The sequence below is a fragment of the Lutra lutra genome, chromosome 17, assembly GCF_902655055.1.
Source record: "Lutra lutra chromosome 17, mLutLut1.2, whole genome shotgun sequence".
NCBI classification, from domain to species: Eukaryota; Metazoa; Chordata; class Mammalia; order Carnivora; family Mustelidae; genus Lutra; species Lutra lutra.
Window position 1 is genome coordinate 6,111,741 of NC_062294.1, and position 115,608 is coordinate 6,227,348.

At 44.6% G+C, this 115,608-nt stretch overlaps 2 protein-coding genes and 1 pseudogene across 14 annotated transcripts; 2 read left to right on the plus strand and 1 right to left on the minus strand.

Moving 5' to 3' along the window:
* Positions 1 to 6,845: 6,845 nt before the first annotated feature.
* On the minus strand, positions 6,846 to 73,756 carry HSD17B2 (hydroxysteroid 17-beta dehydrogenase 2). The gene is made up of 5 exons (XM_047710934.1): positions 73,328 to 73,756; positions 33,889 to 34,101; positions 29,951 to 30,136; positions 9,757 to 9,894; positions 6,846 to 7,282 (listed from the first exon to the last, which is right to left on the minus strand). Exons 1-5 carry the CDS (start codon positions 73,593 to 73,595, stop codon positions 6,939 to 6,941), a joined length of 1,149 nt encoding a protein of 382 aa, XP_047566890.1. The 5' UTR covers positions 73,596 to 73,756; the 3' UTR covers positions 6,846 to 6,938.
* An 83-nt stretch (positions 73,757 to 73,839) lies between these two features.
* On the plus strand, positions 73,840 to 100,334 carry SDR42E1 (short chain dehydrogenase/reductase family 42E, member 1). Of its 13 annotated transcripts, none has more exons than XM_047710921.1 (6): positions 92,655 to 93,081; positions 96,141 to 97,005; positions 97,999 to 98,170; positions 98,376 to 98,466; positions 98,904 to 98,988; positions 99,061 to 100,334. In XM_047710921.1, the coding sequence occupies exons 3-6, from the start codon at positions 98,096 to 98,098 to the stop codon at positions 100,172 to 100,174; spliced, it is 1,365 nt and encodes a 454-aa protein (XP_047566877.1). In that variant the 5' UTR covers positions 92,655 to 93,081; positions 96,141 to 97,005; positions 97,999 to 98,095; the 3' UTR covers positions 100,175 to 100,334. The 13 variants fall into 13 exon arrangements, with proteins under 13 accessions (XP_047566876.1, XP_047566884.1, XP_047566877.1 ...); XM_047710922.1 differs by having other exon boundaries at positions 96,580 to 97,005; XM_047710920.1 differs by lacking the exons at positions 92,655 to 93,081; positions 96,141 to 97,005; positions 97,999 to 98,170 and adding exons at positions 73,840 to 74,301; positions 78,805 to 78,921 and having other exon boundaries at positions 98,376 to 98,469; positions 98,907 to 98,988.
* Positions 100,335 to 100,341: 7 nt separating this feature from the next.
* LOC125090087 (uncharacterized) lies at positions 100,342 to 100,462 on the plus strand (annotated as a pseudogene).
* Positions 100,463 to 115,608: the final 15,146 nt, after the last annotated feature.

Below are 115,608 nucleotides of genomic sequence, written 5' to 3' on the forward strand. Positions count from 1 at the left end.
TCTTTTGCAACATCCCTCTGGCTATTTGAGGTCTTTTATGGTCCCATATAAATTTTAGGATTATTTGTTCCATTTCTTTGAAAAAAATGGATGGTATTTTGATAGGGATTGCATTAAAAGTGTAAATTGCTTTAGGTAGCATAGACATTTTCACAATATTTGTTCTTCCAATCCATGAGCATGTAAGATTTTTCCATTTCTTTGTGTCCTCCTCAATTTCCTTCATGAGTACTTTATAGTTTTCTGAATATAGACTCTTTGCCTCTTTCGTTAGGTTTATTCCTAGGTATCCTGTGTTTTTGGATGCAATTGTAAATGGGATTGACTCCTTAATTTCTCATTCTTCTGTCTTGTTGTTGGTGTATAGAAATGCAACTGATTTCTATGCATTGATTTTATATCCTGACACTTTACTGTACAAGTTCTAGCAGATTTGGAGTGGAGCCCTTTGGGTTTTCCACATAAAAGATCATATCATCTGCAAAGAGTAATAGTTTGACTTCTTCTTTGCCGATTCTGATGCCTTTAATTTCTTTTTGTTGTCTGATTGCTGAAGCTATGGCTTCTAGTACTATGTTGAATAGCAGTGGTGATAATGGACATCCCTGCCGTGTTCCTGACCTTAGCGGAAAAGCACTCAGTTTTTCTCCATTCAGAATGATATTCGCTATGGGTTTTTCATAGATGGCTTTATGATATTGAGGTATGTACCCTCTATCTCTACACTTTGAAGAGTTTTTATCAAGAAAGGATGCTGTACTTTGTCAAATGCTTTTTTGTCATCTATTGAGAGTATCATATGGCTCTTGTTCTTTCTTTTATTAATGTATTGTATCATTTTGATTGATTTGTGGATGTTGAACCAAACTTGCAGCGCTGGAATAAATCCCACTTGGTCGTGGTGAATAATCCTTTTAATGTACTGTTGGATCCTATTAGCTAGTATTTTGGTGAGAATTTTTACATCTGTGTTCATCAAGGATATTGATCTGCAATTCTCTTTTTTGATGGGGTCTTTGTCTGTTTGGGGATCAAGGTAATGCTGGCCTCATAAAATGAGTTTGGCAGTTTTCCTTCCATTTCTATTTTTTGGGACAGTTTCAGGAGAATAGGAATTAATTCTTCTTTAAATGTTTGGTAAAATTCCCCTGGGAAGCCATCTGACCCTGGGCTCTTGTTTTTTGGGGGATTTTTGATGACTGCTTCAATCTCCTTACTGGTTATGGGTGTGTTCAGGTTTTCTATTTCTTCCTCGTTCAGCTTTGGTAGTTTATACTCCAGGAATGCAGCCATTTCTTCCAGATTGTCAAATTTGCTGGCATATAGTTGCTCATAATATGTTCTTATAATTGTTTGCATTTCTTTGGTGTTGGTTCTGATCTCTCCTATTTCCTTCATGATTTTATTTATTTGGGTCCTTTCTCTTTTCTTTTTGATAAGTCTGGCCAGGGGTTTATCAATCTCATTCATTCTTTCAAAGAACCAGCTCCTAGTTTCGTTGATTTGTTCTATTATTTTGTTTGTTTTTTTCTACTTTATTGATTTCTGCTCTGATCTTTATGATTTCTCTTCTCCTGCTGGGTTTAGGCTTTCTTTGCTATTCTTTCTCCAGTTCCTTTAGGTGTAGGGTTAGGTTGTATACTTGAGACCTTTCTTGTTTCTTGAGAAAGTCTTGTATCGCTATATACTTTCCTCACAGGACCACCTTTGCTGTGTCCCACAGATTTTGAATAGTTGTGTTTTCATTTTCATTTCTTTCCATGAATTTTTTTCAATTCTTCTTTAATCTCCTGGTTGATCCATTCATTCTTTAGTAGGATGCTCTTTAGCCTCCATGTATTTGAGTTCTTTCCAACTTTCCTCCTGTGATTGAGTTCTAGCTTCAGAGAATATGACATATGACATATGACAATATGCGGGAATGATCCCAACCTTTTGGTACTGGTTGAGACCTGATTTGTGATCCAGGATGTGATCTATTCTGGAGAATGTTCCATGTGCACTAGAGAAGAATGTCTATTCTGTTGTTTTGGGATGGAATGTTCTGAATATATCTGTGATGTCCACCTGGTCCAGTGTGTCATTTAAGGCCTTTATTTCCTTGTTGATCTTTTGCTTGGAGGACGGGAATGAAGATGGCGGCCTCCCAGTCTCTGGCCAGAGGAGCCAAGAGCTCAGGGCCCCACTGCTCAGTGCGCCCTTGGAGAAAAGCACTCAATCACTCACATCTCCCTGAACTCTGACTGCACTCTGAGCTCACCTGGCCTGTGACCGAGCGTTCCTGTCTCTGGCACACAGCCCTGTTTGGAGTCTCCAAACCCAGCAGATTCCTGCTGCTCTGCTCTTCCAGTGGCCCTGGATCTGCCACTTGTGGGGTCCGTGCTCAAGGAGCAGTGGTCTGATTGTGCCTCAGATCACAGTTTAAGGTAATCCCGAGCTGAGAGCTCACTCCTCAGCTCTGTCTCTGTAGCCTGTTTCCCCACTCCAATATCTGCGAGCTCTGTTACACTCAGACACCCCCATCCTGTCCCTTCGAGGGCTCCACCCCCACTTAGCCTCTGGAGCGATGTCCCTCAGTGGAGCAGACTTTTAAAATTTCAAATTTTGTGCTCTGTTGCTCCACCACTTGCCAGGAGCCGGCCCCTCCCCCCATGGCCTATCTTCCCGTCACTTTGGATTCACTTCTCTGCACATCCTACCTTTCAGAAAGTGGTTGGTTTTCTGTTCCTAGAATTGCTTTTCTTTTTCTCTTCGATCTCCTGTTGGGTTTGTAGGTGTTCAGAATGGTTTGACGACTATCCAGCTGAACTCCTGAGACCTGATGTCATCTCGGTCTGCTACACCTCTGCCATCTTGACTCCTCCCTGATTTTTATTTTGTGATGTAGAATTCTGAGCTAGGAATTGAACTGAGACTCAGAAACACCCATCCAGTCCTGCCATGGTCCTCCCCAAGCCTGAGATCCTGGAGGGAAATATTGGGTTCTAAGACAAATGGGTAGAGAAGCACTTTATTTTGAGCCACTCCAGAGCAGGTGTCCTAACCCCTGAGTGGCCCACTATGTGTGACCTGGACTGAGGAATTTCACTGGGCAGGAGGTGTCACCACTCCACAGAGCTGTGTACATGGAATTATTGTTCTTCAGAATTACACTATCCAGAAGAGCATTCCAAAACATGGTCTTTACCACCAGTATAATGAAACTGATGCAATTTAATGTTCCATTCAAATAATACAGTAATGTTTATTTGTAGGCATTTATCAGCCCCTTATGTAATAAAGAAATCCCATTTTCCCTGCATGTTTTCTGGATTCCTCCCTCTTACCCTATGTGTATTGTAAAGATCACCCACTTTCCTGTTCCAGCATTGAGAAAATATAGAAAAGGAAGAGATAAAGAAGAGTGGGTGAGGTTTTGCATGCAATTTGAGTGTGATGCTGTGGGACCAGATATTACCAGTACCTTGTATTTTGCCCTTGAGCAGAAGAGCAGGACTGGGAGGATGAAATATTTTTACCAAGAGTTCAGTTGTTGAAGCACCTGTTTGTTCATCATGCTGGTCAAATTGCAGGCATATTGAAGGCTTCCCTCTGCCATTAACTGTTTCTGGTTTCTTTCTTTCTTTTTTTTTTTTTTTTTAAGATTTTATTTACTTATTTGACAGGCAGAGATTACAAGTAGACAGAGAGGTAGGCAAAAAGAGAGGAGGAAGCAGGCTCTCCACTGAGCAGAGAGTCTGATGCAGGGCTCGATCCCAGGACCCTGGGATCACAACCTGAGCCGAAGGCAGAGGCTTTAACCCACTGAGCCACCCAGGCACCCCTGTTTCTGGTTTCTTATGGTAAACCAGGGACAACAGTACTGAGCAGACATGGTCAGGGCATGGAGGTGCTTTGTATGTAATACTTGTCTTTCTTGTTTTCTGAGAAACTGTAGGTATTGTGCTAAAAATGAAATATGTTTGGGGGCACCTGGCTGGCTCAGTGGGTACAGTATGTCACTCTTGATCTTGGGGTTGTGAGTTCAAGCCCCATGTTGGGCAAGGAGCTTACCTTTTTAAAAATAAAGAAAAGACATATGTTTGGATGCTTATTGATCCCTTCAGGTAACAATCTCTGCTGGTTTAAAACAGGGCCTCCCCAATGAACATGCAGTGGAATGCAAGACTCTGTGCCCCTCCTTCTTTTGTCCTCAGAATCTGGGTTCCTAAGGGCTGGTGTTTTTGCCCAGTACCAAGGATACAACACTGTCTCTTACTCCCTGGCCTCCTTTGGATTTCTCATCCTCACTTCAGCCCCAGCCCAAGGCTGTCCACCAAGTGGCCTCTGCTGCCGCAGACCTCCACTTGCCCCCAAGGACACCCTGACACTTCATTCTTAGCTCTTTTCCCTGTTGTCCCAGGAGGCTCAGTGAGTTTTCCAGACCTCCCCACTCCCACCCAGATCCAAGGGACTTGAGATAGGAGTGGTGGGAAGAAGTTTTCAGTCTTTATCTGGCTAAATAGACCACCGTATGGTATAATTCCCTCCCAGGTAACCCCAAGGCAGTGGAAGCCCCCCTAGGGGGAGTCAGTTAGGAGTTTCTCTGATCCAGGACTCTCAGACTCTCTGGGTCTGTATCCAGCACTTTCTCCCCGTACTTCATGGAGTTTTCATCAGAACAGAAAGTGGCCCCCACACTAGGTTTCTAAGGGCTGGTGTATTTGCCCAGCACTACTTCACCTGATGTCTCCACCTCCCTCCCACTGTCTTTTTTTTTAAGATTTTTTTTTTTTTTTTTTTTTTTTTTTGTCAGAGAGAGAGTGAGATAGAGCGAGCACAGGCAGACAGAATGGCAGGCAGAGGCAGAGGGAGAAGCAGGCTCCCCGCCAAGCAAGGAGCCCGATGTGGGACTCGATCCCAGGACGCTGGGATCATGACCTGAGCCGAAGGCAGCTGCTTAACCAACTGAGCCACCCAGGCGTCCCCCTCCCACTGTCTTCAAAGAGCTTTCCCCCTCCTTCCCCCTAGAGCAGCGGTTCTCAAACAGGGGTGTGCATCACCTGGAATGTTCATACAATACAAGTTGCTGGGCCTATGCCCAGAATTTCTGATTCAGGGGATGTGGTCAGTAGAATACAGGTCCCTAGTAATGATCATGGTACATGAATCCCCAGAACCTGTGACTATGTGAACTCGTATGGCAAAAGTGACTTTACAGATGCAATTAAGTTAAAGATCTTGAGATAAAGGAGATTATTCTGGATTATGTGTAGGTCCAGTGCCATCACAAAGGTCCTTATTAAAAAAAGGAAGCAGAGTCAGAGGAGAGGAGATCACAGAAGCAGAGGTTGGAGTGACTCAGCCACAAGGAAAGGAATACAGGAGGCCTTTGTAAGCAGGAAAAAGCAACAGGTGAATTCTCCCCTAGGGCCTCTAGAAGGAACGCAGTCCCACCAACAACTTGATTTGAGCCCATTTCAGAATTCTGACTTCCAGAACTGTGAAATAATAAATGCATTTTTTAAACTCCTAAGTTTTTCATAATTTGTTACAGGAGCCATAGGAACCTAAAATACAATTGTGTTGGCTCCTGAGAATCTGCATTTCTAATCAGGTGATGCTGATGCTGTGATGTAGGGATCACTTTGAGAACCACTGACTTAGAGCAAAACACATCATCTTCAGTCCTCTTCCAAATTCTGGTTACACAAAACTTTTGTTCTCTCAAGATCTGAAGTATGCAGATGAAAGCTTTGACCTTGACAACTCTTATCTCCAAAATGTATCTACTTTGGAAATCAGTAGTTAAACCCTGAATTTTTTTTTTCTTTTCTTTCTCTTCTGCCATAAAGCAGTGATGGAGAACTAGAGAAGTACCAGCATTTGGCATGACTAGCCATTAAAACTTTATCATATTAATAATTTCACAGCTATTTATCTCACCACCTTATTATTTATTATTTGGTTGGGGGGGAGGGACCACAGAACATCATCAATTTATTTTTCTTCTAAAATCTCCAGAAGGTTGGAAAATAGAAAAAGAAACTACACATCCTAGAAAGGAAATGGGACAGAGAGGTTTGCAGTGTCTGGACCTCATCTTCCCTCATGTCAAGCTGCTATTTTTTCTAGTTCCTTTTATGGGCCCTGTTCATGAGCTCCTCTCCTTTTCCTCCCACAGGTGAACTTGACCCCATCTCTCTTGATACCTGGCCTCGATCCCTTCAGCTGGCTTCTCCAGGTAATGATGCTGGCTTTTTCATCCTGGGATGTTCAGATGCAGGTGATACCAATGGTTATTGTGGACACCAAACCAGCCACTCACATGCCCTGGGTCTGCCAAAAGGCCTGCGGGGCCCTGCTTGAGGTGGGAGACCCCATCCTACCATCTCCAGATCTCCAGGTAGAGGAAGGGAGAGGAAATGCATGGAGCACTGATAACATACAGGAATCACTACCTTGTATACACAGTAGGTTCAGCAAGCTATCAGTTCCCAGTGGGAAAAACTATTTGACTGTGGTCCTAGTTCCTCCTCCTTTTTCCCCTTCCCTACCTCCTTTTTCCCATCATCTCTTTCTCTTCCTCTTCTTCTGGCAGGCAGCAGAGTACAACCTGGGTTTCCATTCTAACCGCCTTTTGCTAGCAACAATGAACTAGCAACTTACCATCTCTGATCTTTAATTCCTTTACCTGTTAAGTAAGGGTGGAGATACCTACCTTGGTTCTCTAAGGAGAACTAGATGAGAGGATATCTGAAATGTATCCGTGCAGAGCAGGGTACCACCCTTCATGGTGGTCATCTCCAGCCACCAGCCTTCTCACCACTAAGTCCTATTCAACGAACAGAATTCACAGGGAATGTAAGGTAGGAAACCACAACTTTAATGGGAAGTTCAAGTCGCCCTTTTGTTCCAAGAATAACACTTCCCACATATTTGCCCGTGTGCCTTATTCTTCAGTTAGGCCTTCTTAGTGCTCTGGGCATGCCCCCTCCTAGGTTACACAGTTTTTTGCTAAAATAATCAAATACGCCAGTAGGACTAAAGGAAACCAAGCAGAGCAAGGCATAAGCCATTGCCCCCGGCGCATAAAAGGCAAAGGGGCTCTTAGCAGACACAGCATGTCTGATGTCCAGGAGCACAGGGGACATATCTGCATCGGCCTTCGTGTTGATGAGCTTAAGATAGTTGCGTTGCTGAAGGATATAGTCCTGGCCATAGTCCTCCTGCACATCGGAGGTAAGGTGGTCCAGGATGTCCTTCTCATGCTTGCTCCACATTTCACTGGTGCCTGCGATATCTGTGATATGAGAAGAAGGGAGGCTCAGATACTGGGGAGGCCAGATCAGGCATGTCTGACCCCTACCAGGGAAGCAGGACCTTGTGAATTGGCTTCTGTTGGGAAAGATGGGCGTTCCCAAATACCTTTTTTTTTAATGTGATTTAAATGGTTTTTAATATATTTTTTTCAACATGCATACAGAAACGTCCACACATGACTGGGTTTCCACAAACTGAATAGCCCAGGCAGCCAGCAGCAGAACGAGAAGGCAAACCAACCGTGACTCGTAGGCCCCTTCCCAGGAGCCACTGTCCCAGTTAACAGAATAGAGCAGTTTTGCCTGGATTTGGACATTATGTAAATAGAATCATACAGTACACTGTGAGAGTCCTCTGTGTACTGTGTGTCATTCCCTTCATTACAGTTTCCATTGTGCAAACGTGCCATAAGTTATCTGTCCACTAGACTGTGATGGATCTTTGGGTTGTTTCCAATTTGGAATCCATGTTCTTGTCAAAACAAGAACATCCATGTTCATGATTATCACATACAATATAAAATGTGACATATACAATATGACATAAATAAACCATACATGCACATATAGGTGTACCCATGTATCCATCTATATATAATTTTTACGAGACCAGTGCTCTAACCGCTGAGCTACGGAGCCTATATATAATTTTTAATCTAGAACTGGCACCTACTTCCATGTATAAAATTAAATATACAATGTTAACTATCATCTTAGCTATCTAATAAAGATAATTTTAAATAATATATAATAAGTATACCTTTAAATATACATTTAAATTTTAACATATAAGTTATATGTGATTAAATATTTAAGCATTTAATGTAGAAGCAATGGTTGCTTATCATGTATAATTTAATTATATATATATATTTACCTTAAAATATAGTAGCAATGCCTATAAATAAATAAGGTAAATAAGGGCACGTATACGTTTTTAAAATTAATCTCCTCTCACGTAATTTACAGTTTTGTGGGTCCTTCTATATTCTCTCCTTGTTCATACAAACATATACACATGGAGAAAGCTTTGGTTTAGTTTTATATTACCAGGAACAAACAGAAACCAAAAAGGATCATACTAGACACGTTTTCCAAAGATTTGATTGTTTGCTTAGTAATAAATCACAGACCTGCCTCTGATAGTCAGTGGCTACAGACTGAAACCAGAGCAGCAGAAGTTCCCATTGAACAGCTTTTAGACAACCAATTCTCTATCACAGGATTTTGCAGTCCTTCCTAAGTTTCAACATTTCGGGGACGCTGCTGTAAATACCCCTGCACAATACATCCTTTTGTATTTCACTGTTGTTAGGTGTGCGACAGCCCCAATGTGATTAGCTAGTCAAAAGGTATCTGCATTTTGGATTTCAACACCTACCGCCAGATTACTTTACAGAAAGTTGGCAGTAACCCAGGCTCCCTCCAGCAAAGTGTGTGATTGCTCTGGGACTGCTGTGGGATGATCTTTGGTTTACTAGCTTAGGTGACTCAAGGATATCAGGTCTGTGGGGGAGCTTGGTAGTGAAATGTAAACCAGTGACATCCAATTATACTCAACAGAAATGCAAACAGATTTCAATTTCTCAGTTCTTTCCATGAAGGCAGAAGACCACATTAAAGAAACGGTTACCCTGACAATTACTCTAAAGACTTCTGGGTCTTGAACAACATGTTGTGTGAACTGTCATTCCTCTAGCTAACTCTCCCCCAGTCTCTGCTTTCCCAGGCTGAGGGATTCCTTTCCTCTCCATTTCCTCCCTCTCTAAACACCTCATGGACTTTCTCACCACTTCTGTAGGTACTCTGTGCAGAGTCCCCAAAGCTCTCTTTCTTGATAAAGCCACCAGACTTTTGTCAACCTTCATCTGCCACTTTTGACACCCACAAACCCACACCCTGCTACTTTGGAGCCACACACAACGAAATTCTTAGGGTGACCTGGATCTAAATCTCTTCTCCGACTCGTACCACCTCTGTGGCTCTTAACGTCTCTGAGCCTCAGTTTTCTTCCTACCCACCCTCCCCACTCCTGGCTGGGGTGTGTGTGACATTCCTCCAGGAAGATCCCAACTCTCTTAATGTTAATGCCTTCCTAGAAGGAAAAACAACCTGAAATTGATAATGGCAAGACCTCCAGTATCTTGGAGGTCCTCTTTAGCATAGGAAAATCCTTATGAAACCTCCCTTCTCCTTACCTCCCCCAACTCCCCAGGATACTGTCCGTCACCCCTCACAAACCCGGTGCAGCAGCTCTTTCTGCCCACGGGTCCTGTCTTTGGGCTTTAATAAAAACACTGTTTTTGCCCCAGAGACAGCTTAAGAATTCTTTCTTGGCCATCGGCTCCAGACCCCACCCCACCAAATTTCATCTATATTCCAAAACCATATCCAAAGGACCCTCAGCACCCCTTTCAGGGTGAACACTGAGGGGCTCTTGGGCTTAGACACCTACTGGTTCTGAAGCCTCCAGGCTGGATGACAGAGACTTTAACTCCCCATTTGGAAAGCTCTTGTCTCATGACTGCTGAGAACATGGTCAGAGCCGCCTTGGATGCGCTATAGGCTGCCAGCTTTTCCATTGGGACCCCTCCTATGGGAATAATGAGAGAAAATAAATCAGGTCTGATGTTTTCATTCGTTCATCCACTGAGTGGGTTTTTGGGGGTTGGTTGGTTTGTTTGTTTTGTCTTTAGATTTTATTTATTTATTTGACAGAAAGCATGAGGGCACAAGCAGGGGGGATGGCAGGCTGAAGGAGAGGGAGAAGCAGGCTCCCTGCCAAGCAAGGAGCCTGATAAGGGGCTTGATCCCAGGACCCTGGGATCATGATCTGAGCTGAAGGCAGACACTTAACCGACCGAGCCACTCAGGCGCCCCAATCCACTAAGTGTTTAAACAGGACCTACTGCATGCCAGGAACTGGTATCAGTGGTGACTAAGGCAGGTAAAGGGCAGGCAAGGGCCCTCTGCACCCAGGTTAGTGCCTACGTGCCATGGGTCACAATCATGGTCCAGCGTCCCTTGCTTCTGCCTTCCATGGCAGCTCCATCACAGCTGGTCCAATGACAAACCAAGGTCAATCTAAGCTAAATGTGAATCAGGAGATATAAAGAGGGTCTGCCCCAGCCTCTGATCTTCCGGTTTGGCCAACCACTATTCTAAGGTTCTGGATGGACATATCTGGAGGAAGGGGCACGGGTCAGCCAATTCCAGCATCTGTAGTTGAACAGATTGGCTCGAATACTTGTCAAAACAAGGAGTAAGGCACACCATAGGGAATCATGGGGGCATCTCTGTATGAGGGAGTAGGAAAGGGCTTATTCTAGGAGGGCTAGCTGGGGCTGGGAGTGGGGGTGCTCTTTATCACACCTGGACCACACTTAGCTTAGAAGCCAGGAGAAGCTGAAGGAAACTAATACAATGTTACATGTCAACTCTATGCCAGTAAAACTTGTTGGGGGGGCATGGGTAGAGCATAGGCATTAAAGAAGAGAGACCTGGAATAATACAATTATCACCCTTATTTTTAAGTGACTATAAATGATTTTTAAATGATTATAAAAATGTTGGTTGGGCTTATATAATTTTGTTTGGGGAAATGCTCATCCTTACCTCCCTGTTTTTGTAGGAAGATTATCGATTCATGGATCTGTCTTTCTCATTGAAAGGGGCAGATTGGCCAATCACAGCGCTCCATTTCCTGGAGCAGCAGATCGGATTGGGGCTGAGCGTGTGACCTCAGTTGAGCCAGAGTCCTGATGATGGCGGAAGGGAGATGACTTTATGGTTTATTCCTGGCTATGTAAGTATGATAATGGTGGAAAACCGGAACTCCCAGGGGTCATTTCTGCTACCCCATTGGAGAAGGAAAGCGGAGGAGCAAGAAAGGCAGAGCAAAGATTGTAAGTGGGGGTTTGCTAAGGAAAACAGGAGTGGAGGTCGGGGGAGAGCTATGATGATCCCATCTTAAGACTTAGTTCCAGTCAGGGCACCTGGGTGGCTCAGTCCTTAAGCATCTGCCTTCAGCTCAGGTCATGATCCTGGGATCCTGGGATCCCGGGATTGAGCCCCACATGGGGCTCCCTGCTTGGTGGGGAGCCTGCTTCTCCTCTCCCTCTCCCATAGCTTCTGTTCCCTCTCCTGCTGTGTCCCTGTCAAATAAATACAATCTCTAAAAAAATTAAAAAAAAAGACTTAGTTCCAGTCAGTCGGTGATCTAATAAATTCCTTTTCTGTCTTCTGTTTCAGTTAGCTTGAGGTTTGACCCAGTCACTTAAGAGTCCTCGGGCTTCACTGATGAAATTTCAATATACCCTCTGGCATAAAACATTAAATTGGGGGGAGTAGGGGAGAACCCAAAACAAACAAACCAACCAACAAACCAATACACCAATACAGTGTTTCCTGTATTGCCTCCAATAACCAGCTGATTCTTTTTTAAGTAGGCTCCGCACCCAACATGGTGCCCAACTCAGGGCTTGAACTCACACTCCTGAGATTAAGAGCTTGACCCTTAATTGACTGAGCCACCCAAGCACCCCAGCTAATTCTCTTTGAAGTTTTAGTTTCACAAAATGTTAAGAGTTCCAAACCCAACTTTTTCCTTTTACTGGTGAGAAAGACCCAAGAAGTTAAAGCAGCTTGTTCTAATTTTCAGCCTAGTTTGCAGAACCCTGCCATTCTCACTTCTCCACGATTTTACAGATGAGGGGAGCTTGGCTGGCTGCCATGTCGGTTAGCAGAAGGCCATGGTGAAGAGCTCATTTTGGAGCCAACGCTGCCTAGGTTCAAGTTCCAGAAGAGTGCCTGGTACAGTCAGCCCCCTGTAAGAGCTTTCTCATGTTAGGGCTACTTATGGTTTTCAGATAGCCTTTCTCAGTAGCCCAAATGGCTCCATATGTTTGATGTTTCTTAGAGAACCGAGTGCACCTGTTTCAGACTCTCCCAACGGTACTTGATGGATTTCTAGGACCCACCCTAGATCTACTGAATCCAAATTTGCAGTTTAAACCAACCCAAGTGATTCTTTGGAATGCTAAGCCTTGAGCTATTACATTAGGGCTTGGGTCACATATTTCTGAACATGTGCTTGCATAGTGACCTACAGCGTTATAGATGATACGACAGGTGGTAGGAATTGATCATATTACAAATTATCAATCTAAACAGAAAACATGCTTTGCACCAAACATTTAAGACACATTTGTCTTTTGTATGATCTTGAACCCTGTGCAACTGCCATTATTAGACCATTTCCGACCTACAGAATGGCCATTCCGTAAGGTTCAACCTCATAGATTCAACCTTGCTGTTAACATTTCCTAGTAATGTCTAAGATTCCTGGGGACATGAGATGAACGAAGTGCAGACGTCCACGTCTTGCTGACCACGAGCCTCACAGGGTCTCAGAGCATGCTCCCTTCCTGGCCTTCTGCACTCCCTCATTGCCTATCCTGTTAGATTTGTAATTTCTGCTTTTGCTCCATTCAGGTTAAAATTCTATTGCCAGAAGGCAGCAAGGGACGAGGTTGCCAAGAACTTGGTAAGTTTCTTTCTATTTCTAGGGGAAAACTTGACTTCCAAAATAGAGGGCTTATCTATGGGGATGTGGGAGAACTGGTAAGGAACGCACAACCCTGGGTAAATGTTTGTGCTATAGCTTTAATGACCATCCAGAGTACTGATGTAATTCCAAGAAGTTCTGTGTCCTGACTGTGTTAGTAGTTACAGGAACCGCACACATAAGTGACCGCAGATACAACCGGTGATATCTGAGTTTTGTGCATGGCAGCAACGTCTGTTACGTGGTTCTTTAAATTTAAATTTCATTCCAAGAAGACTAAGTCTTGGAAATTTACATACTCTTCCACTAGCTGACGTTAAATAAAACCAGAATGCTCAGAGAGACGAATGTACACTTCATGCTTATTTTTAAATTTCGTTTTTTCATTCCAGACCTGAGATCTATAACTCTATAGGTACAGTAGAATCACCTTGGGGACATGAAAACACACACACACAAACACACACAACTAATACCCAGGCCCTACCCTAAAGTGATGAAATTAAAAAATTCTGGCAGTGGGACCCGAACATCAGTATTTAAATAAAACTCTGTAGGTGGTTTTAGTGTGAGGACAGTGTTCGGAGGGTTGGGAGTCAGTGGTTCTCAACTTGGGTGAGTATCAGAATCACCTGGGGAGCTAATGAAGCACCCAGAGGTCAGGGTCCTTCAAGGAGGAATGAGCCTGGGCTTTTGTGGCGTTCCCACATTCCCCCCGGGGTAAACCTGATTTACTCCTGTGACCCCAAATTTTGCGACCATCTATTGTAGCTCATTGTTTTAGAGCAATAGTTTTCATACTTAGTAGCTAGTCAGAACTGCCTGGGGAGCTTTAAAAAGAAATCTATTCCTCCCCCACATTCCCACGTGATTTAATTGGTCTGCGGTTCATCATAGGCATGGGAATGTTTAAAAATCTCCCCCAGGTGATTCTAATGTGCAGGCAGGGTTGTTAAACACTTCTAGAGAACATTTCTGAAAATTTTCCGTGTATTTCTATCCTCTGGACATGTAAATGCTAATACCAGCTTGAGATCTGAAAAAAACCTCTTCGTTTTTTTGGCTATAGAAGACACATGTGATCCCAGAGGTTGGATAGAGAGCTGGCAGTGTTTACCCTTGATTTAAATCTGACAGATGTTCGGGGGAAAGATGTGTTTTGGGAACTGGAATGAAAGAAAGTTCCTAATGTTATGCTGGAAGAAGGGGGGTTTTTTGGAGCTGTATAAGCCTGGATCAAAATATACTCCTTTCAAATCAGTTGAGTGAAAGCCAGTCTCAAAAGGTTGCATACTGTATGGTTTCATTTCTAGAACATTCTGGAGATAACATTATAGAGACGGGGAACAGAGTCCTGGTTGTCAGGCTGGGAATGGGGTGAGGGAATGGCTGTGGCTATAAAGGGGTATCTTGGAGGATCCCTCTGATGGGACCGTTCTGTGTCCTGACTGTGTTGGTAGTTACAGGAACCGCATGCATAAGGGACCGCAGATGTAACCGGTGAAATCTGAGAAATTCTGTGCGCGACAGCAATGTCTGTCACATGGCTCTTTACATTTAAAGTTAATTTAATTAATATAGACTGTATTATCCCTTTCAGAGGTAGAATTTAGTGATGCATGGGTTATAGACAACAGCCAGTGCTCATTCCATCGCGGGGCGGGCATCTTTACTGCCCATCCCCCCATCCACCTCCCCTGTTTGTTTCCTAGAGTTAAGAGTCTTACGGTTTGTCTCCTTCTCTGCTTTTGTCTCTTTTTTTTTTTCCTTTCCTTCCCCTATGTTCATCTGTTTTGTTTCTTAAATTCCACACGAGGGAAATCATATGGTCTTTGTCTTTCTCTGATTAACTTATTTCATTTACCATAATACCCTCTAGTTCTATCCATACCATTGCAAATGGCAAGATTTCATTCTTTTTGATGACTGAGTAATGTTACACACACACACACACACACACACACACACACCCCACCTGTTATTTATCCACTCCTCTGTTGATGGAAATCTGGGATCTTTCCCTGCTTGGGTTCTTGTGGACGTTTTTGCTACAAACACTGGGGTGCAGGTACCCCTTTGAATCACCATGTTTGCATCCTTTGGATAACTATCTAGTAGTGCAATTGCTGGGTCATAGGATAGTTCTATGTTTAACTTTTTGAGGAAACTCTATATTGTTTTCCAGAGTGGCTGCGCCACATTGCATGGTTTTGATATTCTATGATTATGCAAGATGTTATTAGGGGAGGTAGGGTGAAGGGTAAAGAGGACTTCCTTGTACATATCCTTGCAACTTCCTGTGAATCTATGATTATTTCCAAATAAAGTTAATATATATATATACTCCTTTTAAGAGAGGCTTAACATGGGAGAATTGCTCAGCTCCCATGTAGGTCTTTGGCTGAACAAAGGTCCATGAATTCTCCTAAAATTTTGGTAAAAACTTGGTAAAAATTTTTACCAAAAAAATATTTTTTGGGGGGCACCTGGGTGGCTTAGTGGGTTAAGCCGCTGCCTTCGGCTCAGGTCATGATCCCAGGTCCTGGGTTCGAGCCCCACATCGGGCTTTCTGCTCAGCAGGGAGCCTGCTTCCTCCTCTCTCTCTGCCTGCCTCTCTGCCTACTTGTGATTTCTCTCTGTCAAATAAATAAATAAAATCTTTAAAAATATATATATTTTTTGGTAAAAAACAAACTGAAAATTTAAGTTTTTGAAGTTTGGCACTGGAGGTCAAAAAGTAAGGCCTGGCTTATTTGAAATCTTAAAGGATGAGAAATCCTCCCAAGCTAGAGCTTTAGAAACTTCTGCCAAAGCTGCAACCACATTTAAAGTGACAGTGTACTTCTTTCCTGATGATGGAGCAGAAGGCAGGCTGAGGACAAAACACGAGCTGACACCCCACAAACCCCACCCCACCCCCACTCCTGGCTGGGATATGTGGGACATTCCTCCAGGATGTTCCCAACTCTCTTAATGTTAATGCCTTGCTAGAAGGAAAAACAACCTGAAATTGACAATCGCAAGACCTCTAGTATCTTGGAGGTCCTCTTTAGCATATGAAAATCCTTGTAACACCTCCCTTTTCCTTACCTCTGCCAGCTCCCAAGCATAGAATCAGCCACCCCCACAACATCTGCCCATGGGTCCTGTCCCCGTGCTTTAATAAAACCACCTTTTTACACCAAAGTCTTGTCTCCAGAATTCTTTCTTGGCCATCCACTCAGGACCTCACCCCACCCAACCTCCCCTATATTCCAACACTATATCATTTCTCACTCCATCCCATGCGTACCCCCATCACAGATGCGGCTAATGTAAAAACAAAACTTTGCCCTTAGCACAGTACTTGCTTAGGACATATCAAAATTGAATGTTAGGTTCCCCCACAACAGACTCAAAGTAGCCAATTCTAAATAAATACTTGAGGTGATTTACTTTCCCAGTCAAGAATGGGACTTATTTTAACCAACCACGGACAGACCTATGGACTCTTTCTTATGTGGGAAACAAAAGCAGAGGAAATGTAGATAAAATTAAACGTCCTTATAAATTGCAGTGAACTCACAAATGCTTGAGGCAGGAGGAGTATAAGTTTCTTCCAGGAAACGCCTGACTGTCTTAATGTTAAGCCTTGCTAGAGGAAAAAACAACCTTAACTTGACTCTGGCAAGGCCTCAAGTACCCTGGGAGTCTTCGTCAGCATATGAAAATCCTTCTGGAACTTCCCTTTGTCTTTACTTCCCCCCACCCCAAAGTATATAATCAGCTGTCCTCACAATCCTGAGATGGTGGTAGGTCTTCCCGCTCTTGGGTCCAGTCCCCCTGTTTTACTAAAAACCACCTTTTTGCCCTGAAGACATCTCAAAAATTCTTTCTTGGCTGTCTACTCTAGACCCCAAAGCTACTCCAAATTACATCATTTCCACCCCTCCTATTTACAGACTTTCTATGCTTATTTAAGGGATCCACCCCTCTTCCAGAAGGTTCCACATTCCCCCATCTAGTTTGTCTCGGGAAATATTTGGTGACTTTGTTCCCTGGCAAGTGAATAAACCCGGGATTCATGGTGTTGATACCGTTGATGTAGTGTAGACCCTCTCTCTCTCCTGAGTGTGCTCAGACATGGACTTTTCCTGACGCCCTGGGCGTGGCGTAAACAGTAAGTTAGTATCATATCCTAAGGTTCTACCAGCCAAATGGCCTTGATGTCCTCTGAGATAACACAGGACCTCAAAAATTCTTCAGCACTGTCTGATCAATACCTACATGGAGACGGTATATGGGTACATAGGAATTATGGGGGTCAAAGGGTTTGCAAGTGAATGCCCTAGCAAGACAGCAGGGGCTGGAAATATTGCAACCTTCCAGCCTGAGGCTGTGCCATACTGTGATTGAGAATAAGATCTATATTTTGTCTTCCCCCAATTTCTAGCACAGAGCTCCTAAAACCCTTGGAATTTCCTAACCGTGGCCACAGAGAACTTTCAGTCCTTCCCCAAACCCCCAGCTCCTGGGAGGGGAGAGGGACTGGAGATTGAGATCAATCACCAATGGCCAAAAGATTTAATTACTAGTGCCTATGTAATGAAGCCTCCATAAACACCTGAAAGGAAGAGGTTTGGAGAGTTTCCAGGCTGGTGAACATGTAGATTCAGAGAGCATGGAAGTTCCCTGCCCTTTCCCTATGCCTTGTCCTATGTATCTCTTCATCTGGCTGGTGATTTGTATCCTTTAATATTCTTTGTAATAAACAGGTAATCTAGGAAGTGAGCAGGTTTCCCGAGTTCTATGAGCCGCTCTCACAAATTAATTGAACCCAAGGAGAAGGTCACTGGAACCTTCATTCTACACCTGGTGGGTCCAGAAGCACTGGTGACAGACTGCTATCTGATGTGGGGGTGAGGCAATGTCTTGTAGGACTGAGCCCTGAACCTGTAGGACCTGATGTTATCTCCAGGTAGATAGTGTCAGAACTGAGTTGAATTATAGGACTTCACAGTGGCAATTGGGTATAGAACACATTGATAAGGTGGCAGAAAGAAAAACCAAAGGCCCAAAATAGAGTCACTTATGCTAGGCCACATCACCCAATGAAGGCTTAATACCTGGACTAATTACAGTTTGAACCTTCTCCAGAAATGTAGTCTTAACTAGGTCAGTCAGGAGTTTTCTGGTCAACAACAATGAAGTAATCTGTCTCCATTTCCCCCACCACCACCCCAGAAGGAAAATGAAGTCTTTTTTTTTTTTTTAAGAAAAATTTTTTTTAAATTTCATTTATTTATTTGACAGAGATCACAAGTAGGCAGAGAGGCAGGCAGAGGGAGAGGGGGAAGCAGGCTCCCCGCTGAGCAGAGAGCCCGATGCAGGGCTGGATCTCAGGACCCTGAGATCATGACCTGAGCCGAAGGTAGAGGCTTAACCCACTGAGCCACCCAGGCGCCCCAGAAGATGAAGTCTTGATAAGACCCTCTGCTCTTCCCTCTCAGGGAAAGTGAATTTATCTGAAACAATCCTTTCTTTTGCTAATAATCTCCATGCCCCACCCTCCTTCCTATAAAAACCTTCCGTTTTGTACAGTTCCTCAGAGCTCCGCCTTACTTGCTGGATGGGGTGCTACCTGACTCATGAATCAGTTAATAAAGCCAATTAGGTCTTTGAAATTTGCTCGGTTGAATTTTTGTTCTTTAATAACAAGGGGTCCCCCCCCAAAAAAAATAAATAACAAGGGGTCCCAAAGTCCCATGCTCACAGCAGCTGTCTCATTCTCTAAGAACTTCCTAAACCAGAATTCAGATGACCTCATTTTAGGAAAATGTAAATGAGGGCTCCCAGCCGGTTTCTCCCTCCTCCAAGGTCATCTAGAGTCAACTCCAGTAACAAGGTCCATTCCCTTATTGAGCTTTCCCAAGCTGAAAATACAGACCAAGCCCATGGCCCCAAGAGAGGCAGGTTTGTTAATCTCCGTTAGGCATGGTAGGCAGAAATTTGAGACTGATAGTATTTGGTTGTTCCTTATAATCCAGTAGTCCCTGGGGATGTGACAAACCATTTGAATATCAGAGTCAAAGTTTGGGACCTTGTTACTCAAAGTCGGAAGCCAGGAGAAGCCCAGAAGCTGTTAGAAGCACAAATCCTCTGGTCCCACTCCCAGAGCTATTGAATCAGAAATCTGGGAGTGGGCACAGGTTTTTTTCTTATTGTGCTAAAATACAGATGACATAAAATCCACCATATAACCTTCTTAAGGTATACAATTCAGTGGCATTCAGTATATTCACAATACCATGTGGGGCGCCTGGGTGGCTCAGTGGGTTAAGCCTCTGCCTTTAGCTCAGGTCATGATCTCAGGGTCCTGGGATCAAGCCCCGCATTGGGCTCTCTACACGGCGGGGAGCCTGCTTCCCCCTCTCTCTCTGCCTGCCTCTCTGCCTACTTGTGATCTCTCTCTCTGTCCAATAAATAAGTAAAAATCTTAAAAAAAAAAAAAAAAATATATATATATATATATATATATATTCACAACACCATGCAACCATCACTTGTATCTAGCTCATTCTCATTGCTGCAAAAGAAAACCCTATAAGCATTAGGGACACAGTTGGTTAAGCATCTGGCTCTTGGTTTCAGCTCAGGTCATGATCTCAGGGTCCTGATCTCAGGATCTTGACAGCGAGCCTTGGGACAAGCTTGCGTCAAGACCCCAGTTCAGCCCCACATCAGGCTCCACGCTCAGCACTGAATCTGCTTAAGTTTCTTTCTCCCTCTCCCTCTGCCCCTCCCTGCCATATTCAACCACTGGCTTGCTCTCTCTCAAATAAATAATCTTGAGGGGCAGGAAGGAAGGGAGGGAGGAAAGGAAGAGAGAGGGGCTTGGAGAGGAAGAAAGGAAAGGAAGAAAACCATAGCCACTAAGCAGCCCCTTCTTATTCCCTTTCCTCTTGCCCCCGATAAATGCTAAATTTCTCTCCATCTCTCTGGACTGGCCTCTTTTGGACACTTCATATAAATAGGATCATCCAATACGTGGCTTTTAGTGTCTGGTTTCTGTCACTTACCATAATCTTTTCAAGGTTCATTCATTTCTCTACCACGTGTCAGGGCTTCATTCATTTTTATGAATTTGTAATATCCCACTGTATGGATATATGACATTTTGCTTATCATTTCATTAGTTGATGAACATTCGGGTTGTTCCTGCCTCTGTTATGAACAAGGAACGCTATAAACATCCGTGTACAGGTTTTTGTTTGAACACCTGTTTTCTGTTCTCTTGAGTGTATGTAGGAGTTGGATTGCTGGGTCATATGGTAATTCCGTGTTTAAGTTGTTAAGGAACTGCCAAGTGTTTCCATTGAGGCTGGGTCATTTTACGCTCCCATCAGCAACTCGTGAGTGTTCCAGTGTCTGCACACCCTTGCCACAAGTGTTGTTTCCTGGGTTTTGTTCCGTTTTGGTTTCTGTAGCCGTCCCAGTGGATATGAAATGCTATCTCGCTGTTTTGATTGCCTTCAGTTGTTTTTAAGAAGCCCTCCTGGTGATTCTAATGCATCTGAAATTTGAAAAAGTTGTCCAGGGACCAGTACCATCGACTCAGAAACTAGTTGTAGAAATGCAAAATCTTACACCAATTAAGTTCTCCTCAGTCGAATTCTGCATTTTAATAAGATCCCCAGGTGATCCCACACACCTTGGTGTTTGAGAAGCACTGGTAAAGGAAACATCTCTAAGTTGTTAACACTCCCTAATCATCATTTCAATTTGCGGGAGTTGGGGTCTGTTTTTAATGCCCCGTTTATCTAGCATATTCTTGTTGGACAGTCTGGAAAAGTGAGAGGAACATAGAACTTGGAGTAAAACAGGCAAACCCAGTTTCCACCACTGACTCTATCACTCATAGGCTGGGCAACCCCAGGCTAGTGTGCTTGATCCAGAGAAGGAACTAATATCTAATATCTGCATCCCACCCCCATTAGAGTTCAATGACTTTAGCCATGTGCGAGCATCTAAGACAACTCAGCACAGAGAAATTCACTCAGTCTGGTTCTACCTCCTTGCCTTGCCCTGCACTAGCCCTGGGGATTCCGTGAGAGTTTTATTCCGTGAGTTTTACAAATCTCAGCTTTGGCCTCCTGTTACATCAGTGAGGCACGGAACGACCAGCTAAATGTTTTGCCAGATGATTTCCTTAAGGCACGAAGTTCAGGATTGATCCCACAGTCAACTTCCCAGGACTAAGCAGGACCTCGCTGAAGGCTGGAACTGTGAATTCTGTGGGATCGCTATAATTTATAGACTTGTAAGAATCTCTCGGGCCACTCACTTGTGGTGTAAAGTAATTTTAATGCATTTTCCATTGCTTCATGGGGACTGGGGGTGGGCAACTATTTCTGTCTCTCCATAGAGACATCTCATTACTAGGGTACTTCCTATGCACCAGTAGCTGTACTTCTAAGCACTCAGAACCCAAAATGCATTTATATCTCCTGTAAAGGGGTGCCTGGGTGGCTCAGTTGTTATGTGTCTGCCTTCAGTTCAGGTCACGATTGTCCTGGGATCGAGCCCCGCATCAGGCTCCCTGCTTCTCCCTCTCCCTCTGCCTGCCACTCTGCCTACTTGTGCTCTTTTTCTCTGGCAAATAAATAAATAAAATCTTTTTAAAAAAAATGAAATAAATCCCCAGCCAAGACCAGTTGTCAACTAAGAGCGATTTTGCGTGCATACACACACACACACACACACACACACACACACACACACACACCCCTCCTTCAAGGAGACATGGGGCAACATCTGAAGATTCGTCATCACCAGGGATGGGCCTTCTTGCATCCTCTGGGTGGAGAACACAGTCACTGCTCAACCTCCTGAGTGTATCAGGCATCCCTGCATGGAAAGACTTCGCCTCTCCCCAAATATCAATACTACCGTGGCTGAGAAACCACAGCCCTAGACTCAAAGGCCACATCAGCCTGTCACGGACAGATGATAAAATGGACTCTTGGAGAAGTGTGGTGACCTGCCTGTGGCCACGCAGCTACTAACAGAAGAACAGGATTCAAACCACAACCGGCTCACAACCCCTGAGGCCAGAGTTGTTTTCTTCTGTTTGTTTTCAGCCCTTTTTGTTCAAGCACAGCTTGCAACTGTTTACTCAGCAGTTGAAGAGGAAAACTGGCCAGAAAAGGCTTTTAGACTACTCAGAGATTTTTCCACTGCCCTTTGTACAATCAATCAGAGCTACCTCCCAATTCCTCCCAGACTTGCTTAAATATTTATCCAGCTGCCTGGCAGGAATTTGGGTTAAAGAGCTATTCCATTTCTGTGAAAGGGATGTTACGCACACTGACGGGGTTAAGATTCTCGCAGAGCAGGTGTGGACGGAGGGGACTAGTGGGCGTTATCTGCCCAGGGGCGAGTGAGGGCCAGGGAGCAGCAGGATGGAAGGTAACTCAGTGTCGCCGTCAGGAGCGGCGCCAGGATGTGGCAGCCTAGAAAGCCTCAGGCACACAAACGACCAGTGTCTCCCCAGAAAAGCCCCTCAAGCCTGCCACCTGCCAGGTGTGGGGTTCCTGTCATGTCTGTGCCATTGCACGTGGTGTCACCACAGCCCTAAGAAGCAGCGGTTCTTCCGCCCATCGTCCTTTGAGGACACATCCACCTGGGGCTCAGGACCTTGGTCTGGGTCACTCCGCGGCCAGTGGTAAAGACAGTTTCAAAACCTGGCCAGTCTGTCTCCGTGCCGCGTGGCTGGCTTCCTCTCTTCTTTGAAATCTGATTCTACCAGCATAGCTGCGTGTCGTCTCTCTCACTCTGCCTGTTTCTTGTTCCTTTCTTCAGGGATGGGAGATGCGGGAGGGAATGGTGTATTTACAATGTGGTTGACCCTTCTGGGTGTCTCCTAGAAAAGAATTTAAAGGAGATGTATTTCTTCCCTGCCCTGATCCTGGAACTTGCCATCCGCAGGACCAGATTTAGAGGGAGGCTCTGTGACCTTACTCCCTCCTGGGAATGGGAGTGAGGCTGGAGCGAGCGTCCAGCAGTGGGGCTAGTAGGAGGAGGAAGATGGTGGGGGTGATACCTTTGGGAGAAGATCCGTTGAGGCTCTTGGCCTTGTGGTTGGCATGGTGGTAACACCTGCCCCAGTGGAATCCGCAGAGGAGGCTGAGGCTTAGTAAGTAAGAACATGAGGCCAAAGTCCAAATTCCAGGTCTAGCTGCAGGGCCACTCACATAACTCTTCTGCGCCTCGGTTGTCACAGCTGCAAAATGGGGGTACCAATACTATGCAGGGTTTTGGGGATCATCTATCTGGTAATACCCAACAAATGCCTGAAGCCCAAGGAATGCTTCGTAACTATTATTAATATTTATTAGATATCCACTACAGGCCAGAGACTGGGTTCTGAGTATTTTAACATCAGTTCCAATGGTCACGACAGTCCTGTGAGTAGGTTCAGTCTTTACCCTCATTAACTCTCTCTGAGAAGATTAAAAAAAAAATCTAAGTGCAAAGAGCTTCACCTGACACCCAAGGTCCCAGAAAGTGATAGCAATGGCTAACTCTTAGGTAGAATTTTCCGTGTGCTCACAAACACTGGCGCGTGAATGTTCGTTGCCACATTACTCACAATAGCAAAGAAGTAGAAACAACCCCATGTCCGTCCACTGATGAATGCGTAAACAAAACGTGGCCTGTCCATGCGGTGGGAAACTGCTCAGCTCTAGGAAGGAATGGAGTTGTAATATATTCTTATAAGACAGATGGGCCTTAAAAAGATGAAGGAGGAAAGATTATGGAGCCAGCAGGAGGAGGGGGAAACGCAACCAAAGGAGAGGGGGTTAGCAGCTGAAGATCTTGGGGAGGAGAAAAGAAACATCTAAAAGGGTTTGCATTAAAATGAGTTTTGTGGGGCACTTGGGTGGTTCAGTGGGTTAAGCCTCTGCCTTTGGCTCAGGTCATGATCTCAGGGTCCTGGGATCAAGCCCCGCATCGGGCTCTCTGCTTAGTGGGGAGCCTGCTTCCTCCTCTCTCTCTGCTTACTTGTGATCTCTGTCTGTCGAATAAATAATCAAAAGCTTTTAAAAAAAATAAAATAAAATGAGTTTTGTGGGGGCAGTAGCTCTTTCTGCCCACAGTCCTGAATAAAATCACCTTTTTGCCCTAAATAAATAAATAAATAAATAAATACAAAATGAGTTTGTGGTATAGGATATAACCCTTTCTTCAATCTTTGCAAAAAAATTTTTTCTAATTTAAATTTTAGTTAGCTCCCATACCGTGCAATCTGGGTTTCAGGAGTAGAATTCAGTGATTCATCACTTCCATACAAAACCCAGAGCTCATCACAGTAAGTGCCCTCCTTAATACCCAACACCCATCCAGCCCACCCCCCTACGCCCACCTCCCTCCATCAACCCTGTTTGTTCTCTATTTTTAAGAGTCTCTCTTTTTTTAAATTTTTTTATTTTTAAGAGTCTCTTATGGCTTGTTTCTGTCTCCCTTTTTCCACCCTCCATCCCATATATTCATCTGTTTCTTAAATTCCACATATGAGTGAAACATATGGTATTTGTCTTCCTCTGACTTACTCATTTCAGTTAGCATAATACGCTCTAGCGCTATCCGTATCATTGCAAATGGCAAGATTTCATATTTTGATGGCTAAGTAATAGTCGATTGTCTACATATACCACGTCTTCTTTATCCATTCATCAGTTAATGGACACTTGGGCTCTTTCCATAGTTTGGCTATTGTTGGTAATTCTGCTATAAACATCGGGGTGCATACATCCCTTCGAATCTTTATTTTTGTATCCTTCGGGTAAATACTTAGTAGTGCCATTGCTGGATTGTAGGGTAGTTCTGTTTTTAACTTTTTTTTTAATATTTTATATATTTATTTCTCAGAGAGAAAGCAGCATGCAGAAGCAGGGTGAGTGGCAGGCAGAGCAGGCAGAGGGAGAAGCAGGCTCCCGGCTGAGCAAGGAGCCCGATGCGAGACTCGATCCCAGGACCCTGGGATCATGACCTGAGCCAAAGGCAGACATTTAATGGACTGAGCCACCCAGGCATTCCCTGTTTTTAACTTTTGAAAGAACTTCCGTACTGTTTCCAGAGTGGCTGCACCAGCGTGCGTTCCCACCAACAGTGCAGGAGGGTTCCCCTTTCTCCGCATCCTCGCCAACACCTGTTGTTTCTCGTGTTGTTGATTTTAGCCATTCTGACAGGTGCCCAAAGTCTTTAATAAAAATCTATGCTGAAGATCTGAGCCAATCTGACGATGGTTTTGCTTTTGGGGGAGTGCAAGAAAGTGCTAAGTGTGGATTTCACACGCTAACAAAGGTGAGGAGAAGAAGCTGTCCATGAGGCCCTGGGTTGCATAAGTGTGTTAAAGTTTCAAGAAAGTAAAATGTTTGCAATAGGAAATTAGGTGCGTATGGTAAGTTATTCATCAGATTTCATCAAACTTTGATAGAGAAAGACCCAGATTAGGATTGTAAAGCATGTACTTATCGCTGCAGCAGAAGTTGGTGTATTGGTGCCAGAGCTGAATCACAGTTTGCCAGTTCTTCAGGCATTTCTACTGTAATATTGGAATTGAACACGTTGGCAAAATAAAGTTGAAATTTTTAAAAAAACATTAATTTTTAAATTTATTTTAAAATTTTTATTTATTTATTTATATTTATTTTATATTATTATATATTATATATGTTATCTATGATATATGATATATTAATTTCATTTATTTATTTATTACAAATAATTTTCCCAGCCTTACTAGGAAGGATGTCTGTCTGGGATTTCAAACTGCCAAAAGATATCCTCCAGGAGTGCTTGGAAGGCTGGGGGCACAGTGAGTTTTGACATGATAGCCCATGCTGGGTATTAGAAAGGAAGGTCATCCCTACAGTCTCCCCCTCCACTACCATCTCCCCAACCCCACTACTGTGTGGGGAAGGCAGGGAAGAGGGGTAGATGTACCTCCATCTACCTTTAAAGAAACTGGGATGGGCCGGAAGGTATTACTTTCCTATTACTTTGCTGTTATGGCAAATCACCACAAACTTAGTGGCTTAAACAATAAAAATGTATTATCTTATGGTTCTGAAGGTCAGAGGTTTCACGGGGCTAAAATCAAGGTTGCGTTAGGACTGCATTCCTTCTGGGGTCTCCAAGCGAAAATCAGTTCCCCTGACTTTTTCTGCTTCTGTAAGTTGCCTGCATTCCTCGGGTCTGGGTCTGTTCCCCGGTCTTCCAATCTCTCATTGACTCTGATGCTCTTGCCTCCGTCTTGTAAGGACTCTTGTATTGGAACCATCTAGATACGGCAGGATAATCTTTCCATTTCTAGCTCCTTGACTCCATCATAGCGGCAAGGCCCCCTTTGCCAAGTAAGGTCACATATTCCAGGTTCCAGGAATTAGCATGTGCACGGATCTGAGGAATCACTATACTGTCTAGCAAACTGGTTACCTACCGACTCCCACCAGCCTGAGACACTTTATTTGGGGTTATTTGTTATGCAGCAATGGATAACCGGAACAGAATGGCCAATTCCCGCTCAGCTTCTCCTGGCTGATGAAAACTTCCATGATAGATCTACCCCACTGAAATTCTTGTCATGCGGAGGGTGGTAGTGGTACCAGGCTCAAGACAACCTGATGGGTCAGGGCTACCATGAGCTCCTTTAGAGGAAACTTAATAGGGACTGATTGCCTATCTCTCTTTCTCCATGACTCCTACTTCAAAATGAGAAAAACACCAGGGATGAATTCCCAGGCAAGCACGTTTCCCAAAATCGCCATTGTATCAAATTTGCCAAGAGATCTATCAAGTTGGCATTAAATTGGACGCTAATTTCTACGGATCGGTTGCTCATATACTGTCGTTCATACATGCTTTGACCTTCCCTGATCCTGTGTTACACTCCAGCTCCTTATACCCTGCTCAAAATCCTTTCCATTGTTTTGCAAAATTCTTGTCAGCCAAGTGCTAGGGATTCCCTTATTTTGTTTTCTGCTGAATTTCTCTGCTCCTCATCATGGAAGGAAACTGTAAGCACCATTTGAGAGTTTTGCTCCTATCTTTTTACAAACACCTGCTCTGTCAGGTGCACATGCTTCCCATCTGTCCTGACTTCTTGCTACTGCTGTAACAACTTTATAACATACCTTAGGTGGCTTCCGAGTCCTACAAATGAACTTACTTCTGGAGTTTCTTTGGGTCATAAGCATTTAAAACTGGGTATGATAAAGGAAGACTGCATACATCTTGGTGACTGACTGGGTGGGAGAAAGGAGGGAAAGGCGGAGGGAGAAACAAACCTAAGAAGGCTCAAAGCCCTGTAATTCAACAGCCGAGGAGGAGAACTGAAAGAAGGGGAGCCAGCTTTGACGTGCTGATAACAACTCCGGTTTCAGACATGTCGACTGACTGATGATGGTGAGATGGTGGAATGGAAATAGTAAGGCTGGATGTAAAGAATTTGCACATCCACGGTGAGAATAAGAGGGAAGGTATGTGATTTATTTTAACACTCCTGTTTCCCTCCAGTAGAAATACATGAGAAGCGTGCTGAGTCTTGGCTCAGAAAGTTTTAGAGGGGTGCCTGGGTGACTCAGTCGGCTGAGCATCCAACTCTTGATTTCGGCTCAGATCATGATCTTGGGTCCTGGGACGGAGCCCTGCAGTGGGCTTCATGCTCAGCGGGGAGTCTCCTTGGGATTCTCTTTCTCCTTTTCCTCCGCCCCTCCCCCACTCACACAAGCAGGCAAACTCTCTCCCTTTCTGAATACATAGATAAAATCTTTTAAAAATTAAAAAAAAGAAAGAAAGAAAGAAAAAGAATAAAGGAAAGAGCTTTAGAAGCCAAGTTGAAGATGTATGAATGGGCATCCTCGGCACTATAAATTTTTCACTCCTTCATTCATTTATCCATGTTTTATTAATTCTCGCACTTGCATTTCTTCATTTCTTCGTTGAGCTTCGTGTATGCCAGACACCAGGTCCATAGCAGATAGTGTGCATACTAGGTGATAAGGCAAGTAAAATCTTCTGAATGAGCTGCTCCAAGTTGAGAACAAAGAGAGAAAACAGAAAAACCAGGCCACCTGGGTGGCTCAGTCAGTTAATCGTCTGCCTTTGGCTCAGATCATGATCCTGGGGTCCTGGGATCAAGCCCTGCATCAGGCTCCCTGCTCAGCAAGAAGCCTGCCTCTCCCTACCCCCGGTGTAGCTCCCCTGTTTGTGCTCCCTCTCTCTCTGTCGGGTAAATAAATAAAATCTTTAAAAAAGAGAGAGAAAAACTTTCTTGTCCTTGTGTCAAGAAGCAGGCAATGATCAGTTATTTCAGTAAATATTTGTTGAATGAGTGAGGCAAGGAACATGGGAGACATTTTCAGAAGCACCAGTCTGTGCCAGGGCACTGAGAAAGGTGAGGTATTCACAGAGGTAAAAATCTGAAGGTGGAGTTCAGAAGAAAGATAAGGGTGAAATTTTGCAAATGTGTTTTTCCAGAATTTGTTTGCTTGCGCAGGTGGCAAGAAATTGGAAATACCTCAGGGTCCTCATACAAGTTAAAACACAATACTCATCGCTCTTAACCATCTTAGACTTCTCTATCCCCATTCGCCTTCTCTTCCTCCCTTCCTCTTTTCCTTCCCTGCTTCCTTCCTCTTCAGGCCAACCAACAACTTAGCGACACACACTCACACAGCAGCTAAGTTCAAGGAAGTTCCTGAAGTGAAAGCCAGGAAAGGGAACACAGCACATAATGATAATTACCCTTAACTCAAAGAATATCCCCTCAAAAAACAATGAAACAAAATAAAACAACTATCAGATGCCTTGTTTAAAAAAAAAGGAAAGAAAGAAAGGGGAGCCTGGGTGGCTCAGTGGGTTGGGCCTCTGCCTTCAGCTCGGGTCATGATCTCAGGGTCCTGGGATCGAGCCCCGCATTCGGCTCTCTGCTCAGCAGAGAGCCTGCTTCCCCCCCGCCCCTGCCTACTCATGATCTCTCTCTGTCAAAAATAAAATAAATAAAAATAAAAAAAAAAAAGAAAGAAAGAAAGAGAGAAAAGGGGTGCCTGGGTGGCTCAGTGGGTTAAGCCTCTGCCTTCGGCTCAGGTCCTGATCTCTGGGTCCTGGGATTGAGTCCTGCATTTGGCTCTCTGCTCAGCAGGGAGCCTGCCTCCCCCATTCTCTCTCTGCCTGCTTGTGATGTCTCTCTGTCAAATAAATAAATAGAATTTAAAAAAAAGAAAGAAAGAAAGAAAGAAAAGAAAATACTCTTCGGAACCAACTGATGAAACAGAGAAGACCAGGGTTCCTCTATGCAAAGGAAGGATCCTGTAGTCCACTCCCCACCCCTTTGGTTTCCCTTTCACCCATGCAGCATCCTGAAACACAACTCCATGGACATTTCCAAACCTGAGTCGGGATCTGAGGAACCCCAGCTGGAAAATAAAACCTGTCCTAGATGAAAGGATGTGATACGGCCTACCTGGACATTGTTAATGGAAGGCAGATTGTTAAACCCTGGACTCAAGTTGTTGACTCTCTGTTCTTTGAAATGGAAAAAGATGAGTCATCTAGTATCACACATGACCCAACTGCCTTGAGATTGCAAATGATGGGAAGGATCTTAGGGAAAGCTCTAGGAAAGCTCTAACCAGCCAAGACATGGAGCTCTGGTGGTGCCAATGGTGCGGACATTTGCTTACTCATCTCACAGGGAACAACAGAGTGTGCCCAGTTCAGAGAGGGTTGAAAACAGATTATCAGTAACTCTATGAGGGATTTCCTGTCCAAATCTAGGAAGTTTATATGCTATGAAGATATGTAAAACCCCAAATCCCCAGGAATGAATAGATGAGTTAAGAGGTAATAGTTTGTACATGAAAGGATCTGAAAGCAAGGTTTTATTGTATTAAGATCAATGGTAAACAGACAATTTGACTAAGCTTGACCCAGCCCTGCAGGAGCGTGTCCTGCTTTCTTGTTTGGCCCACAAAGAATGCGACGAGCCTCGTCTTGCACAACAGGCATCGCACAACCTTGTGGGGAAAGGCCAACTCACCTGCCATGCTACTGATGTTCACCAGCCTGCCCTTGGATTTCCTTAGAAGAGGCAAAAATGCCTTCGTGACCTCCACAGCCCCGAAGAAGTTCACAGCCATGCATTTTTTGTACCCGGTCATGGGAATGAGCTCGCCGTCGGCTGGCAAGCCGAGGATGCCAGCGTTGTTGACCAGAGCCCACAGTCCTGAGGACAGAAAGGAATGACTTTGATGTCCAGTCATGCCAAAGAATAGGAGGACTTTTAACACTTGACACTCTGGAGTCTTAAGGGCCCCTTTGAGATTTAGGATCTAGGCAGACCACTCAAACTCTTGGACCTTAATCTCCTTGGATACCTAAAACTACTTACTCTGAGGCAATGTGTGGAGAGTAAATTTGAAATATTAAGTGATGGGTTTTGGTAGGTATTTTCTTTTCCTTAAAGCACTTTCCTAGATACAGCTAGATACTTGCGGTATCTGGGGCCAGAGGACCCAGCAAGGGGGAGAGTAATAAGAGCCTGTGTCCTGTTTCTCCTCAAAGGACCATGCAGAGGCGGTCTAATATCTTGAGGCCATGCAGGATGATATATGTGCCTTATCCCTAGGCTAGAAAAGATCCCCTAATCCAGGAAAACCAGAGAGGTGCCAAGAACTCAGGAGATGGCAGAGTCCCTGAGCCCTAGTCCTTTCCCCAACTAGCCTAATCCTGCTGGTTGGATCGGAATCACCAGGAAGTCTTGTTCAAATGGATGGCTGGTCCCCACCTCCAGAGATTCTCATTTAGGGTGTCTGGGATGGCGCCTGAGAATCTACATTTCTACCAGGTTCCCAGGTGACGCTGTTGCTGCAGTGCTGGACCATACCTGGAGAGCCTCCGTCCACAAGAAGTGGTTTCCAACCTTGACTACATGTTAGAATCACCCGGGGGGCTTTTTAATGCCTCACCCTGACCCCCCAATGCCCAGCCACATCCCAACCAATTAGATCAGAAATCCTGGGGTAGGGGAGAGAAGTGACCTTGGCACGGAATTTAAAAATTCCCTGAGTGTGGGACGCCTGGGTGGCTCAGTCATTAAGTGTCTGCCTTCAGCTCAGGTCATGATTCAGCATCCTGGGATGAGTCCCACAGTAGGCTCCCTGCTTAGCGGGGAGGCTCCTTCTCCCCCTCTAGCTTCCCCTGCTTATGTTCCCACTCTCCCTCTCTCTCTCTGCCAAATATATAAATAAAGTCTTTGAAAACAAAAAATTCCCCAGTTGGTTCCAATGTACAAGCAAGCTTGGGAACCATGGCCCTAACAGGCAGGGAAAGAGGTCATTCAAGATCTCCAGATATTTTTCAGGGGGCAGGATCTGTAGCAGAGGGGAGGGCCCTGGGTCCTCTTTACCCAACGGAGGGGACAATCTGGGGTACGTTTAGTTGGGCAGATCTGAAGCAGATTCTCTGAGACCCCTGAGCCTCCACATGGTTTAGAATAATGATTCTCAAGATGTGGTTCAGAACCAGCAGCATCAGTGGGAACTTAGAAACGCAAATTCCAGGGGCACCTGGGCAGCTCAGTCAGTGAAACATCCGACGCTTGGTTTCGGCTCAGGTGGTGAGCTCAGGGTTGTGAGATGGAACCCTGATTTGGGCTCCTTCCTGGTTGTGGAGCCTGCTTAAGGCGCCTGGGTGGCCCAGTGGGTTAAAGCCTCTGCCTTAGGCTCAGGTCATGATCTGAGGGTCCTAGGATCGAGTCCCACATCGGGCTCTCTGCTTAGCGGGGAGCCTGCTTCCCCCTCTATCTCTGCCTGCTGCTCTGCCTACTTCTGATCTGTCAAATAAATAAATAAATAAATAATCTTTAAAAAAAAAAAAAGAAGAAGATTCTCTCTCTCCCTCTCTGTCTGCCCCTCCCCCTCCCTCTTGCAGGTATGCACTCTCTCTCTCTTTCTGTCTCTTTCTCAAAATCGAAAAAAAAGAATAGGCACATCCTAGAACCCCACTTCAGACCTGTCAGATCAGAAGCTGGTGATCAGAAATTGCTGTTGAATCTCAGTGTCTGTGACAGAACACATCCGCTCCAGTGTGAGAGCCTGCGGTATGGACCGAAGCCAGAAGAGCCTCGGTGCTAACAGACCCACGGACGGCAGGAGGTCCAGCCCCTGATGGCCTCAAGGAGGTAGGTGGCAGCCAGACTGCACAAGGACTGGACAGAGCACTGGGCATCCCTGCAGGCACCAGCCAGGAGCACTGGTGATCGAAGATGAAATGTCCCGTCCCCAGGACCTTAGAGGCTACCCTGGGGAAATGAGATGAAGCTCAAACTGAAAGATGCTCATCGTGTGGCAGAAAGATGGCTCAAAATAGAAACAGAACTGAGTTGTGGAAGCTAAAACTGCACTTCTCACGCACCTGAGCCGGGGGTCCGACACTGGCGCGCGGTAATGACTGGGAGCACTAAGTGAGAGAATGGCGAGCTCGTAGGAAGAGCTCGCCGGCTGTCGGGAGGATGGTGATGGGCGCACAGGAGGCCTGGGCTAGCCCCTCCGAGGGATGGTTTTAATTCCCTCGGCCTGATGCACACCTCTGACAGGCAACACGCAGGAGCAGCCTGAGGGTGCACTAGAATGCGGTGAGAAACTTGTTCTAGTAAAGGCCAGAGAGTGAATATTTTAGTTGTAAGCACTCCTGTTTCAACTCTGCCGCCAGCTGTCATCCGTACGTGAAGGAAAATGGGAGTGGGACTCCAGGAAACCTTGATTTATGGACATTGACATTTGAATTCCATCTAATTTGCACTTGCCAAAATAATATTCTTCTTCTGACTGTTTTAAGCATTTAAAAATGTAAAAACCAAGGCGCCTGGGTGGCTCAGTGGGTTGAGCATCAGACTCTTGATTTCAGCTTTGGGGTGGAGATCTCAGGGTCTTGAGATCGAGTCCCACCGTAGGCTTCCCAGGGTGTGGAACCTGCTTAGAATTCTCTCTCTCTCTCCCTTTGGCCCTCCTCCCTAGTCCCCACCACCTGCTGGCATGCTCACTCTCTCTCAAATAATATTAATAATAAGCAAAAATAAAAATGTAACATGAGAGAGCTTGGTGATGATGGAACAGTTCTGTGTTTTGATTGTGGTGTTTTTGCACAAAGCTACACACACACACACACATATTTGTATATAGAGCTGCAAATTCTAAATAAGCCCCATGGATTATACCAATGCCAGTTTCCTGGTTTTGATAACGTTCTGTAGTTAGGCAAGAAGTTAACATTGAGGGAGACTTGGCAAAGCAAGCACAGGAACTCTCTGTACATTTATTTGCAACTTCCTGTGAAGTAAAAACAGGCTGATGGGGTTCCAACGAGCTTGACCACAAAGGAAGGGGAAGGAAAAGGCTGTGGCTGAAGGAAGACAGTGATTGTTAAACTTTCTTTTTTCTTAAGTCTGTTTATTGTTTGTTTGTGTTTTTTTTTAAGATTTTATTCATTTATTTGATAGAGAGATCACAAGGAGACAGAGAGGCAGGTGGGGTGGAGGGGAACAGGCTTCCCGCTGAGCAGAGAGCCCGATGTGGGGCTCAATCCCAGGACACTGAGACCATGACCTGAGCTGAAGGCAGAGGCCCATCCCACTGAGCCACCCAGGTGCCCCTGTTCCTTGTTAATATTAGTGGGAGAAAAGCAATGGGAGTTGTGGGCATGAGGGTAGGTAATGGGAGAGTGGCCAAGCAGATGTTGGATGAATGGGTTCAAGAATTCTTCAAGTTCTGTGAGGATGGGCCATTGCTGACTTACTCATACCATCTTTATATCTGTAAGAGGCCCTGGCATGTGACAGGTGCCCAGTACAGGTGTTCTCAACGTGTGGTGGGCAGCCAGAATGGACTAGAGGGCAGCGGTAAGGAGAGGCTCGAAGCAGTGTTGGTCATTTGTGAGGAGGGTGGGGGGCAGTTGAGGGCATGGACAGAGAAGCAGTACCTCTATTCTGCAACTTTTCCGCCACTTTGCTGTGGGCATCTTTTATCTGCTGTGGGTCGGTGATGTCCATCTGGAGCACAGAGAGACGCTTGGAGCAGATTCTTCGCAAGTCCTCTGCTCCGGATCCCTTTTCATCCAGAACTCCCACAAATACCGTGAAGCCAAGTTCATCCAAGTATTTGGACAGAGCATGGCCAAATCCGGAATCGCCACCTGCAAGGGGTTAAGGCAATACAGAGTGGGGTTCAAGGCCAAGTGGCAGGAGAAATTACTTAATAATACACAGCATACTACATAATGATTCTCCATGTTTTCTGGAGAGAGTGGGACTTGAGGAAGTTTCTTTACCTCCTATGTGGGAAAATGGGCAGAAAAGCCAAAACAGACACATTTCTCTGTATAAAAAGGAGAAAAGTGAGGTAGAATCTGGAGTGGGACATAAGTGGAAGGGGAATTGCTGGTGGAGGGATGGTCTAGGAGTGGCTGTTGGTCAAAGAACTAAGGAGGAGGGAGAACTGTGACATTTGCTGGAGGTTTCCCTATTAATCTCTGTTGTGTCCTATTTGATAGAACCTCCATCACTCCATAAAATCTTCAGTGAATCGTTCATTACAAATCAATACTTCAGAGTTGGTTTGGGGTTTTAGAAATCTAACAAAATTTCCTGCTTCAGAGTGGACACAAGTCAACAACAAGAGGCTTCCCAGTTCCTTCTACGTTGTGAAAGATGGTGGCTCATAGCCACCTGCACTTATCAGGTCCTTATGGTGACCTTCTCCCAAACCATTGAACAGAAATCCCAACCTTGGAAAGAAGCTTTCAACAGAAACCAGATAGAAAGCCCTAAATGTATTGCTTTGCATAAATAAGTGGATGGCATAATATGTAAAATATGTCTCAGAATTTGAGATAGGAGTTTACCCAACCCAGTCTGCAGGACATTTAGAACCTGGAAAAATTATTTTAGGCCAAAGGTATAAAAAGTAGATATCAGAAATTCTGAATGAAGGCAACATAGACCTAAAAGTCACCCATTGAGCGTTGGAAGAATAAACATGTAACAGTTAATATGTCCCCAAAGCTCTAAAGATGAGAAATCATCTTCACATTGACTATGTTGTGTCGTCTTTCCTGTAAACCTTGAGGGGTCTCTCTTATCAGAAGTCAGGGCTATAGTCAGGCATCTACCTAAGAATTGGAATATATAGGGAATCAGAGAGCACACTGACAGTCAACTCAAGTCTCAGTATGGAAGCCTTACTGTCCCTAAGAAGAGGATGACCTTCTTAGGCAAAAGGACAAACTCAACACTGAATAATCAAACAACCTGATTTAAAAATGGGCAGAGGCACTGAACAGACATTTTCCCAAAGAAGCCATACGGATGGCCAACAGACGCGAGAAGATGCCCAACATCACTCATCACCAGGGAAATGCAAGTCAAAACCACAACGAGATACCACCTTCCACCAGTTAAAATGGCTAAAATCAAAATGACAAGAAATAACAAGTGTTGATGCAGAAGTGGAGAAAAAGAAACCCTCACCCACTGTTGATGGGAATGCCGGTTGGTGCAGCCACTGTGGAAACAATAGGTTCCTCAAGGGATTAAAGGTAAAAATGCCATATGGTGTAATAACTCTGCTCTTGGGTATTTATCCAAAGAAAATGAAAACACTAATTTGAAAAGATACACGCATTCCTATGTTTATTGCAGCATTGTTTAAAATGGCCAAGAAATGGAAGCAACCTGAATGTACATCAGTAGATGAATAGATAAGGAAAATATGTTACACACACAGAATAATATGATGCAGCCATCAAAAAGAATGAGATCCTGCCATTTGAAACCACGTGGATGGACCTGGAGGGTTTTTTGCAAAGTGAAATAAGTCAGACTAAGAAAGACCAATACCAAATGATTTTACTCATAAGTGAACTCTAAAAAAACAAACAAACAAACAAACAAGCTGAAAAAAATGAAAAAAAAAAAACAGAATCAGACCTGTAAATATAGAGAATAAACTTAGGGTTGTTGGGGGTGGGGGGCGGTTGAACAAAATAGCCAAGCCAGACTTCTAGTTAGGAAATGAATGCATCATGGGAATAAACCACAGCATAAAGAATGCAGTCAGTGATATTTGTAACAGGACAAATGGGAGCTACATTTGTGGTGAACATAATTTAATGCATGAACTTGTCAAATCACTAAGTTGTGCACCGGAAACCAAGGTAACATTGTGGGACCTATGCTCAAATAGTAAATAAATAACAAATAAGAAGACTAAAGGATAGAGAAATAGGCATTCACACACACTGCTGATAAATGTTAAGGACTAGAATCTATGACTGCGAATGTGTAAATCTTTTGCCCGAAAGAGTCTCACGATCTGTCCCAGAGAATAAACACATATATTCAGAGACACACTCATGATGTTTTCTTTACAGCACTGGGTATAATAGCAAAAGAAGGGACTGACCTAAATGTTCATGAATAGGAAAGTGATGACATAAATTATGGTCCCTAAAATGGGATATAACATAGCACTTCAAAAAAGTTGGGGTAGAACTACATGAACTAGCCTAGATATTGCTCCATGATATTTTGTTAAGCAAAATAAGTTACGGTATAACACTCATTACATAGAATCCAACTTATGCCCTCCCAAAAGGGAGGGAGCTAATTCTCTACCTGTCTGTGCATGGAAATATACAAGAAGGAATTTGGAAGGAAAGACACCAAAATGCTAACAGTGGATGCCCTTAGCAATAGAGGCACGATGGAGGGGCCTGATTTAAATGTCTTCCATTTTGCTATAAGAAAGCACTTATCTTTATTGTATAATTGCTCTTCTTTTATTGTTTTAAAGATTTATTTATTTGGGAGAGAGAGAGAGAGCATGCACGCTCAAGTGAGGGGGAAGGGCAGAGGGAGAGAGAGAATCCTGAAGGAGACTCCCTATTGAGTGGGGAGCCCCAGGTGGGGCTTGATCCCAGAATGCTGAGATCATGACCTGAGCTGAAATCAGGAGTGGTCCACTTAACCGACTGAGCCACCCAAGCACCCCTAAATTCTCTTCTTTTAAAGGTCATTCCAATTAGAATGGAGATGGGCCAGCCCCATAAGGGTAGAAAATGGTACAACAGGGAAGCCACTGTGGCTCGTACGTACAAACACTGCCCAGGAGAGAGTGTCAGCCTTAGCAAAAAGCGTAGGTGCTCCTGCTCCTTGGGCACCCCTACTATGACATGAAGGCATCTAGTTGTCATAATTGATTGCATTTAACTTTTTAAGAATTATAGTTGCAGTCTTCCTTAGTTTCGGGTATATGACATAGTGATTCCACATCTCTATGCATTCTGCTATATTCACCACACGTGTAGCCATCATCTGTCACCACACAGCGCTATTACAATACCACCGACTGTATTCCCTCTGCTGTCCCTTTCATCCCCATGACTTATTCATTGTATAACTGGAAGCCTGTACCTCCTACCCCCTCCCACTCCCCTTCCCCCATTTTGCCCATTCCCCAACCCCCTCCCCTCTGGAGGCTGCCACTCTGTTCTCTGTATTTATAGACCTGTTTCTGGTATTTAATATATTCGCTTGTTTTGTTTTCTAGATTCCACATAGAAGTAAGATCATATTGTATTTTTCTTTCCTTGTCTGATTTATTTCACTTAGCCTAATACCCTCTAGGTCCATCCACATTGTTGTAAATGGCAAGCTATCTCTCTTTTTTATGGCTGCATAATATTCCAGCATGTACCTGTGGGGTGTGTGTGTGTGTGTGTGTGTGTGTGTGTGTGTGTATACCACATCTTCTTTATCCATTCATCTATCAATGGACACTTGGGTTGCTTCCACGTATTGGCTATTGTAAATAATGCTGACTGTTTTTAACTTTTGCTCTGTCTCCTTCCTGCTTGAATACCCATGTGCATTTATGCTCAGGAAAAGGCCTCTGTGTATACATGTTTCACCACCTGGGCCTGGCCAGAGGAAGAGACAGTAGCATCTGGAACACACACACACACACACACACACACACACACACACACACACACACATCTGGGCCACGTGACAATCTCTGCCTCGGTGTAAATTAACATATTAGAATTATGGTTCTTCTAACATATAATAATATATGTGTATGACAGGTTTGTGAGCCCAGTGAATGTGGCTTTGCCCTGTAGAAATAGACTTACAGTAGGACAAATCCAACTTCTGAGTCTACAGCGGGGAGACCAGATCCTGGACAATAGCAAGTTCATTAGATAGTGGGTACAGTGTGTGCAACCCTTTTCTGGAAGCTCCATATGGCACTGGTGATCAGTAATGTCTTCCAAAATTATTCTCCAAATGTCAACAGTCAAGATTACCTTTCCCATTTTACATACGGGAGACTGCTGTCACAGAGACAGTAGGAACGGACATGGACTGTTTGCCAGAGCCTAAAACCAAGTCCATGCTTCTTCATCATCCTGGACCAGCCACCTTCTCCTTTATCTGTTTAGCTAGAGAGGTGAGCTATGGGGAAGCCAACTCCAGAATGGTCCTCTTCTGGCCCAGCAAGGAAGGGTGCGATTAACCTTAAAAATAACTAACTTAGAACCCGATCGAAGAGCAGATCTGGAGCTGGGTTATACATGCTGTGCTGGGTGAGGCCAGGTGTGCAAGGACGACCCCTCCCACTTGTAAAGCACCACACCCTGGGCTTCTGCTTCCTGCTGGCACAGCTGGCTATATTGGGATTAAAGCTGGATTAAAGCTCCCCACTCCCCTGAGAGGTTTGTGTCCTCTCAGGTGCCAGCACATTCCCTCTCTGCACAGAGAATCATTCTGCAGGGCAGAGGTGAATGCTGTGGCCCTCGGTTCCATGCAGCAAATAAACTCAGCGGGGGATGTACAGAGGAAGGTGAGACAATATCTGTCATCCAAATATCTATCAATTAATGGTTGTATAAACAAAATGTGGTGTATCCAAACAGTAAAATATTTTTCAGACATGAAGGGAGTAAAGCTGTGATACACACTACATTAAGGGTGAATCTTGAAAACTTCCTGCTAAGTGAGAGAAGGAGACACAATGATCCAGACCCCATGTTTTCTAAGCAGAGAACAGTCTGGAAGATATTTTTAAAGGTAGTGCCTTTGACCAGCTTCGTGAATCCAGGACCTAACTCTCTCTGGAGAAAGGTCCTAGGAAGAACCTAGCATATGGTAGATGCGGGCAAATCACAGATGTGTTGTTGGTTCAGTTCCAGGCCAACACAGGAATGCAAACCACAATAAAGAAGTCAAATGAATGTTGTGGTTTCCCAGTGGATATAAAAGTTATATTTATACTATTCTGTAGTCTATTAAATGTCCAGAAGTATAATGTCTAAAAAGAAACCCAATGTGCATGCCTTAATTCAAAAACGATTTAATGGGGTCGCCTGGCTCTTTCACTTAGTAGAGCATGCGACTCTTGATCTCAGGGTTGTGAGTTCAATCCCCACACTGGATGTGGAGCCTGCTTCAAATAAATTAATTCATTTAAAAAAGACTTTAGGGGCGCCTGGGTGGCTCAGTGGGTTAAGCCTCTGCCTTCGGCTCAGGTCATGATCTCAAGGTCCTGGGATCGAGCCCCGCATTGTGCTCTCTGCTCAGCAGGGAGCCTGCTTCCTCCTCTCTCTCTCTCTCTCTCTCTGCCTACTGGTGATCTCTCTCTGTCAAATAAATAAATAAATAAAATCTTTAAAAAAAAAAAGACTTTTTTGATAAAGAATGATAACCATCGTCTGGGCTTTCCACAAGTCATAATCTTAATTCTAATAGCAGAATGTACAAACACAAATGGAAAATCTGCTAGGTATGGATAAGAAGACATGGTCTGAATATGTGTTTTGCTTGCACAGGGTATTTTGTAGAAATCTAAACTCACAGCTAGAATCAGGTGATTTCACCTGGGAATCCAGGTCTATGGTTTCTCATGGTTCACCAGGAGGTGGGCCAACTCCAGGCCTGCATTCCAACAAGGAGCCCATGAGTTCAAGCTGAGGATCTCGATGGCTGCTGCCATATGCTCAGAGCAGGGCTCCATGGTGGGCACTGGGCCACTGCCAGCATTCCTCACTAATGATACCGACCCTACCCCTGTAGGCTTTTGAGCCCAAGACCCCTGATGTACTTTGTCCCACCTACAAAGATCACCTGGGTCAAGAGCTATTTATCTTAAAACCTGCAGAAAACTAAGGAGGAAAGGACTTTCCTCTCCCTGAAGACTTAAGCAATCCATCAGATTGCCACTCTCAAGTTGACACTGCCTGTTCCCTATAAAATAGATCAGGGTATGATAAAATGGTAGATAAATAAAATAAGACTCGAGTGCTCTTAAGACTTCCCTTAGGGCCATTGAAGGCTCAGCTCCAAATCCAAGAAGAGCAAATACTTGACAATTGTACCGCCAACACCCACCTCCTTTGCCCATTGCGTTCTCAAAGGGTAATAACTGTTGGGTGGTGAGGCTCTGGGAAAAGTCCATTTTTTACTGCAAGTAAATGCATTTTTCCTGGAATATAACCTTTATGAATGAACACTATTATTATTCCTATCTTAAGGTAGGCAACTGAGATGCCAAAACGTTACAGCTGGGTTATGCCAGAATTGTGTGTCGGTCTTTCTTTCTTTATTTCTGGATTTTATTTATTTATTTGAGAGAGAGAGTGAGCAAGAATGAGAGAGGGAGTGGGAGAGGGAGAAGTAGACTTCCCACTGAGCAGGGAGTCCGACATGGGACTCGATCCCAGGACTCTAGGATCATGACCTGAGCCAAAGGCAGATGCCCAACCAACTGAGCCATCCAGGTACCCTCAGATTTGCTCTTTCTAAAGCCATGTTCTTTTACTACTATGAGTTGTTGTCTCCTTGAACACCTTGGGCAGGGTGGGGAGCGGGGGAGGAAGATGCACAAAGTGGGGACACCAGTGATGAGACCTGTCTGCCAGAGAAGGATCCCCATCATTGGTGCCAGCTTCCTTCATCATCTGTACAGCAGCACAAACTACTGACAGCTGCTCTTCCAGGAAGGGAAAATGCAATGATTTGTTCTCAGTGGTGCATGAAGGAACAGCTCCTAGCATGGTTGCAAATAAGAAACCAATCCAAATAACTCTGCTGGGTTTGAACAAGAGATTGTATTCTCGGGCTACAGTCCAGTCCTGACCCCTCTCCTGGACTTCACTGGCTCTACCCCAGTCCATCACCAACTGCTTCACCTTCTGGAATTCCTTATTCGAACTATTCGAACTGGCTTCCCCCTTCTTGCAGTTACCCAACACCAATGCCTTCTCTCTCGATCCTCACCGCCATTCGGTACCCTTACCTTCCATCCTAAGATTTTGACAACTGTCTCCATATCTCCCTTTGTTCCTCTCGTGACAGAAAAAAAAAAAAAAAGCCAGGTCAACTCAGCTCAGCCTACCATCAGATCACTACCAAGTTGGGAATCTACTTTCTCAGATGTGGCAGAGGATGACATCATCATTGTCCCAAATTTCATATTAAATCAGTTGAGATTATACCAGTTAAGAAACAGTGGACACAACTCTCAGTACTGACATCCCAGAAACTGATGCTGATGGGGATGATGTAATCAGAATTTCTGAAATCCTTGGCTAAGACCAGAAGCCATTAGAAAAAGGTAGCTTAAGTATCCGGATGAGGGTGAGAAATTCCCTGTAGACAGTACTAGGGGATGCAGCCAAGACTTCTCAGTCCCATTTCCTCTAAGGGTGTCTTTGCAGAGGTTTGGAGAGTACTTTTTTTTTTTTAAATCCCTACTTTGTGCCCACTTCCTCATGAAGAAAGAAAATAGGAAGAAAACTATCCAACAGATGGTACCCATGATCATAAGAAAGGTGGTACACAAATGCCACTTTTAAGTTCGGACATGTCTTCCTGTCTTTCTACACATTTATTAATGTGTACATACATCATTCATTCAGCGACCACTGTGTTAGGTCCTAGAGACACCACCATAAAAGACAGACATCTCCCCACCTTCATGGAGCTTACTGCCTGGGAGACAAAGCTTCTCAATCCTGAATCCCATTAGAATCCCTGGAACACTAAAAGAAAGGTCAGTGTCCAGGTCCCATGTGTACACAGTCTTGTTTGTTTACTCTGGGATGGGGCGAAGTACTGGCAATTGTTTCTAAAGCTCTCCAGATGATTCCAGTGTGCAGTCAGGGTTGAGAAACGCTGATCTGAGGCAGAGAGCTCAACAGGTGGTGACTTCAGTCTCCTGGATATTAGGCAATATTGGGAGGCATTTTTGTTTGTTGCAACTCTGAGGGTGTTATTGGCATCCAGTGGGTAGATGCTAAGGATGTTTCTTGACCTACTGTAATGCACAGGGCAGTCCCCACCACAAAGAACCATCCTGCCCCAAATAGCAGTGCTGCTGAGGCTGAGATACACTGACCTAGGAGGAAGACAAACGTTCGGTAAATCATTACAATACAGAGTGATAAATGTTATATAGAGAAAGTTCTAGGTACTATGGGCCATAGCTTCTATTTAAAGGGAACTCTAAGTCCCTTCTTCAGTAAACATTCCATCGGAGAAGAATACAGGCAAGAAAGAGAAGGAATGAGATCACGTCCAGCAGGTGGGGACTGTCTTGTGATGTCTAGTTCACTGTTCTATGCCCTGTGCCTAAAACAATGCTGGATGCACCATAGCTGCTCAGTAAATACTTGCTGAATGACTAAAGGCCCATCTGATTAAATGGAGGCCTCAGGCACAGTCACCTTCTTCGTCACCTTGCTGTGTATGGGTTTCCTGGACTCATTGTTCCTCCTCCGCATCCTGCTAGCCCCTGCCTGCCATCTGTCTGGCCCACAGTGCCTGCTTCTGTCCGTGAGCTTACCTTTCCTCTGCTTCACAGCCCCAGACATTTCAACTGATCGTAGGATAAAATTCAAGTTCTTAAGTCCAGCGTCAAAGACTGCATGATCTGATTCTAATCTACCTTCCCAAGTTTATCTCCCCCATCCTTCCATGTGCATGTCAAATGTCCCAGAAAACCATACCTGGAGTGTTCTTTGTCCTTCCTTATCCACATCTTTGATGACATGGGACTTTCTGCCTGGAATGTTCATGTTTTTACCATTTCCTGCCATTTTAATTTTTTTTAGAACTATTCCCTACCAAAAATATAGAGACTTGTATAATGGATTATGTAACTGTCTTCCATCAACAAGAATTATCAATACTTTGTTTTATCTATTTCCTTCCCACACACTTTTTCTCTCTTTCCTGCATTTTAAAGCAAGTCCCCCCCCCCCCGCCCTTAATATGTTATCCTGTGAATATGTCAGTATACACAAAGATCAGACACGGACTTTTCAAACCCAACCATATGGTCATTATCAGCCTACCAAAGTGAGCAATTCTTCTCTAATGTTATCTAATATCCAGGGCGCATTCAAATTTCCCTGTTTATTTCAAAAAAATTTTTTTTAAGTTGGTTTTACTCAAGGTATGAACAAGTGCCACACATCACACTTGGTTTTCACATCTCCTAACTCTCATCTATTCTACAAAATTCTATTCCCTCTTCCCATGCCATTTATTTGTTGAAGAAACCATGGTGTTTGTCCTTTAGAATATCCCACATCCTAAATTTGGTGAATTGCTTCCTTGTGCTGTCAGATAATTTGCTCCTCTGTCCTCTGCATTTCTGGTAATGTTGGAGTTACAGGCTTAGTTCGATTTGGGTTCACATCCCCTTCCCACCTAGGACTGCCTTATAGACAATGTTGGGGTGTTTCCTGTTCCATCACCAGCAGATGCAAGGATGAGTCATGTCCCGCTTTTCATAATGATGATTGATCAGCGAATTCAGACACTGTCAACCCAACCATATAATTCAAAGCTCCCCATAGACCTTTCACACAAGGCTGATCCTACATTAATGACAGTAATGACTGTTGCCTCCATTCACATTTCATTCAAGATTAAAAAAAAAACACAATGATTCTTCTACGTCTGTCATTTCTTTTGCATGTGTTAGCTAAAATTGTGAAGTCTGACACAAATTTTAAATTGCGTTCATTAGCCTTATTACTATTATTGTGATTTCTTATTATTTTGAACTGTCATATGTATATTAAGAATAAGGCAAATGAAGTATTATGTTAATTATTAGGAACCAAGATGTTTGGCATCGAAGGAGTTTAGTAAAAGTCTTGTCATCTTAAATTTTAATTTTAAATTTTAAGGGTGGCTCAGTCGGTTAAGTGTCCACCTTCAGCTCAGGTCATGATCCCAGGGTCCTGGGATCGAGCCCCATATTGGGCTCCCTGATCAGCGCAGAGACTGCTTCTCCTCTCCTTCTGTCCTTCGCGCCCCCCACTCCTGCTCAGCTCTCTCACGCTTGCTTGCTCTCTCTCAAATAAATAAATAAAATCTTAAAATTTGAATTGAAAGTCTCTGGACAAATTCATGATTGATTTTGCCCATTCTAAACATCACATAGTCTTTAGCTCTGTCCCCTCAAAAAGCTTTGAAGCAATAGCAATCCCCCAAATTCGTATTTTAAACCCCTAGTCCCAGTGTGATGGTGTTAGGAGCTGGGGCCTCTGAGAGGTGATGAGGTCGGCAGGTTGGAGCCTGCGAATGGGATTAGTGCTCTTGCCAGGAGAGGCCAGAGAGCAAGCCTGCTCCCTTGCCGCCGGGGTGGGATGAGGGGCAGGATACGAGGAATATCAGCAGCCTGCACCCTGAAAAGGGCCTTTCCCTGAACCTGACCATGCTGGCACGAGAACTGTGAGAAATACATTTCTCTTGTTTATGTATGGTATTTTATTATAGCAACCTGAGCTAAGACAGTTAAGCTGCCAATGGTTTAACAATCAGCTCCCCAAATTTCTCAATATTTAACAATTGCCTCTCCAACACACCACTGGAAGCACACAGCAGCTTGAGAAAAACCCAGAGTTAGTTATCAGGAACCTAGAAAAGAGGTACCTCAGGGAGGAAAAAGAGATATCAACTTATTTTTCTTAGTGGCTCAGGTCAGATGTATCCATACTAAATTCTTTCCTACCTCAGGACCTTCACATATACAATATTTCTTTCTCTCTCTCTCTCTCTTTTGTTTTTGTTTTTGTTTTTTGGCCTTCTGGGCTCATTCTCATCCTTCAGGCCTTGGCTTAATGCCCCCACCTCAGAGAGACCTTCCTGACTATTGTGTTTAAAGTAGATGTCTCCGGGTTACCTGGGGGGCTCAGTTGGTTAAGCAGTTGACTCTCGGTTTCAGCTCAGATCCTGGTCTCAGGGTCATAAGATCGAGCCCCGTGTTGGGCTCCGTGCTCACCACAGGGTTCTGCTTCTCTCTGTCTCCCTCTGTCCATCCCCCCTTCCTCTCTCAAATAAAGCAATAAAAATCTTTAAAAAAAATTAAATAAGTGGATGTGGTGGATGGTCCTGAGATGTACCACCCAGATGCCCTTCAAGAAGGACTCACAGCAGATGCTGGGACTGCTGTCAGCAGACCTCCTTCAGAAGTCAGCTCCCCCACAGGGATTGTCTCAGCTAGCAAGAGCCACCCTCCCCAGTGTGGTCCACACCCCATCATTGATCAGTGTAAGAGCCTAAGCCAAGGCCTGGCCACTTTAACCCAACCTGAATGGAGAAATCCCAAGGAATTGACCATCCTGCTTCCTTCTCCCCAGGACACTCCTTGGGAAACACCTTGCATGCTCAACTCTACCACAGCGTCTGTTTCCCGGGGGACCCACCCGGTATCATTCCCCACCCCAAGTCTCACACCACATTATTCTTTATCGCAGCCTTTTCACTGGTTCCTTCAATTCAAAAGTGATTGTATTTGTTGATTGACTTGCTTTTTAGAAAATTCCCTTTGTAGACAGGCACCGGGGTGGCACAGTCGGTGAAGCGTCTGACTCCTGATTCTGGCTCAGGTCATAACCTGAGCGTCTGGAGATGGAGCCCTGCACTCAGCAGGGAGTCTGCTTGAGATTCTCTCTCCCTCTCCTTCTGCCCCTCCCCCTTCCAAAATAAATAAATAAGTCTTTAAAAAAAAATCCCTTAGTAGAATATAAAGGGACGATTTATGCACAGGAACTGTTTGTTCTTATATCCCTATGCTATCACAATGGTCAACGTGTAACAGGTATTCAAGGACTTTTTTTAAAACAAACGCTCCCCGTATAACCAGCGATTCACTGATGGGCCTCAGAAAGACACCCCCTTCCCCAGCTCAGATCCTTTTTTAGTGACCATTTATCCATTCATTTTTTGACATACCCCTAACTTATTAAAGGTTTCTCAAATTTTATATTAAAAAATGAAATTAGGGGGCGCCTGGGTGGCTCAGTGGGTTAAGCCGCTGCCTTCGGCTCAGGTCATGATCCCAGGGTCCTGGGATCGAGTCCCACATCAGGCTCTCTGCTCAGCAGGGAGCCTGCTTCCTCCTCCCTCTCTGCCTGCCTCTCTGCCTACTTGTGATCTCTCTCTGTCAAAAAAATAAATAAAATCTTAAAAAAAAAAATGAAATTAGAATACACAAATGACTCTAATTCAGCATTCTACTGAGATCTGGCTGAAAATCTGCTTTGCCCCTAGGGCATATAGGAACCAAGAAAAAGCTGGTGAGGCAATGGGTAGACAGGCCCTAATGAATTTTGCGCCATCTAAGGGAACCAGGTCTCAAAGGTTTGAGAGCCTATATTTATTATCAGGGTGCCTGGGTGGCTCAGATGGTTAAGTGCCCACCTCTTGTTATCAGCTCAGGTCTTATCTCAGGGTCATGAGTTCAACCCCTGACCTGGGCTCCATGCTGGGGGTAGAGCCTACTAAAACAAACAAATAAACAAACAAACAAAAACAACTGTTATTTCATTTCATGCCTCAGATCTCAAGGTAAAGTGGCTCCTTTTAAAAAATAGATTTTATATTTTTGAAAGGCCTCACTGGATCAGTCAGTGGAATGTGTGACTCTTGATCTCAGGACTGTAGGCTTGAGCTCCATGTTAGGGGTAGAGAGTACTTAAATAAAATCTTTAAAATAAATAAATAAATAAAAATAGATTTTAATTTTTTAGAACAGTTTTAGATTTACAGAAAAATTGGGAAGATCAGTATGTGACATGTTCTACAGGCTGTGAACCGATATGGATACGTTACCATGAACCACATCCCATATTTATTCAGATTTCCTAACTTTTTACTTAATGTCCTTTTTCTGTTCCAGGACATTCCAATATCGTGTCAGGTCTCCTTGGGTTCCTCTTGGCTGTGGTGGTTTCTCAGCCTTTTTATCTTTTGGGTATCTTTGATGGTTTTAAAGAGTACTGGTCAGGTGTATTATAAGACACTCCTCTCCTGGAATTTGTCTGTTGTTTTTCTTCTGATTAGATTGTGGTTATGGGTTTGGGCAAGGAGATCACAGAGATAAAGCGCCATTCATCATATCACACGAAGAGTACGTACTATCAGCATGACTTATGACTGTTCATGTTACCCTTGATCTCCTGGGTGAAGCAATGTTGTTGGCAGGTTTCTCTACTATAAAATTCTGTGCTGTGCTGTTGGGAAGGAAGTCTCTGTGCATAGCTCTCACTGAAGGAGTGAGGAGCTATCGTCCCTTCTTTTAGAATGAAGTATTTGCAATTATTAGGAACTTTTCCACGTGGAGATTTGTCTTTTCTCACTTGTTCATTTATTCCATTATTTACTTATGTCTCTATGGACTCATGAATATTCATTTTGTATTTTGGGTGTTAATCCAATACTATTTGATTGCTCATAATTTTTTTTTTATTGCTCATAAATTTTTTAAAGATTTTATTCATTTGCAAGAGAGAGCGCGAGTGTGAGAGAGAGCGAGCGAGCATGCACCAGCACAGGGGAGGGGCAGAGGGAGAGGGAGAACCCAACTCCCCACTGAGCAGAGACCCCAACGCAGGGCTCCGTCCCAGGACCCCGGGGTCATGACCTGAGCCAAGGCAGACGCTTAACCCACTGAGCCACCCAGGCGCCCCATTTTATTGCTCATTTTGTTCCAGCTTTGGCCATCCGGAGTTCTTTCAGTTGGCTCCTGTCAAAGTATATATTTTTATTCCTATTTTAAAGGTAAGGAAACCAAGCTTCAAAAAATGTAATGTTTCCACCATCACTCAGCTAACAAGAGGAGAGGTATAGTGAGAATCTTAAGATTCTACGGCATGCATTTTTGGTTTTGTTTTCATTTTGGTTTCCCTATTTATCATGTTTTATCTGAATATAGTCCACATTTATAAATCAGTAACTAGTGTATATTTTACCCGATGGAGTTATTTAAGGCAATAACAGTTTTGAGACTATCAATGCTCTGCGTACATTAGAGGGAAAATGTCGTAGCTACTTTTTGACTTTTATAGTGTACACCTTGATGAATTTTCACAGAGTGAATCCACTCGTGCAACCAGCACCCTAGTCAGGACCAAGATCATTACCAGCTCACTGAAAACCTCCCTGTGCCTCCTTCCAGTCATCTCCCATGGCCAAGGTTGCCACTATTCTGACTTCTAACAGCACAGATCAGTTGTGCCTGATTTTTGCCTTCTATAAAGGGAATTATGCATTAGTCATTTTAGAGGCTGGCTTCTGCTCATTCTCCTGTTTTTGTGTGTTTTGCTAGTGGAATTTTTTTCTTAAGGTTCCAGCCATATATTTCACAAGAAGGGTTACAAACAAAGTTATACTTGTAGAAACACATTAAGCAACTACATTAAAAAAAATCCCACACTGTCACATAAAAAGTAAATTTACTTAAGAGCAACATAACACAAAGAAGGGGAAACTACCTAGAGATGTAGTTAAATTGCCCCATTATCGTGAGGTGGCTTAGTTCCTCCTCCTTGTCATTATCTACAGTTTCATCTGCAAAGAGCTGCCTTAATAATGTTTCCCTGGGTCTTGTTCACAGGAAAGGTGTTTCCTGAGTGACAGGATGACATTCTTGCCAACATATAGCCCAAATCTCATCCAGCTGCTTCGATCATCTAATGGTGCAAGGCACTACCTGCCAAGTTTGACTAAAGTACTGTGCAGAAACCCGAAAGCTCCCTGATTTAGAGTTCTCTGTTTTCTGTCTCAATAACAGTCACCACCATGGACACATTGATATGGTTCCTGGATCCAACAGGGGTGGCAACCCCTTGATGCCTCTGCCACCATGGACATTGTTAAATTGAAGCAATCTCTCCCCCAGAACCTACTCGTCCCAACACTCCTAACCAAGCAGAGATGGCACAAGAGAGAAAACTCAGGTGTCCCCTTCGCCCCCTCGCCCCCGCATAAATCATTATGTGACTTTCTAGTTGGATCCAGGTTTTCATTGCATTGTTTTCCAGTCAGACTCAGGTGTCTAATCTCTACTCCATCCCCATCACATCTCTTCCCTCTTCAGGAAACCACTCTGGCTTATGTGATAGGTACTTATGTATAGGTAATAGAGGAAATTCCCCACCCGGATTTCAACAGCTGGATTTGCTCACACCCAACCAAGCCCAACTTCCAAACCGGCTTCGATTCTAGTTCAGCTGGTTTCTTCCCCATCTCAGCGATATCCTGCCTTTTCTATCCTGTGTGTTCCTTCCTACATTTCTAATGGTCACACATCTAGGCATTAATTCATTCTTTCGAACTTGTCACATTCTTTCAATATATTCGTTGAGTGCCTCCTATGCGTCACACACTCTTTCAGAACACGGTGAGACAGCCGTGCATACAACCAGCTGAGTCCCTGTTCCTGTGGAGCTGACGTTGTAGAGGAAGATGCGATGCATTTGACGTACAAGCAGATGCATAGGGTGTTGAGTGGTGATGAGTGCTAGGAAGCAGAATGGGAACTGGGGAGGAAAATGTCATGTTCTTTATGGAAGTCAGGGAAAGGAGCCTGAGCAGGGAATAGTTGAACAGATATTCCAGGGAAGGCTTCTCCAAGCACAGGGAAAGGGCAAGGAAAAAGGCTCTTCAACATAGCGTTGGATGAGGAACAAGGAAGCCATTTTGGCCAGAGGAGTGTAAGTCAAAAGAGAATAATAGAAGGTAAATCAGAGCAGTAGCTCAGACCTAGTTCATGTGGGGCCTTTAAGCCAAGCGCTCTCACAGGTGTGAGACCGAATTACCTCTAAAGGTCCCACCTCCAAATGCCATCTCACTGGGGGTTAGGGCTTCAAGAGATGAATTTTGGGGAACACAATTCAGTCTATAGCATCATCCTCACAAAATTTACAATCCAATGTGGGATATAGACAGTAGTACAAGCACGATGTAAAAAAGAAAATCATGAATTCTGGTAAGAGCCACAAGGAATTATGGAAAGGAAAACAAGTGTCGTGAAGTGTTGGGGAGGAGGTAAATCATGGGGAGCGACTTCCATAAGGAAGGGACATACAAACAAATCATCAAAAATTCAGTACCATGAAAAATACCTCATTAAGAACTTTTATACTGATTATGTGTTGAAATAATATTTTGGATATATTGTGTTATATAATATAGACTATTAAAATTAATATTACCCCTTTCTTCTTTACTTTTTAAAATGTGACTACTAGAAATTTTTTAATTAAATAAATTTAAAATTTAAGTTAAATTTAAATTATGTGGCTTGCACTGTGTTCCTTTTGGAGAGCATTGCCATATACTATTTCCTTCCCGCTAAAGACACCGTTGTGGTAGGAAAGAGTGATTTCCCCGAAGAGACAAGGTAGGGTGGGAATGGTGACCAATATGGCAGGGGAGGTTGGGAAGTCAAGTTGGCAGAATTACTGACATTTTAAGAATGGGTAGTCTGGGGGCGCCTGGGTGGCTCAGTGGGTTGAGCCGCTGCCTTCAGCTCAGGTCATGATCCCAGGTCCTGGGTTCGAGCCCCACATCGGGCTTTCTGCTCAGCAGGGAGCCTGCTTCCTCCTCTCTCTCTGCCTGCCTCTCTGCTTACTTGTGATTTCTCTCTGTCAAATGAATAAATAAAATCTTTTAAAAAAAAAAAAAAAAAAAAAAAAAAAGAATGGGTAGTCTGCTCATGGTTACAGGTTTTCTTTCGAGGGTGATGAAAATTTGGAATTAGACAGTGGTGATGGTTCATAACCTTATAAATATACTAAAAACTACTGAACTGTACACTTTACAGTGTTCAGTTCTAAAGGGTGAATTTCATGGTATGTGAATTATAGCTCAAAAAAAAGCAAAGTATAAAAAAGAATAGGACAGTCGAATATCTACAGCATCTGCTGTCACAGAAGACCCTTGAATTTTCAGGAAGGTTCTACTTTCAAGTGGGGTGTGTGTGTGTGCGTGTGCGTGTGTGTGTGTGTGTGTGTGTTAGGGTAATTAAGAAAAAAGGACTCTTACATATTTGGGCTGAAAGCAGGGAAAGAACCAGAAATCACCTTCACATCAGAGTCAGAAGTGACTTAGAGGAAAATGAGCTTGGGAATTTGCAAGCGTGTTGTGTGGGCACCAGAGGACCTCTCACAGAGTATATGACAGGGACTCAAGCAGATAACATACAGAGACTAATGGGGCAGAGGGACTTTCCTGATATCTGAGTCACTTTGATTATTAGGAACAACTGTCTAAGTAAATCAAAACGCAAACTTCTATGATTATATGTTCTAGGTTAGAACCTCCCTTGTGTAATGCAAAAGGGATACTCTGCCCTTTGGGGACTCTCCATATCTAGCAGCAACCTGAGGTAAGCTTCCTGCCCAGGGGCAACAGCACACATGGTCAAGAGTTCTCTGTGCACAGTCTCAGAGTTGATTCAGAACATCTTCAGAAGCCAGCTCCAACCGAAGAGTCTTGCTCGTTAAGTCACTGAGCTTCTCTGTGCCCCACGTTGGGCTTGGTACTAGGGTTTGCGTGATGACTGAGATGGACCCAATCCCTGCCTTTAAGGGTCTACAGGAACTCAGAGTTTATGACTGGCACTTTGAACTTTTCCCAACCCTGTTATATTTCTTATTGGTTATACTGGTATTTGTCTGAGTTGGCAATCTCTGTCATTGTGTTTGTTTTTTTTATTTGTTTTAACTCAGCAGAATGAAAAAATGGTAATGATTCCAATGACCTCTAATCTCCTCTGTAGAGGGTGTGTTCATATTCACCTGTGGACTGTGTTTCTTTTCCAAATCTCCCCTACTATTGATATTTTTTTGTTTGTCTTCTTTTCTCTACAGTCCAGGTACATAACTCCTTAATTCTGCTGGCCACTGTACCTCTGCTATTAGGAAAATGAGTTCTTAGAAAGAATATTTAGTCAAGGAATGTTGATAATGTAGCACAAAAGTAACACAGAGAACTGGAAGTCATGGCCAAGGTCTGTCATTTAGTAAAATGTTTATTTAAAGAGGAAATAACAGGAGAATGAACATTTCTCAGAAGTGTAGTGGACACCTGTTCCTTTTCCTGATGCATCAGCCAGGATCCCTAGAGCAAGGACACAGCATAGTGGGTGACTGCACAAAAATTCAGTAAAGGGTGTAGTAGGGGTTTGAGTACCCCAGGGCACATGAAGAAGTCAGGATACATTTTCCTAGGCCTGACAGAGCAAGGGAGGGATTACTGGAAAGGGAGTTGTTGGAATTTAGAAAGGGTAAAAAGTGACCTTCAGGCAAGGGATTTGAGCAGTCCACAGTGACCCTGCAGGAAGGGTGCAAGGGGGAATATTCTGATTTCACATTTCTCCCTTTCTACAACTTCTGCCCCATGCTCTCCATTGGCTGAAGTTGAGCTCCAGAACTGAGAGCCGAGAGGGGAAGATGAATGGGGAAGGGAGGGTACAGTATGGATTCACCAAAACCAGCACATCTGCTCATCTCCCATCCCCCTCTTCTGGTAATGGAACCTCGCACTGGTTTGGGAGAATGTTATAAGTTAATTGTGCCCCCCCCATTCCCAAAGATATGTTGACATCTTAATCTCTACTACCTCAGAATGTGACCCTATTTGGGAATAGGATAGTTACAGATGGACTCCACTAAGATGAGGTCATAGTGAAGCCAGGTGAGTCCTTAATCCTGTGTGGCTGGTGTTCTTGTAAGAAGAGGGACATCTGGATGCGGCTACCAAGGGAAGAAGGCCATACGAAGATGGAGGCAGATATTGGAGTAATGTGGCCACAATCCAGGGATCACTGGGGGAACCACTAGAAGTTAGAAGAAGCAAGGAAGTAGCCTCCTCTAGAGGTTTCAGAAGAAAGAAGCCCTGCCTGACACCTTGATTTTGGAGTTCTAGCTTCAGAACTCTAGAACAATGTGAAACAACTGTTCTGTTGTTTGTGGGCCTTTTTTTTTTTTTCAGGGACAGATTCCATTTTATTTTATTTTATTGTTATGTTAGTCACCATACAGTACATCATTAGTTTTTGATGTAGTGTTCCATGAGTCATTGTTTGCATATAACATCCAGTGTTCCATGCAGTACCTGCCCTCCTTAATGCCCATCACTGGGCTAACCATTCCCCGCCCCATCTGAAACCCTCTGTTTATTTCCAAGAGTCCATAGTCTCTTGTGGTTCGTCTCCCTCTCTGATTCCCCCACTTCATTTTCCCTTCCTTCTCCTAATGTCCTCCATGCTATTCCTTATGTTCCACACATGAGTGAAACCATATGATAATTGTCTTTCTCTGTTTGACTTATTTCACTTAGCATAATCCCCTCCAGTTCCATCCATGTCAATGGAAATGGTGGGTATTCCTCCTTTCTGATCACTGAGTAATAGTCCATTGTGTATATGGACCACATCTTCTTCATCCATTCATGAGATGACCATGAAAGTCATCTCAGTTCCTTCCATATTTCAGCTTGTGGATATTGTGGCTATGAACATTGGGGTGCATGTGACCCTTCTTTTCACTACATCTGTATCTTTGGGGTAAATACCCAGTAGTGCAATTGCTGGGTCTTAGGGTAGCTCTATTTTTAACTTTTTGAGGAACCTCCATACTGTTTTCCAAAGTGGCTGTACCAACTTGCCTTCCCACCAACAGTGTAAGAGGGTTCCCCTTTCTTCACATCCTCTCCAACATTTGTTGTTTCTTGCCTTGTCAATTTTTGCCATTTTAACTGATGTAAGGTGGTATCTCAATGTAGTTTTGATTTGAATTTCCCTGATGGCTAATCCTCTCCCCCCCTCCAAAAAAATCTACTGAACTTCACAATCATACACTAACTAAAGAAAGTACCTATGAAAAAGTCCAGCAGAAAAGACACAACACACTGTGGAGCAAAACAAGTCAGATCTTGACAGATAGAGGAGGGCACGACAAACAATTTGCTTGACCCTCCTCAACCCTGCCCATGTGGCACAACTCCGAGCCAAGAGATACCTTCCACCCTGTGATTTCCCCAGTGGAGGGAAATGAGAACATCTGAAAGACCACAGGACTCCCCAAGCTCCAGAGGATGCTGCCAAAGAGAATCGTCTTTCTAGACCCATTCAGAATACTGAGGTATTTTGAGAGTGTATTCAGTGAGAATACACTGGTGAGTGGGGTGCACCTAGCAGAATAGCACGTAGGACTCTTGGAGGGCAGTAAAACAACATGGACCTTACAAATCACTGCACAACCTGCAACAGGAATCTGTCCATGAGCAGATGACATGAACAGGCACTTCTCCAAAGAAGACATACAAATGGCTAACAGACACATGGAAAAATGTTTGTGGGCCTTTGCTGAGCAGCCTTAGGGGCTCCCCCTTCTCTACCACATATGGTCTTGTCTCTACCACACTGGACAACCCCGCCCAGGCTGGGGGAAATGATGCTTTTCCCCCGGAATGTGGATTTGGAGCAAGAAAATAGGGAGATGGACAAGACCTAGATTCAGATCCCGGCATTACCTAGTGGAAGTGGAATGAGCCTGTCTCAAGGAAAATGCACACCCCCGGGGCTAACCTCCTCTAGAGGTTTTCTGAGCAGCTAGGACATCTCAAAGGGATGCCGCCTGAGAGAGCCAGTGCTGCGAGCAAGCTGGAACTCATTGTCAGCTCTGCTCTGGGAGAGCTGTCATTGTCATTGTCAACCCTGCAACGAGAGCTTTTTGCTTGAACCATTTTGAAGGTATGAAGCTGAGCTTTTCTGACCAAAGCCTAGAGAAGAGGGAGGAAATAGGGAGGTAAGAAGACCCTGGCCTAGCTTTCTAGTTTCTGCAGGAAGCCAGAATGCCCACCTCAACATAGACCCACAACAAAGAGGGCTGTGGCCTCCTCAGCACCATGATCCAGCAAGGAGGGGCTTGGGATTGGGCATTTGCCCCAGGGATGAACCATGTAAGAATCATCTCTGCAGTCTGGCCATGGTGCTGTTATTAAAGCACAGATACCACTTGACTCCTGGTCATGCTCTGCAGAGTTCATTGGCTGAGCACCTACAGTATGCTTGGGCACCACAGGAACGGTGTTGATTCCCCTCTTTGGTGATGGTGAGCTCTGATGGAGACCTGCCCTGGCAGCCAAGAGCATGTGAAAAAGCATCAGAATCACCTAGGATCTGAGAGAGAGCAGGAAGGACTACACAGCTGATCAGATGCTCAAGGACAGCACCCCCATCTCACAGATGACTACACTGAAGCTCTGAGAGGTTAGGTAAGCTGTCCCAGATCACACAGCCAGGAAGCCAGGAATTCAATGGCTCCAAAGTCCATGGTCTTTCTGCCATGCTAGATCATCCTCTACCCTGGGGACAAGGCACTTGCCTGCCCAGCAGTACCAGCTTGTTCATTCATGCATGCATCTGTTCAGTGAATGTTTATCGAGTATGAGCTCTATGTATCTGTGTTAGATGCTGGTAGCGTGGAACTGGGTTAAATAGTAAAGGTAGTCTAGTGGGGAGAGTGCAGACACAGACACTTCCTAGAGAAATGAATGTATATTTCACTTCAAGGTGAGAAGAGTGTATGAAAAATAAGAACTCCAGCTGGAGACTTAAAGCCTGGACACCAGGGAACACCTCCTCCAGAAGGCAGTATTTCAACCAGCAGTGTTTCAACTGGTCAGCAATTTTGCCCGCATGGGACATTTGGCAATGTCTGGAGACATTTCGTTTGGCTAGTGAGATGCTACTAGTATTGAGTTAGTAGAGGCCGTGGATGTTTCTAAACATTCTACAATGCACAGGACAGCCCCAAAGGATTTTCTGGCCTAAAATGTCAGTGGTGCCAAGACTGAGAAACCCTGATTTAACATGAAAACGAAGAAGCCAGTCCCGTAAAGGGCATCTCCATCTGAGCATTCCAAGGGAAAGGAACAGCAAAGGCTATTAATTCCCAGGAAAAGCTTGGTGTTTCAAGTTAGTGAGTACAGGAGAGGGGAGTGGGATGAGAGAGACCTTGGACCTTGGGCAGAAGTTTGGGTTTTTACTCTGTAGAGTCGAAAGCCTTTGATGGCTTTTAAATCAGAGTGGGGTGCTCTGTCTAGTCTGTAAAGAAGGGGTTGGGGAGGCAAGAGAGGACTCCCAAAAGCCAGGGCAGCCCAGGAAGAAATGACAGCAGATCTGAGTAGCACAGAGGCCTTGAAAAGGAGAGCAGTGGGTTTATCAAGATGCGTTCTCAAAGTACCAGTTACAGTGCCAGGAATGAACTAGATATGGAGAGGGAAGGAAAAGAAACAGGGATTAATAGTGACTCTCGGAGATTCTGCTCTCTGCAGGGTGCCGGGTAGAGTGGCTCACCTACACGAAGTAGGAGGGGGTCCCAGATCAAGATCTCAGTTTGAGACAACATAAATTCCGAGAGACACTCAGTGGTGATAGAGAGAGGAATTGCTCATAGAACACTTTGAGCTGTGGTTCATTCCCAATGTGGGGCTACCACTTTAGTTTCACCAGGGGTAGGGGTGCTTTATAAACCACCAGGGCTCAAATACACACCTTAGATCAGGTAAACCTGGGCTCCAGGACCTGGTGCTCGAACATCAGTATGCTTTAAAGGTGCTTCTAATGCACAGTGATGGTTGACAACCAGCAGACTCCCAAGATGGAAATGTTCCCTCTGTGCACGGCAGCCCGCAGTGGGCTGAGACGCCTCACCTTTGTGCATCACCCAAGAAACACTCTCTATTTTGTGTCTATTTAAAATTCTATCTCTGCTGCTTCAGTGGTTGGCTGAATTCTATCTGTCAAAACAACGAACTGTTCATAGTCTTGGGTATTCTTGTGTTACCTGTGTTCCAGACCCTTTGTTCTGTGACTCTCTTGTTTATATCGATGTCAGTCTCCTGGTGCAGCCCCAGGGCTGTTCATCTTTTCCATCCCTTTGAGGATAGAATATATGCAGTCTCTGTTGTGAACTTTCTTCCCAAGTAAGTCCCAGGCACCCTCTGCCGCTGTATACTCAAAGCAGAAGGAAATACATTCAGACCTGGTCTTTGCAAACTCCAGTCCAGTCCCCATTTCCTTTTATTATTACTGGGTGCCCAGCATGGAACTTGCTCTGTACCTGGCACTTGGGGATCCCATGATCAATGAGAATGAAATGGCCCCTGATCTAAGGAACTCACCCTCTACGGGGTTTCATCTCAGCAGCATTGACACCTGAGATCAAATAGTTCTTTGTGGTAGGCTGATCTGTGCACTGTATGCTGTAGATAACAGCGTTGCTGGCTTCCACCAGCTAGATCCCAACAGCATGTTCTCATGCCTCCCAAAAATATCTTCAGACAACGCCCATATGTCCCCTGAGAAGCAACATTTCTCTCAGTCAAGAACTGTTTTAGGAGAAAGGAGATTTTTTTTTAAACCAGCAAAAATGGATTTATTCGAGAATAGCAAGGAATAGCAAAGAAGGGTAATCTGGGACAAGCAAGCTACAGCAAAGCCAAAGGCAAGTCCCTAGGAGGAAGAAGATATTAAGCAAATGCTCATAAACGTTGGTAAAGGTAATGAAAGGGGCATCAACAGGAGAGATCTAATTTAACTTGATAGAGATAAGAGCTCAACATGGAGACTACCTGTTCCAGCCCAGGAAATAGATGATATTATTTCCACCATGATGCTTTCTCTGATTGCTTATTGGCTTTTGTCTCCTCCAGTCTACTAAGTAGCAGTCACTGATTATGTCCTATGCAGCCAGGTGCCATATTAAGCATTTGGCATGCCTTATTTCACTTTATTCTCATCACTACCCTATAACCATAATGGGCACCACAAACTACTTAAGATTCGCTGTGTAAGTAAATTGTCTTTTTAACCAATTGTTTTGCATATTCATCTTGTAAACTAACTAGAATAAAAGCTGAGACACTCATGGCTTCTATTTTTTCTTTATCCCTTCGACAACAGCCTCCTGCTTCATCAATTACCACAATCCCTTTGGCACTGCCATTGCCTTCTTCATTGAGTCCTTCCTTTGGGCCCTCCAAAGTCACATCCTCAAAATTTCTCCATCTCTCACATTTTTTTCTTTTGATCTTACTATGCCCTAAAGGTACTCTCCCATCCTGCTTCTTACTTTTTCCACCAGTGTTGTTAAGACTCCAGAGTTGCCCACTAACACCATCTCCTCACCATCTTTGCACTGGAGCTCCTTCTCACACCCTCTACTGAAGCAATCGGTAATTCTCCAATCAGTAATTCCCAGGGCCCTGAAGCCAGAGATATCCTGTCATCCCATTCAATCTCTCCTCCATGTTGAATGTTGTTCATCACTCTTTTCTTTGGAAATCTTCTCTTCCTTGGGATCCTACACTATTGCAGGTCTACCTTCTACCTCTGATCCTGTAGACTTGGGAGGACTCCATTGCCCAGTTCCTCCACTCCTAAGCTCTATCTATATTTTTCTCTCACATGTCACTTTAGCTTCCAGAGCTTCATTTACCCCATCTATGTGGAAGATTAAGCCACCTGTATCTCCAGTCTTGAGCTCATTCTTGCATTTAGACTCCCTTTCCCAAATCCATCTGGACACCTGCAGCTGGATACAACCCATGGCATCTCAAATTTAACATGTCTCCAACAAAAGGTTTTATCTTTTCTTCAAAGTCAGAGTCCTCCCCCCTCAGTCTCTCAAAATCTGTTGTTTCTTAGTTGTAAGAATCATTCTTAGACCCTCAGAATTATTCTCTACATTCATTTGTTCATGAATTCATTCCTTGAGTCTATTGTAGGCACCATACTTTACACATTGCTGTCCTCACAGAGTCCAAAATCCACCCAGCAAGACAGATGGGCAAAAAGAACTACAAAGGGCTCTGATGAGTATTACAGGAGGGAAAGTCCAGTGTGTGGTGGATCTTTTCACTTCTACTCTACCTAAATCCAACAAGCTAGCAAGTCCTCTGGTTCTTCTACCATGAAGTCCCTTTAATTCACTGCCTGTTCTCCAAACCCATGGCCTCTGCCCCAGCCTCCTGGGTGGTCTTCTCTCCTCTCACTCTGCCCACTTCTCTGAACACTCACATGCTGCACTGCCTTGTAATGTCCTGGTTTCTTTTTATCTCCCCCACTACACTACAAGTTTATTCAATGTAATGAATGCATGCCACTTGTCACTGTATTCCTAGTACCTGGTACAGAGCACTCAGTGATTATTCATGAAATAATGAAGGAATGGATTCTAATCCCCCTTCCACACTACCAAAAACATCATAAAACTCAACAATACACAAGGTAGGTTTGGAGCAACAACCTGAAGGTAGCCAAGTGGCAACCCCTGGGCACAGCTGGGAATATTTGGAAAACAGGGACTGACTCCATGAGAAATGAGAAGGCATCTTGCATGGGGCACCCATGGCTTCTCTTTGGACACATAATAGCCCTGCTCATGGAGGGCAGATGCAGGGAAGTCCCTGGTCGTTCAGTCCTCAGGGTTCTCTGGAGCTACCAAGGCAAGCATTGCTGGGTGATAGAGTTCTCCTTTTATTGCTGAAAGCCAGCTTTACCATAGGACCCTGGGTCTGAATGTGAAAGCCAAAGATGCTTGGGGCAGCTTAGCAGAAATATTTGGCAGTCATTGCCTCTTTCCCTCAGGGAGCCCACCTGCCATTTCCTTATCTGCACTGTATGTGGGTTCCTTGAATTCTAGCATGGCTGCTTACTTATTTTATGTTATATGATCTTAGTTATCTCTTGAAAGCCTCAATTTCTTCATCTCTGAATGGGATGAGTAATAGAAATTATCTCATCGATCCCTTGATCATGGTTGTTCTAGAATATGTATATTGGGCATATTGTCACTATTCATTCTACTTTTTGTATATTTAAAGCTTTTCATATTTAAATGATCTGATAAGGTGTCTGTGAGAATTAAATGAAATTAGGCATGGAAATACTAATCACAGGGCCTGACATATAGAAGCCTCCAATAAAAGGTAGCTCTTTGTAGTACAGTAAAACCATTACCCATGCCTTCAAAGTCTTTCAGTGCTGACAGTATCTCCCCTATTTACCGGTGTGTTTGTTTTATGTCTTATTCCAGTAGAACGAAGTTTCATGAGGGCAGAGACTTCATTTATCTTTACTTTCTCTTGTATCTCAAATGCACGCAGTAGACAATCAACAAGTGGTTAGTAAGACATGAACTGTGTCAGCCCCTGTGAGAAGGGCAACTGTAGGGCCCATCTCTGTTGCTATTGCTACAGGCCCTCAGTCATTCCAGTTCTATAAATAAGGCATTTATTATGATCCAGACTGCAGCAGCAAAGAAAGACCCGGATCCTGGTGTTCTGGTCGTTGGCTATGGCTTTGAAGGAACAGATTCAAATAACAACAAATTTTGGATTGTCAAGAACAGACGTGGTCCGGAATGGGACTGGAACAGTTCCATAAAAACAGCTAAAGAGCTGAACAAGCACCGTGGAGTTACCACAGCAGCCAGCTCTCCACTGCGTGAGCCGATGAACCGTGTTATTGGATGACTTGAGGTCAGCATATCTGGAGCAATTTTGTCTTGAAACTGACCAAACCCTTATTGTGTAAGACAAGACACTTGAATCATTGAGGATCCAAGTGGTGATTTGAGTTCTGTAACATTTCTATAAGGGTCAAACAGCAACACTACTCTCATTACAGTTTTAAATAGCTTTATAATATTAAAGACTCATTACTTAATTCCATGACTTTTGAATTGTCATTTTTTTCAAAGGATATATAAAACGTTAGCTTTTAAATTAAATTCTAACATAATATGTGAAAAATAAATAAATAAATAAAATGTGAACTGTGAAAACAAACAGCTGTGTCTCCCACCACATGTCAGATCAGTTACACAACCTCATCCCTTAGCACCACCACCACCACCCCCACCACGACCTGGACACAGATGTAGACTCAGAAGGAAAGGTGGCTGCTAAACATTTTGCCCAAAGCAAGATCCTTATAACTCAGTGCCCTCAAAAGACTCTCTCTCCAATAGAAAAACTGAAAAGACAACTCAGAGTAAAGGGTCAAGACTGAGAGGGATCAAGGGAGAAAATACAAGAGACCAGAGTGGTTACACAGGGAACACTCAGATGAGGCCAGAGTTTAGAAGGCAAGAGCCTCAGGGACACATAGCACAGAACAAAGGGTCTCAATACAGGAGAAGCCCTACACTCACCTGTAAGAAAAGCATCTGTAGACAAAAAAACTCAGATTAAGGGTTCCTGGTGGCTCAGTGGGTTCAGCGTCTGCCTTCGGCTCAGGTCATGATCTCAGGGTCCTGAGATTGAGCCCTGAGTTGGGTTCGCTGCTCAGCAGAGAGAATGCTTTGCCCTCTGCCTCTGTCCCTCCCCCTGTTTGTGCTCACTCTCTCAAATAAATAAAGGAAATCTTTAAAAACAAAAACAAAAATGCCCAGATTAGACTGGCCTGCAAAAGCCAGTTAACCACAGAAAGAGGACGAGGTAGTCAATGAAAGGTCATAATACAAATGGACAAAAGGGGCAGGACACCACTGAATGAGGCCAGGGAGCTGGAATTCATGATTAGTACAGAAGGCAAAACTACCAAACTCCTCTTTTGTTTGTGTCTCATTTGCCAAGATTATTAGACAGGACAAGATGGGGAAAAGGGAAAAATCATTATATTTCATGAAGCATCTACTATGTGCCATGCAGCACACATATATCATAATCTTATTTAATCCATAGAACAGGTACCAGTCATGATTCCTGCTTTACATATGAGGACAGTTAACCCCAGAGAGTGAAGCAAGGTGTTCAAGGACCCAGAGCCAGTGAGTGATCTAATACTTTCATTTAGATACTGTGCATGTTAAGAGTGAAGCTTTGTGTGTGAGAAAAAGGGAGAGAGAGAGTGAGTGGGGGAGGGGCAAAGGGAAAGAATCTGAAGCAGACCCCCTGTGGAGCACTATGCCTGACACAGGGCTCCATCTCACAACCCAGGCAATCACTATCTGAGGTGAAACCAAGAGTCAGACGTCTAACCAACTGAGCCACCCAGGTGCCCCTGTTTATGTGTTTCTCTTGGCGGACATGGAGGGCTTGGGGAGAGGAGGTTATGGGCCAACAGCTCACTGCTGACCCCATTTAAGTTTGCAGTCAGTCACATCTCCCTGGACCTCTGTCATACAAGCTGTAGTTTTAAGACGGCATTCTCCTTCCAGAGAGCTGGTTTTCAGAGCCTAATAGAAGGGGGACCACTTCTTTCCTGCTTCCTATGTTTCCTTCAATATGGAGGAATATCTGTTAGTGTGACACTCCTGGAGGCTCTCTGTTTCCTGCTCTCTCCTCCCCTGAAGAGGTGGGGCAAGGGGTCTGCTGAGTTTGAAGGAACAGGACAAGAATGTTTCAGTCGACGCAAAGCTCTCTTGTCTCTCTAGAAGAGGAGCCAAAGGACAATTCAGAGCAATTCACAAACTCACCATCTTGGAGCCCTCAGGACTGAGAAGTGAATCAGAGGACCCAAGAGGCCAGAGTTTCAGCTTTCTGCTCTTCTTCGGGATCTCCCAGCTGGCAAAATGCCTGTGCTCTTGGGCTGGGATGGCATAGCCATTCAACCCAAGATCTTCCCTATGGGTGAGCCTTGAGACTTTTCAACCCTGTCTTGAGAGGATGCATCATGAGCACCACATATCCAAGACACTTTCTGCAACGCTTCTTTGGGGAATAAAGCTGAGGACTCTGTGTCCCCCTGCCTTGCTTCCCTATCTCAATCAGTTCAGAACTCTGCTGGGGGAAAAAGGGTGTTATGGATTGACTTCACCAAACAAAGCAACAACATCCAATGAACTTTGTGTTTATTCTGATTTCTTTTCAACCCATGAGCTTCAGTCTTGTTTGCCTTGCTCATACCAAGATGCACATGGTGTTAAGTCTGAGTCAACATCTCAAAGGAAGGACAAGCAACTGGAAACGGTCCAAAGAAGACCGAGTAGAATAATGGACGTTCTGGAAACCCATCCATCGGGGGAATGGTGAAAGGAATGAGAAGATTTAGTTCCAAGCAGATTTGGCCATGATATGATAGAGTCTTTGCCTCTTTCAAGGGCTCGCATGCAAAGAGTGCTTTAGTTAGATTGTGTGACTTCCAAGGGTAGAACTCAATGCATTGATGAATGTTCCAAGGAGGCATATTTTGGCTCATTAGAAGGAAGATATTTACAACTATTAGTATTGTGTAAGAGTGGAATGATTTTCCTGAGGAAGTAGTGAGCTTTCCTTCACCAGGACTATTCAAACAACCCCACTGGATGAAGGGGATGATCCTGAAAAGAGCAAGAGATGATTGGTTGTGTAAACCCCACAATGGCAGAATGGGATGTTATCCCCCTCACCACTTCCCAACCCAATATCACAACTGACCTGTAATAAGGGGAGTGGGCCAGGGGAGAGACCCCTGGCTTGTGCCCAAACCCTAGGCAATAGGATGCAGTGAAACTCCAACCCCTACACTTTTGCCCTAAATGACGTTCCCTTAAGATGACTTATTGGTTTACTATCTGTGTGTGAACACATACTTCCTGGGGCTTAGTCTAAAGTTTCTCTCAAGTCTAAGTGAGAAAAGGTGTGGGTGTTGGAAGGGAGGATTCCGAGGGAGTGATTTCCTCTGTCTCATATCCCAGGGCCTATTGCAATCACACTTACTCTTTCTTCTCTTTCCGGAGTTAGGGGCTTTTTCAGCAGCATCGTTGTCCTCTGACTATCTGATCAGCTCCCCCAGGCAGCTCTGTTTGGCTCAGGATCAGAATTACCATGTACAGATGGTCCTTAATGTGTGTTATTTTGTTTCATGCTGGCAGTAATCCCGGGGAGATCAATCTTATGATTAGCTCCATTTTACAGATAAGGAATGGAAGTTCAGAGAGGTTAACCCACTTGTCCTATGTCCAAAAGCCAGTGAGTGGCAGGGCAGGGGTTGGTAGCCAGATTGGTCACTATCTTAAGTGTATGGTCTTAACCAGTGTACCTTCCTTCCCACCCCAAATGACAGTGACCAGACCTTCAATTAGGTGCACATATGTTATGGCTCTGTTCTGAGAAAAGAATGTAATTATGGTTTTGTTTCTAATCGCATTCTTTTTTTTTTTTCTTTTTTTTTTTTTTAAAGGAGAGGGACAGACAGGGGAGGGACAGAAGGAGATGGAGAGAGAAAATATTAAGGAAGCTCCACAGCCAATTTGAAGTCCAACGTGGGGCTCACTCTCATGTCCCTGAGATCATGACCTGAGCTAAAATCAAGAGTCAGATGCTAACCCACTGAGCCACCCAGCTACCCCTCTAATCACCTTCTTCATGATGCCTGGATTTGGTTTGACTCTGCAGGCCTCAGGACTTCAGTAAACACAAGTCTTTAGAAAATAGGATTCAATGAAACCCGGTCCCTCTCCATTGTTTCACTGACCTGTCAGAGGCTTTGACTTATAAAAGTGGAATTTGGGGGCACCTGGGTGGCTCAGTGGGTTAAAGCCTCTGCCTTCAGCTCAGGTCATGATCCCAGGGTCCTGGGATCGAGCCCCACATCGGGCTCTCTGCTCGGCAGGGAGCCTGCTTCTCTTCCTCTCTCTCTGCCTGCCTCTCTGCCTAGTTGTGATCTCTCTGTCAAATAAATAAATAAAATATTTTTTTTAAAGTGGAATTTGGGTTCTATTCAGTCTCAGACCATGTTGCTCACTGCCTTGAATTAAAATGCCCCTGGCTCAGGACCTTGACTCCTCTGCACACAAAGGAGCATTCAACACAAAGTTCCTAATGGCTCCTATTCTTGAATTTTAAAATTGTGTCTCAGTGGACACATTTCTTTCCAGTGTCTGTTTATGGCATGAAATTAATGGGAGTTGGTATTTCTGGGCGCAGAGGAAGGATGTCATGATGGGGAGGAATCAGGCAATGCCACAGTTTTACCTGTAGCGAATCCTGTGTTTAAGAGGAGACAGCACTTTGTGATGACAGGTGGGATAGAAGTCCCAGGGGTCACTGGATCATCTAAGCTGGGCAGGTTCCCCCACTCCACTCCATCACAGCTCTCTGCTGACTTGGCCCCCAACTTGTCCTCTTTGGGACCTGATTTATTCACTTCCCTCATTCCAGATCACCTGTTTATGTCTATTTGGTTCAGTACAACAGGACTATCTGAACCTTCTACCCAATAACCTGATGCCAATGGCCTTGCCTCAGAACCTTTTCCCACACCGATGTCCTAACACATACATATTGACACCTTATGATCTAATCTAATTCTGAACTCAGTCTAGCATCGAATACCAAAGTCAAGAAGGTGGGAGATGGGGCAAAGGAATAGCACCTAGAAAGGATTCATCTTTAGGAGCATCAATAAGGAATTCCACAACCTGCAGGGTAATTAAGGTTGGGATGCTGACATAAATTGACAAGGCAGTTATGGCCTTGAGGATATAAACAAAGATAATCTTGTCATTTTTTGAGATAAGAACTTGTTTGCACCTGAAAAAAACTCAGGTTTTACCTCCCTGGCAACTCTTGACCTGTGTCTTAAAGGTAGTAATTTTTTTTTTTTTAAGTACAGTGGCTTGGATAGCTTACAACCTTTGGAAGGTTAAGAGATATCCAGAACTATCCTGGAAATTGAGAGGTAGTGTATGATATGACCTCTACCGTCAAGGACATTTGCACACAAAACATCCAGACTTTATAGGGAAATAGGATTTTAACAGGGACGTGTGGACTGACTAGTTTCACATTTTAAAGAAGTGTTATTCTGGCTACAGGATGAGGATGGAGAATGAGGGGCAGTGATAATGACCAAGACACTGTTAGAAGAATCCACTTGAGAAGCTTTGAACACAGGGAGTCTCAATGGAAGGAAAAAGAAGCGGGGGATTCAAAAGGCAGAGAAAGATGACCAAGTTATGAATAAAGCCTAGTTGGATGAGGTAGAAAGAGAGGAAAGAGTCAAGGAGAACTCTCTGGTTTCTGATTTGGGTGGATTGATGGAAAGATTCGAAGGTGGCTGTGAATTCTCTGACTCTGGCAGATAGGTGGACGGTGATGTGAATTCAACAGAGTAGGGAGTATTGAGCTAATGGCAGGATTTCAGGGACAGTTAATGAGTGCAGTCAGGGATAGGTGGACTCTTGTACATTTCATGAGAGATAGGAAAGAGTGGGGCATGTGTTGCAGAGTGCAGGAGACAAGTCTGGGCAGGACACAGAGATTGATCATCACCCGAATACAGGTGGTGGGGAGAGTCGTACATGAAAACTGCAAGAGAATGTAATGTGTAAGTAAATTCTAAAGGGAAATGCAGAGAATTGGGGGGGTGTAGGGATTGCTGGCACATAGGGGGCTAGACCAAGGAAGATGAGCTCATGAAGAAATCATCAGTAAGGGACAAAAAGAACCTATAGGAAGTGGCAACATGAAGATGGGAAAACAGGGATGGGAAAGAGGCAGAATAGACAGAATTGGGAGAAAAATGAGAACCAGAAAAGTTAAGAAAAGGAAAAGGATTAGGGGAGCACATGATAAGTTTGCTTTAGAACATGCTGGATTTAAAGTTTTAGATTAACATCCTGCAAACATGAGCCAGGAGGTCAAAAGTGTCAGGTGCAAAAACCACTGAGTCACCAGGCCTCACAAAGAGACTGTTGAGAGCACAGGAGCAGGTGGGAACTCCACTGTAGAGAGTGTAGTGGGTTAAGATGGACAGAGAGAGCCATAGGGGCCATCTTATGGGAGAGGCAGGAAGAAAAACTTAGAAGAGTCAAGGGATAGAGGAGTGGGGGAGGCACGTGGAAATGCAGCATCCTGGAAGGCAAAGGAGGCCATGTCAAGAAGGAAAATATGGTCAGCAGCACTGGTGTGGAAGTCAAGTTCCAGCGAGTAGGACACCCGTGGCACTTAGGAAAGCAGTTTCTGTAGCCTGGTTGGGACCAGAGGATGTTCTGTGTGCACCATATCCTGCGTAAGCAGGAGCATGCTTAGAACAAAGTCATCACAGAGCTCTGTCCAGAACAAGCCAATAGTTAAGTTACTGTAGAACAATGGGGTCTTCAGAGCTCCACCACGTCACGCTGTCCTTTCTACACAGGTGATCCTACCAGAAAGAATGAGCAGAGTTAAGGATCGAAGCTCATGGGCAGATTGGGGCAGTGCCATTGTATCCAGCCAATGACCACAGAGAGGGAAGGACATTATACCAGCTTGGTTTGTTCACTTACAACTCATTCACTCCTTAACATTGCATTAGTTCTCCTGGACGCAGAGACTGAGAAGAAGGAAAGGGTCATGAAAGAGACCTGACCTGTGCCTTCAAACAGCTTACAATACATGGGGGTGGGGGAGGGACTTTCATTCCCCTGGTCGAAACAATCCATCCAGAGTGCCCAATAAAATCACATTCCAACCTTTACAACATTACCTTGGTTAGCAATACCTTTTTATGCTTCTTTGTAGAGGGCTAAGGTAAAGCTTAAAGTGAATGACTGGGGCACCTAGGTGGCTCAGCGGGTTAAGCCTCTGCCTTCAGCTCAGGTCATGATCTCAGGGTCCTGGGATCAAGCCTCGCATTGGGCTCTCTGCTCGGCAGGGAGCCTGCTTCCCTCTCTCTCTCTGCCTGCTGCTCTGCCTACTTGTGATCTCTCTCTCTCTCTGTCCAATAAATCAATAAAAAAATCTTAAAAAAAAAAGCTTAAAGTTAATGATAAAGCAGGATATGTGATCATATAAAAAAAATTCCATAGGCTCACTGGATTACAGGCTCATGGCGGACTGCATTGATTTCTTACTATAGACTTCAAAAAGCTCTTCCCTCATGGCTTCAACCATTACTAAGTGGCCCATGTTTCTTCAGGCTCCTTCTCTAAACCTAACCAAGGCCTCGTTTTATATTTCCAACTGCCAGTGACTTTCCACCTGCATTGACCCCTCCCTGCCCTCAAAATCAAACCTGAAGTCAGATTCACCACTGTGGCATTTCTGAAATCATCACCCTTTTCAAACAGCCCCATCCCTCCGTGGTCCCTTCATTTTAACTTATCATCTGGATCTCTTGCATCCAACCAATTGCCAGGTTCGACATCAAGCAGAGTCTTGTACGCAGAATAGATCTTTAACATTTACTTGCTGATTGAACGAACACATTTTATATCCTAGACCCCATGACCAGTTAGTAACACGGGTAATGACAGTGGTTCAGATCATGGCTTTGGGTGGGTGGCAGGTGGGTCTGATCTTAGTAGCTCAGTAACTTTGGACACATAGTGCCCTTGCTCACAAGATGTAAGTGATTAGGGTTGTGAGAATTGAATATAAAATGTAAAACTCTGAGCACGGAATTGTTATTTCTTAGTCCCATGCCCCACTGCCAATATTTCGCCATCTTAGTAACCTAATGTTAGGTTGAAAGGAGCCCAAAAGGATGCGAACAATATTGAGTTTTAGAACCACAATTGGAAAAAAAAAAAGAACCACAACTGGACTATTTAATAAGTCCCAGAAGGGATAACCATCCACCTAGGACTTTTGTTTGGAGCCTAAGATAAGGACTTCCGTATAACACAGATCCTTCTTCCATCCCTTCATCCATCCCTCATTGTACACTGTTTTGAAAATTCCAGTTAAAAATGACCCAACTCAACAAGTTTTAATGAGTACTAGTTGTACTGTGTCATAGCTGCTTTAACCAATGAGCTTGGAAGACCTTTCTATTTTCCCTGTAGAAAGCTACTTTTTAATACCTAATGAGGTCCCCTTTGGGTCAAGCTTTCCCCAGCCTCCAACACAGGAGCCTTGCCCACCCCTGGGCTCCAAGCACTTGGGAATCCTTCTGGGGGCCCCTCTGTGCCCCACTGCACAGCCATGCTTACATCTCTCCCAGCAGACTGTAAAGCCCTCAAGTGTGGGCCCTGCACCCAACAAGATGCTGAATGGAGGTGGCTGGAAAAGACGGAGGGGCCAGGATGAAAAGCCCAAGGGCAGGAAATCGGTTACCTTTGTGTTTTCCACCTATTTCAAAGGGTAGGCTGAGAAGGAAAATGCACCACCTCAGAGGAGGAAGAAGCCCAGTGGTCAAAGATCAAGGGAAACTGGGAACCCTGACTTGACAATGTGGAAATTGCATGGGCTTTAATTTTCTTCCCCCACTGCTTCTAGATAGTCTATGGCCATACCACCCTGAACGTGCCCAATCTTATCTGATCTCCGAAGATAAGCAGGGTCGGGCCTGGTTAGTACTTGGATGGGAGTCCATTTCTTTTTTAGACTTCTTTTTTCTTTGTTCTACCCAACTCTGCCCTTCAACCTTTCCCCTCCCTACCTGATGTACCAAAATCACCTCCTCCTCCCCCCTCTCTCTTTTCCTCCTTCCCTCTTTCTCTCTCCCTCTGTCTCATCCACCAAAAGTCATCTATAAGACAGAGAGTATGCATACTGTCATTTCTAGTCTATGGAGGAGAAAACAGAAATTCAAAAGGCCAAAGCTGGGTAACAATGGTCACACAGCTGCTAAGAGTTATATAACAGGTAATGTCGTCCTGCTCAAGATCCTTTGGCCATTCTGTGTGCTCTAATCCATGGAGTTCTCCACTCTCAGCAGCCAGCAGATGCGACTTCGTCCCAGGACTGCCCAGGACACCAGAGCTCACTTTGCCAGTGAACATGGAAAGCCACAAGTGCCAGGAGTTAAAGCCTCCCCATCTTGCCACCCCCGACAGCCCTTAACTAATGACTGAGAGGTGTGAGGGCATTGGGACTACTGCTTCCTGGCCCCCAATGGGGACAGCTCTCATGTGTTCATGTGTGACCCTAACTGCCTCCAGATCCACCCAGGCGATAAAGCCAACATGACCCTCAGCCAGGACCCCTGGAGGGTGAACCCTGGCTTGGCTTCCACCCCATCCCTGTCCATTCTGTCCTCTATCCCCAGACCAGTGTTGCTTGGAAACCTTCCTAATAAATCCTTTACACACACATCCTCATCTCAAGCCCTGCTTCTGGAGAATGCAGCCTAAGTCAAGCTAAATGCAGGATTCAAACCCAGGCCTGTCAGACTTGAACATTTTTTTCACATTATGTTGTGCCTGAGATGCTGTTGTAAGCACATAGGCCTGCTCTGCATGAATTTCACTGCCATTTAAAAAACTGAATGGCCACTGTAGCCTTGAAGACATACATGATGTTTCAGAAGCTCTATGCTTGCCTATTTTTTCTCACCATAATTACAGATCTCCGAGACAAAAGACCTTTGAATATCTTAGCAAAATGACATAAGGGACCCAAAGAAAAAAGTTACTGTTTTCCAACTTGTCTTTGTAATTATCTTACACTTGGGTCCATAATTAAGTAGGCACTGAAATGGACTCTATCCTTTTAACATGATCTCTTCTTAAAATGTTTTCATTATATAAGGACTAGAACTGCACTGGAGGAATTCTACAGGGAAAACAAATACAAGTGCTCAAACCCAACCATTCATGATGTCCTTTCGTGTTTTCCTATCCCTCTAACACAGGAACAGTCTTATTCAAACACACAGAGCCCCTGGGTCTTCCGTCAGCCCAGTTTTCCATTTTGTGACATAGTCCTATGGTTGTCATCTTTAAGGCCTGTCCGTTGTTACACCCAGAGGATAGACTGGTAACTTATCACCATTTTTGTCACTTGTGATAGTTCATGATTGTAAATGATGCTGCTGAACAACGTTGTGAGCGTACCATGTTGTTTTGCATCTATCCTTTTCCCATATTTCAGATTATTTCTTTCAGACGAGTTTCCAAATCTTGACTTCTCCGATAAAGGAATAAAACCTATGGCTTTTAATATACAGCGTCACAGGTCTTCAACCACACTAAAATGCGTACCCATTTAGAACATAAGTTGACCCGAAACAAAGATTACTATTCCGAGTCATGCTGCCTTATTTGTAATGAGTTCTGGTCTAACTAGATGAATTCATTTTAAATTTCTCCATTTCGTTTGAAGGTCTGGAAACCTCTAGAATCTCTGGAATGTTATATTCCTCATGAAAATGACTAAGAAACGTAAAGGGGACGTTGCAGTCACCCTTCAATGGATGTAGCTCCTTTCTTAATTCTAAGCTGTCTAATTGCTAAACATTTCATGGAGGGATTAGTCACTGGGTCTGAGTTCCTAATTGAATCAGTCATTTTACACGCAACAAAACACAAGTCAGGACATTTCAACGGCTGATGTCGACTCACTGACTTGGGTGTGTATTTTGTGCGTTTCTGCATGCCTCCGTCTTCAAAAACAGAGGATAAAGTACATTGACAAGAAAAATAAACAAGCACAGATTCCCATTTTCTCAGTCACCTTGAAGTCTGTCAGAGTTTACTCCAAAGTTTGCTATTTTTACTTATTAGCCTGAGAAGTACTGCTCCCTTAAGTTGATTTTCCAGGACTAGCTGGACCTCCAAGAGATCGTGTCCTATTAGCGTCAAGCACAGATTTTTTTTTTTTTTAACGTACTTAATTGTTCCATCTTCTTTCTGGCAAGTAGGAAAGTACAATAAATAAAAATCTGCAATTCTTCTGAAGACCGTGGGTACCGATACTACACACAGAACAGGGGATTTTCCACTGGTGTTACAGCTTTTCACTCAGTCCCCCATAAGAATGCTAGTGATAAGTGGAAAGCCCACCCCGTCTTCTAGCTGCATGATTCCAGACAATACTAAGTATCCTTCAGGTTAACATCCCACTGATCGACTCTATTTTCTACCTTTGAATTGTTTGGGTTGTTCCCGGCCCTCTCCCCGCAACACACACACCCATTGGAGGAGCTTGTTTTCCATAACATTCCAAATCTCTCACCTGTGTTTTATCTTTTTTTTTTAAGATTTTATTCATTTATTTGACAGACAGAGATCACAAGCAGGCAGAGAGGCAGGCAGAGAGAGGAGGAAGCAGGCTCCCCGCCAAGCAGAGAGCCCAATGCGGGACTCGACCCCAGGACCCTGAGATCATGCCCTGAGCCGAAGGCAGAGGCTTTAACCCACTGAGCCACCCAGGTGCCCCTCGCCTGTGTTTTATCTTAAGAGAGAATTTTATTATTGGGTTAACGTCAAAGGCAAAATGGACAGGTCACTCGACAGTCCATTTCTCAGTGAATCGAGAAGAGCCGGGTTTTGCTGCAATCCACACGCCAAGTTTGCCTTCATCCCAGCAGGGGCCGCGTGTGGGGTGATGACCTTGGGGCACATGCTTTGGCAGCTTATGCCCCACCTTGGCATGCCGTTCTGCGTTAGGATAAAGGTGGGTAATCCTAATTACAGCCCGGTCCAAGCTCGAACTTCACAACTAAACAAACCAGTTTTACAACACAGAAGAATTTAATTTGGCCTCACACTTGCAGTGGAAAAAGAAACACAAAGAAGAAAAAAACTGGTCACTGAGCTAACAGGCAACTGCGTTCCAGACACACAGCCAACCTGATTCAATTAAGAAACATTAGCGGTCTGATGACAGATTTGAAGACAAAAGGCACAGTTTCTTGACAGCAGCAAACTGCAAAATTTCCAACCTGGGTAAGAGTCCCTTGGATATTTCAAAAACACAGCAGAGTCTACGGAGAAGCTGACTTTGCAAGCTTTCTTGCACATCTAAGGAATAAGAGCCCAACCCCAGAACACAGCCAAACACTAACCTCAGAGCAAAATTCCATTTAAGCCTAAAGTAAACCAATGCAGCTTTCCTGGGTGCAAGAAAACACACGAAACACCGGAGGTTTGCTGCTGTTTCTTTATCCTGAGAAACGAACAAAATCGCGGCTTAGGTGCCCTTGACCTTGTCCGTCCGTCTTCCCCCAGCCCCTTCCAGTTCATCGCATGAAAAAAAAGCAAACCAAAACCCAAAACCCTGCGGCAAAAGACACTTGGGGATGCGCTTTCATTTACTCCATGCCAAGTATTTTATCGTGAAACCTAATTTGAAAGAGTCCCGCTGCAGCAAAGCCAGCGCCAGATTCCGCCCTAAGTGAGAGCGGCAGAGCCGTCCACTTACCTGTGATCAGCACCGCCTTTTGATCCACAGGTAGCAGCTCCTGACCAGACAGGTAAGTGTACAGGAGGAAACAGGACAGGAGGCAGAGGATCAGGCTCCAGGACAGGGACAGGCTGAGCAGCAGGTAAGCCCCTCCCCAGAGGCCTGCCAGCCAGACCACCTTTCCGCCAGCCTGCCCCGGGCTCTTCCTGACATTGCAAAGAGCTATGCCTCCCAGCACGACAGTGACAGTCAGGCAGAGCCACACGGTCTCCGAGAAGGTGCTCATTCTCAGAGACGCGCTGCACCCTTGCGTGCTCAGGACCAGTGAGGCAAGTGGGCAAAGGCTGGCTGGAGGCAGCCTGGGTTATATGAACAGAGGAGGCGAGAAGGGAGGGGGAGAAAGCGGCTCTGGCACACTTCAGATGAGCAGGGATTAAGCACACTCATGCCAGCACGTTTTTTTGGTGGGTCATTGAAACTGGAGAGCAGTTTCATATAAATATCAGACTACTTCCTATTCGACAGCTCCCCCAACGCCACCTGCACTCATGACACACACACAGACTCACCCACGGCAAAGCACACAGGTTATTTTTTCATGACCCCTGGAGAGATAACTAGTTGGGTAATAATTGACAGAATTCAATCCAAACAGTCATTAAAAAACCTTTAGCTCACAGGAAACGTCTTCTGCTTTAGGAGCCCAGGTGTTACTGTCAAGTTCTTTTTCGGACTGGGAGTGGGGTCTGGGGGGGGTGGGGCACGGGGATCGGGGTGCGTGCGTGTGTGTGTGTGTGTGTGCCCCCCACGTAAATGCAGGCAACCGGTGAGGTCTGGAAGATCTGGAAGGGGAAGAGCACTCTGGCTCTGTCTGTGTCTGCACGCTATCTCCCACATGCGTCGGGTTGAAGTGCTGGATGGAGAGCGAAGATACAATACAGGGGAAGAGATTCTTGGCAGAGGACAAGCGCGCTGGTCTTGCCAGAAAGGAGGTATGCCAGGCAGAGATAAGAACAACTAGAATACAATTATAATGGTCAATATCCACTGGTACTTACTTGTGCCAGGAGCCACGTTCTGCTACTTATTCATTCATTCTCTTTTTTCTTTTTTTTTTTTTAAGATTTTTTATTTATTTATTTGACAGAGAGAGAGATCACAAGTAGACAGAGAAGCAGGCAGAGAGAGAGAGGGAAGCAGGCTCCCTGCTGAGCAGAGAACCCGATGCGGGACTCGATCCCAGGACCCTGAGATCATGACCTGAGCCGAAGGCAGCGGCTTAACCCACTGAGCCACCCAGGCGCCCCATTCTCTTTTTTCAAATCATTTTCTCTGCCATGCTTTCCTCCGGCCATGGGGACTCAGCAGTCAATATCCCCAGTCACTTTGAATACGGTATCTTTGTGAGGGTGGTTCTATCTTTGTAGTGATTTTACAAGGGAGGACACTGAGGCACAGAGAGGTCAACAGACTTGCTCAAGGGGCGCCTGGGGGGCTCAGTCGGTTGGGTGTCTGCTTTCGGCTCCGATCATGATCCTGGGGTCTTGGGACTGAGCCTCACATAGGGCTCCCTGCTCGTCAGGGAGTCTCTTTCTCCCTCCTGCCCTTCCCTGCTTGTGCTCTCACGCTCTCTCTCTCTCAAATAAATAAATAACATCTTTAAAAAACAAAACAAAACAGAGACTTGCTCAAGATCCCACAGCAGTGGAGTCAAGCAGCCTTGTTTCCGTGGCTCTGAGCCACCCTACTGCCTGCTTTAGGCAAAAAAATAAAACACAGTCAGAATGTTAGGAACTAGCTTCCCTGTTGCCTTGTTGGAACCTCGTGAACCAATTCAGAGGTGGAGCCCTGTGCTTGCTTACAGAGAGGAAAACCTCGGCTGGGAGAGGGTCCATTCCTTAGGAAAGTACTGACCACCAGGGACAGCACCAACAGCCCCAGAGGGCACCCCCGCCCCTGCCGCTGGGCTTAGGGGATATCTTACAGGTGCTAGGCACCTGACTGGGAGGCACCAGGACTCTGATAAAGGCTGGGGGTTGGCCTATCTGGAGAGAGAAGATCTCACTTGGAGGTCAGATTACCTGGATTCAGATCCAGCCTGAGCCCCGGCACTTACTAAACTAGGCGGTCAGGAGGGTCTACCTCCCTAGACCCCCATTCAGCTGTAAAAGAATAAAAAATACCCAGGGAGAGCACTTAGCTCCTGCTGCCTGGCATACTGGAAGGACCGACTGATTGATTGATTGATTTATAAAGGGAGCAGGGGGAGGGGCAGAGGGAGAACAAGAGAATCCCCAGGCAGAGCCCCCACTGAGCAGGGAGCCCAATGCCCAAGGGAGACCAGGTGGGAGGCCACGACTCGTGGACCTCACTGTCCTCGGAACTGTGTGGGGTGATGACAAAGGTCTTCCAGTGGTCTTGTGCAGGGCAATGGCACCTCCCATCTGCCTTCCCAGCCACAGGGACACCTGAGGTGGGGAGATGTTGCTGGCTCCAGGCCAGGAAGCATCGGGGTGAGGATTTGGAATTCCCCGAGATCTCCCTCCTTCCACACACCCCATTCCCTCCTGTGGGCTGTGTGCACACCCATCCCGGGAGCAGGGACCTCTCCGGGGCCTCGTGGCCTCACCACCCAGGAGCTCTGGTATAGGATAGCTTTCTAGGGGAGGGTGCAGAACTAGTTCCGGCTCTTCGCTGGGGGCCTTGGCATTTCCTCAGTGGCTCCCACACTAGGGCTGGAGCCAAACACCCTTGAGGGTTTCCTCCTGTGGGCACAGCCACCAAAAATTAAGCAAATCTGCCCCCGGTGGCAGCCCACTGGGCTTCCCCACTGCTTGGTCCTGGGGCTCCCGAGGAGAGGGCAAAAGCTGCCATGACAGGGATGTCTAGGTAAGGATACTCCATGCCCTCTGCCAGGGCAGGGGGTGCACAATATTAGGGTAGTGAGCTGTAAAGCCCTGTGCAACTGAGTTCGAATCCTGACTCTGCCACTTACTGGCCCTTCCTGAAGCTCCATTTCCTCTTCTGAAGAAAGGGAACCCAGCCCCCTTGGGTTTTTTAATTTTTACTTTTTACTTTTTTTTAGGTTTATGTACTTATTTGAGAGAGTGAGAGAGGACCCCAGCGGGGGGGAGGAGCAGAGGCAGAGGGAGAGAATCCCAAGCAGACTCTGCGCTGAGAACTGACCCCAACATGGGGCTCGATCTCACAACCCTCAGATCATGACCTGAGCCAACAGAGACACTCAACCGACTCACTCACTCACCTGCCCATGGGCCTGGTCCTGATGGGAGGACTGTTGGGAGCACATGCTGCCTCTTAGCTCTTTTCTCCCGGGCCAGGGGAGAGGTTCGTGCTTGTCCCATCCTCACACATTCATTTCTCCATTCAGTGCGTCACATAGGTCTTCCGCTTGCCACCCTCGAGACACCTGTTTCCACATCACTTCTCACCACCCAACCCGAATCTCTTCCATCACCACCATATTCACCCTTCCCTGCAGTTAGCTCCATTCATAACTCTGAACATGGTTTCTCTTTAAGGCTGTTCTGTCTCAGGACTCTTGGGTGGCTCAGTTCATTGAGCATCTGCCTTTGGCTCAAGCCATGATCCCAGGGTCCTGGGATCAAGTCCCACGTCAGCCTCCTTGCTTGGCAGGGAGCCTGCTTCTCCCTCTGCCTGCCACTTCCCCTGCTTGTGCTCTCTTGCCTGCACTTGCTCTCAAATAAGTAAATAAAATCTTTAAAAAAAAAAAAAAAAAGACTGTTCTGTCTCTCCTACTTGACCATGAACTTCAAGAGGGCGAGAACCATATCTGTGTTTTGTTTTTTATTCACTGTGCACCAAATGTCTAGCCTGGTGCCTGTCACATTGATGTACATAATTAATAGTTTTGAATGAGTAAAGGAAAGAGCAAATCTTTCCAGAATGCCTTCTAGGTGGCAGATTCTGCACCAGCCATGAGGGAATTCAGCAGTGAATACCATGAACGCAGTTCCTGATCTTGGGGAGAAGCTGTCACGGGAGCAGTGACCAGTGGGGTGGGTGGTGGGGAAAGGAAGGCTTTATACCAACTGGGAGTACAGATAGAGTTGTAGAATTCTCCAGTGAGAACATGCCCAACCCCTTCTGACTCCCAAATGAGGACGTTAGGGTCCTAGTCTATCTGAGGGCTGCTCTGCCTCTGAATGAGGACCTCCTCTATCTGGCTGAGCTAATTTGTACCTCCTTTTTGTCCCCATCATTTTGTTTTAGGGTTATCCTTGAGGCCATCCATGTATGGAAGTGTCCCATTTTTTGCAAGCTGCTTCTTCGCTTTCCTGGGGAAAGGAGCCAATTAGACCAAGTTATTATCACTAATGATAACAATGGGTCAATGTGCTGCTTCCTTCTGCTGGCAGATGTGCCTTCCAGAGGGTACCTCTGAAGACAAGATATCTTTACCCATAAGAGAGGATTTCCCAACCTGTGCCAAAACAAACAACATTTCTGAGAATCCTGGAATGAACCATTCTTAGAACCCGGGGCCTACTTCTAATGGGAAGGTACTGTAACATCTCTGTAACATCTCCACCAAGTGGTTATCTTGTCACAGGCACAGCAAAGCCCCTGGAGTCTGACTTTCCAGTTGAGGACACCATTAGGAAGTTCTCCTCTAGACCACATCTAGTCCTTATTTCTTTCAGATATTTGAAGATCGCTTCCTTCTTTCTCCAGGTTGACAGTCCTCAATTGTCTTAATTGCCCCTTGTAGACGTCATAACGTGGATTTTCACGTGCCAAGTGCCTGAAGCAGCCACATGACTGAGAGTTCAATCCCTTGGGGCACGTGGATGGCTCTGCAAATTAAATATCTGCTCTCAAGGTCCTGGCATGGAACCTGACATCCGGCTCTGGGCTCACCGGGGAGTCTGTTTCTCCTTCTGTGTTTTCTCTCTCTCAAGTAGATAGATAAAATCTTAAAAAGAAAACAAAACAGAGTTTGAACACTTAAAAAATCATGCTGTTGGGCGCCTGGGTGGCTCAGTGGGTTAAGCCGCTGCATTCAGCTCAGGTCATGATCTCAGGGTCCTGGGATCGAGTTCCGCATCGGGCTCTCTGCTCAGCGGGGAGTCTGCTTCCCTCTCTCTCTCTCTCTCTCTGCCTGCCTCTCCATCTACTTGTGATCTCTCTCTCTCTCTCTGACCAAAAAATAAATAAATAAATAAATCTTTAAAAAAAAAAATCATGCTGTTGCAGTAACTGAAGAGTGTAGCATGGTGATCATGTGATTCACCAAGCAGGGATAGACCCCGTGTTGATGTCATGGTAACCCAAACTTCAAGGTGTGGTCTGCCTGGGACAGGTAATAACAGATCATCTCACAGAGATCAGGGCAGTCTTGCTGATAACACAAGATTTGTTGTGATTTTCATACTTTTGGGTGATAAGTAATGTCTTGAATGTTGATTTGTGATTGTGTAAATATTCTATATCTCATTTTCTATTTCATACAGTGGGAGAGGAAAAAAGCCAGAAGACAACTGGAAATTGGGGCTGGATCAAGTCTTTGTTCTTTCATCGATGTGTGCGGGGTGAAGATGTCTAAACTCGACAATTATCATTCATTTCAAGTAGGTTTCATATTTTATGTACTGTATAAGGTTTTCAGGATCCTTAGTAGCCTGGCCTTTTTTTTTTTTTTTTTTTTTTTTTTGGCAAATGGTACAGAATAGAGCAAGATTATCACCTCCCCTGGCCATGATGCAACATTCTTACTTACATGTCCAAAGCCTCATTTGATTTTTTGACAACTGACTTGTTTAGTTGACACTGTGTTTGCGATCAAATAAAATTTCAGTTTTTGTAGGAATTTTCTTGTCATTAAAATTTTTTTTTTGGGACGCCTGGGTGGCTCAGTTGGTTAAGCAGCTGCCTTTGGCTCAGGTCATGATCCCAGCGTCCTGGGATCGAGTCCCACATCGGGCTCCTTGCTTGGCGGGGAGCCTGCTTCTCTCTCTGCCTCTGCCTGCCATTCTGTCTGCCTGTGCTTGCTCTCTCTCCCTCTCTCTCTGACAAAAAAAAAAAAAAAAAAAAAATTTTTTTTGTAAATACATGGGGAGAAATTGTCCAAAATATAAATGTCAGTAAATATCCAAGGGTCCCTATGGCTATAAATTAATGATGGAATGAATGAATAAATAAATAAATGGAGGAAAAGAGACAAATGTCTCACATGGAAAAGTGCCAAAAAAACTTATGTAGCTATCCCCCATTCAAGGAGGTGACACAGAACTCACACTTCACGAGCTTGGCTGCACAGGTGGTTTCCTTCTGAGGAGCACAGTGTGGAGACAGGGAAACAGAGTAATTGGACACTGGAGAAACGTGACAACCACAACCTCAACCAGGTGATCAAGATCAGCATCAACAGTGATAAGTCATGTGATGAAAATGGCCCCTTTATCATTGCAGAACATTCTACAAAAGGCCTGATCAGCAGTGCCAAGTTTATCCAAAACAAGGAACTTCTGAGAAATAGTCACAGACAAGGGGAAGCTAAGGAGCCCTGAGCAGTCAGTGTCACGTGAGATCTTGGATGGGACCCTGCAGGAGAACAAGGACATCAGGTAAATACTAAGGAGCTCCGAATAAAGTATGAACTTGAGTTCATGAGAATGTATCCATATTGGTTCATTAGTTGTGACAAATGCCCCAGAATAATGGAAGCTGTGAGAACAGGAAAGTGTGGGTCGGTATCCGTGAACTCCATCCTGTCTTCAAATTTTTGTGTAACCCTAAAGCTATTCCAAAGTTGAAAGTTTATTTAAATATATAATAATATAGAAGTATGATAAATATGAATAATTTTATAAAATGTAATTTATTGTTCTAGACTTGTACCTCTATGAATATGATAGTAAATTTATTTTTATACTAAAAATAAATATAGCAATAAAAATATGTTTAAGTAACCTTTTGTTTTTTTAAAGATTATTTATTTGACAGAGAGAGATCACAAGTAGGCAGAGAGGCAGGCAGAGAGAGAGAAGAGGAAGCAGGCTCCCCGCCAAGCAGAGAGCCCAATGCGGGACTCGATCCCAGGACCCTGAGATCATGACCGGAGCCGAAGGCAGATGCTTTAACCCACTGAGCCATCCAGGCGCCCTAAGTAACCTTTTTTTTTTTTTTTTAAGATTTTATTTATTTATTTGACAGAGAGAGAGATCACAAGTAGGCAGAGAGGCCGGCAGAGAAAGAGGGGGAAGTAGGCTCCCTGCTGAGCAGAGAGCCCAACTCGGGGCTCAATCCCAGGACCCTGAGATCATGACCTGAGCTGAAGGCAGAGGCTTAACCCACTGAGCCACCCAGGCGCCCCAGCTATAAATATTCTTATAAACATCTCTTGATGCATATGTGTAGCCATTGCCCTTGGGTACATTCAGTGGAGTAGAACTATGGAATCCATGGTATGTGCATGAATCCAGCTTCAGTGCCATTTTTTCCCCCCAAAACGATTGTACCATTAACAAGTAGACTATGAGAGTTCCATGGGCTCCACATCCTTCCTCAAGTTTGGTATTGTCAGACTTCTTAATTTGAACTATTCAGATAGGTCTGCAGTTGGATCTAATTGAGTTCTTTTCTCTGATGACTACTAATTTTGAATACCTTTTCATACGTCAATTGACCATGTGGTATTCTCTTTGTGAAGTGCTTTATCAAGTTTTTTCTAACTTCTTTAGACGGATGATTTTTTTAACACCCCCCCTTTTTTTTTTAACTACATGCATTTTAAGGTTGTACAATATTTTTGAGTATGTCTGAGCTGCATTCCCCATGTTTGGCATGTACTGTTTTCATTACTGTTCAATGAAAAATGTTTTATAATTTCTACTAGGATTTGTTCTTCGTTACATGGGTTATTTAGAAATGTATTTTATAATTTCAGGGATGCCTGGGTGGCTCAGTTGGTTAAGTGTCTGCCTTCAGCTCAGGTCATGATCCCAGGGTCCTGGGATCAAGCCCTGAGTTGGGCTCCCTACTCCGTGGGTGGTCTGCTTCTGCCTCTTCCCTCTCCCTACTCATGCTTGTGTGCTCTCTCTCTCTCTCTCTTGCTCTTGCTCTTTCTCTCTCTCTGAAATAAATACATAAAATGTTTTTAAAATGCACATTATAATTTCACATGGGAAATTTTAGTGATATCTTACTGCACTTTCTAACTTTACTCAAATTGAAAGCATGTTATGTGTGATTTCAGTCCTTTGAAATATCTTGAGCCTTGCTCTGAGGCCCGTCGTGTAGTTGACTTCTGTAAAGGTTCACATGTGCTCAGAAAGACTGTTTGGTTCCAGGGATCCATGGGAAACAGTTAGGTCTTTTCCATCCCTCTAGCTTTAATTATGCTGTATTCTTACATTTCAGACACATCTCTTCGAAGCACCAGACACTAGGGTACTTGTTTTCTTTTCCAGTGTAACAGTCTTTGATTTTGTCTTGAAAGCAAACAACTTCACGCATTTACGTTTCACCAAGTATGGGTATGTTTACTTTAAATCTACCATTTTTGGGGTTCCCTGCTATTAGTCTTTTCTATTCTTCATTTTTCTTCTACTTTTTTTTACTTACTTTTCTTCTACTTCGTTTTACTTCTACTTTTCTTCTACTTTCTTGACTTCCTTTTAATTAATTATTCTTTGTTATTCTTCCACCCTCCCCCCTCATTACCTTGACAAGCACGCACTCTTTGTGATTCTTTTAACAGTTACTTAAATGAATTACCAAAGTCCGCCGTGACTTGGTATTTTTGCTCCCTTGGTAGGTCATGCCAGGACCTTTGAACGTTCACACACCACTCCCCACCGTCCTGAGTTGTATGCTATAGTCCTCATAAATTTTTGTTATCTACATATGTCAAATCCCCCAGGATATTATGATGTTTGTTTTATACAGTCAACATTCATTTATATTTTCCAACAAAGTAGTGACCCTTTTGTGGCTTCTCGTTCCTTCCCATTATCTCCATGTTTTCCCTTGAGATCATTTTTCTTAAGAGTTATTTATTTATTTGAGAGGGAGAGAGAGCACAGGGTGGGGCGGCAGGAGCAAGAAACTTTAGCAGACTCATCACTGAGCTTGGAACACGATGTGGGGCTTGATCTCACAACCCTGAGATCATGACCTGAGCCAAAATCAAGGGTCAGATGCTTAACTAAGTGGCCCACCCAGTGGCCCCTTCCTTTAGTATTTCTTTAGTGTGGGTGTTAGTGATAAAATCTGGTTTTGTTTTGTTTTGTTTTGTTTTGTTTTGTTTTGTTTCTGAAAATGTCTTCATTATCATTTTCAAAGGATAGTTTCACTTCGAGGGCATAGAATTTCAAGTTGGCAGTTGTTTTCTTTCACCATTTTCATGTCTTTGAGGAGATATGTTTTATATTTTATCTGGCTCTCTTGGACAAGCTCTCAGCCAGAGAGTTCATCCTAATTATCTTCTTTGCCACTACCACAAGCAAAGTTCCTAAGTCTTTTTTATACCCTCTGGTAAGGCTCAGATCTCCCTGTCTTTATAAGATTTTTTATTCGTATCAAAACAAAACCCTGTTAAATTTCATGTTATTAAGATTGGGTCCACTATCCCTTCCTCCTAGTGACACATCATGGGAAAGTCTAAGCGAATGTGCCATAGCCTTATTAAGTGTTGAAGCAAGATATTTTATAAGATTTCTATTCATTCACTACGTATTTACAGAGTTCCTACTGTGTGCCAGGTGCTGTTCTAGGCACTGAGAACACAACAATGAGTAAAATGACTTGGTTCCTGACCTCACAGAGAAGTCTAAATTCTAATTAGGGACACAGACCAGTAAATATACAATTACGATATAGCCATGAAGGACATACCTTTGGAAGTCTTTCAGATTGATATTAGCCATCTGACATTTCTTTACATTGCCAGTAATATCAAAAGTGACTTTGTCAAATCCCTTGCTGAAATCCAAAATCTGTGTGTTTACTCATTTACTAATTGGTAGAGTCATTCTAATCATTCTAATTTAATTATTGGTCAGCCATGTTAGGTCCTAGTAACAGTCTGTTCCTCTTCTAAGATCACCCAAGCCACTCTTTTTCTAAGGTCCATGAAAAGAATCAGATTCCCCTCTGCTCTATGGTTTTCTTTCTTTCTTTTTTTTTTAATTTTTATTTTTAAAAGATTTTACTTATTTATTTGACAGAGAGAGATCACAAGTAGGCAGAGAGGCAGGCAGGGATCGGGGGGAGGGAAGCAGGCTCTTCGCTGAGCAGAGAGCCCGATGCGGGGCTGGATCCCAGGACCCTGAGATCATGACCTGAGCCGAAGGCAGAGGCTTAACCCACTGAGCCACCCAGGCGTCCCTGCTTCATGGTTTTCAGAAGATATTATCTTTCTCTTTTTGAAAAAGACAAAAATTAGAAGCTTAGAGCCTCAGACCTCAGAAGCACTTCTCAGAGTAATTAATCTATGAATATACTCATGACATTAAAGGTGTTTGTTGATAAAATCCAAATCTGGATTTTAGCACTATAGAGAAAGTCGTCCTACCTTTAAGTTTAGAAATGTTTTCCTTTTTTAAAAATTTTTTTATTTTTATTTTTTTTAGTTTCTACACTGTGTAACCGTCTTACAAATCTTTGATGTGGTTCTGGCTGATAACTTCCTGGGACAGTAACTAAGTAATAAAATTGCTTAGATCAGTACTTTCCAACTTTTGTACTTCATAACCAGTGCAGTCTTTTTAAAAGGAGGGAGATACACATGGAGTCTCCACTATTTAACTTTGTCAAGTGAGAATGCATTAAAAACCAAGTGTCAATAGTCTACAGAAGAAAAGGTATTTTAACACCAAAAAAAGAAAAAAAATGGGCCAAGTCTCAGAATGAAGTGTGGTCTCATACTGAAAAAAATTTAACTTTGTGAGAAATTTTCTATGTTTGTCCTCATTTTTTTCAGAGAGCACCCCCAGATGGTAAATTTTGGTCACTAACAGCAGCCAATGGATGGCCAGTTGGGAACCAAAGTGAGAAAGCCATAGGGCCCTGCTCTTAAGAAAACAGTAGAACTTCACACTGGTGAGATTTAGGGAATAAGATCTAGATTTTGTGAACAGGAAGTGACATGCTCAATCCTGATCTTTTTTTTATCTGGGCTCTGGTCCTTGGGCTTATTTCTTTCTCGTCTCAGTACTAACTACAGCAAAGAACAAAACAGCATCAAGAATGGAAAAATCAAACTCATTGACTTAAGCTTATTAACCCATTGTCCTTGCCTCCCATACATTGTGTAGCAAAGCAATAACATTAGCAAAGAGCTAGCCTGAAAGATCCCTGAGTTCTACTTTGAGATTGTGTATCAAAACAATAACATTAGGGACTGGGGGTGGAGGGATGGGGTAACTGGGTGATGGGTTTTAAGGAGGGCAGGTGAGATGATGAGCACCGGGTGTTCAAAAACTAATGATGTGCTATATGTTGGCTAATTGAACATAAAAATAAACAAAAAGGGGCGCCTGGGTGGCTCAGTGGGTTGAGGCCTCTGCCTTCGGCTCGGTCATGATCCCGGGGTGCTGGGATCGAGCCCCGCATCGGGCTCTCTGCTCGGCGGGGAGCCTGCTTCCTCCTCTCTGTCTGTCTGCTTCTCTGCCTGCTTGTGATCTCTGTCTGTCAAATAAATAAATAAATAAATCTTTAAAAAAAATAAACAAAAAAACAAATATATTTTTTTAAGATTTTATTTATTTATTTGACAGAGAGAGATCACAAGTAGACAAAGAGGCAGGCGGAGAGGGAGAGAGGGAAGCAGGCTCTCTGCTGAGCAAAGAGCCCGATGCGGGACTCGATCCCAGGACCTTGAGATCATGACCTGAGCCGAAAGCAGCGGCTTAACCCACTGAGCCACCCAGGCACCCCCAAACAAATATTTTTAAAAGTACAACCAAACCAAACAAAAACAAAAACAATAACATTAGTAAAGAGCCAGTTTAAAAGGATCCCTGAGCTGTATTTTGACTTATCCTCATAATTTATAGACAAGGGTTCTCCACCTACACAGCTCTATTTTCCACAAATACAACATGTAGGAAAATATTTCCGCCCGTGCCTCCAAATCTCTCTCCTTTCTTGTTCTCCCTTAAATGCCTTGAAGTTAGTCTCCATTCCCTGTCTTCACTTCCTTTCCTCCCTCTTGGGAAGGGCCAGAGTATGAAAACTCTACTCTGAAACGAGGGAGACAATGGCATGAGTGACCCACTCACACTAGGCTGAGTGGTTTGCCAGCTTCTTCCTGCTGCAGAAGGAAGGCCATGTATCTCCTTCCACACGGGTCAGCCAAGCCGGGGTATCGGTGGTAATACAACTTCCGGAAGTAATTCTTTCTTCTTTTTTTTTTTTTTTTCTAATTTTATTTATTTATTTGACAGACAGAGATCACAAGTAGGCAGAGAGGCAGGCAGAGAGAGTTGGGGGCGGTGTGGAGAAGCAGTCTCCCCCTGAGCAGAGAGCCCAATGTGGGGCTCGATCCCAGGACCCTGGGGTCATGACCTGAGCCGAAGGCAGAGGCTTTAACCCACTGAGCCACCGGGTGCCTCCCAGAAGCAATTCTTAAATGTGCTCTAGAGATAGTAACCTCTGTGCACCGACTCATGGTCAGATCATGGTCATCAGTAAGCACGTCTGCTGAGTCTTCAAAATACTGCATTTATTCAATTTCAAGGATTATTCTCAGAGACGACAGCATTCCTCTCTTTTTGCCATTAAAACATATTTTGGTGAATGAAATCGTGGTGATAGGATACCAGTTTAGTTTTTGTTTCTGTTCTGATGTTCTGTTCTGAAAATTAAAATCTGACAAGCCTACATGTCTCTCCAGGTTTTGGTCTGAAATCTTACCAGTGTTCAGAATTCAAAAACATGGGAGCCCCACTCACAGAATGGTAGCTTTGAGTTAGCGAAGTTCTGGGTAGAAATCCAGCTCTGCTATTTACTTGGCTGTATGAACCGCACTCTCTGCTCCAAGCCACAATCTGTCACCAATAGTGGGATAATAATTCGTACCTCCTGTTGGTTATAAAGATAATCTATGTAAAAGGCTTGGCATGTCAGAGTTTTCAATGGCACCCATTATCACAATAATCTTTTTGGTTTCAACAAGAACTCCTTTCTCTGTTTCTGTCCCTTTTCCTTGGGACTTGTAAATGGAGGAGAGGCTGAAGGCAAACAACGCACAGTTTGGCGAGGCTTCTCTCCTGTCATTGTGGCTCCCAGGCTGAAGGTTCACAGAAGGAAACACATTTGCATCTGCATCTCCAGAAGGGAGATTAGATCTAGGATGTCTGTTAGAAAGACAACATTTCAAAATTTGGGAGCACAGCTGAATACCAAAAGGAAATTACACCATAAGCCAGATGTTCCAGGAACTTCTTCTCCATTTTTTTCCTTTTGCCTGAAGGGAAAGTTGGAGTTCATAAAGAAAACAATGAGCAGAAATTGCTATCGCAAAATTGTTCATGGTTATTTAAGATGAGTCCATTCAAAAATAATCAAAGATGTGCACTATGATTTATAAAGGAAGTTGTTCACGTCGGTGTTATTTATCATGTGTGGAATAGAGAAGCGTCCTAAATGGCTAACCGTAAAGGATTTGTTATATCAATTATGGTACTTTTATCTGACGGACTGCTATACGGCCATTAAAAATCATGTTATTGAAGAATATTTAATGACTTGAGAAAACGTTTGCAATATTTTTTGATCAAGGAGAGCAGGTTACAAAGCAGGATATATAGTATGATCACATTTTATGTCCTTGTAAGACAGGTATCAGCAGGAAGCTCCTCCTCAGGTTTCAGATAAGACTGGCTTGCATGCCCCGTCCTGTGGCCTGGGTCATCAGAACCTTGTGTAGAGTCCTTCAAGAGCCTTGCCTAGATTTCTTCGAGATCCTAGGGACCTACCCTCTCATAGTTCCTTCTGCCTCTTGTCAGTCACTGCTTCGCTCTACCATTCTGAGCTCAGTGTGAAACTCCACTTCTCTTTTCTGTTGGCAAAGCAGAATGTATAGCACTAAGTCAATGGTAGCAAAGTTCCTCCTAATTTTAATGACCTGAGAGTTGGACCTGACAGAGAGGGAGGGATGGAAGAATCATGTACATCAGTGTAGTAGGGTGAATAGTGGCTCCAAAAAGAGACGTCCATGTCCTAACTCCATGAACCCGTGATTGTGACATTATTTGGGGGGAAAGGGGGGTTTGGGATCTTTTTTATTAAAAAAACTTTTTATTTTTTATGGTGAAAAAGTTTATGTTTCGATTCAGCCAGCTGGACTCAGTTTAGATGATCCCAATTTGGTTGGCAACATCCAAAACATCATCGTCAAGAGACAGTTGAACATAACATGCCTTCTTCTCTCCATCGGGCCTGGTCAGGGTGTTGACCTTGGCCACATCAGAGTCCTAGAGCTTCTCCACAGCCTGATTGATCTGGTGCAGGTTAGCCTTGATGTCCACAATGTTATCTTCTATTTTCTTCATGGCTGGCTCCTCTGTCCCTCCCCCATGCTCGAGCACTCGTTCTCTTTCCCTCAAATAAATAAATAAAGTCTTTTAAGGAATGAAATATGAAATTGTTTTTTTTTCCTAACAGCTGATCATGAAATATCACTAGGGGCATATAACTCGGAAAGAACTCACATACTTTGATTTGGCTGATGGACTTGGCAAGGTGGAACGGTTTTGCCAGTTATACGATGAATTCCTTTCCTAAGTTGAACGAGGTAAATCGGTTATAAAGTTGCTATAAAATACATTTAAGACACTTGATAAGATTAAAGTATTTTAGCAAAAATATGACATTCTCAGTTCAACATTTGTATTGAAATTAACTGTTTTGATTGACCCAACTCTGAGGACACCTCGTTAAACAAGATGCCTCCAAGTGGAAGAACGGTGGCCACTCCACAGAGCCACCCCACAGAGAGGCAGGAGCCTCTCCCCGCTTTCTCTCTCCTTCCACATTCCCAAGTCCTGTGGTCCATGAGGTGCCCTAGCATTGCCCCATTTTGTGTCCTCCTCTCTGACCCGGGGCTCTCGCTCAGCTTCGACTCACTCCACAGGACTCTAGGGCGTGGCATTTTTAGACCATGGGAGGAGAAGAAGGCAGTGAGTAGGGAGCTCTGTGGCCTGGTCTCAGGATGGATTGTCTCTAAGAGATACACTCTGAAGATGGCCAAGATTAACTCTCCAACACTCTCGGGTACTACTCTTATCAGGAAGCCATCAGGAAAACAGAAAGGAAGCAGAAGGAATGGAAAGAGAGAATGAGTCTGAGACACTTGCCAAGACAAAGGTAAATGGATACAGGAATGAAGGAAGAGAAGGGGGTGTCACGATAACACAGCCAATGTCAGGTGTTGCTGGAGACAAGCAGTACTCCTGTGGACATGAGGTTCAGATAGGTGGACGTCCCCATAAATACCTCCCAGGGGCAAGATCATGTACATCTGGGGGTCCCTTGTGCAAGGTTAAGAGTTGAAACCAAGATAACTAAAGAGTTCTTTCAGGCAAAGGATGTAGATGGAGAAGGAAAGAAAACTGGAGGTTGACTCTTGGGTTTTAACTAGTTAAGAGCTAGGAAGAAAGTTCAAAGGAGGCAAAGAAAGAAGACGGAGAGGAGGGGGTGAGGAGGGAGGGGAAGGAGGAAGAGGAGACAGAGACTGGTATAAATAGGACAGTGTTAGTCAAAGGAGAAGGGGTTCCAAAGGAAGAGGGGAAGAGTGATACTGTTTGTGACCGAAATTCAAATACTAGGCAACTGGTGAGGAAAGGTTCCTTGCAAAAAGGAAAATCTAAACAAATGGTGAATTTTAATTTGTCTTGCATAACTGAATGCCTAATGAAACATCTGTGCAGGGATTGCATTCAGTGTCACCGAATGAACTCGTCGCACTTAGAGGACTGCCTTTAGTTTTGTTGATGCTGCTGAATAAGATACACATTGCTCTCTCAAGAAACAGCACCTGAATGTTCCTTACAAGCGAAGAGGGCGAGATCAAAGGAACTTCCTTTCTGTACTGTGCATCCCTATTCATATGACATTGACCTGCCGTGCTCTCTGAGGGAGGAGCCCCTTTGGGTCTGCTGTGGGTTAGGTAGACACCCACTAAATATTGATGCCTGCATAATTAGAGTGACTAAAATAATCCTGGCATAAAATTACCCTACCAGTTAGAAGAGAGACAAAATGAAGTAATTCGATCATGAAAATTGATACAAGTCGACTCTCGGTTTTCAATGCAGCTAATTGGAAGCCATTTATTATTCAAACCCCACTTTTGCTGGTTGGTTTATAGTCTTTTCTCCTTGCCCTGAGAAAGAGGAAGGGGGGAGGAGAGTCCCATGGGCAAAGCTGTCATATCGGGATGGTGGAAAGGAGAAGGATGCTTATTTCTCTAAGGCAGGGCCCCCTCATCTCTTCCCTGTATTGATCTGGTCATCTACGACATGCTTCTGTGGGCATGACCAGGATGACTGGCCATCCCGTTCTCTCCTACTCGAATGAAATTGCAATTGCAACAAAACGGACATTATTGTAGGTGTAGTCTTATTTTTTTTAAGCTTTTATTTATATATTTGTGAGAGGAGGAGGAGAGAAGCAGCCCCTCCCCCCAAGCAGGGAGCCCAATGAGGGACTCGATCCCAGGACTCTGAGATCATGACCTGAGCCGAAGGCAGGCACTTAACCAACTGAGCCACCCAGGCTCATGGTATAATCTTTAGAAAATAACAGCTTTATTGGGCTCTATGATTCACATATCATAAAATCCACCCCTGGAAAGCATGATTTACAAACCAGTGGATGTTAATGTTCACAGAGCTGTACAATCATCATATTGCATCACTGTAGAGAGAAACCCTATTCCCATTAGCACTCATTCCTGTGGCATCCTAAACGTCCAAGCTGCTGGCAACCACCAATCTGCTTTCTGTCTCTATGGATTTGCCTACTCTGGCCATTTCATATAGATGGAATCATGAAATGTGTGGTCTTGTGACTGGCTTCTGAAACTGGCCGATAGGAACACGAGCTCGGTTTTCCTAGGTTCATCCATGTTGTAACATGTATCAGTACAGACGGCCCCTGACCTAGGACTTAGGATGGTTCGACTTGTGATTTTTCAACTTTACCATGGTGAGGAAGCAATGTGCCTTCTGTAGAAACTGCGCTTCGAATCTGGAATTTGGAATGTGGATCTTTTCCCCAGGTCAGCAATATTTAGGATGACCCTTTCTCATGATGCTGGGCTACAGCGAGCCAAAGGTCTCCGTCCACCACAGGATCCCAAGGATAAACAAGGGAGCCACTTAAAACCATTCTGTTTTTCATGTTCAATACAGTATTTGATAAATGACACAGGATACTCAACGCTCTATTATCAAACAGGGTTTGCGTTAGATGATTTTGCCCAACTATTGTTTAGTGGAAGGATTCTGAGCGCATTTAAGGCGAGCTAGGCTAAGCGATGATATTCAATAGGTTAGGTGTGGTAAATGCATTTTTTTTTATTTTTTTTAAGATTTTTTATTTATTTATTTGACAGAGAGAGAGATCACAAGTAGACGGAGAGGCAGACAGAGAGAGAGAGAGGGAAGCAGGCTTCTTGCTGAGCAGAGAGCCCGATGCAGGACTCGATCCCAGGACCCTGAGATCATGACCTGAGCCGAAGGCAGCGGCTTAACCCACTGAGCCACCCAGGCGCCCTGCATTTTTGATGTATGATATTTTCAACCTACGATGGCTTTCTCGGGACATAACCCCATTGTATGTCAAGGAAGGTCTGTACTTGGTTGCTTTTTACAGCTGGATAATATTCTGTTTGTACGGGTTTTATCATGTTTTATCTATCCATTCACCCGTTGATAGACATTTGGACTGTTTCTCTTCTGAAGCTATTGTGAATAATGCAGACATGAACGTTCCTGCACAGATTTTGCACATGTTGTCTTGAGGGCGATCTGTAACCAAGAGCAGCTAACATTGCCCAGGAGGTGTCTGCGGGGGACACAGACCTCACCTCATCTCGTCAGTTCAGGACCCCTCCGTGCAGAGCTGACGTTCAAATCCCTACCACTCTGACTGCAAGATCTGTTTCTTACCTCCTTGCTGTACTTCCTCTAAGTCTAAAGACTAGAAAGGGAAGTTATTCTTTGCTTCACGCTCACTACTGTACTCCAGGTAAGACATTAGTCATGACATGTCCTAGCTGATCACAACACATACTGTTTGAAAACCGCCAAGCCTGAAAGTGTGGCCTCCTGGAGAAACAATCTTGAGGGGCACAAGGAAGCCCACAAAGTGTATCAGGACAGAATTTTTCAGATGCCACAGTTTCCTGAAACCACAGGAGAGTCCTAAGGAAGCCCCAGTATCTGAGTAGCATGAAGAACCGTATCACAGCACAGACCTAGCCAGCACCTGTCCATTCCTCAGACGTAGCACACTCCATCCGGACTCTACGCTTTTACCCTGTTACGTCTTCCACCAAAATGTTCCTTTCTTCTCTTCTTGGGCCACCTCCTACTCACTCTTCAGGACTCATATGATAAGGAGACATTTGAGGAGCTGTGCCCAAGGAAATGACAGGGATGGAGAGAAAGCCCACTCCTCAGCCACCTCGGTGTGGAGCATCCTTTAAAAGCACAGCCTTACAGGATTCTGGCGTGCAGAAGACGCACCTGGTGTCCCACTGCCACCCCTTCACACCTACTGGAACTGGAAAAAAGAGGGAAAATCAGGGACACCCGGCAAACATATGGACACACATAAATGTGGAAACTCTGAGATGGAGGGTTAAAAAGACACATGCAGAGTGAATATTCAGGAGTCTTGGGGAGCCTCATCGTCATCCTTCCACCCATCAGCCATCCAAGCCCTGCTGACGGAGCTGAGACACCCTCCTCACGCTTCCCTGCATTAACCAGGCACTGTGCTCAGCACTGTGGGTACACAAAGACGGAGGCAGACGTCTAAAAGCTGAAATTGGAGGTGGCAGTAAGCGTAGATGTGGCCCCTGAAGCTGCAACAGTCGGGCGGGGCACGCAGGGGACATTCCGGGAGCAACCCCGGGGGTCCAGCGCCGGGGAGCACCGACGTGAAACCTGCACATCGTAGAGATGCCGAGGCCTCCCGCCTTCCTAGAGAGGCCCGGAAGTGGCCCCGCCGCGGGCCGGGCGCAGGGGTGGCGGAGGCGGGCTCGCGAGGCCTGGGCTCGTGGCCGGTCGCCGTGCGCAGGTGCTGCCGGCGTCCGCCCCTGTGAGCGGGCCGGGGCCGGGGCCGGGGCCGGGGTCGTGGGCGGGGGGGGCGCCGAGAGCGGCTGCGCGCGGTGGCCGGCCCGGGGGGCACAGGCGCTGCGGAGGGCGCCCCTCGAGATGGCGGGAAGACCCCCGCCCCCTTCCAGCTCTCGGTCGGATTAGCAGGGCGCCGCGGCTTCCGAGAACGCCGCGCGGGACTCGGACCGGCCGCTGGGTTCTGTTGTTTTGTTTTTCCTTGTTTTTGTTTTTGTTTTTGTTTTTAACAAGAGCAGCCCCGGTCCCGAGTTTCCCGCAGGCCCGTCTGGCTGGACGTGCTCGTTCGTTCTCCTCCCACGGTTCCTGGAAATCCCACCTCCCCTTAGGGCCGGCGGTTCTGGTTTCCCATCCCAGGTGGGAATGTGAGGTTCGCGCTTAAACTGAATGTTTGTCTTGTAAAGAGGGAAATTTGAGCAAAACGTAACTGGTGAGTGGTAGCAGCAGAGGTACCGGGTGTGACGGACGCTGTGAAGGTGGCAGGTAATCGCCGCATTGCCCCAGCCCCGGGGGCGGCCCCTCGCCTCAGTAAGAGCCCAACCTTGGGGGTTCGGGGGCGCACGTGGGTGGCGCAGTGCGTTTGGACTCTCGGTCTCAGCGCTCTGATCTGGGGCTCGTGAGACTGAGCCCTGCGTGGGCTCTGAACTCAGTGCAGTCTACTTGAGTTTCTCCTCCTTCCTCTCCTCCCCTCTGCCCCAGCGCCATCTCTCTCTCTCTCTCTCTGAAACAAGTAAATATCAAAAAACAAACAAACGAAAAACCTAGGCTGGGGAGTGCTGCCCATCTGGCTTCAAGCCCTGGGTCTAGCTCAGCCACTGAGAACCAGTTCTGGGTGGGGAGTTTAAGATTTTTTTTTCTTCCAGTTAATGGAGATAATTGACCTAACTTGTAGTTTTTTTGTTTGTTTAAAGATTTTATTTATTTATTTGACAGATGGAGATCACAAGTAGGCAGAGAGGCAGGAAGGGGGTGGGGGGGAAGCAGGCTCCCCGCTGAGCAGAGAGCCCAATGTGGGGCTTGATCCCAGGACCCTGAGATCATAACCTGAGCCAAAGGCAGGGGCTTTAACTCGCTGAGCCACCCAGGCGCCCCATAACTCTGTAGTTTTAAGGTGTGCAATGTGATGGTTTGTTATACTGTGAAATGATGATCACAGTAAGGTTTGTCAACATCTCAGGCACCTCACATAATTAGTGTTGTGTGTGTGTGTGCACGCGTGTGTGCGCTGAGCTCTAAGGTTCTAGTCTTGGCAACTTTCAAGTATGTAGTAGGGTATTGTGGGCTGTAGTCTGGTATACTGCTATGTATTGGGGCCCCAGAACTCATTCTGTCCTTACTGGGAAACGTGTACACTTGACCAACATGTCATTTCACCCAGCCCCCAGCCTTGGGTCACCACGATGCTGTCCCCCTGGAGTATATGGACTTTCCACATAGCGCTATGCCCTCAGCTAATTTTCTTCCCAAATGTGTCTGGCCTTTTAGGTTGTACACCTCACATCTCTTTTACCTGTGTCAGGATTACTGCCCTTATCTTTCCTAACTTCATCTTTATTGTTTTGACTGCTTGATATTAAGCACAAATAATTTTCGGATCCCGCATGGAATTTGAACAGCACTATTTCTAAACCGTCTGGCCTCAGTGTATTTTCCTGATCTCAATATCGGAAGAACACAGTTCCGTTTTGCCTCTAGGTAATACTTGGATAGTAATTTAAAACATACCACCACAGAGTTAAACCACTTGGAGCTGTTTTTAATCAACCTTGAAGCAAACACAGTAAAATTTTATTTTTATGAAGGCGGTCTTCCATTCTCCTTTCTGCTCTGGGCTCCAGGGGCACGTAGATTTGTATATTGCATTATAATACCAGAGGGTTAGTAGCCTTATCAACTCGAACTCCAGGGATAAAGGAGTTGTGTGGGTAATCTAAGGTTCTTATTATTGATCTTTAGCATTTAATTAAGTCTTTGTAAATCTAAAGTACCCATAGTCATTTTTATGAGTTTTCTCATAACTTCCCTGTGTGATATCAACTTTATTACCCTCACTTTTATCTTAGTATTATCAAGAGGTCAGGCGGATTTAAATTTCATTTTTCCCTGTTTGTAATTAAGATTCCTTTTCCTCGATCATGTACTTAACTTTAACCCATATCCACTAGAACGAGTGCTCAGGTCAGATGTGACCTTCTACCCTCCACCCAGAGGAATACAGTTAGTTACGAAGCTGGGTTTTGAAAGAGCCTTAAAGCAATTGCGACTATCAACAGTGGTGTGAGTGCCCAGCCCCAGCAGGAATCAGATGGTAACTAATTAATAAAAGAGAAGCCATAAAGTGTGTAAAGATCAGGCAGCTGGTTGAAGAAAAACTGTCTGCTCTTCTCCCTTCCAGCTTAGTGTTCTGGGGAGTATCTTGCAGTTTTCTGAGAAACGTGTCTATTGCATTTTTTTCTGTGCTTATTGATATAGGGAGCCAGGAAGGGAGGAGCTGGGTTTTGCCCACCTGGTGGATAGGCTGCTTTTCCTTGCTGTTTGTCTTGCTAAATCATTACTTTTTCCTTACTCATGGCCACCTTTCTTGCCTGACCATCCTAATCAGGTCAATATCCAAGTTCTTGCTTCAGATCATTATGGAATGAGTTCAGGGTAATGAGGAGTAACGTGAGTAGGCCTGGCAGGTACTCTGACACGTTAATAATTTGAACTGATACATTCCCAGCATGACTAATGTGCACATGTGCACAATGACCACATTGTGGTCCTGTGACTGCACTGGAATGTGCAATTTTAAAAACAAAGAATAATTAGAGTATTAAGAATTTCTGTTGCAGTTTTTTTTTTTAAGATTTTATTTATTTATTTGACAGACAGAGATCACAAGTAGGCAGAGAGGCAGGCAGAGAGGGGGGGGAGTAGGCTCCCTGCAGAGCAGAGAGCCAGATGCGGGGCTCCATCCCAGGACTCTGAGACCATGACCTGATACGAAGGCAGAGGCTTTAACCTGTCTCAGTTTTCTTAAATGAACTCTGAGGCCTGGTCCATATTCTGAATCCCTTCTCATGGAATTCTTGTGGCGATATTAAGAATATCTTAAACTTTGTTATCTGGTATCCTGTTAATCAAAGTAGAACATCTGTTAGCCAAATGGAACATTTAGAAAAACCTGTGTGTGCTGTTTCAGTGAATGACTGCACACTCTTCAGACTATACCTGGACTCTGTCCCCTGGGCTATAAGTCCCTCGCCAGCTCCTGTCCTGTTGTCAGCTCCGCTCCCTGGCATTTCTTTCTCACAGATGAGCCTCTAGCCCAGTCCCATCACCTTTACCTGAGATTCTTCGGTTTCCGGACTCTCCCTCCCTCCAGGGAAAGCTTGACCTTTAGCAAGGACCAAAAGGAACAGGCCTGTTCAGTAAACATACAAAGGCTTTCAACTGTTCACAGAATAGAATCTACACTCCCCCACTCCCCACCCATCCAGAAACTCAAAGGTGTCTGAAAGCTGGCCCCAGGCCATCTTTCCCACCTTAATCACCAGCACCCTGCTTTGGCTTCAGTTTGCATACCAGCCACGGACCCACCATATGGCCTGCCTGTTGTTGTTCCGTTCCTTAATGATGCTCCCTCAGCATATGGTAACCTGCCTGGTGGTCTCAGCCCACCAAGATCTTCCTGCTGTCCTGATTGACCCCTCAGTGAAGTCTTCTCTCAGACACCCTCCAGATTTCTCCCAACACCCACCCAGGTGCTCCCACAGTACATGGTTTACACCTTGTTTACACTGTTGTATAAATAATCTTATTTTCTCCTTTTGGCCTCATAGTTTAGATATTTGCAAAAGGCCCTCTCTCCATCCTAACTTCCAGAGAGCAGGAAATCTGTCTCATTTAACTCTGTGTTGTTTTCATCCCATGACCCAGAATCTGTTAGAAGATAAGTTAAATGAAAATAGCAGTGTTTGTTGACAAACCTGATGATGAGTCTTAGACACCGCGGGGCTCTGCGTCACTTGAACCCATTGTCTTACTGAGCTGGGTGTATTTCACAGTGGTCCACATCGTCCTTAATTTGACCGGATACTGGTTGAGTGTCTGCCACGTGATAGGTGGTGGTCCAGAATCGCCAGTGGGAAAGGTAGATGGTCTTAGTTCTCATGGAACTTAATGCTCTGTTGGAAGGAGAGCAGTGGTTAAAGAAAAAGTCGACAGATAATGTTAGGTTGCGAAATGTACCATGAAGAAACAAAGCAATATTGAAGGTGAGGGGAGCTCGAGCGTCTCTGATTGAGCAGATGACGTTCAAGCAGACCTAAATATTGAAGGGAAGAAGTCAGGGGTGAAGTGTCTGTTATGCCCGAGTTTTCACATCAGAGAGACCACCAAGGAGCCAAGCACCGATGCAATCACACGAGGGTTTATTTGACAAGCTTAAGCTTGGGCCCAAGTATACCCGACTGTGGAGTAGGGACTTGGTCCCCGAGCCAGATTATACTCAGAGTTTTTAAAGGCAGAGTAGGGGTGGACTCCGCGGTGGGTGAGGACAAAGGGGGTTTGGATGATGTAAGTCTCTAAGGAATTTTGGAAGCGAGGTCTCCAGGACCTTGAGGGGATAGCTGTTGTCTGAGGAAAAGGTTATTCATTACCAATAATAAAAATCTTCTTGTGAGACCCTTTAGATGTGTATCAGTGGGTCATATACTTGGGAATGATTCTTGACACTATCTTGGAGGTTTAGAGATAAAGTTTCCTAAAGGAATTGTTAAAGTAGACTTACAGGATTCTGGTCCGACTTGTCGGGGTAGGGGGTCAGTCAGGCTAGGATTGTCCTTAGCAAAATCTCAAGGTGAGGGCAGTTAAGTCCCCAGGGGAGAGCCACTCTGTTTCAAGGGCTTGTCAATAGGTGAGGAATTTTAATGATTTTCTTCTCCCTCTGTTTCCCACATCAGCTAAATTTGAGGTGGGATGGCCTTAATTTTCTCGGCCTCCACATTTTCCCCTGAACAATTTTGACCCTTAAATCTTTAAGGTTGTTGAAGGTGGAAGGTCTCATCTTCTGTAACTTCTTCCTGCTGAGTAGGGGCGTAGAGTTGTCCCTACCTACCTGGGTCAACATTGATCATTTAAGGAATGTGTAGGGGAGTTACGAAAGGCAGAGGCAGCTGAACCCAGGGGTTAAAATCAATCATTAAAGGAGAGAGAGACTGTGTAAAGTGCTAACCCGAGTAGGTCAGAACCCAAGAAATATTTTGTGATAATCTGGAACATCAAGATGGCTGCACTTATGTCAGGGCTAGACTTGGGGTGGGTACAGCCATGTTTTTCTTGGCCTCCACAGTGTCCCTGACTGACATGCACTGTCAGTGGCCTCGGTGGCCTCAGTGGCCTTCCCACCAACCGATTGCGGCATGATGGACTGGTTAGCTTTCCTGGCCATCGGATGTCCTTAGCACGCTCATCCGGAGGAACTTGTCAGGCTCTTTGCAACCCCGTGCTCTTGAGAGACACAATCATGGTGTGTGGAAATGTAGAACAACCCATCACCAGACTAGAGCTTGAAGAATAGGTGATTGGAGAAATGGGGTCATGGAGAGCCCATTGCATAGGGCTTATTTGCTGGGGCTTCGTAAGCCTCTGAGCTTACCACCAGTGCCCCTTTTTTGCTGTAGCAGTAGGCTCAGAGGGGGTCAGTAACACTGTTGCATACTTCTTTCTTACAGGTCCAGCGATCTTCTGACTGTCACACATGGACTTCCAAAAATCCCCAAAGGAAACTGTCCTCATTACCGGAGGAGGTGGCTATTTTGGTTTCCGGTCAGTGCCTCCATCACACATGCCCATGGAATTATTTCCCTGATAGTTGCTGGAAAAAAATAGAGCTTTCAATGCTGACATTAATATAGTATCAGCTTCTACATATTGGAATAGTGTTAAACCAGAAATGAACTAGGTTGCCCACTGCGTGGGTGCTAAAATTCAGAACTATAGATGTATTCTACTTTAAGAAAAATTCTTTGTAAAGGTATCAAATTAGGGAGATAACTGGTGTCATCAAAAGCATGTGACAATAATAGTTATTCTTTTGCAGCTTTATCTTTCATAAATATGCCAAAGAACGGGTGGTAGTTTCTAAAACAGAGGGAAAAATATGGGACATGTAGATGCCACGGTATCAGAAGATAAAGCTTCTCAGTGTAATTCGAGGAGATGTGTGGCTCCCCAGTTTTGAATCTTCACATACTTACTTACCGAAGTAAGGGTTGCACCCGTGAACATGGAAGGTGAGGGACTCAGGATAAGCCTAGAAGGCGTGGATCAGCCATACATCAGTTGGTAAATTATCTTACGCGCTTTTCCTCAGGCATAGCTTACCAGCAATTCCATCTGACTTGCTTCTCATTGCAGCCTGGGCTGGGCTCTGAGCCAGAAAGGATTCCATGTGATTCTGTTTGACATCAGCAGCCCCGTTCATTCCATTCCCGAAGGAATCAAGTTTGTCCGTGGAGACATTCGCCACCTCTCTGCTGTGGAGAAAGCCTTCGAGGATGTGGACGTCACGTGTGTGTTCCATGTTGCCTCTTACGGCATGTCCGGGCGGGAGCAGCTGAATCGGAGCCTGATTGAAGAAGTCAACGTGGGGGGCACAGACAACATCCTCCAGGTCTGCAGGAGGAGAGGGGTACCAAGATTCGTTTACACCAGCACTTTCAATGTCGTCTTTGGAGGTCAAGTTATCAGAAATGGAGATGAGTCTCTGCCTTACCTACCTCTTCACCTCCATCCCGATCACTACTCTCGGACCAAATCTATTGCAGAGAAGAAGGTGCTGGAGGCCAATGGTACCAACCTGGTCAGAAGTGATGGTGTCTTACGAACCTGTGCTCTGCGGCCGGCTGGCATCTATGGGCCTGGAGAACAGAGGCACCTTCCCAGGATAGTGAGCTACATCGAGAGGGGTCTGTTCAAGTTTGTGTATGGGGATCCTGGGAGCCTGGTTGAATTTGTCCATGTGGATAACTTGGTACAGGCTCACATTCTGGCCTCAGAGGCTCTGAAAGCTGGCAAGGGCCACATTGCCTCTGGGCAGCCCTACTTCATTTCAGATGGCAGGCCCGTGAACAACTTCGAGTTCTTCCGGCCTTTGGTTGAGGGCCTAGGCTACACGTTCCCATCTGTCCGCCTGCCGCTGACCCTCATCTACTGCTTTGCGTTCCTGACAGAAGTGGTTCACACCATCTTAGGTCAACTCTACAACTTCCAGCCCTTCCTCACCCGCACGGAAGTTTACAAAACTGGCGTCACACATTACTTTAGCCTAGAGAAGGCCAAGAAGGAGCTCGGTTATGAGGCTCAGCCATTTGACCTCCAGGAAGTAGTAGAATGGTTTAAAGCCCGTGGTCATGGCAGAAGTCCTGGGAATCGTGACTCTGAATGTCTTCTTTGGGACGGGCTGATGGTCTTACTCTTGGTTCTAGCAGTTCTCACGTGGCTGCCTACCTCTGTGGTTCTGTCACTGTGAGGGAACTAGAAGTAAGCTGATCACACTTGCTGAGGTGGTTTTCAAGAAATACAGGTTTAAAATATCTATAGATCTAAATATATCTGTATAGATACCTAGATGGATAGAAATAGATTTCTGGTAGGAAAGTTTGGCTCTTCTGATTGCTACTTCAGAATAGATTCTTGAAGACTATACTTTCAGGGATCATTTCTATAGTTTGTTACCAGAATAGATTCTTGGATCAGGTCTTCATTTCTTCTTACACTAATCCTGATAGGAGAAAAACAGAAGCAAAGACAAGTTTGAGATATAGTTTCTTGTATCCTCCTTTAGATGAGTATGAAAGAAGTGGCATTGGAGCCATGGAGGCAGACTGAGGAAATTTGGAAATGTCTTGAGTTTCTCTGAGCCAAAAATACACTTATTTCTGTTCCCTAACACTCTGCATCCACTGAAAATAGAATAAAATGTGCACTGATGGGGAATGGCAAAACACTAACAGGCTTGAAAATGTGTGAAAAACACCAAATTGGGTCAGATCCCTACAGACCAACCCTCTGAGGAGATGGTGGCTGCTGAGAGGCGTTAGGATTTAGGAATTATTTTTTGCCCTTTAGGATATAAAGGTGTTACACCCGTGTGACCACATGACAATGTCTGATTTTTAAACAGAACTTTGTCTGACCTCATAAGATTCTTTTGAGGATTAAATTAGACAAGACATGTAAAGTGCCACTCAACACACACGAGCCAATGTTTTTAATATCATTGCTATGCATTCCTTATGAGGGTTTTCTTCTTCAGGGTAATTCTGTTCAGAGGCTGCTGGTGCCACTTACCTTTCCAGAATGTCTTTGTGGTGAGCCCTCTGAGTCCACAGCAAGCATGTTTGAATATACTCAGTATTTGTAAAGTTTAGGTCTCTAAGTGTAGATTGAAATTTAGGAAGCAGCTACAAATGTGATTAAGGAAGATGATCAAGCAGATGATGTTGTTTGTAATTTAAAAATAAAACATAACTCTCAACCGATAGACTGGTTTCTCTTCCGGGAAGGCAAGAGTTGTCTTGCCTTCGGTTGTCGGAAGGCAACTTGGGTTGTTGGAAGGCAGCTTCCAGTGAAGGATGTTTTGAGCAATGGCGTTGCTGTCTCGCCACTCTTGAGGACTGCTGGGGAAGACATTCAAGGTGCCCAGGAACCAAAGGGAAAAGAAGACAGAGAAACCTTACCCATTCCATGGTTCCAGCTTCAGAAAAGACAGCATTAAAGCCCAAGGCAGATAGATCGTTGCAGAAGGTTACATTAGAGTCATGTTGGGATTATTTGTAGAAAGAGGAAGCTCTAGGAATCCTCCCTGGTAAATGCTGCCTGGGTGTTTGGGGAAAAGTGCTCAACTTGACACCAGAAGACCTGCACCATTAAGGAAGATACTGTGTGACCCTAATCCAGTGACTGAAGCCTCTTCGTTTCCTCACTTGGTAAATAGGAATGACTTGTATTTGCCTTTTTTACAGACCCACCACCCAGCTCACAGGGTTTTTGAGCACAAAATAAGATAAGATTTTGTGAGCACAAAATAAGATGTCGTGAAAATACTTTTAAGATATAAATTACAACATCACTATGAGGTAGTGGTAGTGTTCATTTTTGGTAAAATGTTTTTGGAGTCTTTTCTAAAGTTATTTTTTGGCGGGGGAGAGGTAGGGAGAGAATCTCCAGCAGGCTCCACACCCAGCATGGAGCCTGACATGGGGCTGGATCTCACGACTCTGAGATCGTGACCTGAGCCAGAATCAAAAGAGCTGGATGCTTAACCGACCGAGCCACCAGACACCCCGGTCTTAAGATTTTGCTTTAGTCTCGTGTCACCTTGTGTGAGCGCTTGCGGCATACCCAGTAGTCCAGGTGCTACAGGTCAGGCCGACTTAGAGCCCAGTAATGGCGTGGTGCGTCCACACGAGGTCACTGAGAGAGTGGGTAAGTTTAGCTTATCCACGGTCACTGAGAGGCATTGTAGACTTTCAAATCATGTTTTGAATGAAGTCCTTTAAAAGAATGATAGGTACTTCTTCGTTTTCTTACACTAAGTATACTGAGTACAGTGGGGTTTTGATTGGTTTTGTTGTTTTCTACGATCAAGAGATACTCATGAAATTCAGGATGGCTGTATGGGGTCTGTTGGCATCCAGGCATGAGGGATTTGGCTATGCCACAACATTTGACACCATTGTCCACACTCTCCTTGAAACAGCTCATTCACTGTTGATGAACTCATTCTTGGTCGCTTTCCTTATATCAATTATCTATTGTATTACTTCAAGACCTACTACAAATTAACCTAAGCCATATCATCTTAACAAATCACCCCCAGGACATATCCTAAAACAACAAACATTATATCCCAGTTTTTATGGGTCAGGCACTTGGGTGCAGCTGAACTGGGTTGGTCTTGCATGGGGTCCCTCATGAGGGTCATCTCATGATAATGTGGCACTACAGTCAGACTGAAGCCAGAGGAACCCCCCCCCCACACACACACACACAATGGCTTATCCACATGACTGTTGGCATGAGGCTCAGTTCCTCACCATGTAGGCATCTCCATTGGACTGCTTGAATGTCTTCATGACATGGTACCTGGTTTCCCCTAGAGCGGGTGATCCAGGAGAGCATGCTGGAAGGTACAATGATTTGTCCTCAAAGGTGACATACTGTCACTTCACAATATACTGCTTACAGAGGGCCGTCCTATTCAGTGTGGGAAGGATGTACCCAAAGGTGTGAATACCAGAAGATGGGGAATGTTGAGGGCCATCTTGGAGGCTGGGCTCCTGGTTCCATCTTCAGAGTCATCTTTCCTTTTCCATAAAAGGTAGCCCGTATTCACACGTACATCGCTTTCTCAGCCTGCCATCACCCAGTAGAGTATGGGAGGTCCAAAGACCTTTTAACGTTTTATAGTGTATCTCTTTTCAGTCCAAGCTGGTAGTGTGCTGCCAGTGTAGTTACTGTGAACACTGTGTCTCCTGGGAGTCTTACTCCACCTCACTCCATTAGCAAAGGTCACACCCACAAATTTCTTTGAGATAAGTCCTTTTCTACCTTGAGCTTCTGCTCAGGCTGCTGAGGGACAATAGCCTTAAGACTCTTAAAAGCTTTATTATTTGAACAACATTTTTAGGCACCCCCTTATGTCTCTCTGAAGTCTTAAAAGGTTTTATAGCCACAACCTCGGTTGTGCACTGTCCTTTCCACAATACCATATTGGCTACACAGGTTAGCCCTGCTCTGTGTGGGAGGAGACTACCCAGGCCATAAAGACCAGGGGATAGGGAATCCTGGAGCCCGCTATCCCACTCCTATGTCTTACCAGTTTCCTTGTCCTCTCCTCCACTCTGGTGGTAAGTGGTAGATTTCTTCAGTGCTCAGTACTAGACCCTCCCCTAATACCGTAATTTCTCTGAGCCCCTGATCTTGTCCAAGTCCCTAGGTTTCATTTCCATCTCTATCCAAATACATACTACTAAATAGAGTTCTAGCCCAGACCATTCTGAGCTCCAGACCCATCTATCCAAGTCCCTCTCCACCTGGGTATGTCACAGGCACCTCTCCACCAACATATCACAGAAGTCCTCCCAATTCTTACATGGTTTCATTCTTTAGTAAATGTCACCAGTATCCATTGAATTTCTTAGGCCAGAAATCTGGATAATCTTCGATCCCTGCCTCCCCTTGACACACCTAACCCCCCTTGAAGCCCACTGGCTTTAACTTCTGCTCATACCTCAACGTTGTCCAGTGAACAGGTGTTACCTGTCTTCTTAACTCCAGTAATATCCTCTTTTCCACTGACATCCCCTCCTGCCCTCCTTCAATCCGTTCTCCACGGGCTAAGCAAAGTGATCCTATATGTAAATGTAGGTCACTTCCCTGCTCAAAACTCTTCTCAGGTATGCACTGAAAGCTGAAAATCCTTCGTGTGAGCCTGAGGCAGGCCTTGCCCGATCTGGCTCCTGCTAACTGCTTGGGAATCACCTCCCTGCATACTCCCTTCTCTGCCCCAGCTGCACCAGCTGCTTGCAGGTCCTGGCTTCCCAGCTCCTCACACCCCTCCCCACTTGGTGCCTAATGTTTATTGCACATCTTGGCTTCAGCTCTCTTCTTCCAGAGGCCTTCCAGGATCCCTGCAGTGTAGGTGTGGCCCTCCTACTACCAACTCTCATACCACCTGCTTCTCTTTTACAACCTTTATCACGACTGGAGTAGTTGGTGCAATCATTTGTCTAACCCGTAAGCGCCTGTGTCCAAATGCCTCACACGAAACAGGAGTTCAGTATTTGTTAAGGAGCGTTATTTTACCTTCTGAGGGTGAACACTCTATTCTGGTACATACGTTAGTGTTTGTATTCCGTTGACTGGGAAAAACGGCCCACCACTATACTAGCGTCATGTGTTAACAAAATGAAGACTAAGTGGGGTCTGGTAGATGAGCAAGGCCATGCTCCACGTGACACAGAGCTGCGACGTGCTGTAAGAAATTCAGCGAAGGGCGAGGGATGTGGACAGAGTGGAAAGTTATTTGAGTTCTCTCCATGTCGCAGCTGAAAACAGACCACTTTAAAGAAGTCAGGTCTATTTTCTGAAGGGCAACTCTCTTCCTTTCTCAGGTCAGGAGATAACGCAGTTGAGGAATTCCCATCAGTTCTACTGTTCCCAACTGCCCTCGCTTTCCCTCAACCTTGGATTGAATCCCCAAACCTGCGAAAAGCTGCAAAACCATGTTTATGCTTGTGCACATGGGGGTGCTTCTAGACACCTGGACAAGAACCAGCCGGCATTGCCACCCCAACCACAGCTTCCAAGGAAGAGTTGGCCAGTCATTGGTAAGTGTGTTGGAGGATCAGAGCAGTTGACAGAGAGCCTTGCAGAAGAAACCAAATTGCCTACATCTGCAAGAAAGGAAGAGGAGCCTTTTCAGTGCGTGCGGTGGAAATGCTTGATTTCCTTGGTGCTGTTCTAAACATGGGTGTCAGAGGGTGCCATGTCACAAACGGCAGGTTTCTAGGCACCAAATGACCTAGGCTATAGTATTTCTCAAGGCTACAGAATAGGCCTTGGAGAGGGGAAATGTTTTATATTTTTTAAAAAAGATTTTACTTATTTGACAGAGAAGGGGAGAGAGCACGGGCCGGGGAGGGGTGGTGGGAGAGGAAGAACCAGGCTCCTCACTGAGCAGGAAGCCCCATGCTGTTTCCATCCCAGGACCCTGGGATCATGACCTAAGCCACTCAGGCGCCCCACGGTTGTATTTTTCTAAGTCTCATAACCTGTTGATTATAAGAAAGCCAATACTGTTTTACCGCACAGTTTCACTGGCAGTTGTTGGAGCACCTCCTACCTCGTATTCTTTTCCAAATTCTCTCGCCCTACAAACAGGGTAGAAGAGCTAGCTGGCAGAGGACTACTGCCCGCTCTCACCCAGTTGGGCACCCTGGGGTTAGTGGTCCCTTTGTAAGCTGGTCTTGGCATCCAGCACCAGCAGCTCGTGTCTTCTCAACCCGCCACTTGTTTGCCAGCGTCCCTTGCTTTGGACGATGACGCCCCACCCCGTCCACCCTTATCGGTGAGAGAACTCCATTCCCCGCCCATTTCCGGGCTCCTCGTGCAAGATCTGGCCAATCAGAAGGCGGCCTTCCTTGGGAGCACAGACATTGGTCAAGGCGCGACCAATCAGCATCGTGTCTTCTGCTTTTCTCCTGGAGCTGCTGGGAGAGATTCTCTTTGCTGCGCTGACTTGGTCCTCGGGTGGGGATTCAGGCCGCGGGGACTCCTCTACCCCGAAAGAGAGACTCGGAGCTGAAAATGTTGTTTGGGCTCCTGGCTCCGGCTGGGCGTTAAGGACCCCAGAGCCCAGAAAGGGCGGAAGATAAGGCGCTTGAAGGCCTCACCGAGTCTGCCACCCAGCCGTACCCAAGGCCAGCTGCATCCCCGATCGTCTGGTCCTGTGAGTCTCGCTGCATTTTCTTCTCTGCTTCAGGTTTTTGTTTGCTTGCTTGTTCGTTTGTTTGGAGTTGGGTTTTTCGCCATGAATTGAATTGGGAATTTCGCCATGGCTAATAGTCTCCAGTAGGCCACTCCTGGGCACAGCTGAACGCACTTTGTGGTGCCCAAGGGCACCATGCTCCACTCACCTGTGTGCCTTCTGCCTTGGACCGGGGGGAGCTCGAGGGCAGCGCGGTTTGAACCCCCCAGGAACCGAACATGGGCTCCATTCCTCTTCCAGAGTCAAACTAATGTCCTTGTAAAGAATCAGGCCCAATAAATGCTTGTTGATTGGCTGAATGCATTTGTCAGCCAGGTGACCTCATCTGAGATGACAGCTCTGCTGTCCCCCTTACCCATTCCTTTAAACCTGGGGCTCTCCTTGAAAATAATCCTGGGATCCAGCTCCCAACTCTCCCTGAAAATAACGCTGGGGTCCAAGTTAAAAATACAGATGCCAGTGTTCAGTACAGGGACTGTTAACTGCAGCCAGTTGTAGATCAGAGCTCCAGATTGATTTCAGGTGCTCTCACCACAAAAACAAGTGTGGGAGGAGGTAATTAGCTTGACTCTCGTAATCACTTCGTATATGTATATAAAATCCTTATGTTTTACACCTAAAATATACACCATTTTTATTTTTAAAACGAAAACCCAGAGGAGTGATGTGATGCAGAGTAGCAGAGAGAGAAGCTTTAGGGGTTAGTTGTTTCGCCAAAGTAACCATTAAACCAGGGGAAAAAATGATCAGAAACCAATTGCAGAACTCTGGGTTATGTATACTTTACTACAATACAAAGTGTGTGCAGACCCCCAGACTCTTCCCCTGGCAGTTCCCGGTTCAGAAGGTCTGTGTGGGCTGGGAATGTGCACTCCGGGTGTTTTTTGTCTTCCGAGAAGGAGGTGAGAAATGCTGCCAGATACCAGCCACGTGCCCCCTTTGCAAGGTGCTAAGCGGGAGGCTCCTGAATCCTCCTTGCTGTTCCCTCCTAATGCATTGTGACGTCACGAACTCAGCAGCCCTTTGGTGAATGAGTAAAGGCAGGGAATGGGACTCAAAAAGGACTTTAGACTCAGGTGACCTCCCACCTTCTCCTTTGTGCAGGTGCAGTCTTTGGTTGCTTAACAAGCCTGGCACATCTCTGTGTGGACTCCAGCCCACCTGGAACCCACTGCTTTTGGCCAAAGGGCTCGTTCTGCAATCCATGTGGGCCTGGTTACCTGATCTTTTAGCACAGAATCACCATCTGGCATTGAAAATCTAACCGGGAATGGAGTCACCCAGTCCGTGGCATTTCTAAGCTGTGCAAATTCGCAAGATGTTATGCTTCTGTATGTTAGAACTTAGGCACACCTGGAAAGATCACTTTGTTGCTGGAATCAAGTAATTGCAGCTGGCGCAAAACCTAGCTCACTACAAAGAAATTACACATAGTAAAGTGACTTGGGCAAGTGTCTTTCAGCCAACAAGAGGTTTAGGTGCAGTGATTGGCAATGTTTATTTATTTTTTTTAAGATTTTATTTTATTTATTTGACAGACAGAGATCACAAGTAGACAGAGAGGCAGGCAGAGAGAGAGGAAGGGAAGCAGGCTCCCTGCTTCACAGAGAGCCCGATGTGGGGCTCGATCCCAGGACCCTGGGATCATGACCTGAGCCGAAGGCAGAGGCTTTAACCCGCTGAGCCACCCAGACGCCCCGGCAATGTTTATTTTTAACAGAGCTGGTTGAAGCATGAAAGTAATAAAAAAAATTTCTTCATCGCTAATATGTAGGATTTTAATCCTGGCGGATATTCTAGGTGTCTTTCCCTCCAGTCTTCCAGGGAGCGTAATTACAGATCTCAGAGTGAAATAATTTCTTGCCAATACCTATTTTTAAGTTCTGTTATGCGAATGAGTTGTTGTGCGCCCCGAACCATCCCCTACGTGCTAGTGTCCTGAGTAGCTAATAGTGGTTTGAAGTGCTGCCCAGCTGTGTGGAGGAATTATTTGCTTTGTTGCTGGGGCAATTAGAACACACACACCCCCGCCCCGAGTTGTGGTCAAGTAACTTCCATTGGGATTTTGCTCCTAGGTATGTTCAACACTGGGATAATGATGAATATTACTGCCACCCTTGTTGACTAAGTTACTCAAAGACAGCCATTCTTGGGATGCCGCGTGGCTCAGTTAAGCATCTGCTTTCAACTGCGCTCATGATCCTGGGGTCTTGAGATCAAGCCCTGCTTCAGGTTCCTTGTTCGGCAGGGAGCCTGCTTCTCCCTTTCTCCTTGCCTGTTGCTCTCCCTGCTTGTGTTCTCTCTCTGTGTCAAATAAGTTATAATTCTTTTTAAAAAGACAATAAATCTTAATTTATTGTTAATTGCTACTACTTGTTGACCATTTACCATGTGTTAGACTGTCTATATTTCTTAAGCTTATTTAGTTCTCTCAGTGACTTTTTATTTTAAAGATTTTATTTATTTGAGATAGAGTGTGAGTGAGTGAGCACAAGTTGGGTGGGGACAGAGGAAGAAGCAGACTCTGTGCTGCTGTGAGCAGGGAGTCTGATGCAGGCTGGATCCCAGGACCCTGAGATCATGACCTAAGCCGAAGGCAGATGCTTAACTGACTGAGCCACCCAGGTGCCCCCTCAATGACTTTTAAAAAAAAAAATTATTTTATTTTTTAGTGTTCCAAAATTCATTGCTTATGCACCACACCCAGTGTTCCATGTAATACGTGCCCTCCTTAATACCCACCACCAGGCTCACCCTACCCCCCTAACCCCTCCCCTCCAAAACCCTCAGTTTGTTTCTCAGAGTCCACAGTCTCTCATGGTTCATCTCCCCCTCCAATTTCCCCCAATGCACTTTTCCTTTCCATCTCCCCATGTCCTCCATGTTATTCCTTAAGCTTCACAAGTAAGTGAAACCATATGATAATTGACTCTCTCCGCTTGACTTATTTCATTCAGCATAATCTCCTCCAGCCCATCCATGTTGATACAAAAGTTGGGCATTCATCCTTTCTGATGGAGGCATAATATTCCATTGTATATATGGAACATATCTTCTTTATCCATTCGTCTGTTGAAGGGCATCTTGGCTCTTTCCGCAGTTTGGTGACTGTGGAATTGCAGCTATGAACATTGGGGTACAGATGGCCCTTCTTTTCACTATGTCTGTATCTTTGGGGTAAATACCCAGTAGTGCAATTGCAGGGTCATAGGGTAGCACTATTTGTAATTTCTTAAGGAATCTCCACACTGTTTTCCAAAGTGGTTGCACCAACTTGCATTCCCATCAACAGTGTGAGAGGGTTTCCCTTTCTCCACATCTTCTCCAGCACATGTTGTTTACTGTCCTGTTGATTTTGGCCATTCTGACTGGTATAAGGTGGCATCTCGATGTGGTTTTGATTTGCATCTCCCTGATGGCTAGTGATGATGAACATTTTTTCATGTGTCTGATAGCCATTTGTATATCTTCTTTGGAGAAGTGTCTGTTCATGTCTTCTGCCCATTTTTTGATGTGATTATCTGTTTTATGTATGTTGAGTTTTTTATAGATCTTGGATATCAGCCCTTTGTCTGTAGTGTCATTTACGAATATCTTCTCCCATTCCGTGGGTTGCCTCTTTGTTTCGTTGACTATTTCCTTTGCTGTGCAGAAGCTTTTGATCTTGATGAAGTCCCAAAAGTTCATTTTCGCTCTTGTTTCCATTGCCTTTGGGGACATATCTTGAAAGAAGTCGCTATGGCCAATGTCGAAGAGATTACTGCCTATGTTCTCCTCTAGGATTTTGGTAGATTCCTGCCTCACATTGTGATCTTTTATCCATTTCGAGTTTATCTTTGTGAATGGTGTAAGAGAATGGTTGAGTTTCATTCTTCTATACATAGCTGTCCAATTTTCCCAGCACCATTTATTGAAGAGACTGTCTTTTTTCCACTGTATATTTTTCCTGCTTTGTCAAAGATTACTTGACCATAGAGTTGAGGGTCCATATCTGGGCTCTCTACTCTGTTCCGTGGTCTATGTGTCTGTTTTTGTGTCAGTACCATGCTGTCTTGGTGATCACAGCTTTGTAATGGAGCTTGAAATCAGGCAATGTGATGCCCCCAGTTTTGTTTTTCTTTTTCAACATTTCCTTAGCAATTCAGGGTCTCTTCTGGTTCCATACAAATTTTAGGATTGTTTGCTCCAGCTCTTTGAAAAATGCCGGTGGAATTTTGCTCTGAATGGCATTGAAAGTATAGATTCGTCTAGGCCGTATAGACATTTTAACAATGTTTATTCTTCTGATCCATGAGCATGGAATGCTCTTCCATCTTTTTGTGTCTTCTTCAGTTTCTTTCATGAGAGTTCTGTAGTTCCTCGAGTACAGATCTTTTACTTCTTTGGTTAGGTTTATTCCCAGGTATCTTACGGTTCTTGGTGCTATAGTAAATGGAACCAATTCTCTAATTTCCCTTACTATATTTTCATTGTTAGTATATAAGAAAGCAACTGATTTCTGTACGTTAATTTTGTATCCTGCCACATTACTGAATTGCTGTATGAGTTTTAGTAGTTTGGGAGTGGAGTCTTTTGGGTTTTCCATATAAAGTATCATGTCAGCTGTGAAGAGAGAGAGTTTGACTTCTTCTTTGTCAATCTGAATACCTTTTATTTCTTTCTGTTGTCTGATTGCTGTTCCTAGGACTTCCAGTACTATGTTGAACAGCAGTGGTGAAAGTGGGGATCCTTGTCGTGTTCCTGATCTCAAAGGGAAGGCTGTCAGCTTTTCCCCATTGAGGATGATATTCGCTGTGGTTTTCATAGATAGATTTTATGAAGTTGAGGAATATTCCCTCTATCCTTCATAGGGTATCCTCTATACTTCAAAGGGTTTTAATCAGGAACGGATGCTGTACCTTTTCAAATGCTTTTTCTGCATCAATTGAGAGGACAATATGGTTCTTTTCTCTTCTTGGTTTGTTCTATCACATTGATTGATTTGCAAATGTTGAACCACACTTGCATCCCATGTATAAATCCCACCTGGTCATAGTGGATAATCTTTTTAATGTATTCTTGGATCCTATTAGCTAGGATTTTGTTGAGAATCTTGGCATCCATATCATCAGGGAAATTGGTCTGAAATTCTCCTTTTTTAGTGGGGTCTTTGCCTGGTTTGGGGATCAAGGTAATGCAGGCTTCATAAAAAGGGTCTGGAAGTTTTCCTTCTGTTTCTATTTTTTGAAAGAGTTTCAGGAGTTTCATTATTTCTTCTTTGAATGTTTGGTAGAATTCTCCAGGGAATCTGTCAGGTCCTGGGCTCTTGTTTTTTGGGAGGTTTTTGATCACTGCTTCAATCTCGTTACTAGATATTGGTCTATTCAGGTTGTCAATTTCTTTCTGATTCAGTTTTGGAAGTTTATAGGTTTCCAGGAATGCATCCATTTTGTCTAGGTTGCTTAAGTTATTGGCATATAATTTGATAATAATTTTTGATGTTTGTTTCTCTTTGCTTGGTATTAGTCGTGATCTCTCCCTTTTCATTCATAATTGTATTAATTTGGGTCCTCTCTCCTCTCTTTTTTGGATTAGTTTGGCCAGTGGTTTATCGATCTTATTGATTCTTTCAAAAAACCAGCTTCTAGTTTCGTTTTTGTGTTCTACTGTATCTCTAGTTTCTATCTCGTTGATCTCTGCTCTGATCTTGATTATTTCCCTTCTTCTTTGTGGGGTTGGCTTAATTTATTGTTGATTCTTTAGTTCTTTTAAGGTGTAAAGAGAACTGGTGTACTCTGGATTTTTCAATTTTTTTTTGAGTGAGGGTTGGATGGCTATGTATTTCCCCCTTAGGACCTCCTTTGCTGTATTCCATAGGTTTTGGACCGAAGTGTCTTCATTGTCATTGGCGTCCATGAATTGTTAAAGTTCTTCTTTGATTCCTGGTTGATCCAAACATTCTTAAGCAAGGTGGTCTTTAGCTTCCAGGTGTTTGAATTCCTTCCAAACTTTTTCTTATGGTTGAGCTCCAGTTTCAAAGCATTGTAGTCTGAGAATATGCAGGGAATAATCTCAATCTTTTGGTATTGCTTGAGCCCTGATTTGTGACCCAGTATGTGGTCTGTTCTGGAGAAAGTTCCATGTGTGCTTGAGAAGAAAGAGTATTCCATTGTTTTAGGGTGGAATGTTCAGTATATATCTATGAGGTCCATCTGGTCCAATGTGTCATTCAACACTCTTGTTTCTTTATTGATTTTCTGCTTGGATGATCTATTACTGAGAGTGATGTATTAAGAGTATTACTGAGAGTGGTGCATTAAGATCCCCTAGTATTAATGTATTCATATCACTGTGACTCTTTATCTTGATTAGCAGTTGGCTTATGTAGTTGGCTGCTCCTGTGTTGGGGGCATAAATATTTACAATTGTTAGATCTTCTTGGTGGATAGACCCTTTAAGAATGCTGTGGTGGCCTTCTGTATCTCTGACTACAGTCTTTACTTTAAAATCCAATTTATCTGATATGACAGTCACTACCCCAGCTTTCTTTTGAGGCCCATTGGCATGAAAGATGCTTCTCCATCCCTTCACTTTTAGTTTGGATGTATCTTTAGGTTCCAAATGGGTCTCTTGTAGACAACATATGGACGGGTCCTGTCATTGTATCCAGTCTGCAACCCTGTGCCATTTTATGGGAGCATTTAGGCCATTCACATTGAGAGTGATTATTGAAAGATTTTTTTTTTTTTATTGACATCATGTTGCCTGTGAAGTCCTGGTTTTTATAGATTGTCTCTGTAAATTTCTGTTCTATGTCACTCTTGGGTTCTTTCTTCTTTTATAGATCCCCCCCCTTAATATTTCTTGTAGTGCCAGCTTGGTGGTCACATATTCTTTTAACCCTTGCCGATCTTGGAAGCTCTTTATCTTTCCATCCATTTTGAATATCAGCCTTGATGGATAAAGTATTCTTGGCTGCATGTTCTTCTCATTTAGTGTTCTGAATATGTCTTGCCAGCCCTTTCTGGCTTGCCAGGTTTCTGTGGATAGGTCTGATGCTATTCTGATGGACCTTCCTCTGTACATAAGCAATCGGTTCCCCTTAGCTGCCCTCAGGAGCTCTTGTCTAGAATTATGATTCATCAGTCTCACAATTAAGTGTCTTGAGGTCTTTCTAGATTCGTTGATCTTGGGGGGTGATCTTTCAGCCTCTAGGACACGAATGCTGGCTCCATTCCCCATATTGAGAAAATTTTCATCCAGAATTTGTTCAACTATATCTTCTAGTCTTCTGTCTTTTTCCACCCACTCAGGCATCCCAATAATTCTGACATTGCAACATTTCATGGCATCATTTATTTCCCTAATTCTGTTTTCATGGTTTCTAAGCTGTTTCTTCCAGGCCTCCTCCTGATTCCTTTTCTCTATCAGTTTGTCCTCTAGATCACTAATTCTGTCTTCTGCCTCTGTTACCCTAGCTGTTAAGAGTATTTAGATTAGATTGGATCTCATTGATAGCATTTTTAACTTCTTCCCAGGCAGCTTTCACTTCTGCCCTTAGAGATTCTCTGTTGTCACTAATGGGTTTCTCCAACCTAGCCATTGCCTGAATAATTGTTACTCTGAATTTCCTTTCCGACATACTGTTTATGTCCGTGTCCGATAGTTCTGATGGAGAGAGCACAGTCTCTGAATTTTTCCTTTGTTTGGTGTTCCTCCTCCTAGTCATTTTGGTGACAGGTGATTGAGGGGGAGAGATAGCTGAATTTATCAACCATAATCCAGGCAAGGTGCACCCTGGAACACTTCCGAGCAATCGGAAGTCACCACTCTCCACTGGTATCTTCTGCCCCCATAGAGATCCGGAAGTGTATAATCCTACATCTCGGGCTGATTTCATGGGTGGTCAGAGTGTTCTGGTAGATAATTAGCTCACTTGAGGGGACTCGTTGAAACAGGGTCTCCTACTTCTCTGCCATCTTGTGTCTGAATCCCTGTCAATAACTTTTAAAAGTAGGTACATTTATTATCACCAGTTTACATGTGAGGAAATGGAGGTTTAGAGAGATGAAGCATCTTACCCAAGGTCACCTAAGGCCATTCATCTAGGGAGCAGCAAAGCTCAGATTTGAACTGGGTCCACTTAGATCTGGATACCAAACTCTTTTTTTTTTTTTAAGATTTTATTTATTTATTTGACAGAGGTCACAAGTAGGCAGAGAGGCAGGCAGGGGGGCAGTGGCGAAGCAGGCTCCCCACCGAGCAGAGAGCCCGACTCGGGGCTCCATCCCAGGATCCTGGGATCGTGACCTGAGCCAAAGGCAGAGGCTTTAACCCACTGAGCCACCCAGGCGCCCCTGGACACCAAACTCTCGATGGCCATGTCTGCAGTGGCCTTTAGGGTTTTAGCTTGACATAAATTCAAGGCCAGAGGTCACCCAGCCACTCTTTGCCATGAAAATACTATTTTATTGGCTGCAAGAAACACTTAACCTGTACATTGGGTCACAATGGTGACGCAATGGTACACAAACACCTAGTTCTGTCCACAAGCAAATCATTTTACCATATAAGTGGTAAAATGTGTGTGTGTGTAGGTCAGTTAAGCAGTACGGCACTTGAAAGCCTTAATAACTCCTAGAACATCCTGCAAGAAGAATTGATTTGTTTTTGCACCTAATCCCGTACTGGCACTGGGCATAGTGCACCTGTGCTAATCTCTCCCTGAGTAACATCTTAAATCCCATCTTGGGAGCAGAGCCCAAGGATTACCCTCTGCTGATTGACTTTGGCCTTTGCCACAGTCTCTTACACTATTCTGGGTACAGAGCACGAGCCTAATAAAAACCTGCCAAAGGAATGAACGTGTGAAGTCCAACTTGTTGGGCTATCCTTAAAGGGTTCAGTTCTCCCACAGATGTATTTTTTCGAAGCACTTCCAAGGGGACATTTCTCTAAGCCCTGGGAAGACCTTAGACCTTTGGCCCAAGTGGAAAAGAATTATTAGGTGGTGGGTGATCACAGATGCTCAGTGCTCAAGGAACACGTGCCTGTGCTTGCCCGGTCCTAGGTGGGGTCCACCTTTTATTTGCACTTGACTTTGAAACGATCTGCTGCTCATCTGTAAGGAGGAAGTAAACAATTACTAGTCCTCTCATAGCCGAGCTGTGTCAGTGAGGGGGCGTGGAGGCCCCTTTGTAGCCTGCAAAGCACACAGATTCTTAAAATGAACTGCTGTTCTGCTGGGGGAGGCGGAAGGTTCTGGAGGGGGAGCTGGTGGTCTGTGGAAACAGAGGCGAACTCTAGTTGAGCTTGAGGCATCCAGCCGAAGGCTCCCTGAACGCTTAGCCATGCGGGACTGGAGCGTGAGTTAGAACTGAATATTCACATGGGGACGGTGGAAATGAAAATGTTGCCTTGACTCCCTGTCC

Coding starts and splice junctions, on each gene's coding strand:
- HSD17B2 (XM_047710934.1), bottom strand. CDS start 73,595: ATGAGCACCTTCTCGGAGACCGTGTGGCTCTGCCTGACTGTCACTGTC. Junction 30,137..33,888: donor GGAAAAGTTGCAGAATAGAG/GTACTGCTTCTC, acceptor TTCTGTCCTCAG/GACTGTGGGCTCTGGTCAAC. Junction 9,895..29,950: donor GAACATCAGTAGCATGGCAG/GTGAGTTGGCCT, acceptor TTATTCCCATAG/GAGGGGTCCCAATGGAAAAG.
- SDR42E1 (XM_047710920.1), top strand. CDS start 74,227: ATGGAGAGCGAAGATACAATACAGGGGAAGAGATTCTTGGCAGAGGAC. Junction 74,302..78,804: donor CTGGTCTTGCCAGAAAGGAG/GTATGCCAGGCA, acceptor TATTTCATACAG/TGGGAGAGGAAAAAAGCCAG. Junction 98,989..99,060: donor GATCAGCCATACATCAGTTG/GTAAATTATCTT, acceptor TTCTCATTGCAG/CCTGGGCTGGGCTCTGAGCC.